Source organism: Anastrepha obliqua, chromosome 3, assembly GCF_027943255.1.
Source record: "Anastrepha obliqua isolate idAnaObli1 chromosome 3, idAnaObli1_1.0, whole genome shotgun sequence".
Taxonomy (NCBI): domain Eukaryota; kingdom Metazoa; phylum Arthropoda; class Insecta; order Diptera; family Tephritidae; genus Anastrepha; species Anastrepha obliqua.
Window position 1 is genome coordinate 14,390,964 of NC_072894.1, and position 144,179 is coordinate 14,535,142.

Consider the following 144,179-nt stretch of genomic DNA (forward strand, 5'->3'; position numbering starts at 1 on the left):
GACGAGAGATGAATTGTTCACCTAAACGACAACGCTGTAAATCCATTGTTTCACAGGCTGTATGGCAAGTAGCGCCCTCCGCCGTCTTGTTGGAAGCAAATGTTGTGAAGATCATGGGCTTCAATTTCCGGCATCAAAACTTCGTGTATCATGGCGCGACAGAATGCGCCATTCACTGTTACTTTGGCACTGTTACTTTGGCGCATTTCTCCATTCAATGAATGTAATGGCCGTTTTTGTATGGCTTTGGATTTTTTTTTTTTTTTTTTTGGCAGTGAGGTTGGGTTAAAAATGCCTTTGGACCATATAGTAACCGTCGCTACTACGTGTGTGGTGATTCCTCTAAAAATATCCCTCCTCTTCTATTGGAAATTTCCCTCCACGCCGGGACTGCTTTCGTATTGCTTCAAGGTAGAGGGCCAAGACGGCATCCTAAGAAGGGCATTTACTTACTCACCCTGCGTCCTATGCTCAATGTTCTTCAGCATAACTTTCCATTTCGCGCTTCTTTTTTCGGATAATATCCTCCACAAAATTTGCGACGACATTCCAGTTTTCTTCACCTATCATCATTTCCTCGATAATTTCTTCAGGTGTAGATACACCAATAGCTCGTTGGAGACCTCTACTCTCTACGTTCCACCTCTCGCATTTAAAGAAGGTGTGCTCCGCATCATCATACTCAGTATCTCCATATATGAAGTTTGGTTGGTACACTTTTCCCATTCGCCACAAATACTTGCGAAAGGACCGATGCCGGGACAAAAACTGTTTGAGGTAATAGTTAACCTCACCGTGCTTTCTTTTTACCCACTTTTTTAGATTCAGAGTTCCATCTTGCCTGCCAAAGTGTAAGCGTTTGAAATCTAATATCCGAGAAGCGAGGTACTGGGATTACTGTGTTTTTTCCCTCCCATCTCCGTTGGCTTTCGAGTGGCTCAGCTATTAAGCCGAAAATAGGGTCTCATCGCTGAACACTATAAGTTGGCCTGAGCGCGCGATAAAATTGTACGATTTCTAAACGTTGCTGAGGTGCAAGTCTTTCGATGATGAATTATGTACTTCATTTAACAGCAGTAACGCGTGATCTTTCACAAAACCCCTATTGGAAAATGTTCTTCCAATCTGGTCACCCTTTATATGTACATATGTTTAATGCTATCGTAATTTTGAGTTACTGAAACTCATATTTTTTGGCTACTTCTTTCTTGTCATCTCCCATTTTTTTGTTTGCTTTTAGTTCCTCATGCATTCGGTATTATTGCCGGACATTTCGCGCATGTTCATGATGCATCACAATATGTCTAATAGCTCCCTATAACCGACAGTTTTGAACGTTTTCGAAGGTCAAGTGCATTCATCAGATGTATTGACTAAGAAACAGAGTAGACGATATACTCGTATACTTTGTATAGAAATTTCATTTTGATTATTCGCGAAATGTTCATATTGATTAGAAAAAAGCTCACAGCTCGGGAGATCCGACCCAACGTGCGCAGTATGGGCAGCTACAGCAGTCCCTCCAATGATTCACGTGCTTGAGCGAACTTTGGAAGTGCCATCGCTTTTCCATCAAATATTTTATACATCTACATACATACGCATTATCAGTTACATTTCTACAATTTGGCCTTTATTTATTTCCGGCCCGAAGTATTGATTTGTGATTTCGCATTCGTAAATTGCCGGCAATTTTTCTTTGTCCACTCAACTCTGTGAGGTACTTGTATTTAAAAGGTGCATAACCTTTCTCAAACTGAGTTGATAAGGAATTCACAAAGTTACAACAGTGTCTTTGCGAGGCTTTGGTAGTTTTGCAAAATCGCTTCATTGTATATGGACAAATACAGTTCCGTAAATTTATAATGCTGAGATACAACAATCTCATCTTGCATGTCTCTTCTGTGTCCACTTTTTAGCCGACGCGCATCGATGGCTCTTCATACATCGCCGAGGGTATTGATAAGAAGGAGGGGCGCAGCACTTGTCTATTGTATACGCTCAAGGATCAGAGTAGCGGCTCGCTGGCCAAAAGTTTGAAGATCTTTACGAAGCACCAGGTCAATTTGCTGCACATCGAGTCACGTTCGTCGGTGCGTGTGCCCGGCTATGAGTTCTTTGTGGAATGTGACACAACACTGGGCGCATTAGGCAATGCTATCGACGAGTTGCGTGAGCAGTGCAGTTATTTCAATATCATTTCACGTGACTACAAGGATAACAGTTCGGCCGTGCCCTGGTTTCCCCGCAGAATACGCGATCTAGATCGCTTCGCTAATCAAATTCTCAGTTATGGATCAGAGTTGGATTCTGATCATCCTGGCTTTACCGATCCCGTCTATCGTCAAAGGAGGTAAGCAGAGTAGTTTTATTTAAAAGCCGATATGACACGTTTTTTAATATTTTATTTCGTGAACTTTCAGAAAGTACTTCGCCGATATCGCCTACAACTACAAACATGGCGAGCCATTGCCACACGTCGATTACACCAAGGAAGAGATTGCGACTTGGAGTGTGATTTTTAAAAATCTCACCAAATTATATAAGACGCATGCTTGTCGCGAATACAATCACGTTTTTCCACTGTTGGTCGATAACTGTGGTTTCAGAGAAGACAACATTCCACAGTTGGAGGATGTTTCTAACTTTTTGAAAGGTGAGCTGATGCTAGATTTATTTCATATAAAGACTTCACAAAATTGGCTAGATAGGTTTTTATTTTCAAATGGATAGCTTCTGAACCGCAGAATATTTATAGGTAAGCAAGAAAGTATTCGAAAATCTATATCAATAGGGAACATAAAGATAAGCTAATAAAAATTAAACTAACTCCCCATCCAACAACCTCTTAATTGGCTTCTCTTAATACGAGATCAGTTTAGTGAAAGAACATGACAGGGATTAGAGTTAGGATTAAATGGCTGCCCATTTGAGAGGCCCACTTGGACAGATATTCAAAATTCGTCCATTGTGATACGATACAGGGGAAAGGAGAAGGGAATGACGAAGGGGCCTTGGGATGATAGCCATGTACGTACGATGAAGGTGGCTAATTTACGTTCGTAATTAGCCGCTTCAAGTCGCTAATGAACTCCACCAGATGCATGATTTTTAAATCCACAATTTCCGCAGGAATATCAAAAAAGTGAGTTCCCAGAATTCTAAATCTTTGCCCGATACGAGCAGGGCAGCTTAGAAGAAGGTACTGTGATGATTTTACCCCGTCCTTATGCAGAATAGACTAAAGGCAATGCCAAGTCTCACCGCATAGACACCTAGCGGACAATGTCTGGTAAGGATACTCACCAAATTCGAGAGCTGCGGCTTTGTTAGCCTCAGAAGTTCTTCGAGCGCTCCCGCTCTACCCGTGGCCAGAAAGATCTCGCGACTTTGCACGTTTTCGCACTAGCCCAGCGCTCGCTGAACTGACGGGAGGTCCATGTTTCTAGGAGCAAACTACAGGCTCTTAAGGGAACAGCAATCCTTTCATTTTGCGCTGAAACCGTCTTCAGCAGCTTCGCTCTATGCCGTTGTGACCGTGAACCCAAATGAGCCTGATATCGATGTATTCGGGTGCAATCGAGAGAAAAGCCAGACATCCCACTACTAGTTTCGAACGCACAACCAAGGATCTAATTACCGCTTGGCTGTCGGAAAAAATATTTAAATCCTGCATGGTAATTACCGAAGTGAGCAACAAAAAACCTAAATCCCAAGAAGGGTGTTTACTTTGCGTCCAATACGAGGAAGAAGAGCGGTCAACCAAGAAAGAGATGAGCTGATGTTGTCGAAGTAGACTTAAAAGCGATGAACGTTCGTAAATGGAGAAATGCGGCAAGAGAGAAACTGAATTGAAGGAGGATTGTTGATGAAGTTATGGAGAGAGAGAGAGCAACCACTCCACTGCTTCCTTAATTGCGGCTACCTTCGCTTGGGAAACACTACAGTGGTCCGAAGCCTGAATTTGAGTTTGATCGGGAGCTTTTCGCAGAATACACGCCCAACAACTCTTCCGTCCAATTTCGAGCTATCCGTGAACATGTTTCCATGCCTTGCCTCCAAATGCATCACGCCCACGCATCCCTTGAGGATCCGCTCGGACCTAGCGTGGGTGTAAAACGATCCAGCACCTTGGGGATGAATGTAGAAGATGACAACTATATTATAGAATTATTAGCCCAATGATTTGGGTTTAACAACAACGGACAAATTGTAAATGAGTTACCATAAATTGCGATTAAATAGCGGAATATATGTACATATAATTGACGCGAACATCCTTTTTGGGTGTTCGGCCGAGCTTCTCCTCCTATTTGTGGTGTGCGTCTTGATGTTGTTTCTCAAAATGAAGGGACCTACAGTTTTAAGTCGACTTCGAACGACAGAAATTTTTTATATCTATAAGGATTATTTCTATGGCAGAAGTACAATCGGAGGCTTACGCTTACCTACCGAGGGGTGAGCGCTATTAGATAAGTTTTTCCTTTCGTTTTGTGTTTCATGCACGGAGGTTCGAACCTGTGTATTTTCAAATGGTATTCACTCAGCAACCTAAAGCAAAATAAAAGTTCTTGCCGAGCGAGTTTCATGTCTTGATCTATAAAATGCGTTGTACGCCATAATTTTCTTAGTACACAATAAATTTTACTTAACGTGTGGTTTATATGATCTGAATCCCGCTAAATTTTAATTTATTTCATAACCCAGACCGGTTACAACTGGTTTAAATTTGATCGATGTTAGTTTTGGAATGCATTCTTGTGTACTTAAATGAGGCGAGATACATTTTCTTTAGGCTCTCATTGCATTCTAGTTCAAGTTATTCAGCTTCGTCACGCGGTCAAGACTTCAGAAAGACCAATTGGACGAGAGAGATAAATTTGGTCATCATACGCATACAAATACACGTTTTTACAGCAGTTAATGAAAATATTTATTTATTTATTTTTATTATAGATTGTACTGGTTTCACTCTGCGTCCAGTTGCTGGTTTGCTCTCTTCACGCGATTTCCTCGCCGGTCTTGCTTTTCGCGTCTTTCACTCCACTCAGTACATTCGCCATCCCAGCAAACCGATGTACACACCCGAACCTGACGTTTGTCACGAGCTATTGGGTCATGTTCCGCTCTTTGCTGATCCTGCATTTGCACAATTCAGTCAAGAAATTGGTTTAGCCTCATTGGGCGCACCCGATGACTACGTCGAGAAACTTGCAACGGTAAGTGTTCATTATTATTTGAGGGGAAAAGATAATTTTATAAACAGTTGGGCGCAATTTTTATGGTTTTTTTCCAATTCATAGATTTTCTGGTTCACCGTTGAGTATGGTATGTGTCGCCAAGAGGGCGAGTTGAAAGCTTACGGTGCTGGCCTTTTATCATCGTATGGTGAACTGGAGTACTGTCTTTCCGACAAACCTGAACTAAGAGATTTCGATCCAGAAGTTACTGGGATCACCAAGTATCCAATTACACAATTTCAGGAGGTGTACTACGTTGCGGAGAGTTTCGAGAGTGCAAAAGAAAAGACAATGTAAGTCATAAGAACTGAAGAAATTTTTTTCTGTACGTCTGTATTAACGATATTGATTTTTTAATATTCAGTAAATTCGCCAACTCCATTCCGCGTCCGTTCGGTGTGCGCTACAATGCCTACACTCAGAGTATCGAAGTGCTTGATTCAAAGAAACAAATTCGCAATCTAATGGACGATATAAACTCAGAATTTCAGATATTGCAAAATGCTGTGGAGAAATTGAAGGTGTAAGGGTGTGGAAATATTCGAAGGAAAGCGAATTTTCTATTGCACCTATTTGGCGCATAATTAACGATAGACTAACTACTTACGTGTATATATATCTATATTATTTTTATAAGGGATTATTGTAATGAAATTTTAAAATAAATGAATAAATGATAATAAAACAAAAAAAAAATTGTAAGTACCATTTTTCACTTACTGTTCAGCTGATAGTGGGCAGGAATGATATACTCCATACGTGGAATTCCCATATTGAGAGAGTTACTTCAAAAGCCACAAGGGCATTCTTTGCCTGCACAAGGCTTTTTGGTAAGACATTGGTAATGACCTTCTGGACATTCACCACAGTTGTGAAACCCATAGTCACTTATGCATCCTTAGCATGGTGGCCCAAGGTCAGGCAAAGAAAAGCAGTAAACGAATTAAACAAATTGCATCGGCTGATATGTGTTGGTATTACAGAGGCTATGAAAACATGTCCCACGGATGCATTGGGTGTGCTCCTGAACATACCACCGCTTCCAATCTTGATTGAAAGAGAAGCTCGCTCGAGTGCCTTAAGATTAAAAGGTATATCTGAACTTAAAAGAGGGGCTATGAAAAGACATTTAAAGATCTTGGAAGACTTCCTACATAGTCCCATTCTTCATAGGGATGATATACTATCACCCAAACTAATACTCTTGAGGAACTTCCAAGTTATAATTAATGAACGCACAGACTGGAGAACTAATTCTATCACTTTCAAACCTGGCTCTCAGCTATGGCTTACTGATGGGTCCAAGCTGGAAGATGGTAGAACAGGGGCAGGAATCAATGGGCCTAAATTCAAAAAATCGATTCCGGTGGGACTCTACCCAACAATATTCCAGGCAGATTTTAATGCCATTGAGATATGTGTGAGAGAATGCCTTAGCAGGAAAATGAGAGGTACTCAAGTCTACAAACTTTCAGATAGCCGAGCGGCTCTAAAAGCCCTTCTATCAACAACTATCACCTCTAAATTCGTAAATGATTACCTAAACCTTCTCAACACGTTAGGAAACCTCAACATAGTAAGACTAGGCTGGATTCCGGTACATGAAGGACATGAGGGAAATGAAATGGCTGATGACCTTGCAAAACAAGGAGCAAATATGCAACTTACTGGTCCTGAGCCTTTCTGTGGACTCACAAAAGGCCACATTAATGAATTCCTTAGGAAATGGGAAGAAAGAAAATTTGCTGCACACTGGCTAAACTGTGCCGGTTAGCGTCAAGCCAAACTTTTCCTAAGTCCCAACAAGGGAATATCTGACAAACTTCTCTCACTAAGCAGAGTAGATCTGCGTCTTTTAACAGGATATCTTACAGGTCACTGCAGCTTGAGGTATCATCTAAATAACATTGGGCTATCTGAGACCAAAGTCTGCCGCTTTTGCGAAATGGACATAGAAAGCTCAGAACATGTGCTTTGTGAATGTCCTACGTTGGGCAGACAGAGACTTCATCACCTTAGTGGTATCATAGTATCTCCATGCAATCTTTGGAACAACAAACATAAAATTGTGCTAAAATTTTTAAAAAGCCTGAAAATCTAGGGTTACAAAAATAGGCCTTTCACAATAGATCAGCTCTGGTTGCAGTGCGTAATGGCCTTCTAATAATAATAATATACTCCTGCACGACAACGCTAGGCTCCATGTTACACAAGTCGTCAAAGCCGTACTCCAAGATCTCGAGTGGGAGGTCCTTCAGCATCTGTCGTATTCTCCGGACCTTGCACTAAGCGATTACCATCTTTTCCCCTCCCTGTCAAACCGTATGAAGGGCATTACCTTCGATAACCAAGAGGTTTTTAAAACCTGATTCAACAACTTCTTTGACACCAGACCAGGCGATTTTTGGCGGAACGGTATCAACAAAGACGTCCACTTTTGGGGTAACTAGACACGTTTGGCTTAGAATGCATGGGCACGGAATTAGGTCACTCATCAATCAAGCTCGGCCTTCCATTAGTAAGAGGGAAATGTATGGGGCTTTCCTCAAATGTCTTCTCTCACAGCAGCAGAGACGCGGAGGATGTAGATGGAAGTGAACACGTCCTCAGCCACTATTCTGCTACTGCAATTTGGATGAGCAGTGGACTTAGAATCGGTAGCCATCCGCAGTATTTTATTTTTCATCGGAGAGACGAAGTGGTTTCACCTCACTTGAATCCGAACTAGTGGCATCACACTGTGCTTTCAACAAGGCGGTGTGACAAATTTATTTCAAACGAAGAGTAGTAATTTATGTTTAGTGACAATTATATCTATTCTTGACATTTAGTGACAATTGTATCTACTCTTCGTGACGGACAGCACAAGGTAAAGAAGCGCAATTTCGGTATCGTATTTGTGATGGGAGAGAAACCTCGCTACCAAATAATTTTGTTCATTGCCATGGACGAGCGACTAGCCGACATTCGCACCGAGGCAAGATTCTTAAGCATTTCATTAAATTTTGACCTCGTCTCGATGGAATGGAAGAACGAAGCGACCAAAGTTTGCTTCTATTAGCGCTTAGAGCTTACTTGTGAGCATTGCCACGAGAAGCCCGGAATGAACAAGGAAGGGAGCTTTCAACGAACCTGGCTTAAAATCACCAAGGTGCAAAATTGGCTTTGCTAGCAATTTAATGTCTTAAATCTTGACTTATTTGAGAAAAAAAATTAATAAATTACTTCAACTAACCTGTTTTGTGTGTACATAAAACAATATAACTAATTAATAAAGCAAATTTTAAATAAAATCAATATACGTGCTTGGATAATCATTTCGGGAATGCGTCCAAATGTACAATCTTCAGCAACAAGTCCAAAATTTATTTTTTATACAAAATTTAGTTTTAGAAAGGATACTAAAAGATTATTTATTTTTAACTATAAAAATATCCAATATAGTTTGTCCGATACCGCACAAGTCATTTCAGTGAACGTATCGATAATAGATCAAAAATAATTTTAAGTGAATGCAGCCATTCGGTGTCTAACGTCAGTCGAGAAAGAAAACAATAACAAAGCGGGCTGTCAGAGTACTTATCGTCAAATCCAATAAATCTTAATGGTGAGTACCTTTCAATTCATTATTCGTAGAGCGTACATCAATAGTCCGTCAATTCGTGAACGTAATTATTACATTTAATTATTGCTGAAATTCTTTTTTACGACACGAAAGAACAAAGTAAACTCACATATTTTCCTATTGGCAAACCCATATTGCATTTAAGATGGCCGCCGTCTAATCAAAACGCGCGCTTATTTGAAATCGTAATTTCGTGAACGGTCATTTCGGAAACGTTCCCGGACATGATGACACGTTCCCGAAATGACTGTTGCGTTCTCGGAATAATGATTATTATTTCTAAGGGCGAATCATTTACAATTTCTTAATAAATTTATTTTAAAATTTTGTTTCTTTAAAAAAATAAAAAAAAAATTCAAAAAAAGCTTAAAAAGGATAGTGCAGCTTATTTGCGCCAAAGATAAAAGACGAATACTAGAATAAGTAAGTTTTTGGATGATGAAGAGCAGAAAGAAATTAAACGGGCTAAGGACAGAGAATATTATAGAAAAAAAGGCGAGGCTGGTCATGGTAAAGGCCCAATGGATGTTGTAGGAGGATACCTAAAAAGAACAGCTGACAGACATGTCTTGATAGGTAATGATGTTAGAACAGCCTCAGAATTCGCCGATTTGTTCAAAAATGCTGCTATCGAAGTAAAAGTAATCCCAGAAGACAACGTGATTGAGGAGAAAAACCGCGGTCCAAAGTCTCTGGGTGCTATTCCAGGTATAATGGACATCACAAAAGTGTACTGACAAAAAGGACTAGACGTTTTAATACAATTATATCGATACGAACATTTTCATAAAGAGCTAAAACTATCGAGGCTTTCTAGCCTTTGTAATATGAGTGCAGTTGAACCTGAGGAAGTTTTTATGCCAGCAATTGAATCTCATGTTGACGAAGAGCCCATGATCACAGATATCGATTTGAGATTTAAAAATAGAGTAAGCATTTATAAATCTGAATACTGGTCATCTTCCTCGGACAATGAAGATTTAGAGACAATATCTTGTCGTCAGCAGATTAAAGTTAAACAGATTGATGTTGAAGCAAATACGTCTTATTGCAAAGAAAATATACATCCAAATCTCGTATCCCCTGGGACATTCTTGCTTGTTAAAGTTCCTACTGAGAAGCCAAATATTTGCTTCAAATATATTGCTACCTGCCAGACATGTGTCGATGACGATGATGAAGAAATCTTAGTACCCTTTTTGAGATCTATGCGTAACAATATTAGAAAATTTAAGCTGGAATCTAAGGATATATCATATATTGATTTTGAGCAAACAATCAGTATTATTCCAACACCGACGCTAAAAAAAGAAAAAAGTCAAGAATATTATTATTTTGATAATGATATTGATGTTTTTGAAAATTTATAAATAAATAACTTATATTAGTTCTTTAAACGGTTGTTTATAATTTAAATATTTCCTTATTTCTACCTAATTATATCAATATCATCATTTCGAGAACGTTTTTGTCATTCCGGGAACGGTTGATCATTTTCGGGAACATTACAACATTTCAATAAAATACGCATAAATGGAGGTATTTAATATTATATATATAGATACATACCCATGTTCAAATTATGCGCTTTGTTTGGTTTTTGCGGATTTTATGAAACTTAGGAAAACGTTCCCGAATTGAGGGTTTTCTGCAAGATATTTACTACTAAGCAATATTACTAAAAAAATAAAGAATTCTGTGCGCTGCCTTGTAAAGGTTTAAAAATATACAAATTAAGCAACAGTATAAACTAATAGTCATCAATATAGCTTGCAATTTTTTTTTTTGTCATAAAACCGATTTTGAAATTCGCAACCTTGGTGGTTTTGAGCCACCTACGTATCTTCGAATAGACTAAGGCTAATTGATTTGAAGCGTTGCTAAATCAAATGTGGATAAATACCGCAATTTCGTTCATAAACAAGGCCACTGAAACTGCAGTGATCTTCATCACTGATCATATTTTGATAGGTAAATGCTCCTATTTACTAAAAATAAAGGTCCTAAATGACTTTAGATAATTTGTAAAGGTTACTCGAAAGTTTTTCTTTTGAAATACCAAATAAGAGATTTTGAGTTGCAAATTGAAGCTTTGGAAAAAATTCTTAAAAATACACACTTTGTTTTTTCATATTTTTCCATTTGATTTTTTATTATTTTTTTCTTCTTTCATAGATCTTTTCACAATTTCCTTTAGTTAGTTAATTATATAAAAATTTACTTTGCACTATTTTGCCGACAAGCAATAATTTATTTAAAACTAAGTCTCTCTAATACTAAGCTTACTTATTTACATATGTATTTACAAACACATACATACATGCATATGCGTATAACAATATTTACAGGGTGTTGCGTTATAAACACCATCTTAACTCTACTTGTAATTTGCAAATCTAGAAAAGTTTGCAAAAAACTCTCTAAACCTGTGGAAACTTATTTTATAAAGCTAGCTTCGGGCATTTAAGGAAATATATGTGTTTATACCCCAAAATTCCAGGGAAGAACAAAGGGCCACATGAAATAGGCCAAAAATTAGCGCTTTCGAATAAAAATTTATATAAAGAAATATTGCCTTTGAATGTGAATAATCTGATATTTCCATTCAATTTCAGAGTTTCACGTAGCACTAAGTAACGGGTTTGTCGCTTAATTAAATAAAAAGTACTTTTAAAGCAAGAGTTCGTAACAAGAATATCCAGTATTGCGCACTAAATTAATTAAAATTAAAGTACAGTTGCTTTAAAACTTACTTATATAATATTATCTTTCTTTAATTGAACTAAAACAACTCACATTTATCAACAAAACTTGTATTGTATGTTTTTGTTGTTTGTACAAAATCCTCGATTATCCCTTAAATTATATCACAAGAGAATCTGAGTGTGTTTGAAAATAATATTACTTGTATATGTACATGTAGAAAATAATATTTACATATATGTAGTATTTTACAGTTTTTCTATTACAACAAAATTTAAAAAAATATTATCGCAAAGTAAAAGTGACCTCGAATTGTTTAAGGGGGGAGCCTGGTTTATGAGGTCTAAAAATTGCATCTCTTTGCGATTTTTTTTTTAAGGAAAAAATTAATTTAGCACTGCAAAGTTTTTTCTATCTTTTAATGAACATTTAAAAAGTATAAAAAATTTTTGTACTGGTTAAAATAAGCTGAAAAAAATGTTTAACATAGAAATTAGTAGAGCGCTGCAACGCTGGAGTTCCCAACTGGCGTACAAGATACAGCTCGTAATTATTATCTAAAGCAAAAAATTCAAATGGATTTCTAATTATCATGATTTTTTATTCTAGATGAACTAAGAAAACTGAGAGAAATTCCAAAATTTCAACTTTTTGGAGGCTTTAAAGAAAAAAAATGCCTTTCTATAAAAAAAAATTCACTTCAACTTGGTATAAAAATCTTGAAACATTTTTTTTATCTATTTTGTTAGTTCAAATAGAAGAGAATTTAATACTGAAGAGAACAAGCTATGATTCATTTCAAAAGGTTCATTAGTTTTCTTTCATTCATGTACGCCAATTCAAAGAAATCATAAAAATGAAAAGTCGAGAAAAGAAGATAAAGTTTGTACTAAAGCTGTCCGGTCACAGCGTAACTACCTAACGCTCGCCTATCTTTGGCTTTGTATCTACGGAAATATAGAGAATTAGGCTCTGTAACTTTGTGTGAATATTCTGAAATATATTAGGAATCGCTTAAAACGAAAAAAAAAATGATTTTTTTGACCTTATAAACCAGGCTCCCACCTTAAGGGGCAACGCCACTGTGAAAATTCAAAAAAAATCGATTTTTTTTTTGCACAAATCGTTAGTATAACTACTCAAGAAAATGTGGTAAAAATTGTAAAGCGAAATTCGCTTTATTCCCGATTCTATGTGCACTTAAGTGAGCGCCCGTCGGTTCGGCCCCGTAGCGCTTACGATACGATGCTTTATTTCAAACGCGTTTTTCTCTAAAAGACTTTTTTTGATACGGTGGCAGCGATTTCTCGAAGACTAATAAACCGGTTTTAATTTTTTTTTTCAAAATTTTTGTTATCGCATTGGCTCTCGTTGTACGTAGCCGATTTTAAAAATTTTGAAAATAACTATTTTTGTGGGCCTGTTGAAAATCAAATAAATGGTGAAAAACGCACATCGAAATTCAAATCTCCACCATTTTGTTAAAAAAAAGCAAAAAAACGGTTCGTACAACGATAGGCACTATTGTGTAGACTAATAAAATTTTTGGTTTTTTGGTTTCTGATGATTATTCATTGCTCTATCGCTGCCACCTGATGACGTCATTTTTTTAACTCGTTACGTTTATTTACATAAATTTGTCAATTTCGGATATTTTTTAATAAAAATTTACATCAACATAGTTTAATATATTACATATATAATAATTTGCCTTCTGTCCGATCCTCGAATATACATTCCTATTTACAAACAAAAATTCCCAAAAATATACTATTTTTTGACCCCCCACAGCGGCGTTCCCCCTTAATTTGTTAATTTCGTAGACCATTTCATACATACACACATACAAAAATAAATGTATACTTGAGAAAAAATATTAGACATAACAGAACTCCAAGGCCAATTTGACATTACTAATACTAATTTTACTAATAGAGTTATTAAAAACATTTCGAAACATTATTTCGATTTGATAGGTACGCCGTTCATATAAAAGTAAGTTAGTTCGGGGAAAAAGAAATCCATTACTTTCGCATAAAATTCAAAACTTTATTTAAGATATTGTGGATTGTTGTTTTACAGGTTAGGTTAGGTTGACCTGGCTGCCTAAAAGCCATCACATAGACCTATTGGTCCTTACTGGTACCAGATGGAGCTTGACCCTACGTTTCCTAGCAGTAGGCTTCATGTAATTATCCTGCGTCTTTTGCGAATCTCAGTAAGCTCTGAAGCTATATCGCCGATAGGCATTCTAACTTCTCATACTGTAAAGCTCCTAAGCATTTCATTCGGGTTCTAGCTAATGCAGGGCAAGAACATTAAAGGTGTTCTAGCGTTTCCCTCACATCCAGTTCATTGCAAAATCTGCAGCTATCATTGTTTGCAAACACCCATCTTGTATACGTGCGCCGCTACAAATTGTGGCCTGTCAGCATGCCTACGTTAGCTCTGCTTTCCTTTCTAGACAGGGCTAGTACGAATCTGGCGTATTTATCTGCATTCTGTGTACACATGATTTTCGCGGTTTTGCAAGTGGCTAGATTATTTCACCTCCTGTCTATCCCTATTTTCATGTCCGCAGTGATGTCATTGTATATCGTATTTAAAGGTTTCAGTATGTCATTTTCTTGTTGAAATGGTATGTAAACAGCGCTTTTAGCAATCTCATCTACAATTTCCTTTCCTGCAACGCCCTGGTATGTCCTGGTACCCAATATATATGCAACCGTCTATGTAGCTTTCCTGCTTTTTAGAACATTTTTAGATGAAATTTCGTATGAGTTTATTGATTTTATCGCCGGTTGGCTGTCAACGCAGCCGTACCTACAGCAAAGACTTTTGCTTGAAAAATACTGCTGTGCTCAGGGATCTTAAATGGCTGCCTGATGCCCAGCTCTGCGCTATAGATCCCTACCCCTACTCCGTCTAACATTTTCGAGCCATTAGTAAATATATTAATAGTATTTGGGTTAGGTTTCATTCCTCTTTTTCATCCCTCTTCTTCTATTTTTGTTCGGAATATCTTCACGCAATTGCATTTCGGAGTCACATGTGTGATTGGCGTTCCTACGAAAATTGTGTCGCCATTGCTTGACATTTGTGAAAGTTATGCCATCTTGAGCAAATTTAACTCGGTACGTGTTTTCAGTTTATAACCGTTTTAAAAATGGATTTGAATTTGCAACGAATTTGTATTAAATTTTTTAAAAATGGTTTCAATATGAAATTTAAATAAATATGGATTCAATGGTCCGAAAACCTTAGAAATGTTGGGAACCTGTTTCGGTGAGGATACTTTAAAGGAACTATCAATTTATGAGTGGCCTGAATGCTTCAAAAGAGATTGTGAGCCCATCGAGGACGACGAACGTAGTGGCAGGAGTCGACATCAAAAATTGATGAAAACATTAATAAAGTGAAACGTTGGCCAATAACCACAAATTAACCATCAGAGAAGACAAAAGCAGAGAACGTGAGCATTGCTTACGAATCCTTTCAAAATATTGTACAATATGATAGTTAAAGATTTGGGTCTGTGCTGTGTTGATGCAAAGTTGGCCTGAAAATAACTTAATTTCATGCAAAAAAGCGAACGCGTTCATATCGCCAAAGACATGATTTCTAAAGGTGAACCCGACCTAACATTCATCAAACGCATCATTACTGAAGACGAGACGTGGGCTTATAAGTACGACACGCAATCCAGACATCAGGCGAGTACATAATTGGAGAGCTCCGAATAAACCAAAACCAAAAACGCCACGTCCCTTTCAGTCACAAATGAAAGCGATGTTCGCGGTTTTTATGGATTATAACGGTATTGTACACCACAAATTTTTGCCAGAAGCTCAGACAGTTAATAAGGACTATTATTTTAACAGCATGAGACGTCCATGTAAAATAATTCACCAAAAAAAGCACGGATTTGTGGGAAAATAACTGGTAGATTTTGCACCATAACAACGCACCGTCGAGCAGTGCCATCCTTATCTTGTTCATCAAGAACGAAAAGAATGTCATACAACAGCCATCGAATCCATCTTATATGACTCTCTGCGATCTTTCTGTGACATAGAATCAAAAAAACCACTACGAGGAACCACCTCGGCGTTGTAACAGTCGAAAGGAAGTAATGCAAAAATCGAAGACGCTGATCGCTATAACCAATATAGAGTTTCAGAAATGTTTTGAGCGCTGGGTCAGTCCGTTGCAGGTGATGGGCAATATTATTTGACGAATAAACTTGTATTTTGAATTTTTTGAATATAAATCGTGAATTTTTTGATCAACTTTGGGACCAAGTATCAATAGGCTCAGATTACAACATGAAAACAGCATCTGTCGAAAAACAGCATCTATGTATTGTTACAGAAGCAAAAGAAAACCCCTGATACAGGACTGCCCATATTCGATGGACCCATCTGGCAACCCTGTATCTTTTGACAGAGACGTCAGATCGCTTAGTGACATACCGCGTTGGAAGCTTCAATCCAAGCAGATTTTTACCATGAAACAGTACACGCCACGCGAGCGCTTACAAATTGTTGAAATTTACATTCAACAAAAGAAGTCAATTGTGAAAAGAAGAAGAAGAAAAGAAGAAAATTGTGATGCCAATTATTCGTCGAAAGCGTATGAGGCAGTTCTGGTTTCAACAAGACGGCGCTCCACCACACACAGCTCGCACCACAATCGATTTTTTGAAGAAATTGTTTCCTCGTCGTTTGATGTCGAAAAATGGCGATTTTGACTGGCCACCGCGTTCGCCCGATTTAACGCCACCTGACTTCTTCTTGTGGGGATATTTAAAATAAAAGGTTTATATCAATAAGCCAAAGACCATAGAAGAGCTCAAGAACAACATCCGTGCGGAAATAGCCGCTATTCCACCCGAAATGTTAGCTAAAACTATGGAAAATGCTGCAAAACGGGCACAATACGCCGTAAAGGCTCAAGGCGGCCATTTGAGAGACATCATATTCAAGAAATGATGTCAACAAATCTACTTGAACCAAATAAAATGAATATTATCGTCAACATCAAAAAAATTGTGTCTTTCTTTGATTTAAAAAAAAAAAAAAAAAACAAATGGGTCCGTCGAATATGGGCAACCCAGTAGCGACCACTACCCTGCAATGAAACCTACTAGTTCTGAATTATTTCATTGCAAGTGCCACTTTTGAGCCATTCTTACTTGCACTAATAGAATCTTATTTGTTTTGCATTCTCCTCTATTCGATCATTTTGCAAGTGGTACCATTGGAATCACTCTCGAACTAGTATGCATTCTTTCACCAAATACAGGCTCATGGACTGGAGTATTTGCTGATTATTTTGACCTTTTGCTGGGGTGGTAAACATATTTACATATTTACAATACCTGTAGTGCTAGGTAAGTTTAAGAATTGAGTATTACTTACTCAATGGTTTAGGCTAACTAATCTAATTTGAATGATAGCTTAAGGCTAATGACTATTTCTTGTTGATTGCGGTGAGTTGAAGAGGTTCTGCGACTGCTCCTGTGACATCTGATAGGGCAATATTTCTAGATCGTTTGGCAATTGGTTTGTAGTCGCTTGATTGCCGAGCGCTTGAAAGGGATTGTTGGGAAAGAAATTATTAGTACGTTGCTGCTGCTGCTGCTGTTGTTGTTGGTGTGCCAGCACCTGATGTCGCTGTTGCTGCTGCTGTTGCAGTGGTTGACTGCTGCCAATGAGTTTGTTGCCGATGCGTTCACCTTGCGACTCGGATCCGTCGTCGCTAATGCCCATCGAAAAGTTGAGTGTGGGACTGGACTCGGTGGCCATTTGCATGTAGCTAAGCAAGGAGTCTTCATTGGTGGCTTGCGGTGTGTTGGTTGTGTTGTTCATGAAATTCTGATTTAGCGCCGATTGTTGTTGCTGTCCATTGCTGGTGGTTACCGTGTTATTGTTGTTGCGCTGATTAAGACTCGACTGTGAGTTGCCCATTGTTTGCAACGGTGAAAGATTGAAGAAATCATCGATCTCTTCGTGACCAAATTGGGCAAGATCAGGTACGCTGCGTGATAAAATGTTTAATTGCTGCTGCGATTGCTGTTGCTGTTGCGGCTGTTGCTGTTGTTGTTGCTGTGTTTGTTGTTGATGCGATGAGAGCTGTTGCAGCTGTGAGACTTGCTGTTGATGATTCTGCTGCTGTTGCTGCTGATGATGATGTTGGCTGGTGTGTTGCTGGTGATTGTGATTATGCATTTGTTGTTGCTGTGATGGCAGATGCGGCATGTTATGTTGCTGCTGCTGTTGCAGTTGCTGCATCATCATCTGCTGCCCCGCCGTCTCCTGTAGCTGCTCGGCAGAATTCATTGTGAAGCCCAGCTGATTAAACTGCTGTTCCATGGTGCTCTCGCTGCTAAAGTTGAAGTTCGCTCGGTTGTTGTTTGTGGGCGCGTTATAATTTATTGGCACCATTGGCTGCAGTAAAGTGTAACGCGCCAGCAGCAGCTGCTCGGACACCATTCGCAGCTCATCCTGCTGATGCATGATTAGCTTTTGTAGTTCATCATGTTTGCGCTGGAGTTGGTCTTGCAGTTGCGTCTGTGTCGGTGTCATCACCACGGCGCCCGACAGCATGTCTGCCTGGGTTTGCAATGGATCTAAGGTGGCGTGCGGTGACTGCGTTGCCGTCTTCCAAGGCTGAACTGTGGACACACTCGCGGGTAGCGGGGAGACCACCGGTGCAACTGGGAACTGCGCAATCATCGGTTGCACAGGTATTGCGGCGAGGTACTGTGAAGGTTCCAGAAACGTGGGGCCCACAATCTGTGAGGTGCGTAGTGGGTAGGGTGCCTGATTAAATTGGCACGGGCTGTTTGCTACTATTTGTGCTTGGGCCATAGTATGTTGTGGTATCATTGGTATGAGTTTTTGATCACTTTGTGATTGCCTCGTTTGTAGGTTTGCGTTCTGTTGGGATTGGAGATGGCTATGCAATAGATTTTGATTAGATGCGTTCATCTGCTGTGGGTGCGTTGTGCTCTCCGGCATTTGCATGGCCGAGCTATGACCATGATGTTGTCGGCTCTGCAAATATCAACTCGTTGTAGCCTAGTGAACTTGTATGCAATTGAATAATTACTCACCGAGCTCAAATGAGTCATAAGCGAATGCTTGCTGATGACAGAATCCGCAGACATAGAGGTCGAGTCCGATTCGTTGCCGGGTTTGTGAGAAAAGTAACGTTTCCGTTTCGCCGTCGGTGAGATTCCAGTGGAGCTGATGTTGCCATAACTTGAAGAGGGTCGAGATATTTTGAACGTTGTGGGTGTTACGCCAGTAGTTGACGAAGCGTTCGGCCATACTGATGACGTATCCATCGTGGGTGATGCTTCATTCAACATGCCCATTATGATATTACTACTATCACTCGCTGACAGCGTGGAGTGGTTTTGGCTTTGGTTACTAGTTTCGACATCTTTCAGCGTAATTGTTGACGATTTGCTGGTACTATTATTGATCGACGGAGTTGTATCCACTTTATTCCCCGCCTTGCTTTGTTGTATAACATCGGCATAGCTGACAACTTTGTGTGTGGATACAACATAGTCCGGTTTCGAGCTAAACTGGTGGTATGACACATAGAACTCCGTCTGTAGCCATATCCATTGCTGTCCCTTAGTGAGGAAACGATAATAGCAGGACCTACACTCGCCCTTCTGCATCACTGTTGAGAGGAATAATGCGCATTTTAGTGAAATAATTGCTATTGGAAATGTGTGTGTGTGCATAAGTATGTGTCTCACTTACATTCCTCATGACATGCGACGATGCTATCAAGATCATCGAAATGATAGTAATCGTAGCCGGATGTGCCAAGCACTTCGAAGGGCATATAACCAATAATGGGCGGCGCTCGATGGTCAAGGAAGAGGAATTTCCATTCCATGCTATGCTTGGATGTGAACTCGTTGCAGGTCGGATCGATCGCGGACATCTCACGAATCAACTGCGGCGTTTGTATACGACCAGTGCCAACAAAAATCAATTTCTTGTCGATCTTAGCGCCGGGATTCATTTCGAAGATGCGCGGCAGCGATAAATTATTCTCCGATTGTACGCTGTCCAGATTCACATCGTTTCCTGCAATAATAACGTACAGAAAAATTAAGAAATACTTAAATAACGCGGCACTCAGATTTTGTTTTTGTTTTAATAATGACACACTTTTACTTACTAAAATAACCTACAAACTTTACTAACTCGTACGCATTCGCGTCCACTTTATCGATGCCGCCACGTCTTAAATGCAAATGAAAAGTTATTTGATTACTAGAGTTGATGTCAGTCTGTAGAGGTTCGATAACCGGTTTGGGGTTTAAAAATGCATTAAGTAGACTTTCGTGATCCATTTCGTAGGTTAGATCGAAAATGGTCATATTCACTAGGTCACTCTGCGAATAGACAGGCATAAATAGCAATCGATTAAATAAATAAGTGATACCAAGGCTTTTTACAATTGTGATTAATTACCGGCAAGTAGCCCAACAGGGGCGTAATACTTTCAGATGCGTAGCATATGGAACCAATACCGCTAAACACTATTATGAAGCCATCCAATGATTCCAGCATTAGATGTGTAAACTCATCGTTGGTAAGAAATGATGGTTTCCAGTCTTGCTGTATTTCGAAAACTTTCGAGCGATCGGTAGCCTCTGTACAAATGAAAAAACAAATCAAATATTTAAGTGAAATTATGATGATTCTGATTTTCTGAAGAAGAAAGTCCTTCATTCAATAAGTTTTAGCTTTTACATTTTTTAAGATCAGGAATTACTTTTGGGTTTCTGAATTTGAGAAGCGACACTATTCTTGCAAATAATTAATTTAGGCCGAAAATCTTGCCGTCGCGTTTTTTTTTAAACATTTTTTTATTTATTTTATTTTATTTCTTTCTTTATTTATTTATTTTTATTTATTTTATTTACAGTGACCTAAGATCCTTTAATTTTTTTACATATAATTTTTTTTCTTTTGTTGACAGAAATTAAATTCGAGTTATAATGCCTTTTAATTCCTGTTATTTTTAAATCTTTTAACTCAAGAACCGCCGAATCGATTAACACAAAAAATTCAGAGTTTTTTTCTATCTTTGAGGAGGTGGTTTGTGTGAAGTTTGATTGAAATCGGTGCAGCCGTTCCTGAGTTATGACATTTTATGTGAGTAATGGTTTCCTCTCATACGAAATGCCTGTATGGGAAAAACAACAACAAATACACAGCCGCTTATGAGCGTTTCTGTTGTACTGTTGTTGTTGTAAGTGTATTATGTTAATATTAATTTTGGACGAAAATATAATAAAAACTGGAGCATTCAAGGAACTGGAAAAACATTTTTAACTTTATTTTTTTTAGCATAATTTATTTAGCGTAAAAAATTGAAATGGAAATTAAAGAACAAAGTTTAATTACAAGTTTTTATCGGCTTTCACCTTACCTGTATATAGGTGACCACCAAAATCAAATTTTAAAAAAGTACAGAAAAGGCTATTGTGACATCTTTAGAAAGTATGTTGAATGAAAAAAATCAACTAATTCAACTGTTTTACATTTTACGAGTTTTATAAAGAAAACTTAATATGAAAAATTTCTTGCGATATAAAAAAAACATTTTATGGTGGTGCGAAGCCCACTGGGAAATGCTAGTTTTATATATTTTTTTAATTTTTCATTTATTTATTTACTTTTTTTAATTTTTTATTTTTTTTTAAATTTTTTTTTTTTCATTTTAATTTATATATATAAACAAAAAAAATTTATTTATATGCAAAAGCAGTCAATTATTTTCCTTGAAAATCAGAGCAATCATTTCAATAAATTTTTAAAGCACTTCTACCCCTTAAAAGTTGTTACCTGCAAAACCTGCGGTTTAAAGGCTTTAGCAGCTTATTCAGTTGTTGAATCTTTGATTTTTTCATTTGAACAAAATGAAATCGTTATGTATCAAATTAGGGACGTAAGTCGGATGACCTATCAATTCGATCTTTAAAGTGCTCGAAAACTCTTTTGTGTGAGCGATACGTCAGAGCTTGATAAAGGATGATTGGTATTTGGTGATTGGTTTTCCTGTATTCTACGAAAACTTTTCGCAAACAAAACTGCAGAATTGACCGTTTTAAGGATACCTGGTGGATTAGAAATTTCAAAAAATCGATTTTTTGTTTTTCCTATATTTCGAAAGTAGATTATCTTAAGAATATACTGTGAAAATTTCATGCGAAAATTCCCAATATTATAGCTTCTATTGTCTTCTATTGCGGCCGCCGTAGCCGAATGGGTTGCTGCATGATTACCATTCGGAATTCTGAGAGAACGTTCGAGTCTCGGTGAAAGACCAACATTAAGAAAAACATTTTTCAATAGCGGTCGCCCCTCGGCAGGCAATGGCAAACCTCCGAGTATATTTCTGCCATGAAAAAACTCCTCATAAAAAGTATCTGCTGTTCGGAATTGGCTTGAAACTGTAGGTCCCTCCATTTGTGGAACAACATCAAGACGCACACCACTTATAGCAGGAGGAGCTCGGCCAAACACCCAAAAAGGGTGTACGCACCAATTATATATACAGGGTTGCCCATATTCGACGGACCCGACGGATTTCGATGACTCTTTGGGCCCATTCCAATCGACGGGCTTGTCCGCAGGCAACAATCTTTGCGTCAATTGGATCTTATGCGGAAATAAATGCAAATCAATGCGGAAAATTCGTTGTAAAGTGGTCCTAGCAATGCCCAACTGCTTGGCGACGCCTTGGTCGGTTTTGATTTGGCCTCTTTGGATTAGAAAGAGCATCACCAGTCGAAAACCTTTCGTACAAACGTTTAATGGTGTTCTTAGAAGGCGCACTTTTTACATTATTTAATTTTTTATACACACGTTGAGTTTTCACAATAGACTTCTTTTGTTGAATGCAAATTTCAACAATTTGAGAGCGCTTGTGTGGCGTATACTGTTCCATGGTAAAAATCTGCTTGGATTGAAGCTTCCAACGCAGTATGTCATTAAGCGATCTGACGTCTCTGTCAAAAGATACAGGGTTGCCAGATGGGTCTGTCGAATATTGGCAACCCTGTATATATATATTGCCCATGAACTAGGTAGAGAGCGGTAAGCGCGCTCCTCTACCTCAAACTTTAAACTCATTTATTTCGAAACGACTTTTTTTGGCCTGGTGTTGTCAAAAAAAAACAAAAAATGAACTATTCAACCGAATCGTCTGAAATTTCCATGGCTATCGTCCGTACAATCATCATCAATTATTGCGTTATTTTTTTTTTATTAAAAAACTGAGAAAACGCCCGATTTTTAGAGTGTCAAATTCTAAACGCGGCATTTTGCCAATTTTTTTTTCTAGTACGGGACATAGCTACAGTCATACCGATAAATAATTTTTTTGCTTTTTGTGTTTCAGATAAATAGAAGAGCCGAAATGGATAACTCCGTCCAGGTCCCATTTTTCGGGAGGGTCAACTTCAGCGCGAATTAAAAATTATTAAAATTATAATAAAAAGTCTAAAAATTTAAATATCGTGCTTCATTTTTTATTATAAAAAAGATTCCAAAAATACCCTCAACATTTCTTTATACCAATCGACACGCGCCTTTCTTGCGCAATTGTCAATTTACGCGGTATCCAACGAGATACGATTGACGACCCAATGATCATGCAATATTGAATGTATACTGATTCCACTAACGCGGAAGGATGATTTTACCTTCCGATATGTCAAATAACGATCCTGCATTATCAGCAACACTTGTTTCTAGCATAACCACCTTTTTTCGGCGGCCTTCGAAATTCGGCGAAATTCATCCTGACACTTTGGAACTCGTTGTACCAGCGTTGCACAGTGACTAAGTTTGATCAATGTACTTCCGCCACGATAATCCACGTCGAAAATCGTAAGAAATCATCGTTCGTAAATAGTTCATCTTTTGGGAGAGGTAAATTTTTCAACTCACTGAAAAAAGTATATCGTAAATAAAGGTTTTCGATAAAAATATCGCATTACAACTCATCACACGTAGTTTTGTATAAGTGTAGAATTCAGTTTTATATTTGATCCTATTATTCCTATATGGAAAAGAGGGTCTCAGTTGTTGTTGAGTTGTCAACGCTAGAGATGTTACGCACATACACATCCACTATCTTTCAACTGTCAACCTCACCTGCACGTGACGCATTTTGCTATGAGAAACGAGGCTCTGACGGCTGGGTGCGGTAAACCAATAACCTGCTCCCTTAGGCTCAACATTATTGCAACCTCAACTAGTAAGAATAAAAACCGGAACCTGATAGACAAATCAATATGCCAAGCAAATATTATGTTTATCAAAAACGATTTAAACAACATTTTTACACAGGTAAATATTTTTAGAACTTTACTAGTACTCGTAAAATACACTACAACATAAGTAGTCTCCCTCGAGCGGTTATTGCTTGTGATCCACGACATACCTAAAAATATGCATCAAAACTTTAAACTATTTTGAAAACTTACCGTTGTGATGTTTGAGAAATGCTATCGTCGATTTGAGTACCGTCGATTTATCCATTTTTCGATTTGATGTTGATATTAGCGCGCTCAAATCATTTACCAGAGAGTTAAATTGATCTCGCCGCTTCTTTTCACTCAGATTTCGAGATTTTCTGGAAAAAAAGGAGAAAAATTACAAAATTTATGACTACTCTGATTCGAATGATTTAAATATGTGAAACATAAAAGTGGAGGATGGTTGGGAGGATGGGGGAAAAAGGCGAAACATTCCAGGACAGCTAGTTGTGCGCTAGGTTTGAGATCCGCCACTAAAACAGTTGCTACGACGAGGAATGTCATGCTGCAGCAGAAAGAAAGGATGCCGCCTGTAGAGCCGCGCTGCGATCGGACGCAACGCGATCCATGTGGGATCGCTACAGAGAGCTAAAAAAGGAAGAGAGACGTATTATCCGAAAGAAGAAACGAGAGCCCGAAATACGTGAGTGCGAAGTGCTTGAGATGCTGGCCAACAGGAACAACGCCCGAAATTTCTACCAGAAAGTTCGGCGTCTTACAGAAGGTTTCAAGACCGGGGCGTTTTCCTGTAGGAACAAAGACGGCGAACCGGTGACTGATATCCAGAACAATCTTAAATTATGGAGCGAACACTTCTCGAACCTGCCAAACAGTGATAGCTGCGCATGTCACAGAGAATGTGAAGATCCCGATACCCCAATCGTTGACGACGGAATTGTCGTTCCGCTAGCCGACCATGACGAGGTGAGAATAGCGATAACGCGGCTAAAGAACAACAAAGCCACAGAAGCCCATTGACTGCTGACTGAGCTATTCAAAAATGGTGCGCGGAGCTGGTAAGGTGCATTAGCTCCTATGGAACATGTAGTCTGATGAAAGCATGCCTGCCGATTGGAGTTTCAGTGTACTCTACCTAGCTCACAAAAACTGTGAGCCAGCAATCTGTGCCAATTGCCGCGGAATTAGGTTGTAAAGCCCACCATCAATCAATTGATTGAACCTTTTTAGTGTGGCTTTAGACCTGGAAAGTCCATCATCGAACAGATACTCAGAACAAGATAAGTCTTGGAAAATATCCATGAAAGGAGAATCGGCACACATCATCTTTTCGTCGACTTCAAAGCTGCATTAGATAGTACGAAAAGGAATTACCTGTATGCCGCAATGACTGAATTTGGTATCCACGCAAAATTAATACCACTGTGCCAAATGACGTTGAACAATACCAACAACTCCGGCAGAATTAGGAAGGACGTCTCCGATCCACTTGATACAACACGAAGTTTCGCATTTCAGAACCCATGTCACTGTTGACAGTTACACTTTTGAAGTTGCTGAAAGTTGGCGACGGAAAGTCTATGGGGAACCCATTTTCCCAGCTTTGAAACCTTGCCCAACTGAACCAGGTGCCTGTGAACTGTTCCATGTGATGAATTTGATCTCTGAGCTACCATATCGATTGTCAAATTTGGCTCAGCTTCCTCGATTCCGAGCAAGGCGTCGGAGTTAAAGACTTCAGGACGACCAGCGCGCGGGACATTCTCCACGTCGCAGTTACTTCGGAATTTTGAAAACCACTCTTGCGCAGTCCTTACACTCACGGTATCCTCTCCTTGAACAGTGTTTATTTATGCAGCAGCACTTGGTGCATTTTTACCACTTTAATAAAAAATTAAGATGTGCCTCTTATACGCATTCGAAGATTCCCTTTTATTTTTTAACAACACGTGCTTCTATCCGCAATTAAAATCACTTGTGGAATGCACAATATATCAAAGAAAATATAAATAGCTCCGTTATATTCGGCGAATAATTTTTTGTATGCAAAAATCGTACGAAAGTGAAATTATGGGTAATATACGCACGAACTTATGGATTGACCGATATTTCTCTCCAAGCGAATTTAGTTCAACCATCAGCAGTTGCCGGAAGGAAATTTCTTGCCCACCAAAGAATTCGATTAATATTTTTCTGCTCAAGAATCACTGTGCGACGCAGCTGAAAGGGTTTGTGCATGACTGTGGGGCTGTGGACGAAACCCCCTGATTCATCAAAATCAAAGAATTTTTTGTTTTAATATGGAAAAACCTGTAAGTATAAGAAATAGTTTCTCTTAAATACCATCTGCGATTCGGATGAGGCATAAGACAGGATGCCAATCCATTTGCGGCCGCCTTAGCCGAATGGGTTGGTGCGTGACTACCATTCGCAATTCACAGAGAGAACGTCGGTTCGAATCTCGGTGAAAACACCAAAAATTAAGAAAAACATTTTTCTAATAGCGGTCGCCCCTCGGCAGGCAATGGCAAACCTCCGAGTGTATTTCTGCCATGAAAAAGCTCCTCCGGCTTGAAACTGTAGGTCCCTCCATTTGTGGAACAACATCAAGACGCACAACAGAAACAGGAGGAGGAGCTCGGCCAAACACCCAAAAAGGGCCAATTATATATGTATATATATGTAATCCATTTGCAGGGCAACTCGTTTTGAAGTTGTCACCACATTGCAATGTGGAGTAGAAGCTCTGTGAAGCACCTAACGAGAATTATTATCAAATATATTTTTCTTGACAGCTCAGCATCGTAGAGAGATGATTTCTTTTCGGTGACTCCGGAAGCGGAAAGGACGCAGTGTTCAGTGCTTAGATACGTACGGTGCAGTACCCAATGTAAGCCCTAAGGTCATATTAGCAGACAAGTAAATGAAAAGAAAAATCAAAAATATATGTTCAAGTGAAGCGAAAACTAAAGACAAAACAAAAAGAAAAATTATGTAGAAGAGGCAACATTGAGAGAACGAACGAACATAGCCGCATTCGAAGTGAGCAGGCGGTACCATTTGTCGCTACACTCGTTGGAGAGGTAGATACTTAAGTAGGTATCTTTCTAGGATTTTATGGAAGATTTTTAGACCTTTCCGTTCTTGCAACAGCTTAGTGTGTCCCACTGGTGCCAGTTAGAACAAGAAAGAAACGATTGCGGCGCTTAAGGCATTATCGTGTCAATCAATAAGAAGTTAAATTTGTAAAAAACTACCTCATCATGTTGGTCTCCTTGCCGCAGAGATGAGGCTTAAGTGGTGGTTTGCTCCGCTTTAAGGCTCAAAGCGAGCTCGCAATGGAGGACTGTCACACATGAACCATCTTAGACTCCTACACGGATATACCCAGTGACTGTGATTATCACCCTCCCACTCTTTGCTTCGAAAGGAATTTCCTAATGAAAATCCCTTCTAGACTGGAATGACTTGAAAAAGATCCCGTTAAGATCTACACGGATGGATCTAAAATGGACACCGATGTAGGATCAGGGTTATTTTGCGAAGAGCTTTCTATTAGTGAATCCTTTAAACTACCGGATCGCTGTAGTGTTTTTCAAGCGGAAATAAACAGAATATCACCAACGGATAACTGCATTCTATCAGGCAGCCAAGCTGCCCTACGAGCCCTGGATGCATTCCAAACAACATCAAGGAGTGTCTTACGTTGTCGCCAATCTCTAAATGGCCAAGCAATACCGTATAATCGTATGCTGGGTTCCAGGCCACAGAGATATAAATAACAGGGAACTGTAGGGCAGACCAACTTGCAAAAGAAGGTACCTGTATGTCAGACATAAGTAATTTTATGGAGATACCTCTCACAACTTGTAAGCTTCTCATTAAGGACGCATTAAGGGGTTATACGCAGAGTTAAATGTATTGTAGAAAAATATGTATATGCGGAAAGCTTTGTCCAAAGCCCAACCGAACATGACGGAAGCCGAAAAAAAAGTTTGATCGACCTTTAGACAAAATCTCAAGTGAATGAAGTGACCACAAAGTTCGATGTAAAGCGAAATCCACGAATAAGCAGTTAAACCAAGGTTGGTAACCGAAAAATGTGAACGGCCACATACTGCGTTTGCGAATAAATTTTGCATTCGTCACTGCTCGCGCTATTATTTCATACTCGAACATATTTTCTCGTTGGTTCTTCTTAGATACTGATTTCCTTGTAATTTCTTTAACTAAGACTGCTTATGACTACGCTCAGGAACAATGGATTCATTACATTCAGTCAAAATTCGTTCAATAACCAACACGCAAACATACCAAAAGTATGATTATGACATTCATTAAATTTTTTGTTTATTTAAATATTCTTAACATGACACACAAACACAAACATATTTACTGAAGTTAATAGGTGGCTCTGTATTACTGTTTTGATATAATATCAATATGTATTTTTGTACCACCTATATGGGCATACGCATGACTATTTTCAAACAAAAAATTTTAGCTACATACACGCAGCAGCCTTTATTTGCTTACTTTTCAAAATTTGAAGTTGCAACTGTCACTCCCACGCTTGTTTCCACACTGGACTCCATATGCAAACTCCAGCTACGACTCCACTCCGAACGAAGCAACCAAGCAACCAACCCACTAGCCAATCAACCACTGTAGCCTCGCTTGTCGCTGTGCATGTGTGTGTGCGTGTGTGTGTGTGTGACTGTTTCCAGGTAAAATATCAACTGCGATGTTGATGTCGTTTGCATTTGTTTCCGTACAATAAGCTGGGCGTTTGCTTCTGACAGTTTGTGTTTGAGTATATGCAAAATGTCTATACGGTTCGCATATTTGACATTATGAAATCGCAATGCGCAGACAAGCGGCAGTGCGACGTCCTTCATCCTTATTCAGCTAATGCGGTTTCACTTCTACTTTTTTCACGATGATTTTTATTCTGTTGTATTTTTACGAGTAGTACTAAGATGAATGGCTATTTGTTACTAAATCATATTTCTCGCATTTATTAGCTATTAATTTGTTTTCTTTTATAGTAAATACATACATACATATTTATGGAGACATGTAGGTACGCATGTATAGATTAAGGTGTTCCAATTAATTACCGCGGCACTGGGAAAGTTTGGTTTTATGACTTCCACCAAAATATTTTGGTTGAAAACAGGGTTATTTAAGAGCTGGAACGAACACTAATATTCAATTGTTGTTTTTTTTTTTTTGTTTTTTTTTTTTTTTGTTTTTTTGCCTCGACAAGATTCTTCCATCGTAGAGGGTTTTGGCTGTCCCATGTGATGTGGGAATCTGTTAGTTCGCGCAATACCAGCCTTCGCCAAGTGATCTTTGGTCGACCAAGACCTCTGTCTGCTCCCTTGCGGGTTTCAGTGCAGTGCCATTCTCGTGATGCTAACTGGTGGCTTTCTAAGCGTGTGACCTAACCGTCACCAGCGTATCGTTGCTGATGGTGTTCGGCCAGAATATTCTACAGATGACGCGGAGGCATTTATTGACGAAAGATTGTAGCATCTGTGTGATGGTGTTGGAGACCAGTTATGTTTGACTTCCGTACAGTAATACTGGCTTCACACAAGAGCTGAATATTCGTAGTTTAGTGCGCGTGAAGATTTGCAGACTCGTCCATACTGCATGCATTCGGCCTAAACACCACTCTTGCTTTGTTTAAACTGCAGTTGACAACTTCATCTGCTCAACCAACTGCCATGACAGTGCAGCCGAGGTAGGAGAAGCTTTTTACAAATTCCAGAGGGCCCCCGTCAACCATTATAGGTCTTGCTTTATTGTGGTTGTCTCTCATAGCCTTGGCCTTCACGATGTTGACCTCCTCCAGTCTAGCAATGCGTGCCAGCGTGACTAGTCTGTCCGCGTTCACTTGCATGCCAGAGACAGACGTCATCGGCGAGGTCCAGGTCCTAAGCTTGGTAAGCATTGGAACTTGCCTTGACCTGATTGAACGTCCATTTTTGTTTTCTTTTAAGACTTTGTGTAGCTACTGCTTAAACATTTCCAATAGGATTGACATCAGGCGTCTGTCAAAGCCAATCCGACATTTCAACCCCATTTTGCTGTTTCCGCTCGAAAGATCTTTGACGTCGATGCTTAGGATCGTTGTCTTCTTGTAAAATTCAAGCTCGGCTAGTTCTTCCAAATACCTTCGCAGCTGTTCTGCCGCTGCAAGTAACGATAAGTACGGATTTATTACAAAAAAAAATCAATTATTTTGTGATCTTGATTTGGGGAGATATCTTTTTTTTTTGGCCCCGTCCGGGTAAGTCGTTAAAGTTCCGAACTATGGTATACCGTTGCACCCGTTTTATTTATAAAGTTCTTCGACTTCTTCCAATATTTTTCTGTAGATGCACATGAGGAAAGCCGTGCCAGTTGCTGAAGAAGTGACGTCGAGATGTCATTAAACCCCCAAACGATATTTTTTACAATGCTTAGACGGGCACTTGATTTGCTTGTTATGAAGAAAGTCCATATGAGTTAGATCGGGCCAGGTGGTGGTCAGGATATGCCACCGAAATGGCTTATCATTTTGTTAGGAAAGAAATCACGCAGTATTGCCATAGTCTCTCTGGTCAGGAGCGGTGTGGCGATATCGAGCTTGGGATGTTCTCTCATTATTGCAGAAAATAATTGTTCTGCATGGTCCGATAAGACATACCGTCGACAGAAATTACTTGTCCTCGATAATTAAAAAATATATATATTATCCCATTTTTCGAAATGCTCGAAAATGTACGCCAAACCGTCACTTTGGAACTGTAGAATGGCTGTTTAGGTTTCGATGGCGAATGCTGTCCTTTAGGTGATCAATAATGCCAGTTTTGCTTATTTACACATCCACTTAAATGAAAATGGGTGGCATCACTCCAAAAGATAGAGTTTGCCATACGAAATAGCTCCAACATTGTCTCGCAAAAATGTCTACGCAAAAGGTAACCGTTAGGCTTAAGCGCTTGCACGATTTGAATTTTAAAGAGATGAAGTCTAATATTCTTCCCCAATATTGCATGCACAATAGTTTTTGGAAATACCAGGCCAGCTGATCTCTTGTGCACGGATTGACGTGGATTATCGTGCAAACATGTAGCGACGAGTAGAGTATTTTCATTTGATCTCGACGTCCCGCTGGGTCCCTGCCATTGGATGATTGTCACAGAACTTATTGCTCGGAACCTTCGTACCTATGAAGGAATCAAATCTTCACTTGGAGAATCACGTAGACGTCGAATATTGTAACGGGAACAAAATCTACGACGAGTAGGAACACACATGAATCATTGACCTTGAAATGCGCTTCGATAACGAATGCGATTCGATAAGACAACGCGGCGCCCCTTTCCTGCTCATACGCTCAACGGTCAGGAGAACCTTTAAATTTAAAATCCAATTCTGCATCGGACAGTCTGTTTATTCTAGAAAGAGAGACAAATTTGAGCTTATAACCATCTGAGGAACTGCAGCGTACCTTATGAGACCAGAGACAATTATTGGCTCAAATTTTGCAAAACCTATTAGCCGGATCCTAACCTGATTTTCAATGGACACAACGACTCTTGGAGCAGCCAAGAAAAGAAAAATATCTTAAAAAAAACACTTTTTGAATTGTATACCAAACTGACAAAAAATGAACTATGGTTTGCAGTTGAATTTCGCGGTGAGCATAATTCTGCGGGGACCATATGGTTAAATGAGATATCTTCGAAAGCTCAAAGTGTGATCCTGGCCGAAAGAAGCATAACAACTAAGAGCCTTTCGCTACTTTGTATTTCTACATGCGTTGGGGTTAGGTTAGGTTGGTTGCTCTCTGGTTAAAATAATGAGACCCGTATTATTTTGTTCGCCCGAAAAAAATTTTTTTCAAGAGTTATCGGCAATTTTGTTTTTCGGCTCAAAATCGATTTTTTTTAATTATATAAGAAATTTTTTTTTTTAAATGCCCATAACTTAGTCAAAAATGAACCGATTTTAATAATTCTGGGTTCAAAATGATCTTCATTACTTACACGAATGACTTCATGTAGAAACAATTGCAAAAAAGTAGTTGAAAATTGTTTATTTAGCAAACAAGAAAAAATATTGAGATTTTTTCCAAATTCAGTATTTCAAACAGTGTATTTTTTTTTATAACTTTTTCCAAATCAAGAGGACACCTCAAACTTCAATTGAGCTGAATGCCCAGTAGCCAAAATGAGTTATTTTTGAGTAATGAATTTTTGAGTAAAAACCCTGTTTCGCACTTTTTGTTTTTTGGAAATTAAAAAATGTTCAACTACTTTTTTGCAATTGTTTCTACATGAAGTCATTCGTGTAAGTAATGACGATCATTTTGAATCCAGAATCATTTAAATCGGTTCATTTTTGACTAAGTTATAAGCATTAAAAAAAAAATTCTTATATATAATGAAAAAATCGATTTTGAGCCGAAGAACAAAATTGCCGATAACTCTTAAAAAATTTTTTTTTCGGGCGAACAAAAAAATACGTGTCTCATTATTTTGACCAGAGAGTAACATATTTGAGTTACATCGAAATCGAAGAACATGACCCGAATAGCCCGGTTGCTAAATAAAAAATTTTCAACTACTTTTTCGCAATTGTTTCTACATTAAGTCGCTCCTGTAAGTAATGACGATCATTTTGAACCCAGAATTATTAAAATCGGTTTATTTTTGACTAAGTTATGGGCATTTAAAAAAAAAAATTCTTATATAATTAAAAAAAATCGATTTTGAGCCGAAAAACAAAATTGCCGATAACTCTTGAAAAAAATGTTTTTCGGGCGAACAAAAAAATACGGGTCTCATTACTTTGACCAGAGAGCAACATATTTGAGTTACATCGAAATCGAAGAATATGACCCGAATAGCCTGGTTGAATTGAAATGGAAAGCATCACCTGTCTAATTGACAAATACCAAAAATGATATAAAAAAAGTATCGCCCTATTTATGGCGTACGCCTTGATGTTTTTCCACAAATGGAATAACTGACTGTTTGAAGAGTTTTTTTCATGCCAAAAATACACTAGCAGATATGCCAGACGATACCTAATAGAACACTTTTCCTATATTATTTTTTGGCGGAGTTTCGAACCCGGAATTTTGAGCTCGGGCACTACCGACTGTTAGTCACGTATCAACCCTTTTGGCTAGCGGTCACCGTTTCTGAATAGTCTCTAATAATTAGAATATTTCGATTTTTCAACATTTTCTCAAACCAACACAGAAAAAACGAAAAAATTTTGAAATATGACATGAAATAAACTAGTCTTCATGACTTGCTTGAAAAGGCATTTGTGCTGAGTCACCTTAACCTTGTTACTTATTGTTGTTATTACGTAATATAATTAAATCAGAATAGTTGGATTTGTGTCAATCTTATCCCTTGCAGGAAGCTCGTATTTGGTGCTGTTCTCAAATGTGTAATGGATACGCAATTTATTTGCTTTGCTCCACTTTCCTTTATAATTATGTATGTATATGTGTATGTGTGTTAAAGGCATTGCATAACTACACACATACAGTTGAAGAGGATGGTACAAGTAACAAAAATATTCCACAGATGAGGTTTAGGTAGTTGTTAGTTAGTTGTTTTATGGTAGTTAATTGTAGAGAAGAAATGGAGATGCATACAAGGTGGCGCAAAAGTAACCTTGCGATGTTTTTTGGCTGTAATTTAAAAAAATGAAAAATTTTGATTCTTCTTGTGAATTATTTTTATTTGGTCTTTTAATTTTTTTTACATCAAGTCGAGAATATGATGTCATGTAAATGGCCGCCGCCACAGTTGATTGCCAATTGAGCCCTTTTTATGGCATTTTCCATCACTTTGGAAAAAAACTTCCGGCGATAGGTCCTCACATTTTTGACAGATATTGTCTTTAAGAGCTGCAAGAGTCTGAGGCTTGTTGACATAAACCCGCGACTTCAAAAGGGCCCACAAAAAGAAGTCTGGAGCGGTCAAATCAGGCGATCTTGATGGCCAGTGCAAATCGCCAAAACGGGAGATTAAGCGCCCGGGAAATGCATCCTTCAGCATATCGGTTGTGGCACGTGCAGTGTCCTGTTGGAACCACATGTTTTCCAATCCCAATTCATCAAGTTGCGGCAAAAAGAACTCGTTGATCATTGCTCTGTAGCGCTCACCATTCACAGTAACCGTTTGGCCCGCGACGTCTTCGAAGAAAAAAGGTCCGATGGCTCCTCCAGCGAAAACAGCACACCATACACTGACTTTGAGCGAGTGTAATGGCTCTTCGTGGGTTACACGCGGATTTTCAGTGCCCCAGAAGCGTAAATTTTGCTTATTTACGTCCCCGCTAAGATGGAAATGGGCCTCATCACTCATGATTATTTTTGATGAAAAATCATCTTCCTCTTGGTGGTGATTAAGGATGGCTTGAGCGTATGTTAGACGCGATTGGCGGTCAGCAGCTAACAGCTGATGCACCGTCTGGACTTTGTACGGAAACATCTTCAAATCTTGTACCAAAATTCGATGTAAAGACCGTCGACTGATACCCATTTGCGTGGCACGTCGTCTGGTCGAGGTCGACGGCGCTTCCATGACATCCTCGGCTACAGCAGCAATATTCTCTGCAGAACGGCTACTCCGGGGTCTGCCACGCCTGGCAGTATCTCGTGTTGTGCCAGTCTCTTCGAGGCGAGCGGCTAAACGTCGCAGTGTTTCACCAGTAGGCGTTGGACGGCGAGGAAATCTGCGACGAAATTCACGTTGTGCCAAAGTCATCGACCGATTAATGGTCAAATAAATAGTCAGCAATATTCCGCGTTCTGGAGCAGTGCAGTGTAGCGTAACATTGTTTATTAACGTGTATTTCGCATGTGTTTACTACAAAACTGTCAAAACAGAACTGACATTAGGGGCCAATCGCAAAATTTATAGCATTTTCTGATAGGAGGATTACTTTTGCGCCACCTACTTATATCATTTTTTATTAAATTTTCCAAAACACTTTCCTACATTTTTCCTCAATGTTTTCAGTATCATAACATCAAAACTGCCTGAACGAAATCGATGAAACCAAAACTGCACGTAGCTGTTACAGTGTCGGCACCATAAACACGATTCACAGTTTCAGCGGCCTGACTTGCATTTTCGTCTTTACCAAAGAGAAACTGTGAAATTTACCGAAATTAGTTACCTATGTTTCTGCTTCCCATTCACATTTACGTGGAAATATTGTAGAATTCTTACCAGTATGATATGGGTTCACATTTTCGTCAACAAGGCGCAGCAGGCGAAACCTTGATTATCTCTTATACTTTCAAAAGCGATGGAAAAGATCTAAATTATGAAGTGCACTCAAGGGAGTATTAAGATAGGGAGTGTCAATCCACAACACATTGAATTATATCAAAAACGAAACGTAAAGACAAAATAGATCGCCGAGACTGCAAAGATTTCAAATGGATAAGCAGGCATCTAGAATAGTAAAAGTATTTAGAGTCATAAAAACGAAGGTAACGTAGAGCACAGCCAAAGCAAACTATTTGGATACGTTCAATTCGAGTTATATGCCAGGTGTGATATGGTCTCCAGATGAAAGATGGATTCTACTCTAGAACGAACAAATAAAGTTGAGAGCAATTTAAGAGTATAAGGACTTGCGAATTCTGTACTGATGCGCCCTAAAATCCTAACAAGGCATAAATAATGTAACCAGCAAAATGGAACTTTGCGTTAAAAACTGTTCGGATAGTTCATTGGCCGATTTCAGACACCAATTAGAGATAAAATAAACCGCCTTCAACGGAGAAAAACATTTGACGAATGTACTCGTAATGTGATATCAGATCGGAATATTTAATAAAAGTTGATTATCTTAAAGTAAACCAAGAAACCACTCCAAGCACATTTTGGAGCATTTGTGAATCGGATGAGTTTCTTGCAGTAGAATATGTAGACCAAGTGAGAAACTTATAAGACCAACTAATTTTTTTATGGGAATAAGTTTCCATCTTCTCTTAGCCAAAGTTAGGAATTATTTAAACAATTAAATTAATAAATGATATTAAGTGAAGTATGTGCCATTGGAAGCTACAACCTTAATCCATCTTTTAGGCAGCATACGGATTCCTCTGGCGAAAAATTCGACTTCTTTTTATGTGATCCACACGGGGTTGCTACGTCACTACTTACGCAGATGACTTGGCGATTGCTGTTGAAGGCAAATATCATAACACCCTTATGGATATTCTGCGCTCTAATATGGCCACACTTGGGAGCTGCACCGAGAGCAGGGGACTCGGTACAAAACCCGCAAAAACTAAAATTATTCCCTTTCAAAAGAAACATAGGCTCCCTATAATCTCCCCGCTAATTTTTAAGGGGGTGGAGATTCCTGTGAAAGAGAATGTCAAGTACCTTGGACTTATAGGTAGGTAGGTGAAATGGTTGAAGTGCACCTGGCACTCTTCAAGTAGCACTAAAGCGCCATTTTCATACCATTATGATACCTCCAACAGGCAGATATCAAGCACTTTTAGGATAAATGAGGTAAGACTTATAGGCCTAAAGTCCTTGGCCGAGTCGTGACCTCTCGGAACCTCGGGGAAATAGAATTTTCCAAAAAGTAATTATTCACCCGTCCCCTTTTTTTACAAGAGTTCTGCAGGAGTGGTCTCTCGAAAGGATCTTGCTTAGCCTGGCAGAATCCTTCAGGGATTCAATGGACTCTTTCCAGGAGTTGCGTTTAATAACTTTTTTGTATTCATTCAAAATTACACGGACATTTTTAAAGCTTTTAGTTTGGTAGCATACATTAAAAACTCTCCTAACCTTTTTTTTCAAGTCAGTCAGCGTCTTGGTCCACCAGGGAGGAAAGTCTTTCCTGCTAAAAGATACTGGACAAGCCACTTTGAAGGCCGTCTGATAGGATCGCTGCAAGTGTTCCACCTGCTTGTCCAGTTGATCAGTGGATGAGTAGGAAAAAGTTCGCCTGTTCAATTTATTATTGAAAACCCTATTGAACAGAGAACAGTCAGTTCTTTTAGGGGGGAGATATGGTTTCCCGTGCAAAATTGATTTCGAAAAGGATCAACCTGTGATCCGAAAAGGAATTTCTCTGAGAAGCCTTCCAATTATCCACCCTATTGGCAGGCGAATTAGCCGAGATAGTGATATCAAGAACGTCCTCCCAACCGTTTGATCTTTCCGATGCTGGAAATACAAACATGGGGGCGTTGCCCTTGTTGACCTAGGACTTATATTAGACAGGAAATTCATGTGGAAACCTAATATTGAGGAAAGAGTAAAGAAGGGCAAAGTTGCATTATATACTTGCAAAAAAGCGGTCGGTATTAAATAGGGGTTCACACCTCGTGTTACACATTGGCTCTATACTTCTGTAGTTAGGCCAGATAGTTAGTTGTACATATATGGAATACTAAAGAACAACTTTTTTATGCATCTCTGGCGCTTTAAGGATTACCCCGAACAAAGCGCTAGAAGTGCTAATCAATTTACTTGCACTAAATCTGGTAGAGAAACACGTGGCCGCCGCTTTGGCACTCAGACTCAAAAGTATGGCGCTATTGAAAGACCGGTGGTTTGACCACGCTTCTCTTTCGCACTCTCCGAATAGTCACAAGCAAGAAATAGACTACTCTATTCCTTGACTCACTTTCGAAAGGCTCTTCAAGACGAGTATACCGTCATGAAGGGAGTGCCAGACACCAAGGCCATGGAGAAGGAGGAATTTACATTTTTATACAGATGATGCCAAGCTAGACGATAAGGTTGGCTATGGAGTTTTCTCGAAGGAATTAGGACAGCAACTAACCGTTCGACCACCAGACTACTGCATCGTCTATCAGGCAGAGGTACTAGCTATAAAAGAAGTGGCTACATATCTAAATACGCATTCCATAACAAAAACGGCAATAAATATATTGTCGAATAGCCAGGCGGCCATCAAATCAATGAATGCGGCTTTGCTAAGATCGAAGGTGGCACAGGAATGCCGGGCAACTCTAAATGATATTAGTGACGTATTCAAGGTCAACCTTATATGGGTTCCGGGGCACTGTAATGGGGGTGAGCTAGCCAGAAAAGGTACTGCTCTTCAACCGATAAGTGATAAAAGTACCATTGGAATACCTTTGGGCACGAATAAACAACATTAACCGAGAGGCCAATAGGTCATGGAGCGATTAAGACACATGTGTAACATCTAGGCTACTATGGCCGCAAATAAACAAGAAAAGTACAAAGGAATTGCTTAGTCTCTCAAGAGACAATATCTCGAATGTCGTCGCTCGTTTAACCGGTCATTGGTTATTTTGCAGGTATTGCTCAAAACTAGGAGTTTTCCCCCATGAATATTGCGAAAGTTGCAGAGATGAGGAAGAGAAAGAAACAGTTGAGCACTTCCTTTGGAATTGTTCAGCCTTAGCTAAAATCAGAGCAGATTATCTACGTAAATACTTTATTAATTCTCTTACAGAGCTGTCTGGCGTGGGGTTGCAATCAATTCTACGTTTCATAAGAGCCACAAAATGATTCCACGAAGGAAAGTAAATGGGGCTCCCGTGCAGCACAGTGCAGTCAGTCGCGCAGACCGAAAATGAAATGTAGAAAAAAACTTGACGTTTAGGTGTGGTTTACATTCAACATCGGTCCTTGAAATTTAACCTTATAATAATTTTATTTTTATTTATTTTTTTTTTTAATTAAAAGCAAACATTTTTGGTTTCATAATTATTTCGTTTTGCCCACAACAAAAATTTGCGCGTTACTTAAATACCAGCAATAAATGCGGAATAACTTCGGTTATGAGATACCGTTTTAAACATATAATCAACAACACGATATTGCGTCATTTTTCTACTACTGCTTTAGCAGATATGATCATAATCCTTTTGGCCTCATAATTTTCCCGTGCGGTATAGATTTTAAGGTCGTCAGCATAAAGTAAAAACTTGGCATATGAGAACAGTTTTTTATGTCATTCACGAACAAGACAAAAAGCAAAGGTCCCAAAATACTATCCTGTGGGACGCCAGATGACACAATAAAGTCAGCAGCAAATGCGTGCGTATGTGAGTAAGTATGTAGGTATGCGTTGCGCTGTATGTGTATGTGTGTTTGTATGCCAATATTAATAAAGATGTAATAAAGTGTTGAATAAGCCAATATGAAAAGGAATTCATACCTTTTTGTGTCGTCCTTGTCTTCACTCTCGTCCTCCATTTTGAAATGCGTTAGGTAATCCAATTTTCAATATGGCTACTAGACGAATGGCGTTGCGTCAATGACGAACGCAAACACGACGTCGCACGAAACAATTTCGGCTGCGGCAAGAGTGGAAAATGCTGAATTGAATTTTTATTCTTTTCGTTATTTTTGCTAGAATTTATCCAATTTTTAGACACTATTAGACACTACAACTAGATTTTTTTTTCACAATTTGGCGTATGCTGATTTTCTTTACTGCTTTTGATGCGTTTAACTGAGATTTGCACAATTTTATCTTTGAATTATTCCCACATCGTTTCAGACGTGCCAAGTTGGATATTACAATTTTTCACCTCATTTTTGCATATTTTTGTAAAAGTGAATATTTAAATTGCGTTAGGATTTATGTTATGTCCACTTTGAAGAAGAGTTCGAATTCGTTTATGGCGTACATTTTTTCCAGACGGCACACAACTGCACGACACACAAAAATTTTGTTTTATTAAAGTGATGGGGTAATGAAACACAATAAAGCTTAGGTAAGAAAATTTGGTTTAAAAGCTCAACTTTTTTGTTATATTTTTCACTGCAGTTTTTTGTTTTTTCACTGTCTAATTACATAAATATTTTCACTTAACGATTTTCTTACAAATTTTAATCAAATATGTTGGCTCATTTATCTGCACGTTCGGCTCGTTTCTGATCTCGTTTCGCAACTACCGCAGTTTGTCCGAATGCAACAAGTGCAAAGGTAAATCTGCTGGATTTAGATTGGAAGAATTTGTCAAAAAGTCGTTAATTCACACACACACACACACTCGCCACAAATACAGCGAAAAGTCATCCTTGTGTTTGCATTCACTCCTCATACATACCTATACAGGTTTGATCATTACAGTGTGGCAAATAAATTCACTATTAAATACATGCAAACATCTGCGCTCATGTATGTGTGCTGACAGTTTTTATATTTACATTGTTTGCTCGCCTTCCATGCGTTCAACCGCCTGCAAGTATACTACGGTTGTGCAAATTACGTAAACTCCATTGGCCAATGCGCATGCTTAGCATTGTCATGCCGTTAACCCTCTAGGAAATTACTGCCCGCGAAACACCAATGAGTGCAGCAATGCAATTTCAACCCCTAAAATTAACGAACAGCATAAGTATAAAGCTACCTAAGTATAAAGCATTTAACACTACCCACCACATATTTGCCACTGACTAAGGACACCAATTTTCACGGCACACGCACATAAACATACACACACACACACACGCATACGTAACATAAGCGCACTCATGTGCCCACCTCTAAGGTTAATTGAGTAGGACTGATAAGCGTTGCTAAATGCGCCCGTTATATTCCATATGGCAGTTGACAACCAGTTATCAGCGCCGGTTACACCAACTACAAAAACATATTTCGGCGCTCACATACGCATTTGAAAAGCGGAGAATGTTTGCAAGCAACAACAACAATAACAACCAAATCATCATCAAAAATCCCTTTCACTGGAATTTCTTTTATGCAGCTAATAGCAGCTGATGCTGTGTGCAGGTGCCCCTTTGTATGTGTGCGTCTCTGGCGCCAAGGTTATTACGGTGCTAAATTTAGCATCAGTTGCATAACTTATTACGAGAATTTGAATTATCACAAATATCGTTTGAATTTCGAACATTTATACCCGCGCTTGTGAATAAGGATATTACAATTTCTTGCACAAAGCGGTTTTATTTAACAACATAAAAGAGCGGGGTTAGATGTAGACAAATATTGGGTAGTCGAAAAAGTCTTTTCGTATTTTGTCAATAGATGTCGTTGGATTCATCTATCTCCAGTGCTACTAATCACATTGTGTCATATCATATGGTGTTAGAGAGGTGACATTTAAAGCTTCATTTAACCAAAAAAAAATTAAATTAAAAGAAGTTGAAAAAAAGTTATAGCTGTTCAAAAATGAGTGAAAATAATGAAGAAATTTGCTATACAGTACTCCCTGGATTATCCGTCAGTCAATGTAACCCAGCTATGGCGGATAAACAAAAATTATGGTTAACAGAAACAAACCTCTAGATTGTGTACAGAATCGAAAAGTACACTCAAATTTTGAGAGAAATGAACAAACGGTAAAATGTATATGCATTACATGATTATATCATTATTTTATTACGAGTTTAGTTTGTTTTTGAAAAGAATTCAGTTAGCGTCTTTTGCTTTAGAGTGACTTGAGTTGTATTCTTTGCGAAAAGAAGAAATTGGCGCGAACGAATCGTGTCAGCCAAGCCGGCTTCATCTTGCATTTCATACCAGGCGATAAGTTTGAAAAGAATTCAGTTAGTGTCTTTTGCTTTAGAGTGACTTGAGTTGTATTCTTTGCGAAAAGAAGAAATTGGCGCGAACGAATCGTGTCAGCCAAGCCGGCTTCATCTTGCATTTCATACCAGGCGATAAGTTTCTCTAAATTTGATGCAGCAATTTTGGCTTCTTGTCTTAGAAATGAAGCAGTAGGATTGTGACCATTTTCATCAATGTTATCTGTTCCATCGTAATCATCATTACTTTCTTCTTCATCATTCACTTCATTAATTATTTGTTCGTCAGTCAAAAGCTCATAACCACAATCATTTTCGTCACAATTCAACCCTTCATTGATCGTTTCACTATTTTCCAATGGCAAAGCCGAAGATGTACTAGTCACAACATCAGCCTGCGATTCTGTATTTGGCCATAGTTTGTTCCAACATTTTTCCAATGTTGTCGACGATAACTCAGACCATGAATCAGCTACATTATCAATTGCGTTTTTAATGTTGTAATTCTTCCAATAATCTTCCAAATCAATATTCTCTTGCGAAACGAGGTCCTGAATAAATTTTTTCCGATATCGACGCTTTAAAGTTTCAATTACTGATTGATCCATGGGTTGTAGAACTGCAGTTGAATTCGGTGGCAGGAAATAACAAAAAATATTTCCATCATCACTTTTTAAATCTTCAACTGGATGTGATGGGGATTATCCAGAACCAAAACTGCTTTCTGTGATAATCCTTCCGACATTAAATAATTTCGAATATTTGGAACAAAACTGTTCATGAACCAGTCCCGAAAAATCGTTTGATCCATCCAGGCATTTTTTTGAGCATAATAAGCCACGGGAAGAGCAGTCATGTTTGATTTTGTGTAACAACGTGGACGTTTAGCCGTATGAACTACAACTAATGGGAGCCTATAACCACTTGAATTTGCGCTAGCCATCAATGCTATTCGTTGCTTTTGCATTTTCCATCCAGCTGCATAGCTATTCACATAAAAATCGAGTGTCTTTTTTGGGAGTGCTTTATAGTTCAGACCCGTTTCATCAGCATTGAAAACTTGCTCACGGGTAAAACCATGATTATTGACTAAAATTTGAAATTTTTTTTGCATTTTTCGATTTCGTTGGCGCCTATGGAGCTCATCTTTTCACATTGTATCGAAGCTTCCTTCACGCCATGTCGATTTTGCCAGCCATACAACCAACCTGAGCTAGCTTTGAAATCCTTCGGACCTGCTAGTTTTTCATTAAAAAATAATGCCGTTTCTTTCAATATTTGACCAAATAATGTAACGCCTTTGCTCTGAATTTGATTAAACCAAAAGAATAATGCTTCATCGACTTTTTCATTTAATGCCTCTCCCATCGTTTTGCGCTTTTTTAACCGACCTCCCAAAGATTCTATCGACGCAGCATATTGTTTGATTCGAGTGGCATCTTTTTTAAAATCTTGAATCGTCGTGCGTGGAATATCATATTTTTCACTTAATGAAACAACTGTTGAACCTTTTTCTATTTCCTCAATAATTTTTAATTTCGTTTCAATAGTGACCACTACTCGTTTACGCTTCGGTATTTTTTTGTTGTTGAAGGCTCCATTTTAAATGTCTGCTCATCATGAAATTCAAATCAAACTGAAAATCTCATTGTACTGAATGTCACATCGAAAAAGAATCCCAAGAATTTGTTTTGGGTAGAATGGACAAAATAACAGTTACTTTGCTCTGCTGCGATCACACGCATTTCTATCGAGCGAACAAAAGAAAATCAGTGAATAAAGTGAAAAACAAAAGTATTGCGCGAGGAGTTTTGTTCCAACGTGATTTCGACCATTTCATGACTATTATTGCAATATGTATCGTGGAAAATCTTAAAACGGTGACGGTTAACAAAGGTGACGGATAACAGAGAGACGGATAATCCAGGGAATACTGTATTTTGAAATTTTTGTATAAAAAAAGGAAGAATGCCACGCAAGCCACCAATGAAATTTGTTCGTGTAGCACAACAATGGTTCGCACGCTTCCGTTCTGGAAATTTCGATGTGAAAGATGCACCTCGCTCCGGTCGATCTATCGTTGAAAAAGACGATGAAATTATGGAAAATATTGACCAGGACCGTCTCATAAGCTGCCATGACATCGAAAAAGCACTAAACATTCATCATCAAATGGTTTTGAACCATTTAAAAAAGGCTGGTTACAAAAAGAAGCTCAATGTTTGGGTACCACATTAATTGTCTGTGGAAAATTTAATGGACCGAATTAACATCTGCGATTCTTTGCTGAAACGAAATAAAATCGAACCATTTCTGAAACGAATGGTAACAGGAGACGAAAAGTGGATCAAATACGACAATAATGTGCGAAGAAGATCATGGTGCAAGGGTGGTGAAGCTCAACAAATGGTCGCAAAGCCAGGATTGACGCCTCGAAAGGTTATGCTGTGTGTTTGGTGGGATTGGAAAGGAATCACCCACTATGAGCTGCTCCAGCCTACTCGAACGATTGATTCTACACTTTACTGTTAACAACTGATGAAATTGAAGCAAGCAATCGAAAAAAAACGGCCAGAACTGATGAGCGGAAAGAGCAATGACTCGGCAAAAATTGGCAGAACTTGGCTGGGAAGTTTTGATGCACTCACCATATAGCCCTGACCTTGCACCATCGGACTACTATTTGTTTTGGTCAATGCAGAACTCCCTTAATGGAGTAAAGTTGGCTTCAAGAGAAGCCTGTGAAAATTACTTGTCGCAGTTTTTCGCCGAGAAACCACAAAAGTTTTACACTTATAGAATAATGTCTCTAGAAGAAAAATGGCAAAAGGTGGTCGACCAAAATGGTACATATTTGGTTTAATAAAGTTCATTATAAATATAAAAAAATGAGCTGAAGTTTGATTAGAAATACGAAAAGACTTTTTCGACAACCCAATATATGCCACATTGCTCAAAATCATGAAAGGAGTCGATTTAGTTATGTCAGTATGTCAGTCTGTCCGTCCCTGTGTAAGATAACTCAAACAAAATTAACAAAAATTAATATAAAGGGAATTTCAAAAGACCTGCCTAGATGTTTTAAAATAAAAAATGTAAAAAATTGTGTATTATTTTTATTCACAATACGGCTCTTAACACTTATGTATGTATATGTAAAAAATTACATTATTTTCGTTACCTTCAATATTCCTATGTACCGCAACTCAGATTAAGGTACTCAGGTCAACCAAGGTGGTAAGGCTATTTCTGCTTTATTCCACCAGCTTAGAGGTTGTTGCTGTGTCTGAATTGCAGTTTGGCTATCCGAAAGAATAGCAATATTGTCGTTAGAAGCGAAGTTTGCGATTATTAGCCTAAGAGTTTATTAAGATTATTAGCCAAGAATTCCCTATTGCGAACCCTCCCCTATCCGCATGCAGTGATTAGAAAGCCGCGCAGATTTTTCAGTTCTAGGTCTATGAGAATACACGTATATACCTGCTCCAACAGGTCCATTTTAGTGCCATCAGTATAGAATGTAGTGTCGAAGTAGTTATGTGCGAATCCCTTACTCCATACCTTCTGAAATGGACGAAGAGTGCCAAAAATCCTGTTGAATGTTACCATCGAAATGATATAATCAATCGTCTACGCGGTAGGTATATTGGGTTTGTCCCATTAATAAACTGCCTTCTATGCCCAAAAAAGTTGGTATACTGTTTATTTGCTAGATATCCCTCTATTGTCAGATCCCTCGTGAAGTGCTGCCTCCGTAGATTTGCCTTTGAGGTAAGCGTGTTGTGCACCTGATATACGAGAGCCCTCTAGCGAGCTACTAATGTATATAACTAAAAGCCTAAAAGTATTTAAAAGGAAGGTTGAAAGACTGATGGGCTTAAAGTCCTTCGTGATTCATGTCCCCTTATACCTACGTTTGGTAGGCAGACGACGCTAACAAGTTTCCCGCTATTTGGAATATAACCCAACACCTCTGTAACATCTTAGGAAATATCCCGTCAGGGCCTGGAGATTTCAAATGTGAAAATGATTTGATTGCCCATGTAACCTTATTTTTAGAGACTACTTCTTCTTCTACTTCTTAATTGGCGCGATAACCGCTTAGGCGATTTTGGCCGAGTTGAACAAAGCGTGCCAGTCATTGCTTTCTCGCGCTAAACGGCGCTAATTGTACCTATCAAGTGAAACCAAGTCCTTCTGCACCTGATCTTTCCAACGCAGAGGAGGCCTTCCTCTTCCTCTACTACCACCAGCTGGTACCGCATCGAATACTTTCAAAGCCGGAGCGTTTGTATCCATTCGGACGACATGACTCAGCCAACGTAGCCGCTGGATCTTTATTCGCTGCGCTATGTCTATGTCGTCGTAAAGGTCATACATCTCATCGTTTCACCGCCTGCTATATTCGCCGTTGCCAACTTGCAAAGGTCCAAAAATCTTACGCAGAATCTTTCTCTCAAACACTCCAAGCGTCGCTTCATCGGATGTTGTCATCCTCCAAGCTTCTGCGCCATACGTTAGGACGGGCATGATGAGAGTCTTGTAGAGTGTTAGTTTTGTTCGTCGAGAGAGGACTTTACTGCTCAGTTGCCTACTTAGTCCAAAGTAGCAGTTGTTGGCAAGAGAGATTCTACGTTAGATTTCAAGGCTGACATTGTTATCGGTGTTAATGCTGGTTCCTAAGTATACGAAGTCCTTTACAACCTCGAAATCATTTTTAACATTACTACTTCGGCAAAATTCTTCGGTCTCCCGAAAAATGAGTATTTAAAAAAAAGTGTCAGAGATTCTTCCGCTGCAGAAGTCCAAGTAGCATCTGTCCCCCATTGACCCAAGAAGCCATTGGCTGGTCTTTGGATAAAATAGGGCTACGTCTTGCAAAATCTCTAGTAGATTCGATAGAAAAACAGAAATCGCTGCAGCTATTTTTTTTTTGGCGGCCCTAGTTGCCTTCTTGTACTGCCTCCGACTTTCTCTGTATAATTGTAAAATACTTTTTGAGTAGCTGGCATTAAAATTTGATGGCTTCTTCTTTTAATTCTGAGAACTGGTTGATCCATCAAGGGGGATAGTATTTTTTGCTATATTCAATTTGGAAACGACGTCTTCTCCAATGTTGTAACCCTACTCTCAATGTTTTCTGTGTGAGCGTGATTTGACGGATCGGGATACTTTCTATCCTGTTCTCTATTATTGTTTTAAACCCAATTTGTTCTAAGTGGATTACGACATGATAAATGTGAATCTATCTCAAGATGCAGGTCATAGAGGATCCAGCTATGATTCGAATGAGATTTTTTGCTTAAGACCCTTAAATTTTTTACCCTAACTGAAGTTTTTTCAAACAGTTTGGTTATGTCCAGTACTTTCGCCTATCCTCTCAAGCATTCCCTACTTGGAAAGATTAAAGTCAGAGTATTTATTACCCTGGTAATGGTACTAATGATTTTCCAAATAAGTTTCAATAATTTTAACTCGTTGTGCTATCGTGTAAAATTTTGTAACTGCCTACTTCACAAATATCAAAGATGACATGAAAAAGGCATGACTAGAAATTTTTCTCTACTGGCATCTAGGTGTCGCTTTTGAAAGACCCTTTATTTCAATGAAACTTAGTGCCCATATTACTGCATATCCAAGGTAGGTTGGTAGTGAAAATGACCAAAATTGGTCTATAACAACACTCACCACCCATATAACGGTAATATCCAAATTAATCACAAAAGTTATAGTCTCTGTTTTAGATGATGCAAAAATATTAAAATTTCATAAAAGTGATAAACCCAAGAAAAAAAGGAATACGAAGAAGAAAAAATTAAAAAAAATGGGCTATGCCACTCCCACTTTTAAGTAAATGTGGTATCTCGATAGTGGCTTATTAACACTCAAAATTGGTATACGCATTACTCTTTTTTATTGAAACGTAACAAAAAAATAGCTTCACTTTTCACGTAGCACAGCTAATAATCAACATTTTTCTGAATAATTAATTGATAGAATACAAACAATTAAAATTTTGCAACATAACTCTGATGCGTTATTATTGAAAACGAATAAAAACCACGTCTACTTTTTATATGGCAACGACAATTCAAATTAATGGCACTCATGGCTTATTGACTATTTCAGCTGCATACTGTCCAGCAAAATTTAATAACAAAATAAAGCATTATGTTGACTACCTAAAGACACTTGGAAACAAATGCATAGCCGGAGGTGATTTCAACGCAAAGAACATGACATGGGGCTTAAGACTGACCAATACTAAAGGAAAAGCTCTACTTGACGCCATTAGAGAATTAAACTGTGACTTACTGTCACTTACTGGCCAACTTGTGTTAGCAAAGTACCCGACGTGCTGGACTTCTTCATTATAAAATCTATAAATTTAAAAATGCTGACAATTACATCCTGCCTTGAACTTTCGTCTGACCATTCACCAATAATCCTGACAATTCAAAACTGCCTACAATTAACACTTAGTCGGATACCCTATAACCATCCAACAGACTGGGAGGGTTTTATGGAAATAATGGAACAAAGCCTGGACAGGAAAATCCCATTAAAAACTACCCACGATATTAAAACTGCAATAACTTTTTTTAATGATACGACTATTATGTCACTAAGCCGATCCACATCAACTCTTCAACCTCAAACTACAAAATATAACATCCTGACGAAAAAGAAAAGAAGAACGAAAAGAAACTAAAATAAAAGAGACAACTAAGAAAAAAAAGGCAGACTACAAGATTTCCGGATGACAAAACACAACTTAACAAATTAACTAAAGAAATTAAAGAACTATTGAAACATGAAAAAGACAAAAAACTAAACAATTACCTTAAAAATATTGACGCAACAAAATCTACAAACTATGCATTGTGGAAGGCGACAAAAAAAAAGGTCGGAGCTACAATACACCTCCCATCAATAAGAACCACAAATGGAGAACGGGCACGAACATTATCAGAGAAAGCGTCTATTTTAGCTCAACATTTTAAAAATATATTTCAAAATGAAAATAATACCGACTTCGATTTGATTCATACAAGGAGCAATAAAGACGAGCAAATCATCAAAAAAACTTCACTAAGAGAGATAAAACAATTTATTTCGACTTTAAAAACAACAAATCCCCTGGACATGACCTCATCTCGGGGAAAATTATAAAGAATATGCCCGACAGTGCAATAATTTATCTTAGGAACGTTTTCAACGGTGCTATAAAACTCAAATACTTCCCAAAGTCATGGAAAATTGCTGAAATCATTGCGATTCCAAAGCCCAATAAAGACGCCACCTTTGCATTGACGTACCGACCATAAGTCTGCTGCCGACAATATCAAAAATATTTGAGAAGCTACTCTTTGATCGCATATAGCCCATTATAACAATAATAAATTTAATTCCCCAACATCAGTTCGGATTTAGGCGAAAACATTCGACAATCCAACAGGTGCACAGAGTCACTCACAAAATTAATAAAGACTTCAACAATAAACAAGTATGCGTGGCTGTATATCTCGACGTAGTTAAAGGCTTTGACAAAGTATGGCATCCTCGATTACCGCACAAACTCCAATCTTGGTTGCCATATGACTACTTTCTAATGCTGAAAAGTTACATCCAAGATAGAAAATTGTATATTAAATATAACGAAGCATGTTCATACATTGAACCTACGAACGCCGGAATTCCCCAAGGCAGTGTATTCGGACGAGAACAAAACGAAGTGCCTCCTGGCTTCAAACAAACAGTTGGCGCACTCGCGTATCGGCACCCACGTCACTGTTGACAGTTATAATTTCAAGGTTGTAAAAGATTTCGTTTATTTAGGAACCAGCATTAACACCGATAACAATGTCAGCCTTGAAATCCAACGTAGAATCTCTCTTGCCAACAAGTGCTACCTTGGACTAAGTAGGCAACTGAGCAGTAAAGTCCTCTCTCGACGAACAAAACTAACACTCTACAAGACTCTCATCATGCCCGTCCTAACGTATGGTGCAGAAGCTTGGACGATGACAACATCCGATGAAGCGACGCTTGGAGTGTACGAGATTCTGCGTAAGATTTTTGGTCCTTTGCACGTTGGCAACGGCTACGTCCGTGACTTTTGGAATAAAACATAGACGTTTTGATAAATAAATCATTTTATTTTTCAACGTAGTCTCCTTAGAGTTCTATACACTTTATCCAACGCTTCTCCAATTTTTTATCCCTTCCAAATAATATGATTTATCGAGGTCCTCAAAATAGGCCTTTGTTTGCGAGATGACATCATCATTGGAGTTAAATCTTTTTCCACCAAGCCATTTCTTTCAGGTTTGGGAACAAGAAGTAGTCACTCGGAGCCAAATCTGGAGAATAGGGCGAATGAGGGAGCAATTCATAGCCCAATTCATGGATTTTTGCCATGGCAAATGCACAAGTGTGCACCCTTGCATTGTCTTGATGGAAAAGAATTTTTTTCTTGGCCAAATGAGGTTGGTTTTTTTTCAAATCGTTATTGAATCGGTCCAATAAGTTGGCATAATATTCCCCATTGATTGTTTTCCCCTTTTGAAGGTAGTCAATGTGGATTATCCCGCGTGCATCCCAAAAAACAGTCGCCATAACTTTATTGGCTGACAAACCCACCTTGGCCTTCTTTGGCGTCGATTCACCCTTAGAAACCCCACTGTTTCGACTGTTGTTTGGTCTCTGGTGTGTGGTGATGGATCCATGTTTCGTCCACGGTTACAAAACGGCGCAAAAACTCCTCCATATTGCGATTAAACAACGCCAAACCTTCCTGTGAAGTTGTTACACGATTGCGTTTGTGGTCGACTGTGAGCAAACGCGGCACCCATCTTGCGGAAAGCTTTCTCATGCCCAAGTGATCTTTCAAAACTGAAACCACTGAACCATGCGAGATCCCTACGGCTTCCACAATCTCTCGCACTTTCAATCTTCTGTCGGACAACATCATATCGTGAATTTTTTCGATTGTTTCGGGTGTAGAGACCTCAACTAGGCGTCCAGGATGTTCGGCACCTTCAGTGCTTGTACGGCCACAACGAAATTCAGTAAACCACTTTTTTACCAATGAAATCGTTGGTGCAGAGTCCCTATAGTATTTATCAAGCTTAGCTTTGGTCTCGGTAATGGTTTTTTTTCGCAAAAAATAATGCTTAATAAGCACACGAAATTCAGTTTTTTCCATTTTCTCCTCAAATGACTGGGTAGTCTGATAAAGGTAGCTATAAAACACAAACTACCGGACGCAGCACGTTCAAATTTTGACAGGAGTCAACTGACAGATGCCTGTTGACAGGAGCAGTATTTCTTTTTCAGTAAAGAGGTCAGAAATACGAAAGGTCACGGACTTATTGACCCGCCCTCGTATATACCAAATGCTGAAATTCACCGCGACTTAAACAGCGACGCAGTTGACGAAGCCATACAAACGAGCGAGCGAGCAGTAGGCACATAAGCAGACTTCTGAGGCACACAAATCCGACGATGAGGAAGCTCCCTCCTGAAGAAAAATTCAAAAAGAAGAGACTTAAATGAAAAACACCAACTGATCTTTTGTAATATAATAGTAAGAATTATATTTATGTACTTATCTAAATTATCATAGTAAATATTTTACAAATGAATTATATATTTCTAAATGATCCTGAAGAGGAATGGCCTTACAGTATCATTTATATATACAAACATCTTTAAAACAAATTTCTTATTGTTAATATAGACAGGTGTAATATTTTTTGGATAAAAAAAAAAAACAAAAACTTTTTTATGTTCGTTCAGCTCAAATTCAATGTTAATATATGTACCTACTAAAATGTGCGCGGGTATTTAAAGTGCGGTCCGCAACGAATTCAGCCCCCCCTTACTTGAGTATTTATTTAATAATGTGTGCGTATGCATGTAGATGTGCATAAGAAAATGTAAGTAAGTACAATAAATCAGAAATGTGCATGTATAAGTTTGTTTGATAAGATTAGTTAATTGGCACATTTGATATTCATAAATACGATTATTTTTTTAATCCTTGGTGGACAACATTCAGCTTTGATTTATTTCAAAAAGCTACTTAAGTACTACAAAGTTATTATATAATATTCTAGCTCGACTTCATAAAATTGCGGACAAAGCTGTAGTCATATCTTCATTGGCCCCCCTGTCACAAGCAACCTTTTGCGTTGCGCATCTCAACTTTGTAGTGGTTCGTCTAAAATCAATTAAACAAAGGCAAATGATTTAGTTTATTAGTACATTTAGTGCTTAATAGTTTTTTTTTCGAAAATTAAGAAAATGGTTGCCGAATTTTAAAAAAGTACGAAAATTTGTAAAAAAAAATCAAAGTTTTCTTCAAACTCTTAATTTTTTTTGTGACAATTAATTATTAATTTCTGAAGTTTCATGCAAAGATACTACGATTCATCATCTCCTCTTAATTGACACCAATGCAAAATATATTTTCATTATTATTTATTCCTTCATTCATCAATTAAAATACAGGGTGGGCCAAATAAGACCTACTAACCTTAAGCACAAATAACTTTTTTATTTTTTGACATATTTATTTTTTTCCTGTTTTTGTAGGTTATAACTGAATTGTTGGAAATTTATTAAGGAACCCTACAGTACAACACAACGCGTTAAAATTATCGAGTTTTTCTTTTTTGTCAACGATCAATTGTTTTAACGCAGCGTAAGTATCGGCAACATTTTAATTCCAGATCAGCTCCCACAGCCTTCATGATAAGGAGTTTGGTCGGTCGTTTTGAGGAACTGGGTTCAGTGACCGACCGTCCTGGACGAGGTGCCCATCGAATTGTTCGCACTGAAGACAAACGTGGAAACTGTAGGGCAGAGTGTTGCAGATGATCCATCTGTCTCAACTCGCCGTCGTTCCAGCCAATTGGGCATTTCCAGAACGACATTGCGTAGAATTTTAAAGTTGGATCTTAAAACGTACCCATACAAAATTCAAATTGTGCAAGCACTGCTACCGCAAGACCACCAACAACGACTATAATACGCTATTCGTTTTACACAATTAGCCACACAAATTGCTTTTTTAAATAATGTTTTTGATGTCGGATGAAGCGCATTTCCATTTAAATGGTTATGTCAACAAACAAAACTGTAGATTGTGGGGCTCTGAAAATCCAAGGGCAACACACCAACATCAGTTGCACCCATCTAAATGTACTGTTTGGTGCGGTGTTATGGCCACTAGAGTTATCGGTCCATATTTCTTCGAAAATGAGTATGAAACGCCGGAATCGATTTCAGGAGCTTCTTACAGAACATTTATTGAAATCTTTTTGCGGCCAATGGCGGAGCAGTATCCTAATTTGTGGTTTCAACAAGATGGAGCAACTGCGCATACGACTAGGCAAACAATGGACCTGCTGCGTGAAATTTTTGGCGAACGTCTGATTTCCATTAATTCAAATTTCCCTTGGCCACCTCGTTCGCCAGATTTTACTGCGCCCGACTTCTTTTTATGGGGATATTTAAAAGACAAAGTGTATCTAAATAAACCACAGACTATTAGACAGCTGAAGCAAAATATTCGAGACGAAATACAAGGCCTTCAACGAGAAATATACACCACATAATATTGTTATTATATAAAACGCGTTAAAAAGAGCCAATCTTTGTATCGAGAAAAATAGTGGACTGATGTAATATTTCATACATAATTTCCATAAATAATCAATAAATCAATAATTATATCAACAAGTTAATCAATTATATATTCGTCTTTGCTGTTTACAACCTCTTCCCACCTCTCGACCAACTTGTTCATGCCGTTCAGTCAAAAATCGACGGATCTGGTATTTTAAGGAACTCCTTCATATGGTTTGAGAGGAAGCGGGAGAGGAGTTAATCGGTCTGTGCAATCTTGGAGTGCGGCTTTGATGACTTGTGCAACATGACATCTGGCGTTGTCGTGAAGGAGTATAGTTAGACCATGTCGATCCGGCCTTTGCAGTCGAATAGCCTCATTCACGCTGGGCAATGTAGCTGGGCAATGTAGAGCTCTTTGTTGGCCGTGACATTCTGTTCGTCCATTTCCCAGATCCTGTAACTCTTTTGAATTTCTTACTAGAAAGCCGTTCATAGTTTTAGACTTGGCAATCATAAAATCTAAGTGTATAGAAAACGACATCATGGATGCGAACATCACTGAAAATTACGCTGTTTGAGTACGCAAACACACAAATGCACATAAGTGATAATCAAGTATTTTTGAAATGATCTTTTTTGACTGACAAAATGAAACAAAGCCTCGAGCTAAGCACTAATAATTCTTAAATGGTTTTTATTTTTATTTTAAAATTAATTTGAATAACTGATGCACCGTTGATTGATAAGAAATAGGCTTGAGAAAATAGAATAGTACAGCAATAGAGGGTGTTCCATTCGTTCTTGTCACATGAGAACATTGAACTTTGGCAGTTGTTGCTCGAAACGTCTGTGTACCAAAGCCGAAGTACGCGCAGTAATCTTTAATTTTCATTTTAAAAATAACTTTTCGAATATCTTCCCTCAGCCCACATACTAAAAATGCCTGTATACGGAAAATACTGCAATCGCTTATCGCCTTCAGCGAACAGAAAAAAGTCTGTGATGCCGAAATTCACACCTTGAGTAAATGCTTGAGCAGTTTACCAACCTCAGCAACATGGAAACTGACAGTACGCGAAGATGTGCGTGAGAACTCCGTCACCTCCCTTCGCCATTGTTCGACACAGCACACCAATCACTTTTTGGTAATTTAGTAAATAAAAAACTTGCATTTGCTTCCCTTAAAAGTGAAATTGGTTAAATGTTTCTTGTCTCTGCATTAGCCGCCTCGCTTGGAATGTTCCATCAGCGGCTAGTCTCCAAAAGCCGTGACTGCGAAACTCTTCATTTGTCTCATTTTATAGCGACAGACTTTTTCCTGTCAGAGGCTTTTTAAAGAGAAAGGTGCACACTAATAAACCTCAAACACTCGACCCCATGAAGGCAAATATTCGCTTGGAAATCAACGCCACAACCTCGGAAATGCTTCAAAATGTTATGAAAGATGCAGAAAAAATATTCCAATTATGCGTTGCTGCCAAGAGTGATTATCTTCCTGTTATTGTTTACGTTTATTAGCTCAAAAAATTGTGTTATATCAAATAAAATTTAACCGGAGGAAATCGAAATTGATTTCTCAAGTGCCAAGTTAGGATGGAACACCTTTTATTGCTCGGAAAATACGTGCCAACAGCGATTTAACAAATATTTAAATTCAAGCATGCAATTGTAGAATGAATATATCGCACCCTAAATACAAAAGGGGCACAACTCAAAATTTTCCACACTCGAGCTTGACTTGTTTACAGTAGCACAGAAAACAAACTATGTGACATATCACGCTGAAATTTGCCATGTAAGCTTAAAACAGTCCTACCAAAAAACGAAAAATTTATTTTTGCCATATGTCATCCGCGGACCATTTTATTGATAACGTCTCGTTCATATTTGAGCTTCTGCTCATTTTGAGTTGTGACCCTTTTGTATTTAGGGTGCGATATGTATACAGTATTTAAATAAGTAAAAACAATAAACGATAATATAGTAAGTGCATATTTGGAAATGTAACCACGTGTGGGGGAACTACACATTTTGTTCATGCTCACCTGTCATTTGGACATTTAAATTTTTAGCTACTTCACTTAAATTGCTTGCATGCAATTAATTTCTCATTATTTCCAGCAACCAAACACTTAATAGTTTTTCATTAAATAATATTTAATTGTATATACAAAACAGTTTCCCAAATGCAGTTTTATTTGCACTTACATTTGTTACGAGGGCAGCAGCTTAAAAATGTGATCGTGTGAATACTGAGAGGCTAAAAGGCTTTGAGCGCAAATATTACCAGGTGCGCAACTAAGATCCCGCTGTTTGTCAATATATGCCGCCAGCAGTGTGTGCTAGTCGATTCTACCAAACCTAACCTAACAGACCAATAGAGATATGGTAAACAAACTGCTTCGACAAATTAGTGATTTTGTTTTGGTATCATATCCTTTTTGTGAAAATATCTGAGTTTGTGCCGAATAAACGTCATTTGCGGGAAATGTTGATTTTCCTCTTTCATTCGAAAACAACGGCGGCGAGAGCTACAAAATGTGTATGGAAATGCTGCTTTAAGTGAAACAACGTGCCGAGATTGGTTCCGTCGCTTCAAAGACGGTGATTTTAATGTTGACAACCGTCCACGTGCCGCGTGAAGGAAGGCCAAAAACCTTCGAAGACGCTGAATTGGAGGTATTGCTCAATGAGGATCCGTGTCAAACGCAAGAAAAGCTTACTTCGGTATTAGCAGTTACCCGCCAGTCCATTTCCAAGCGATTGCATGCTTTGGGAATGATTCAGAAAGTGGGACTTGGGTTCCTTATGAGTTACAACCCAGGGATGTTGAGCGTCGTTTTTTCGCCTGTGAACAACTGCTCCAGCGGCAAAAAAGGCAAAAAAGGAAGGGTTTTCTTAATCACATTGTGACGGGTGATGAAAAATGGTTTCATTACAGCAATCCAAAGAAAATAAAGTCATGGGGACTTATTCGTCTTGGCCGAACAACAAAAAAGACGAACACCCAAATACTTCCTGAACTGTCTTGAAAATTACCGTCCCAGCTGAAACGATAATTTCTGAAATGGAATTTTTTATTGCTGAAATCGCAAATGGTGCAACAAAATATTAGTTTGGGGAAAAAGAAATCTAGTATTACTTAACAAGGTATTCAGAATAGCCTGTCTGAGCGTGGCGGGAGCAATGCGAACCTGTCCCACAGCGGCTTTAGGAATGATCACTGGACTCATTCCACTCCATCTTGTACCCAAAGGGTCTGCAATCAGTGCAGCTCTAAGGCTTCCTAATCTATTCCATCTCAAAGAGGGCAATTTTACAGGACATGAAAAAATTCTGGGTTCAATCCCGAACTCTCCGTGCCTGACAGTCCACGACAAGATGGAAAGGAAACTATAATTCTCCAAGAAATTCAAAGTGGTCATTAGTGACTGCTCAACGTGGAGAAACTATGAAATATCCTTAAAACAGGGCGCACAGATGTAGTTTACTGATGCGTTCAAAATAGAAGACGGTAGTGCTGGGGCTGGAATTGTCGGACCATATTTCAAAAAAGCAATTGCAATGGGAAAGACACTACCATTTTCCAGCCGGAGGTCAACGCTTTAGAGTTGTGTGCCAGAGAATATCTGCGGAGAGGCACGCGTGGTGCGAATATTAACATTCTCTCTGACAGTCGGGCAGCTCTAAAATCCCTGGATAGCTTCTCACTCCAATCTAGGTAGGTCTGGGAGTATTTTAAAATCCTCAACACCCTAGAATCAAGAAACTCCGTTACCTTGATGTGGGCGCCGAGACATGAGGAGCAGAAAGGGAATGAAATTGGTGACACTTCAGAGAAAAAGGGGGCAAAAACTACCTTCATAGGTCCTGAACCTTTCTGCAGGGTAGATAAGAGCTTCAAAAGTGGCTTTCTACGTGAGCAAGAACAACGAGGTCTAATCGACTACTGGAGAGCCCAATGGGGCATGCCGCAGTCTAAAAGACTCATAGATCCAGAACGGTTAATGGAAGAAGCAATCCTTAACCTAAGCAGAAAGGACATAAAACTTTACACTGAACTACTAACAGGACATTGTAAACTGAATTATAACAAGAAAAAGATAGCTGCGATAGAAAACGGTTTCTGTAGGCTCTGCAAAGAGGCACAAGAAACAGCAGAACATATTCTATACGACTGCCCAGCAGTGGCACGACGCAGCCTAACTTACCAGGGAAATGGGGCTTTAGATCCAAAGCTCTTGGTAGATATTAAGCCTACAGCAGTTTTAGGATTTATTAACAGCCTAAAACTGTTTGAGTAGGCTACATGGCTGCACAATAGAGATCTTCAGGTCACAGTGCACAGGCAGCCAATCAATAATATTAAATGCACAAAAAAGGGCAAAGAAACAGCACACAAAACAGTAGAAAAAACAGCTAGAATAGTCAAAATGTATCCCATTTCCATACAACCAACACAACCGAAGGTGTCACTTTTTAAATCTTTTTGAAGTGAAAACTTCTTTAGAATCGTTGGGAATGATTTGAGACTCGATGAAACGAAAACGCGACACTACGAAGCGTTATATGTTGATATACGTACATATATGTGTGTGGCTGCGTACTGCTGAGCCACGCTATTATAGTGAGTATTGTAGTATGTATACTACACTGCCTATTACTTGCTTTGGTGTTTAGTTCAAGCGTCGTACGTATGTATGTTTGTATGTATGCTAGTACGTATGTGTGCGCGCCTGCGTATTACGGAGCCACGGTGAGCGAGAAGGCATTATGTATACCTATACTACACTACCTAATACTTGCTTAGACCAAGCGTCCTACGAATGTTTGTGTGTATGTTAGTACGTCTGTGTAATATACACGTTACGACGCTCATAATAGCAACCGCGTGTGCTGTATTGCGTCCGTATTTTTATATTCGTAAATATTTTCATTTTTAAATATTTACCGCAACTGCAGGCGGTGTTGAAATATACCACAATCAAAGTGACGGTGCTCGTATTGTAACTCCACAGATAGATCTGAATGCACAGCAACTAGAATCACTGTCTGTTCAGCTCTCTAAAGTGGGAGAAATATGTGCATGCGAAGCCAGATTGAGCAATGGAAAAACAGTTTTAATTGTGGCGATTTATATTTCACCGAATCAATCAATAAATAGCATCACGGAATTCATTCACGAAAATTTAATAAAGTATACACCAGAAGTATCGCGGATACTTAGAAAAGATTACGATAAAGTTCCAATGATTTTAAGTGGCGATTTTAACGTAAATTTTGCATTGGACACAGCGGTTCCTTTAATTGACTTTCTCAATACAACATTCAATTTAAAAATGTGTAACAATCGCCCTGAATCGACAACACGATCAAAAACAACAATTGACGCGGTATTTCAAAGATATGTTGACAACATCGAAACCAAAGCATTTGTATCATATTTTAGCTATCATAAGCCACTCGTATCATTTGTTGAAATTGAAAACATTGGAGGTTGAATTAGTTTTAAAGGTGACACACAGATGGCGCTATTTATCACTTTATCGCGTTGGCAATACTGAATATATATTCATGACAAAGCCTCATCCCTAGGCTTTGTTTATCAGTATCTGTCATTTCGCTGAAGTATAAACAACGCAATGTTTTCGTGCTCCGAGTATGTCAACTTTCGTGCCGTCGAAACGCAATTTGCGGGAAGCTTTGTTTTTCTGCTTCAATTTGAAAAAAAATACAGCCCAAGCCCGTGAATTGCTGCAGGAGGCCTACCCAGACCATACTCCGTCGATTTCAACATGTGAGTACTGGTTTCGACGATTCAAAAGTGGTGATTTTCACACCGAAGACAAGGAGCGTCTTGGCCAGCCCAAAAAGTTCGAGGACGCGGAATTGGGGGAATTGGTAAACGAGGACTCGTGCCAAACCCAAGAAGAGCTTGCTGAATCATTGGGCGTTGATAAATCAACCCTGTCTAAAAGCGATGGGAATGATCCAAAAGCAAGGACATTGGGTCCCGTACGAGTTGAAGCTGCGCGACGTCGACGGCGATTTTTTACGTGCGAATTGCTGATCGAGCGACAAAATCGGAAGGGTTTTTTGCATCGGGTGGTGACTGGCGACGAAAAATGCATCCACTACGATTACCCAAAACGCAAAAAATCATGGGGTTTGCCCGGCCACGCATCAACGTCGACGCCCAAGCAGAATATTCACGGCAAGAAAATCATGCTCTGCATTTGGTGGGATCAGATCGGCATCGTATATTTTGAGCTGCTCCAACCGGGCGAAACAATCACGGGGGATCGTTACCGACTGCAATTGATGCGTTTAAGCCGGGCATTGAAAGAAAAACGGCCGGAAACGGTAAAAAGGTACGACCAGGTTATTTTGCAACATGACAACGCTCGGCCGCATGCTGCTCAACCTGTCAAAAAATACCTTGGAACGCTTGGCTGGGAAGTGTTACCCCACCCGCCGTATAGTCCAGACATAGCTACCTCCGATTATCATTTGTTCCGGCATATGAGTCTCGATTTGGCGGACCAGCGGTTCTCCTCGTACGAGGCTACCAAAATATGGGTTGAGTCATGGATAGCCAAGCAGCGGCCAGAATTTTGGAGAAACGGCATCCGGAAATTGCCCGAAAGATGGGCGAAAGTTGTAGCTAGCGATGGCCAATACTTCGAATAAAATATTTTGTACCGTTTTTTCACAATAAAGCCCCAAATCTTCGAAAAAAACCTTTAAAACTAATTCAACCTCCAATAATAAAATGAAGAAAATAAAATATGAACTTTATAGCAATATTATAATGAACCTTTAATTATCCCGCTCCTAATGCTGCTTTCGTCTCATTCTCTCTCAGTTTGTTTTACGGAAGGTTTCACTTCTATCGCGTCTAACCGTTAGACTGGTATTTTTTTTTGTCCTGTTCTAAGATCCTTTTTAAAAGGTTATATCCATAAATCGATGGGAAATTTAATTTTGGGTCGTTAGCTTTAATAGAAATAAGTTGAATTCACGTCCAAAGTCGAAAAAGGTTTGGCCCGAAGGAGGGTTAAAATTATTTCTTTTTTATCAACATCTTTTAAGCAGTTTTTTTAACGCTGTTTTAATTAATATTTTTGCTACCGCTAATTGAAGTGGTTAGTAATGGAAATCTCAAGTAAATTAAACAAGCGAAAACTTGAGTGGCACATCATGTCTAGCAGCAACAAATGGAAGACTTATTTTGATTTTGTAATGCATGCAAAAATCATTGTGTGGCAGCTGTGCGTCTGTTGCAGCATAGTCGGGCTTCTTTCTGGGCGCCACTTTGCTACGCTCCCATTTCACCAATTTCGCTTAAATCCTTCTTGAACAACATCTTCGTTGCGTCTTAGCGTATATTTCGCCACCACACAAGCTTCGTAAGTCCATGTATACGTATGTATGTGTGCTGCACACTGCGACTGGAAATTTTCCATGCATACCTCATAAGGTGTTTAATTGCAACACGAAATGGCTTCCGTCAACAACTTGGCACGCTTTAAAAGCATTCAGCAGAAAGTTGGAAATGAAAGTCTTTATTTTCTTTTTTGAATTTCTGCAACCGGAAAAGCACAAATACGATGCAAATGCTGTGCATGTGTGAGTGTGGTGAGAAAATTCATTGAATGAAAAGTTACTTGACATTGTGGGGTATCAGCAGCGTATCAAAAGCAAATATACCTAAATTCGCGATCATAGAAATGGCAACTGAAACGGCGAAAGTTACTTGCAATGCTTCAGCTCTATGCCCTTCCTCCCTTCGAAAATGTGTTGGTTATGAGGATTCAAATGACTTTTAAGCCAATTTGTGGCTGCACACGAACAATTTCACTTTAATTAAAATAAACGAAACGATTCAAAATTTCATTGAACCGTTTTGACACCACTTTGTGATTTATGTTGCTTTTGAAAGCTGATTCCACAAATACTTAGTATGAGTTCGGTGGCTGCCTTCGCTGAGGGATGCATAAAAATGTGTAAGTTTTCCAATTTGCTATAAGCCCATGATGTGATTGCACACACAGCTACATAAGGACCATGCCAGTGGGCAGTGGCAGATTAAATTTGGTGACAATGTTGCATGTTTACAAATTTTAGGTGGATACACAGATAAGTACGCAAGCATGAGTGCATAAGAGTGTGTTGCACATCAGATAGTATCGGTGGAAATTAATCCTTGTGCCGGTATTTACTTGTATTAGTTAAAGTCGTGGGACAACATTTAACGAATCGTAATTTCCCCAGTGTTGAATGATATTCGCAACTTCAAAGCGGCATCAATCAAGCGAAGAGTATGAAATGACCAATGTGGCTGTGGTGTGGCTGAAGTGTTGCTTGGTTAACCGAATTCGTTGCGAGGTGGTGTGGGTGTATAATTGGCTCAGCGAAAACAGCTTAAGTTACCTGTTGGCCTAATGCCATCTGCACACGCATCGGCTTGCCTTCCATAGAGTGTCGCATATTTACTTCTATCTGCCATTGATGTGCACTTTAAGCTTTTATTTTGCCGATAGAAAATTCTCCTTTGAAAGCTTTCTGGAAAGTGAATGTGCACTTAACATAAGCATAAATGCAAAGAAGGAATGGGATCCAGAAACGATTGCATGCCCGCATCAAAAGTCTCTTATTCATATTGACCAAAACGGTGTTAATTGCAGTCTTCAGAGAAGAAAAGGTGTTCTGAGGCTGCTTATTAGTTTCACGCTCAACTGCACCCCAAAAGTAGTAATCTAGGAGACCAAATATAAGATAAGGTGTATCTATAATCTAATACCGGACATTGAGAAGGTTGACTTTCACGTATCGCAATTTCTGAGCGGCAATGGATGCTTCAAGGAATATTTGCATCGCTTTCATTTGACAAGCGACCCCTCTTCTTCTTAATTGGCGCGATAACCGCTTACGCGATTTTGGCCGAGTTTAACAAAGCGCGCCAGTCGTTTGTTTCTCGTGCTAACCGGCGCCAGTTGGACACACCAAGTGAAGCCAAGTCCTTCACCACCTGATCTTACCAACGTAGAGGAGGCCTTCCTCTTCCTCTATTACCACCAGCTGGTACCGCATCGAATACTTTCAGAGCCGGAGCCTTTGTATTCATTCGGACGACATGATCCAGCCAACGTAGCCGCTGGGTCTTTATTCGCTGCGCTATATCTATGTCGTCGTAAATGTCATACAGCTCATCGTTCCATCGCCTACGATATTCGCCGTTGTCAACGTGCAAAGGTCCAAAAATCTTACGCAAAATCTCTCTCCCAAAAACTCCAAGCGTCGCTTCATCGGATGTTGTTATCGCCCAAGCTTCTGCGCCATATGTTAGGAAGGGCCTGACGAGAGCCTTGTAGAGGGTTTTGAGTTTTGTTCGTCGAGAGAGGACTTTGCTGCTCAGTTGTCTACTTAGTCCAAAGTAGCACTTGTTGGCAAGAGAGATTCTACGTTGGATTTCAAGGCTGACATTGTTATCGGTGTTAATGCTGGTTCCTCAATACACGAAGTCCTTTACAACCTCGAAATTATAACTGTCAACAGTGACGTGAGGGCCGATACGCGAGTGCGCCGACTGTTTGTTTGAAGACAGGCGGACTTCAGATGACAGCAAATGGAGCAGCAGACTGTTGAAAAAGGTGAAGAGTCGTCGCAGCGTGAGCACCGGACAGTTACCGGCACTGAAATAGACTGAAGATTTGAGTTAACCACTTTCCTTGTTTTGACGAGAAAATTTTGGCCCAAACATGAATATGACGAGCCAGGCTCGTAAATAGATTGTCGGGCCAAACGTAAATATCTCGAGCCGAGGTCGTGTACAGATAGTCGGATCAAACATAAACATCACAAGCCTGGGTCTTGGTTGAAAGTAAGTTTCTATCTTTACGCCTCCAGAGTTAGTCACGAGCCTCATAATTGTTGTCACATCATTTCGCGCATCAGTATGATCTGTTTACCACGCGTTGACGCGTAACACTTGGGCCCGAGTTTCATTATACTATGATACACAACGACAAGGCTCTGGAAAGAGCAACCGTACGGACAAGAGTAGGTCTTAGTTCGGGTTGAAGTCCCACACTGACGGCCCCAACGGTCATCTACGCTTTCGACGCTTTCCTCATACTAAAACAAAACAAAAAACAGAATTGCCTCGAAATCCATCAAAAATAAAGTGTGGTGGAATGACATGTTCTTTGTTGCTAACAACGCCTAATACCATAACAGTGGCTGGAAACTTCATGTGCATGACCACAGCAACCGTTGGGTTAGAGGATTGAAACAAAGCCATCTGTCGGTCTTAGTCTGTATTTTTTTCGTCAGAGGAAACCATAACATGTCAGGCGCTTCAGAGTGTCTAATTTTGCTTAGCAGACTTTTTGTTCGGATAACTCGCTGTTTTCGTGTTTGTACCGACATAAAGTGTCTTCTGCTTATAACGTAGTGATCATTTCGAAGAGCTTCGCGAACAACTCGACGGGTAGGGCTCTCAGACACATTAAGCTTCCTCGCAAAGACCCTCATTGATTTTGAGAAAAATAATGGCTTCGGGAAGTTATGGTCACAAAACAAATATGCACTTACATACATATGTTTTAAAAACAAGCCAATCACTCAGAATTAGGATAGCGGTATTCGAACAACTGAATTAAATTAATTAAAATTTTCGTGTTCATATCTTATATAAAATGTTCAGTTATGTAACTCTTCAAAAGTTCAAAATAGTTTTGTGGGAAGATTCGATTGAGCTTATGCAAAAGTCCTTTATGCCAAACTTTATCAAAGGCTTCTGCAACGTCCAGGTATACAGCTACACAATATTTTTTGTCATTCATATCGTTAAGTATTTTGTTAGTAACCCTGTGGATTCGCTGGACTGTTGAGTGTTGCCGTCTAAATCCGAATTGATGGCTTGGTACCACTTTTATTGCTGTCAAAATTGGTTCTAGTCGGTCGAACAATATTTTTTCAAACACTTTTGAAAGAATTGGCAATAAGCTGATGGGTCGATATGAGGCAGTTTTGGTGGTATCTTTTCCTGCAATTCCGGTAATTTGAGCAATTTTCCATAGTCGTGAGAAGTATTTAGTCTCTAACATACAATTAAATATATTTCTTACGAATTGCATTTTGAGTACTGGATTAGTAAGTCGTGAAAAAAGTGGACAAATATCGAACTATAAGAAATGAAAGCGAAAACAAAACCTTTCGGGAAATTAGTACGAAAGTTAGATTAAGAGAAGTTATAATTGTTTGCAAACGTGTTTCTACTTCCAAGTAGCAAATAAATTACAATTTATATATTACTTTAAAAACCCTCTAAATGAATTTAGATTAAATAAATAATAATAGCTTGAAAAACTCGTTTAATAAATAAAGTACAATTTCTATCAAACGTCCACACTTTTTTGAAGTTTTTTATTAAAATAGTTAAGGCTATGCATGTACCATACATGCGCATGTTAACCCATTCTTAAAATTTATTTCGGCATATTTTTCAGCTGCGCAAAAATACCATACAAATTATGTATATTTTTGGTTGTCCGAATTTTAGTGTTCGCTACTGTATGTAAACTTGGCTGAAACATTTATATCTCCATATCATAATCTATGGATTGCATCATTTGCGTTTGGCCTATTCACCGAATGTTATGTCTATGCCGTTCTATGCGGTTATCTCATTTGTTTCTCATATTTTTCCTTCTCTTTTTCAACTGTATTCCATAGCAATGAACTTGACCGTGCTAAGTCATATCGGAACAAATATCCGTCGCTTCGTTGCGGTTTGACGGCGGCGTTCATATTACTCGTAGTGTTGTAGTTGTCGTTATTGTAACTATTGCAGTTGCAATTGCAATCGTGTCTCGCTTAAAAAGCTCGATATTTTTTCTCGCTGTTTACTTTTTATTTTCTGCTCTTTGTTCGCTAATTGGCAAATAAGCTTAACTGAGACAAAAAAAGGTATAGGCTCTTGTTGCTATTGTTATTGGATGCCGTAATTGCAACATGTGCGCTATAGACATTCTCACACATACATACATATGTATGTATATCAAACGAGTGCAGCTCTTTTGACGTCTACGGAAATTGAGAGAAGTGTGAGGGAGAACAGTTTAGAACTGCATTGCGCATTGAATTACTAACGGGGTTGGAGGAAAAAATGTCACCGGCGTTTGGGAGTATACTATATGTATGTGTAAGTGTGCTCATTCTCAAACGATCGTTTACCAGTCGGGTAAGAGGGCTCGTATTCAAATGTCAACAGAGCTCAGATATGAAATAATATTCAGTATTATATCAATGGGTGGGTTTGTAAATATTACGTGGCACTCATGGCAAGTTACGCTCTTTAGTCATATTACGTACAACTGATCCGCCAGCGATCTTCTCTTTCACTCACTTTTCTGCCTTTATTGCTTATTATAATTTTTTTTTTTCAATATAAATAAACAAACTTCAATTGTGTGCCAAGAGCACTAAGACGAGCGTTAGAATCCAACTCGGTTATGACTGCCCTCAAAAGCCCACTCGGTGGTAAGGCTGAGGCATTGAATGTTTTTTTAGAGGTTAGGTTTTCAAGTTGGCACTACTTTTTTCGTAGATGGTCTTTTAGACAGCTGTCACTTGATTTATGCTCAGTTTGGTTTGCCATTTCATAATGAATAGACTTACACCTGAACAACGTTTGCAAATCGTGCAAATTTGGGCCCAAAACGAGATGGCCACCGATCCCGATTTTCACAAGAAAATTTTGTTCAGCGATGAAGCTCACTTTTGGTTGAATGGGTATGTCAATAAGCAAAAATGTCGCATTTGGAGTGAACATAATTCACAAGCCATTGCTGAGCCGCCGTTACATGCTCAAAAAGTCACTGTTTGGTGTGCTCTATGGGCAGAGGGAATCTTTGGTCCATATTTCTTTAAAAATGAAGCCGGCCATAATGTTACAGTCAATGGAGAGCGCTATAGAGCCATGATTAATGACTTTTTCGTGCCTGAATTGGACGATGTTGATGTGGACGACCTTTGGTTCCAACAAGACGGCGCTACATGCCATACAGCCAACGCAACAATCGATTTATTGAAGAAAACTTTTGGTGAGCGCATTATCTAGCGCCGTGGACCTGTGGCGTGGCCTCCAAGATCGTGCGATATAACACCGCTGGACTATTTCTTGTGAGGCTATGTGAAGTCGCTTGTCTACGCAGATAAGCCCGAGACGATTGACGTCTTGGAAGAGAATATTCGGCGCGTTATTGCTGACATACGGCCCCAATTACTGCAAAAAGTGGTCGAAAATTGGGCCTCTCGGCTGGAATTTATTCGAGCCAGCCGCGGCGGCCACTTGCCCGAAATCATTTTTAAAACATAATGGCAAACCCTTATCTTTATAATAAAGCTAAATTCTTGGCCATAACATTAAATTATATACGTTTTATTTCATCTTGAAAACCTAACCTCTAAAAAAAACACCCGTTACAAGTAAGGTGTATAATAACTTTATGGAACTCGAAAGTAGGTTGCAGTGAAAATGTGTACAAAGAACGTTATAATTATACTGACAGGGTTCAATGGAGCGAACGCGTGAAAATTTAAGTAAAATAAAACCTGCGGACGTGATTCAACGTCGACACTTTCCTGCAGTAGGCGTGGTAGCGATAGTTTTTTCGCAAAGAGTTACGCCTGTGCTGGGTTCAATCGCTCCCACAGCGTTTCAAGTACATAGGTAGCATAAACATTGATCGATAATAATATCAGTCTTGAATTCTAACGTAGAATCTTACTTTCCAAAAAGTGCTACTTTGCAGTGAGTAGCCAATTTCATAGTAAAATTCACGCTCGACGAACAAAAATTACACTTAAGTCTTTCATCATACCCATGCAATTGTACGGCTTGCGATTACTTGTTCCAGTTCGAGTTTTTGAGGGCAATATTCTGTGGAAGATTTTTGAAACCTTGGTATGAGTTGACAGACGGCGGATATTGCAGATGTTGGAAAAATGAGCTGTAAGTCCTTTACACTTCTGTTATGGGTTTGGCCGAGCTCCTCCTCCTATAAGTGGTGTGCGTGCGTCTTGATGTTGTTCCATAAAGGGAGGGACCTACAGTTTTAAGCCAATTCCGAACGTCAAATCGTTATTTATGAGTAACTTTTTCATGGCAGAAATACACCTGGAGATTTGCTATTGCCTGCCGAGGGGCGACCGCTATAAGAAAAAGCATTTGCTGCTATCATGCACGAAGATTCGAATCTACGCACTTCCAAATCGCAGTCACGCACCACCCCTTTGGCTACTTAGTATAAAGATTTTTCTTGTTTTTCCAGATTATTCCATGTGGGGTGATATCATTAGCCTTACAACTAGCCATAAGTAAATTGATTGAGTGATCAATTTAGAGGTATGGGATTTTAAAGTGGAATAAAACAACGAGAATTCAAATTGATTGGGCAACTTTTATTATTTTTATGTAGAATCATTAATGACATTTATTTTTAAAGATAATCCCTTTCAAATGTTGGTCGCAACTGTGTCGTAATTCGGCCAATCGTAAACACCACTTTTCAATGATCGGTGTCTCGTGAGTATCTTTAGTCATGTTGGCTTCCAATGCCTCAATCAAAGCTGGTTTATCTACAAAGCATTCAGTCTTTACATACCCCCACAAATAAAAGTTCAAAGATGTGATATCACACGATCTTGGTGGCCAATCCACTGGTCTGAGACGAAAGACAAATTGCTCACCGAAACGACGATGCAGTAAGTCCATTTTTTCGTGGGCTTTATGGTAAGTAGTGCCGTCTTGTCGAAAGTAAGTCTTGTGGAGAACACGGGCTTTAATTTCCAGTATCAAAAAGTCGTTTATCACAGCGCGATATCGTTCGCTATTTACTGCTACATTGGCGCCAGCATCGTCTTTGAAGAAATATGGGCCGATGATTCCTCTATCCCATTGGCCGCTCCAAATGGTTATTTTCAATGCATGTAATGACTGCTCTTGAATGGCCTCGGGTTACTCTTCAGCCCAAATATGGCCAGTTTGCTTATTGAGGTAGCCATTATACCCAAACTGTGCCTGGTTATGTACAACAGAAGTTGGCCACCAAAGGTTCAGCGTGGCCACCATCCAGCCTCCCTAATGGTTTGGGTGGGGGTGTCTTGTAAAGGCATTACATCTCTTCTGCGAAATAGGGCTTAGGGCTGGGGTAAAAGTGCACCAGCAGAATGTCTTAGAAAGTGTGATGAAGCATTTGAGTAGTATTCTCTTCAATGGAGAGCGTTGGATCTTCCAGCAGGATTCCGTTCCAGCCCATAAGGCGAAAATCATCCAGCAGTGACTAAAAAACAATCTTCTTGGGTTCATAGCCGCAGAAGACTGACCGTCCAGAAGTTCAGATCTGAATCCATTGGACTGCAGTTTGTGGTCAGAATTGGAGAACATGGCCTTACAGAAATTTGGAGACGCTCCAATAGTCTTTGGTTCGAACAGCGACGTCAATATCCAATATGGAAACTGTGCGTGCTGCAGTAGCTGAATGAGCTAATCAGTTCGAGGGTTGTGCAAAAGCAAATGTGACCATTTCGAATGAAAATTACATGTTTTTTAGATTAACGTAATTAAATAAAACGAACTTCATTAAAAAAGTATTACAATTTCATATCTTTAATAGACTCAACTAGTAACAGAACTTATGGCAGGTCTAAGTATGTATCGGGCGTTCTTTTAGCTGCATGAGACGTGTTATGAGAATGGCTCACTGTGTTGATATGGCAAGCCATCATGAACCGTTTAAAGTCCAAACCACGTTTACAAATTGTCGACATTTACTTTGAAAAAAAAATTTATCTGTTCGCAAAAATACATCACCCTATCACAAGATTTAAAGTTTTTGCAAACGGCGTCGTGCATCAGTCATTTTTGACACTCGGGAACTGAACAGCTGCAGTATACAAACAGATAAACAAAGTAGTCCGTAAAGGTTAAAGTAAAGATTCACCCATCACCCAAAATGATTTTGTTTTATTTAGTTAAAAAATTATTAAAAACAAAATTAAATGATTAATTTTGCGCCACCTACTATAATCAACCTTGTCTGATTTATTAATCAAACGGCTCAGTGCCGTTTTGGCTTGCGCTATGAAATAGTCTGTTAGTAACTACACTGAATTAAACATCTGCCACATGAAAAACTAGCCTGCTAACGTATCCCCTCGTCGACTCTGAATATCACGCGTTTTTGTAGGGATTACAAACGATTCTTGCGATAGTGCAGTTATTTGACTCAATTTCCTACAGGCTCTCTTACGAAAGCTTAGTTCTAACAAAAAAAAAAAGAACTTGAAGCTATTACCGCACACTTGTAGGTGTCTCCCCTGCTGGAAAAACTTGAATTAGTGAAATGGATTTTTGTTTCGGAACTAATAGGAATGTTGTTCGTGTTGCGAGTAGCGATGCCAGACATTGGAGTTAGTAACTGCCAAAGCTAAGAAATAAAGTATACAATCGCTTTTCTCGCACATTACGAACGATACGTCGGATATTGACTTGGTCGCTTTCTGAAACGAATTAATAGTTCGGTGAACCGGAAGATATTGCTTCTTTCTGATTATTTTGTATATAAGTACAAAAATAAATTAATTGTATCTCGAGAGTTTCGAAGCTAGGGCGCCCTGAATAGTTGAGACGATGCTCCACTCCCACGACTTGACCGACAGCGACGGCAGCGAGAGTTAGGTCACAGTTTTGCTTCTCATTTATACATAAATGTGTGGTAGATGCAGAGCCCTTTAGGCGCATATTTGACTGAGAATTAATTATCTATTTTTATCTAGAGGGTAACTACGAAAGGGAAAGATAATTACAAGTAGTATTATTTAGGTAGTTTCTGATTATTTTGGTTATCCAAAACTTAACCGTGTCAAATATTATTAAATACATTTTTTCACGTGCACATCTAGTTTTTATACAAGTGAGTTCAGACAATTGTACGCAAAGCAGATTCTACCGATCTGCCTTTACAGTAAGCATGTTGAGCGTACGATAAACGGCCCCGAGGAATTTCACTCCTTATATGCAGATCAATCAACCTCTCCAGGGTTTTCAGCACGAACAATCAGTCTGGTCTGAAATCCTTAGCGGATGCGTGTGAGATCTTACCTGCCTTGGATATGAAAGTAACTCTCACAGTCCTCCAAGATCTGGGTATGTAGCCCCTATCTATGCAGCTCGCGTAGATAGGGAGAAGCCACTCACAATGATACTGGTTTCAACGCGAAACGTCATGGAGGTGGGCATCAAAATACTGCAACTTCACGTGAAATGGTTTAAAAAAGCGAAGAAGCGACTTGAGCGAAATTCCTGACAAAGTGCCAATCAAATGGCGAAACAACTGAAAATATCTGACCGTAGCATCCGCCGCATACTGAAAAATGATCTCAAAGTCAAGCCTTACAAGATCCAAGAGGCGAATGATCTCACACCAAAGAAGCAGCAAATCAGACTTGAGAGAGCGAAGGAGGTGCTTCGCTTGAACAAAAGTGGTCAATTTCTGAACATTGTGTTTTCTGGCGAGACAATTTTTGAAATTGAACAATTCGGAAACTTCCAAAACTATAGGGTCGATTTGATCGACCGTAATTACGAGAATTTGAGTCATCGATTGGCCACCAGCCACCAGGAGGCAGCAGCCGGCACAGGTAATTGTTTGGGACGTGTAATCGCAGATGGGCGCGCTCCAATCATTTTATTTTATTTATTTATTTTGTCTTTGAATGAATACATTCTTATAGAGTAAGTTATGCTAATATACAATAGCTTAGTAGTTACTAAAAAAAAACGATTTAGGATGGTTAACTATCATTTTTAAATCTGCACATGCCCTAGGAATCGGAGCATTCACCCCGTAGTTGGTTCTCGAAAAGCCAATTTTAAGGGTTTCGTACTGTCGGAGCCTCATATTGGGAATATTAAATTGAATTTTACTTAAAAGGGAAGGACAATCAATAGAGCAAGAAATGATACGAATAATAATTAAGCATAATAGGATAGATCGTCTGCTATCAAGGGGTTTTAAGTCAATACGCATTTTGCAATTAAGGCAAACGAGCATAGTAAATTAATTCGTAATTTTATTATTATTTTCACATATTTTTTACTTTGATTTGGATAAAAGAAATTTCCCAAACTAAATTTATTGCCCTTTTAAATGAATACACTTCGTGTGCCGGAGCCTGTATTTGACCAACAGAATCCTTTAAGTCTTAAGTGACATAGCCTTATACAAAATTTCAATGCAATGTGAGGTTTGAAGGTACAATTCTGTTGCCGAATTTAGATCTCCTTCAATGTATTCCCTTTCGCCAACAGTATTTCGCTGTTAAACCACCAGGACCAACTTGGACTAGCCGTTTTGTGCATTCTATTGAGCCCGTCGTCTTATGCTTTTTTTTTGTCCAAGTGCCCAATATTGCCCTAAAATATTTTAAATTTTTTTCCGAAATCTAATTCTCACATACTCGTAACCATCATTTTCGGAGTGGGCTTGAATTTTTTTACACACTTCAAGTAGCACTTACGTGCCGTTTAGATACCATAATGTGGATCATTAGCTGTGCAAAGAAAAATTTTTGGGAAGACAAAACCTTCTACAGCCATCCAGTGCTGTCGATGTAGTCGAGGAGAGAAAAGGGATCTAGGCTAGAAAATTTCTTCAAGCCATCCCCAAAGGGCATGCTAAGGAATCTCAAGCGCCTAGCCGCCAGAGCCGGACATATGCAGAGAAAGTGTTCAACAGAATCCCATCACCTTAAGCGTTCTATTTCCATCGTATTTGGGGCCATAGTGTTTTCGAAATAGCACACGATGAGACAGACCTCCATCTGTCTTGCGCTTTTTTTAGAAAGGGGGCCAATGTCTGAGAGGAGGACATTTGAAACCGGTTCTATCGACCCCTTCCTGGCAAGCTCATCGGCAATTTCATTTTTTGTACCCAGGAATCCACATAAGGGAGATGTCTCCTGCTCGATCGAGATGTTTGAGTTCCTCCTTACAGGAGTTCACCAGAGGAGAGCTGCAATACGGCAACGACAGTGCCTTGATCGCAGCTTGGCTATCGGAAAAAATATGAATGTCTCCCTCCCAACAGCGATCCCGAAGCATTTTGCATGCTTGCAGGATCGCGAAGACCTCTGCTTAAAAAACGCTGTTCGTTTCCGGCAGACTCTCCCCTCCTTCCAGTCTTGCCTGCTCGGAAAGATAGCCCTAGCACAACCCTCAAATCCCAGTTTGCAAATGTAAAGATTAGTGCGAAGAACAGAAAAGGCAGGAGAGATCTGCTTCAAGATGCTACTATGTCCTACAGGAAATTGTCTCCAGAGGTCAATCTCCTGCAACCTAATAGCGCTCTGAGCAGCAATGAATTTAACCTGCAAGTCCACAGGAAGTAAGTGCAGAATAACGTTGAGCGCAGCAGTGGGACATGTTCTACAAGCACCAGTGATATCCACATATGCAGTTTTCTGCACTCTCTCTATGTAGTTTAGTGGTGTTGTAGCCCTTCTGAAGAGCTACCCGCCAAACAAGGCAACCATATGTTAAAATTGGCAGGCAGAACCACTAAGTTGTATGTACATCGAAAGTTCAACACGTGGCTTGCGGAACATAGATTTACAGGCGTAGAAGGCTATACTGGCCTTCTTAACTTTTTGCATGCATGCAGAGTAATTAAAAAACACACGCAGTGGTACTAGCTTCAAACTTTGAAAAATGATACAGCGGGGCACAATTGAGGCTTCTTATGGCATCCCCCTATAATATTCACACGTTGCTTATCTGAATAAACGAGAACATGAAACTAGTCACCGCTCTAAATCCACTAGAAGCACATCAGTTTGGTGCTATTCAATTTCTCTGCAGGGTATGTACCCGCACACACACACACGCGCAACCCTGAGTGCATCCAAGGTTGTCGTTGTTGGTATTGGTGAGTGATAATAGTACCTAATTACAGTTCTGGACGTACCTCTTTTTCTGTTGCTAATCGTAATTATGTGTTTAAATTCTCTAATATCTCAAACTACTCAAAGTGAATGTGTGGTGCACACCGAGAAATATACACACACACACCCACACACAATGCATACAATACATATGCAATAAAATGCATTTTTACTAGCATTTAGTTACGTTGAAGACCATTTCTAGCAAATAAAAATAATTATAGGTCGGGCATGAGCATGGCTGAAAGCTCGTTACACCGCCTCTTTGTGTACTCGTATTTCCTTGGTGATGCTTGCCTATAAGTAATTCTAAATATTTTTATTATTTTATTATTATTTAATCTCACTTTCAGACATGGGCCGTAATGTTTGCTTAACGTTTCTAGATAATAGAATATTAACTCTCTCATTATTATCGCTTAAAAAGTGTTCTTAGTTTGTTTAAAAAACAAACAGCAAATGTGAATGCGAATAATGACTACCTGCTGTCGTCTGTGTGCCGATTACACTGCGCTACACAGCAGCACAGAGATGTATTGACAACTTTTCAAGGTTTATTTGTTTTTAGTTAAATTTTAATAATATCTATATATTTAAAAATGAAATGATGTTCGTTTGTACGCATTTTTTTGGGCCGATACGAGGCCAATTTTATTCGTTCTTTTTTCGTATGTATTATAGGGATCCACTAGGGGAAGGTTTTTAGCAAAAAAAAAAATTCTTTTAAATATTTTCTTCATATTCATTCATTTTATGTGTACAACTTTTTTTGAATTTTTCGTTATTGTATACAGAAATTTCAAATGATTCGAATGAAATTTTTTTTTTTATTTCTTCCATAAAATATTACACCTGTCGTTAGACAATAAGTAATTTGATTTACAAAAAGATGGAATGAGAGTGATATTGAAGGGCCAATGCCCCCAAGCCCATTTAGAAGAAATATATACATATTATTTAAAAACAAGTGGTTAACAAACAATGGCATATACGATTAGTTGACAATTGATTACAAGGATTTGCAAGATCTGTTGGTGTTTGACGGTTAAGCCGACTTTGGGTAGATTTTTCTTTATTTGGTAGTCTTCTCATCATAGGATTTGTATGCGTTAATAGTCTATTTATGTGTCTTCTGCTAGCGCTTTGTATTGTTTCATCAATAGTATCGATGGCAAGGTCGCGATGAATATCTGCGTTAGGTATGTACCAAGGTGCATTAGTTAAGGTCCTAAGTATTTATGAAAATAATGTTTCAACTCAATTGAGCAATGCTTTCTTTGACCAATTCTATATGGAAATGAATGCGTTTGCCATCGTTTGCGTTTTCGGCTATGAACAAATGTTGGAATCGAATGAAAAAGGAAAGAAACGCGAAATGATAAAAAAAATTCTTGGAAAATTCAAAATGAATGGTGCTTCATTGGAAACATTCAAAGGTAATAAGAACATACACAAGATAAAGTTAGAATTCGAATTTTTAGATTTATTTTGTTTATTTCTCATTTTTTCAGAAGTACACCACACAACAACTCATTCCAACTCTGATTTTGAAATCCTATTGGAATTGGTGATCGATAATTTTGTCACTATAATGGTCAATGGAAATTTGCGTATATCAGACCCTGCATATTATTTACCATATCAACTTTTTATGGAACATATGGACCAAATGAACACAAAAAAATAATTTAGTTTTGTTTTGATTTTTTGCAACATTTTGGTTTTCAGTTAATACAATAAAAACAATACTGTTTTTTCGTGAACACAAAATTCTAAATTTATTACGTTGTTTGTTTAGAATTTTTTTAGAAAAAAAGTAAATTTTTTGGTTTTGAGGAAATTTGTTTATTGTTGCTATTTGTGAAAGCGTAGATATTTGTAAGTATTTGACTATAATCCTAAAAGTTAATGGAATACCACTATGACACATAGAAAACATTTTTTCAAAGGGGTGTTTTTCGAAAATTATATAATAAAAAAAAATTGTTTTCAAAAATTTTGAACAATTAAAGTAAAATAAAAAAATTTCGAAAGCATGAAATTTTTTCAAAACCAAATTTTCCTCAAAAAGATAAAAGAAATTTCTTCGAAGAGGTGTTTTTCTAAAATTACAAAAAAAAAAATTTCAAAAATTTTAAACAAATAAAATAAAATAAAACTTTTTCAAGGGTATGAAATTTTTTCAAAACAAAATTTTCTGAAAACCAAACAAAATTAAAAAAAAATGGTGTTTTCAAAGCATTTCATATTCCACTATTAATAGAGAATACATTTTTTCGAGGGGGTGTTTTTCAAAGCGGAAAAAAATCTTTTTTAACAAATCACTTTAAACTTTTACAAAAGTATGAAATTTTTTCAAGAACAAAATTTTCTCAAAAACGTTAAATTAAAAAAAAATAGTTTTTTCAAAATATTTAATTTTCAGCAATTAACTGAGAAGAAATTTGTTAGAGCGAAGTGTTTTTCAAAACTTCAAAAAACACTTTTTAACCAAAAAAAATAAACCTTTTTTCAAAAACAACAGGAATGATAACATTGCCTAACAATTTCTGCACTTTTGCACAGTCTAAAGAGGCATTGATACAGAGTGTATTTCCAAACATAGTTCAACATTACAAAAACCATGATTGACTCAGCGAAAGATCAAATACCTGGTGACATAGTTGCGTATAAGTCAATGGACACTATTACTGATCAAGATGAGGTCGTAAATTATCCAACTGAATTCTTAAACTCACTCGATTTGCCAGGCTTACCACCTCATAATTTACGATTAAAAATTGGAGCACCGATTATTATGCTGCGCAATAGTAATGTGCCCCGACTTTGCAACGCTACCAGACTCGCTGTGAAGAAGCTAATGGGTAACGTTATCGAAGCAACAATTTTGAAAGGGAAGTACAAAGGAGAAGACATTTTGATACCCTGAATTCCACTGATTCCGGCAGATTTACCATTCGATTTCAAACGTTTGCAGTTCCCTATTCGCCTTGCCTTCGCTATGAGTATTAATAAGGCGCAAGGACAGTCTCTACAAATGTGCGGTATTAATTTAGAATACCCAATTTTTTCTCATGGACAATTGTATGTAGCTTGCTCACGAGTTGGCAAACCATCGTCATTATTCACGCGAAAGATGAAAAAACCAAAAACGTTGTCTACCAAAAAGTGTTACAATAAAGTTCGAATGAAATTGTATCAAAGAACCGATTTCCACGGTTTTGCATGCGTTGGAAAGTTTTCGGGCTCTGTGAGGTGAAACCATCAAATCAATCACGCGTATTGTACAAATTTTTATTCAACTTCAACAGCAGGCATTTGTCCGTAAAGTGGTAATTTGAACTGTGTAAATTATGTGGATCGTGCATTTGAGGTTAAACTCACCAGTCTGTCCATAGTCCAAAATGCCGAGAGAACGAGGTGCGAACATCGGCCGCCGCACAAGGCATGCAAGCCAGCAACAAGTGTATTCACAGAACTTACCATAAGCGAAGAAAGATAAAATATAATAAGAGAAAATGCCCGATTGAAACAACGCGTGAGCACACGAAGATCATTGGCATCATCCCACTGCGAACTACAGTGATGATGACAATTTACATATTGGACCAATGGCGACTGTATGCCGATATTGCAATGCGTTAAAGTTCAAGAAAGGGCTGAATTGTGCTGCGCAAGTGAAAAAGTCAAACTGGATCCATTACTTACACCACCACAACCACTGAAACCATTGTTCGATGGAACTGATCCCCATTCCAACCATTTTCTTTAACGCATCATTGAATACAATATATACAAATAAAAGATACAACACAAACAACCAATCACACACACCAATCCGCCGTATCCTCTCAGGATATTAAGGAGTTACTTCTCTGATAGAGAACTGATGTATGAGAGTAGTGTTGGAACAAAAAGGTACAAAGTTACTGCTGGCGTGCCGCAGGTTTCGGTCCTAGGTCCTGTACTCTGGAATATCATGTACGACAAAGTCCTTCGCTTACCAGTATCCAGAGAGTTAAGAATAATAGGCTTTGCGGATGATATAGCTATAGTGACAGTAGCTAAGCACATACAGGAAATGGAACAGATTACAAATGAAGGGATAAAACAAGTGAAAGATTGGCTCGAACAGGCGGTACTCAAATTGGCAGAGCAAAAAACGGAGACGGTTCTGATAAGAAGTCGGAAAAAAGTCGAGCATATGAGAATGAGAATGGGAGAGCAAATTGTTCACCCACAACCGGCTCTGAAATATCTAGGAGTTATGATAGATTGTAGGTTAAATTTTAAGGCCCATATTGACTACGCGGTAGAGAAAACCGCTAATATACAAATGGCACTCTCAAGGATCCTACCTAACATATGTGGTCCTAAGTCAACTAGAAGGAATTTGCTTGCAAATGTGGCCACTTCAGCCCTCCTGTATGCAGCCCCAGTTTGGGCAAATGCGGCGGAACTGAAGGACAACAAAAGGAAGCTATTGTCTGTATATAGGCTAAGTGCCCTAAGAGCATGTTGCGGCTACAGAACAATATCGGATGACGCGGCGTTTGTCATAGCTGGTATGATACCAGCGGATATTCTCGCGAGTGAAATGAAGCGAGTCTATGACAGATGTGCAGCGGATGCCGAAATAAATAAAAAAGCGGTGAGAGAAGAAGAGCGGCTTGTGTCACTAACAAGGTGGCAAGACCGATGGAATACCTCCAGTAAAGAGCGATGGACCTATAAACTGATTCCCGATTTGCGACCATGGCTAAATCAGAGTTTTGGAGATACAACCTACCATGTGACACAGTTCCTTTCTGGACATGGAGGTTTTAGGAAATATCTGCATAGGTTCGGGCATGATGACAGTCCCTACTGCCCTGTGTGCATCAATGTAGAAGAAGACGTGGAACATGCCAGTTTCCACTGCCCACGCTTTAGAACAGGAAGAATAATTCCAAATGCAACTGACGTAGTCGAGTTCATGTTGCAATCGGAAGAAAAGTGGGAGGAGGTAGCTGCATACGCTACTAGAATTCAAAAAGAACTCAGATACATTGAGCAAATGAGACGCATTAACCGATAGACATTGACGAAGCTATATAGCGAACCAGACCTGCGAAGAAATACACTGAAGCAGTTCCGCAGGGAGAGTGTTGGAGGAGACGGAGTTCAAGGGTTTAGTACGTATGTGTACTGTTTTGCAAGTCCAGACAGTATGAGAATTACTGACTGTGCGTGGTCCCGAATGAGGTACACTAGGCCGGGTCGATTTGTGGGGAGGCAAAAAAAATCGCCCATTGCTCTATGAAAATCATATTCTAAGGATCAAAATAAGAAACTTTGCCGAAGGAATCATACCTCTAAACCGAATTCTGATGTGCCCCAATTTGGGTCGAACTTTTTAGTTTCTTTTCTGATGTAAAGGCCAAAAATGGTGATATTTTGAAATGATTGTATGGGGAACCCCCCAGGGGAGTTCCAGGGGGTGTGCCACTGGCATGGGTGGATCGGCCGTCCAAAGTTAGTGGGGGTCGGTCATATTTTTGGACTCGATTGGAGCACTCTAAATGGGTCAAAGTGGGATTTTTCGTTCGACCCAAATTGGGGGAAATCAGAACTCATTTTAGAGGTATGGTTCCTTCGGCAAAGTTTCTTATTTTGATCCTTAGAATACGATTTGCACAGAGCAATGATCGATTTTTAAATCGACCCACCCTAAGGTGCACCCTTAGCGATCAGTATGAATCGTGCATGCCGTCTATACTGACAGTATCTATGTAAGATTCCCCCTTCGGATAAAAAAGAACAAAAAAAACAAAAAAAGACACACCATATTCTTCAAAAATAAATAAATTAATTATTCTATCTTAATTGTTTGCCATCACAGATACAAGGACAAATATATCATTTGCATGGTTCAATGGTGCCAACTCCAGATGAACGGCATCAATTTCTGCAAATATATTTCATTTCGTGGATGGTGGATCAGCTGAATGTGCGGTGCAATATACAGGGAACACAACAGTTAAAGAGACGAATTATTGAACAGTTCCAAGCACTTCTTCCCGCTAATAACGCTGTGGTTCATATGTTCAAAACAGCATTGGAACGAATGCCAAAAAAATTTAGAAAATCATTGTTTTTCACATGGGCAGCTAGCTATACGTTGCATGCTCTCGAGTTGGGAAACCATCCGCTCTGTTTGTGTTAACGTCACAAAAAATGTGCTTTACCAAAGAGCACTTCAATGGAACGGATAATTTGCGGACACGTACAACGCTTCGATTCAGTATTTACTTTGGATTCACTTTCATTTTTTACTTAGAGAAGTACAACTAAATTACACTTCCTTTTTGTAATCGAAATGAATTCATGACTGTTGTGAACTGAAATAAAAACTTTCCTTTTCAAATATAAAACAAAAAAAAAATAATTTTTCTTCATGTTTTAATCTCCAAACGAAATGTTACAGAAAACGAAGCCATCTGGTGGCGAAACGGAGTGCGCGGGATTGCTAGTTTTTTAATGGGCAAAAAGTAAGGTGAATTTATTTGTCAAACTTCGCGGGATTAAAATTTCGCTCTAGTTATTTTTTTCATGAGTTGGCAGCACTGTTAATAACATCTGGGCCAACTTTCATGTAAATGTCATTATCACTAATATATTTACGCTTGTGTTTACCAAACGACCAAGAGTGCATTTTTCGATTTTTACAATGTCTGATTTGATTGAGCAGAGAAGTACCATCAAATTTTGTTTGCGGAATAAAATTTCGGCTGCGGAAACATTTAGCATGCTGCAGAAGGCATTTGGTGATTCGACCATGTCGCAGAAAAATGTTTATAAGTGGTACAAAGACTTCAAAGAGGGTCGAGAACGTGTTGATGACTTGGAGCGCTCCGGACCACCATCGACGTCAACAGATGACCAACACGTCAATAAAGTGAAGGAGTTAGTGCTCAAAAATCGTCGATTGACTGTTAAAGACTTTACTGATATGATCGGAATATCAGAAGGATCTGTGAAAACTATTTTGAAAGACCATTTGGGCCTACGAAAAGTCAAATCTCGTTTGGCAGCGAAAACTCTCAATTTCTTGGATAAAAGTCGTCGCGTTGATGTGTGTGAAACAATGCTTTCAGACTATCAGGACAAGCTGAAATGCATCATTATGGGAGATGAGACTTGGATTTATGCTTACGATCCTGAAACAACCACCCAATCAAGCGAATATCGTGCTAAAGGCGAGGCCAGACCGAAAAGAGCACCTCAAAGTCGTTCAAAAATAAAGGTCATGATGACAGTTTTTTTCGGTTTTCGTGGTGTGGTGCACTATGAATTCCTTCCACCTGGCCAAACTGTTAATAAGGAATATTATTTGAGCGTTATGCGTCGTTTATGTGGAGCAATTCGTCTAAGAAGACCAGAATTATGGGCCAACAACTCTTGGTTTTTGCATCACGATAATGCACCGTCTCACACTGCACTCGTTCTTCGCGACCATTTCGCCAAAAATTCCACGCATATCGTTACGCACCCACCGTATTCGCCTGATTTGGCTCCGTGTGACTTCTGGCTATTCCTAAAACTCAAGAGACCACTCCGGACTATTTGGCATGTTTCGGGGATTGGAAAAATCGTTGGCATAAGTTTATTTCATCGAGAGAGGATTATTTTGAAGGGGATGAAATTGATTTACAAGAATAAATAAAGATTTTTTATTGTACAACCAAATTCACCTTACTTTTTCCCACAGTAGTAAATATCTTTCATCAAATCAAAATTTCAAACCTTGTGCAAATTTCAAATAAAACTTCAATCAAATTTTCACAAAGTGTTATATATCTTTAAAGGAATTTTGAAAAATCTTTCAAGTGTACAGTTTCATAACCTATTAAATTTAGCTGCAACAAAGTGTAAGTCTCCAGTGGCTCCGAAATCACGTTGATTTTTGACAATTTTTCTTTGCACGTCGACTTGTGCATTTCCTCGAAATAGTGAAAGCTCAAGATTTTTTTTTTCATATGGAAAAAAGCACCAAACAGCGTCAGCAAAAACCCATCGCGAGAAAAATTCGGAAGGTGTGGCCAACCACAGATCGTTAACCGTCTCTCAGCGAATTTGAGGGAATAAGCTGATTTGCTTACGTCACTTGAAATGTGTGTTTCTGCGTTGCCGTTTGAACAACAACTGATTGGAAGAGCGTAAGCATATGTGAAAAATGAGGTGGAAGAATTCTGCTGCCGAATTCTCAATGACATGGGAGCATATGTTAATATCACAGTTTTATTTCGGATGGTTAGTCCTCATAATCTATCATCCTCTCAAAAAATCAACACTTTGACCATAGTAATTCTGATCTACAGGGTGAACGATATGAACTTCACACTGCTCGTATCTGCAAAACAGCTCATGACATCAACGTCAAAATTGTTCTAATGACAGTTCAATATATTGTTTATAAACCATCAGAAGCATTTGCGACTCAGTTTTGTTAAATTTTTTTTTTTCTGTGATGGAACTCAAACGTAATAGTGTGATTGCGTTATATTTGGCTGGAAAATCACAACCAGCCATTGTTAGTGAGTTTGAATGTTTGTGTATCGCACTATAAAACGTTACAATGATACTGGTAGCATTGCAAAGCGCTATGGACGTGGACCAAAAAAAAACCGCAACAACGCCAGAAATGGTACGGAAAGTGGAGGTTCGACTTGAACGAAATCCACGTCGAAGTGGAAGAAAAATGGCCAAAGAACTGAAAATATCGCAAGACAGCATTCGACGCATATTGAAAAATGAGATCAAGGTCAAGACTTACAAGTTCCAAAAAGCACACGATCTTTCACCCCAGCAAAAAAAAGTTCGGTGCGAAAGAGCGAAGGAGTTGTTGCGCTTGCATGAACTTGGCGAATTTTCTAAAATTGTGTTTTCTTATGAAAAAAAAAAATCCCAATTGACCAGTTCATAAACACTCAAAACGATCGAGTTTACTTGACCGAACGCTCATACGAGAATTTGAGCCTACTTATGGCCACTCGCAGCAATTTCCCATCGCAAGTAATGGTTTGGTCCGCAGTGACCGCTGATGGACGCTCTCCAATCGTTTTTATAGAGCCTGGTGTCAAAGTGAATGTGACTTATTATCGGGAAAATGTTTTAGAAGCTGCTTTAGAGCCGTGGGCACGCAAACATTTTGGTCGTAGACCATGGACGTTCCAACAGGACTCGGCACCGTCTCATAAAGCTCGTGTGAACCAAGAATGGTTAAAAAATCATGTTCCACACTTCATTCCGTCCACACAATGGCTTTCGAATTCGCCAGACGCAAATCTGATGGACTATTCCATCTGGTCCATTTTGGAGAACAAGGTGAGAACTAAAAAATATGCCAGTATGGATGCGCTGAAAAAAGCGATTATAAGATAATGGGACAAAATACCTCAAGATCACATTAGTGCAGCATGCAACTTATTTTTTGACCGTTTGAAAGTTATAGCCAAGGCAAAAGGTGGTCATATCGAGCTAAAGTGAATTTATGTTAAAATTGTAATCATTTTTGAACAATTTTGTCTTTGAATCAATACAAACTAATTTCACACAAAAAAGTTATGGTGTTTAGAATAGGTAATAATTCATATCGTTCACCCTGTATAAGCGTATTTTCATTAAGTATCATACATACTATGGTGCTCGTGCCAATGAGCGTATTATTGATTGTAGATTGGAACTTCTGCATTATATAAACGTTGGTGGCATAAGTCTTACTCCACAGCTGAATAGCATACACCAAAATGTCTTAATAATTGTATTTTTTGTTTTGTTTGTGTTAAGGAACCAATTTAACCCTTAACTGGTATCGTGGGGGCCGCGCAGACCCCACGCATTTTATTTTTTTGAATTTCTTAAAAACTACGCATAGTACGCGGCTGCCATTTTGAGTAATCTCATTACGTCGCGACACGCGGCGGGTGTCGGACGTTCGGCGCTGAAGCTTTTACCAGAGCGGAGCTACGTACGTTGCGGGGGCCGTGCGGACCCCACTATACCAGTTCCGTAAGTTTTTAGTAAATATTTTATTTAACTTATTTGTTTGTTTTACAGTTATTTTGCTAAGATGGCGAGACCTTTGAGTAATAGGACTATAGAAGAAATACTGAACGAGGATTCTGACTCCGAATCAGTACTCGGTGGCCATCTAGAAGAACAAATCAGTGACAATGATGGAATTAGCGATTGTGAGGAGCCACCAACACAAGACTCAGATAGCAGTGAGGATCTGGGTCCAGAAATTGAAGCATGTTCTTCAAAGAGTGAAGATGAACCTGTTGCAGGACCGATTCAGAGGAGTTACTATGGAAAAAATAAATACAAATGGTCTAAAAATCCACCAGCAGCTTCGCGAACTCGTCAACATAACATCGTTAGACAAAGACCTGGATTGATTGGTCCAGCAGCGTCAAAAAATGAGATGACTACCAAAGAATTATTTGAACTACTTATAGATGGTAATATTATACAAATTATAACTAACTATACAAACGAAAAGATTACAGAGAGTTCAGAAAGGTATTCCACAGTGGCGTTTTGAACAAATCATGTTTCTGAAACGGAGATGAAAGCTTTTATAGGTCTTATGTTACTGGCCGGAGTATTCAAATCTGGACATGAAGATGTAGAATCTTTGTGGGCCACAGACGGAACTGGTCGCGAAATTTTTAGAACAACCATGGCATTGAAAAGATTTTTGTTCATTTTGGCAAATCTACGGTTTGATGATATTGCATCAAGGGAGGAACGAAAGACTGTAAATCGGTCGGCATTGATTTCTGAAGTGTTTGACAGATTTATAGAAAATTGTCAGAAGAATTACAGTTGTTCGGAATATATAACCATTGACAAAATGTTATGTCCATTTCGAGGCCGATGTTTGTTCCTGGTTTACATGAAATCAAAGCCAGCTAAATATGACATCAAAATATTATGCCTATGTGATGCTAAGACTCACTATTTATATAATGCTTTCATATATACTGGGAAACAGCATGATCGTACCAGGTGTCAACAATCCATACCTACACAATCCGTACTACAGTTAGCTACTCCAATTTTGGATCAAACAGAAATATAACAGCAGATAATTGGTTTTCTTCAGTGGAGCTGGTGGATACATTGCTGGAAAAGAATTTGACTTATGTTGGGACATTGAGAAAAAATAAACGTGAAATCCCCTCCCAATTTCAACCAAATAAACAACGTCAACCTGGAACAACTATCTGTGGATTTACGGCGAGCAAAACACTAGCTTCTTTTGTACCGAAAAAGAATCAGAGTGTAATAATGATTTCTTCAATGCACCACGACCAAACTGTCAATGAAAGATCTGGGAAACCTGAAATAATAGAGTTTTACAATTCCACAAAAGGTGGAGTTGATGCTTTAGACCAAAAGTGCGCTAATTACTCTGTAGCTCGCAGAATACGACCAAGTGTAGCGTTTGCTGGAATGCTAAATATTGCTTGTGCGAACGGATATGTGTTATGGAAAAGTTCAAATACTGAAAAAAAAATGAAAAGGAAGAACTACATAAAATCAGCTGGGATGGAATTAATAAAAGAGCATGTCATAAATCGGAAAGCTGAGTATTCAATGTACCCACGAGAACTGCGAGAAAAGATTGATCGTTTAGTAGCATCTTATAATATAACTGCAACATCTGTGATTAATTCCACGCCTGAAGTTGCCACCTCGAGCCGAAATGATCTAAAAAGAGGGCGCTGTTACTTATGTGATAGAAAAAAACACGGGAAATTTGTTACAAAATGCAATAATTGCAAGCATTTCATTTGCAAATTGCACAGTAGCACAAAAGTACTGTGTGATAGTTGTCAAGACTGAAATTAGTCCACTTATAATGTTCCTAAACACTTCGGTTTATAATTTTGTGTTGATTTTTTTCTAATATGTTGATTTTATAAGAAATAAGAAAACATACATATGTTAGCTAAAGACTTTCGAAATAATAGTTTTTTTTATTTTTATAGTGGTAAGAAAAAAATACTAAAAAATTGTCCAAATTTTGTGATCTCTTGTAGTAAATAAGTTAAAAGAAGTATATGAATAAAAACTTATTAATTTCATAAAACAAGCTTGTTATTTGTCCTATCAAAATAATTCTTGAAAAAAATTGTAGACATTTGTATCCTAGAATCTGATTGTAATAGGCGGCCGCGCGGCCCCCACGATACTAGTTTCGTTAGTCAAATTTACGATACCAGTTAAGGGTTAAGTTAGCTGGCTTTAGCTTGTTTCAGCATATTTTCCCTACTAAGGCTCTTCGCCAAGTAAGTACCCTGTCCAAATGTATACCCAAGTGACTTACGTTTATGGTATAACCTTTCATTTCTTTATAATAAAGGGTATTCTTCAGTCAAATTTCTATGCAAGTTTGTGGTCATAACGCAAAGGTAACAGGTTTACACTTCTGATTATTCACTTTTATTCTTCAATCTGTCAAGGTGCACGTGTTGCTCAAGCATTCTTAAAGGTTTTTTGGGACACTTATCATGGACTAAGCATCATCCGCAAACGTGGATATCAACATTTTTCTGCTAGTTGGGTTGTTTAGTTGGAAGAGTAGTTATTATTGGAGACTATTCAGAAATAAATTGGAGTATTTTCACAACAAATCGCCTGTTAGACAGATAAACACCACTATTTCATGAAGTTTTCGTGGTGTTAGTTTTTGATTTCATGCTTCATGTAACTCTGCCAAATGCTTCAAAAGTATCAAGAATATTTGCAGAGCAGTGCTCTTTCTTTCACCGATTTTTTCTGATTTCATTGGTGAGTCGATTAACTTGCTCTATTATTATTATTATTAGAAGGCCATTACGCACTGTGACCAGAGCTGATCTATTTGTGAAAGGCCTATTTTTGTGACCCTAGAGTTTTAGGCTTTTTAAAAATTTTAGCACAATTTTGGGTTTGTTGTTTCAAAGATTGCATGGAGATACTACGATACCACCAAGGTGATGAAGTCTCTGTCTGCCCAACGTAGGACTTTCACAAAGCACATGTTCTGAGCTTTCTATGTCCATTTCGCAAAAGCGGCAGACATTGGTCTCAGATAGACCAATAATATTTAGATGATATCTCAGGCTACAGGTCACAGTAAGATATCCTGTTAAAAGACGCAGATCTACTCTGCTTAGTGAGAGTAGCTTGTCAGATATTCCTTTGTTGGGACTTAGGAATAGTTTGGCTTGACGCTGACCGGCACAGTTTAGCCAGTGTGCAGCAAGTTTTCTTTCTTCCCATTTCCTAAGGAATTCATTAATGTGGCCTTTTGTGAGTCCACAGAAAGGCTCAGGGCCAGTAAGTTGCATATTTGCTCCTCGTTTTGCAAGGTCGTCAGTCATTTCATTTCCCTCATGTCCTTCATATCCCGGAATCCAGCCTAGTGTAACTATGTATGATGAGGTTTCCTAACGTGATGAGAAGGTTTAGGCAATCATTTACCAATTAAGAGGGGATAGTTGTTGATATAAAGGCTTTTAGAGCCGCTTGGCTATCTGAAAGTATGTAGACGTGAGAACCTCTCATTTTGCTCTATTGTTTTATTGTTGATTTATTTTAAAGGCTGGTTAAGTTTCAAGGGCCGGTATTGAGTTTGAATAAAATAGAATGCACACCTCCATCGGATGGTCCATATTTTCGATGACGCTGAGGCTTAATTGAGGTTCTATGCCGTTAAAGTACCGAATTATCTCTTCCTTTAGCTCTTAAATTGTTGCTGGCTTATCGACGTACACCTTTTCTTTCAAATAACCTCAAAGAAAGAAGTCCAATGGTGTCAAGTCACTTAATCTTGACGGCCAATTGACATCGCCGCGACGTGAGTTTATTCGGCCATCAAATTTTTCGCGCAAAAGATCCATTGTTTCGTTAGCTGTGTGACAAGTGGCACCGTCCTGTTGAAACCACATATCGTCCACATCCATATCTTCCAATTCGGGCCATAAAAAGTTGGTTATCATCTCACGATAGCGAACACTATTCCCAGTAACTGCCTGACCGGCCTCATTTCGGAAAAAATACGGCCCAATGATGCCGCCGGCCTATAAGCCGCACCAAACAGTCACTCTTTGTAGATGCATTGGTTTTTCGGCAATCACTCTTGTATTATCATTCGCCCAAATACGGCAATTCTGCTTATTGACTAATCCACGGAGGTGAAAATGTGCCTCATCACTGAAGATGATTTTCTTCGAAAATTGGTCATTCACTGTTGCCATTTCCTGCCACCGCCCTGGCCATTGACGACGCTTGAAATGGTCAAGAGGCTTTAGTTCTTGAGTCAGTTGCAACTTGTAAGAGTGTAAATGCAAGTCTTTATGTTGTGTAAATGTATGTGTAAATGCAAGTCATAATGTTCATCAACGACGAGCGTGAGAGGAGCAATTGTTGGGCACGACGACGAGTTGAGGTGGACGGCTCTTCAACTACACTATCGCGAACAGCAACAATATTTTCTGCAGTACGACACGGTAGGCAGGAAGCATCGATAGGTTGCACAAAAATGTCGACAAAAACTGCAAGCTGCGTTGTATTTGTTGATGATTATAGGTGCAAAATCCGTTGGAATTGAAATCCTACCTGCTCCTTTTCAAAAGTTATTCATATTTTTATATTTCATGTTGGGACAATTTGGAATCAATATCAAAAGTATAACCTCGTTTGAATTTGTATAATGCAAGAGAATAATAAAGAATCTTACGTAAGTTTTTAGCCGATTGTAATCGTTTCCAAGGTACACCACGTGGAGGTAACTTACTTTGTACCTTTTTTTTCTATTTTTTTATGTTTTTTTTCAGTTTTTTTGTTTTTTTTCAGATTTTTTGTTTTTTTATATTTTTTTTATTTTTTTATTTTTAGATTTTAAGATGTGTTACTATTTCTGTATATATTATTTGTAAATTTAAACATGCTGTGAAGAAAATGTAACGACAGCTTTCTTTAAGCGACTTATAAAAGATGGTTCATCTAGCAAATTTATTTTAAATCTATTCCAATATTTATTGAACTCGCTATGAACTGACTCTGAAGCCTGCTCGGACCATAAACCTAAGCCATCATTATTCAAGAATATGATTGCTTCCTCCAAATGCTCCCGGATAATATGAATTTTTAGTGTTTGAGAAATTTCAGTACTTTTTAAGGCTTCACGGAGTTCTTTTAAATTTTTGTTAAAGTCAGTAAGATCAGCTTTTTTGGCAGCAAAGCACTTTTCAACAATTTTATTCATAGCTTTAAATGCAGCAATATAAGGCTGTAAACGAAATGGTCCTGCAAGCTCGTAAATTTCAGGATCCTGCAATTTATCGGCCTCTTTAAGTAATTTTCGACATTGATTGCCTTCAAAAATATCTCCTTGATAGCTCTTATGAGATATACCTAATTTATTCGGCCACAATAACGCTCTATATTTTCCAATTTCCTCAATTTTAACTATACCGTCCCAGAAAAGATGGTTGACAAACCCTTGTAATAGGTGTAGTTCAGGAGGAATGCACTTCTGAAGTACGTACAAGTTATCATCTTCAGTAGTGCCGTATTCAATGAATAAAGGGTGATTTACTGTACTGCGACATTCTTTAGACTTTTTTTTGTCATTACCCAAGCTCTTGAATTTAAAGTAGTCATCTTTTAAATGCTTGTAGGTCTTTAAATGAAGATTTTTGTCATCACTGCTTATATATGATTTTTGTCATCACTGCTTCCTCAATCATTTTATTATAACTTTTTAATTCATTTAATGTGACGAAGCAATAAGGGCAAGGGTAGAAAGCCGTTGCAGTTTGCTGCCCATTGACCGAGATTTAAATCTCCAATAAATTTAAATGGTATCTCATTGAGTTTCGTCAATTCAACCAAAATTTTAAAATTATCATAGGTCTCTTTAATCCGAGGCACTATGCCTAATAAAAGCAATTTAAATACACTAGTCAACTTACGTTTATTTGCCATACTTCCACCAGTAGAGTAAGTTGAAACATTTTTACTTTTATCCAAGTCATTTTCTTTCAAGTCGTCTTCTGGAATTGATATTGAAAGAGAAACTTTGAAGAAATCTTGTCCTCCATCTGCCATTACTTTTATTTTTGATTGTTCAATATGTTCAATGTTTCGATTTTCAAAGACAAAGTCTACGAGTTCTGATGCAGTAGCATATACAACTGGTATCTGTTTAATACCATCTTGGGATGTTTCGAATTCGTAGAAACCTTCTTTATAAAAGTGTTCCAGGATATTAGATTTTTCATACAAATGTTGATTGTAATTCTTCGGAACTGAGTTTCTACCAGGAGAACTACGAATGAAGTTAGCCAATTTTTTCATATCATTTGTAGACGATCCAGTATTAGCTTGGAAATTGTCTAATCTTTCGGCAGAAAATCTTAATTCTTTTTCTTTTTTTTTATTAACAGTTACCCGAACCTTCGATCCCAGAGTATTTAACACGAGCTCATCTTTATCTTCGTTATCATTGTTGGATATTTTTTTTTTTCAAAATTTTAGTTATTATTTGGTTCTGCTGTTTCTCGGGTAACTTTTGTACTATATTCAAAACATTCTTACGAGCATTAGAAGTAGAAGGACCTCTGCAAGAATGTGATATGCCTTTACCTATTTGTTGAAAACAACTGTTACATAACTCAGTAGAAGTTCTCGGTTTAGTTGCCTTTGCCTCATTTTTAGAAAGTAAATCTTTTTGTTGCGAAGTATCATCAAAACACTTGTTTACGTCAATATTTGTAGAGAAATCCCTAATTTGACCTCTACCTTTTGTTTTGTTTTTTATGACTCGTAACTCGTGCTGTTAGACAGATGTAACAATTACAACCCATCGTTCTTGTTTCTTTTGATAATTTAAGATCCTCGTAATTGGGCATAGTTGGACAAGGTCTTTTGAAAATATCATTTCCATATTCATTTATAGTTAGTCGGCAAGAGCTACATAAACTTTTTGGGAATTTACTATTATAAATATTAAATTCACCATTAATGTGCTTTTTTATAACTTCAATATGTTTTTCAGATAGCAAGAAATCATGGGAAGGTTTATTTTGGAAAATAATTTTTTTCCCACAAAGAGCGCATACTTTTGTGCGATTTTCTTCATGATCGCATTTATAAAGCGGATGCTGACTATTCACCCGACTATTCAGCTGACTATTCATTATTAATTAATCTTCTCATATAAGAATTTCTAAAACTAGAAAATACATTTGCCAGAAAACACTAATATTAATAGTTTAAACTGTACTTTTTTATAGCGGGAAGCACTCGACTGCCCTCTGCCACCTAGCGGCATTTATCGTAACTATTATATATAATATAGCTACATAATATTGATATACGTAGTATATACCATGTATTGAGTATACAACACTTTTACATATCTATTTAGAAAATAACTTTTGATATTTATTCCAAATTGTCCCAACATGAAATATAAAAATATGAATAACTTTTGAAAAGGAGCAGGTAGGATTTCAATTCCAACGGATTTTGCACCTATAATCATCAACAAATACAACGCAGCTTGCAGTTTTTGTCGACATTTTTGTGCAACCTATCGATGCTTCCTGCCTACCGTGACGAGGAGCTGTACGAGCATGCACTGATGTCTCCACATCTTCTACAGACCCGGTTTGCTCAAACTTTTGCACAACTTTTCCGATTGTACGCACATTTGGACGATTAAATTGACCGAAAAAATCACGAAGTGCGCGATATGCATTTTGATTTAAACGCCCGTTTTCGTAATAAGCCTGAATAACTTTAATGCGTTGTTCGATTATGTACCTTTCTATGGTTTAAATTGAATTAGTCTGAAATTGAAAAATGTCAAATGAATAGTAGAACAAAACTTGACGTTTAGGCGTGATTCACATTCAATATCGGCCCTTAAAATTTAACCATCCTTTGTAGTAAATGGGACTCACCTTAAAAAAAAAAATTACCTGATATAAAAACAATAGCTAATCGCTTATCACATAGAAAGCGTTATTATTACTGCCATTAGCTTAGCTGAAACGCCCTTTACTTCAATTTATTTTTTTTAATTTTGCTAAGAACGACTAAAAGTCACTTTAATGTCATTAAAAACTCTGTTCAGCGAGTTAATTAGTTGAAGAAATCATATGTCATTTTTCTCTGACCTGAACTCACAAATGCAAAAGGTACCCAAACCCAATACTCAGCGCACTAATCAACTTTACCCCAAGGCATACCCACATTCACATACTTCCATTAATGAATGATAAGGCTTTGTGAGGAGCTGCAATTTTCTGGGAATCATAGCTTTCCACAGAATGATGTGAATCTACTCACGAGCGTTCGTACACACAATATTTGTGCATTCATGAAGTACACTGGCAAGATAATAATTAATAAATATAATTACAAAGTTAGAGGGGAATTACGTAAAATTTAAATTTAAACCTTACAGTGAGCTAAAGAAGATGAGTTTCCGAGAAAAAAGTATTCCTTGCATATACTCGTATATGTACTCGTGCGCCCACATACACATATGGCCATTGAAATAGCTACGCCTACGTTCTTACGGAAAATGCATGTTTTTCAAATTAATAATAACAGATATTCAATCGTATTTTGTTTTTATTACATGGATTAATATAACAAATAAATAAATATTAGTAATAATTCAAGGATCTTTTAAAACTTCAACTAGTGGCAGTAGGAACAAATAGGAAATATTGATGTGGTCATTAAAATCCGTACGAAATAGAAATAGATACGATACGAAAAGAAGTTAGAGGTTCTAGTAAAAATACAGCTTAATTTTTTTTCCTTTCACTCCTCTCGGGAGCCTAGGGCCTCGACAAGACGGAATCTGTTGGTTTCGTTAAGCTATTTTGATTTCTGGCAGGGTAGGTGATTAGCCCGCCGCTACCAGTCGTAAGTAGTGGGAATGCCCACCTGTCGTGTTGCTTACGCTTTCTTACTCTTTGAAGCGCCATCTGTGTTTCACATTTTTGTGGCAGAAGGATCGCACAGATGGTTGGGGACTTCGCTAAATTTTCGTGTGTCTGTACTATTACCGCCACTGATGAAATGTGTAACTGTGTGTTTTTCTTTGCTTTGTAAGGATGGAAAGGATAAGTTTTTGGGGTTGGGCAATGGAATTGGAGGAATTACCAGGGAAAGTAGGTAAATTTGGAAAAGTGCGGGGACCGTGCTTTGCGTGTGATTCGAACCCACAACCTCTGGGAGGGCAGGCTAGTGCACTGACGCTAGACTACTGAGGCAGCTTAAATTATCCCAGTTAAAATAATAAACGCTGTGTCCACCTAGACTGGCAATCACTTTTTGTATTCAATTTGACATGGAACTGATAATCAGGTTTCTGTGGGCGTGAAATACCATAATTCTTTGAATTTTTGCCATAAATCCTTCTTGTGAATGCTTCCTTTCCGATTCTATTCTCTATAGCTCACCAGAGGTGACGGAAAGGTCATTGAGGTTAGGTCGAGGGACAGGCTTAGCCAATCCATAACTTTAACGTTGTTTCGTAAAAACCATCCGCGTGCTAACATTGAGGAGTGTTCTGATTCAGCATCCTGCATAAAAAGCGTCCAAAGTAAATTTTAGCATCACTTCTTGAGGTATGTCCTTCTAAATAAAGGAGTTCATTGTATATGTAGATAATAAGGTGACTAGTTTCCACACTTCTCTTGGTATCATCCATTCATTATGTTGCCGCCATCGTACTTGACTGTTTTGTCTGTTTTTTTGTTTTAACCGCGGTGAGAACTCTTCTCCGTTAGGATGTCTGACATTTCACCCGGCGTCACTTCCAAATATGTAAATCTATTTTTGGTTAATCACCCCACAGTATGTTATACCGTTTTTTCATGCCCTCGACACGACTTGTGCTCTTGAGCAAAACTTTTCCTCTGGCTTCCAACAGAGGAACTTTACGAGCTATCCTGTCTGGTAGATTCATTCCATTTAATTTGTTAATCTCAGCGGTAATGACTTTTGTTGATTTCAACCCTCCGTTCAACCCCTTTTTTAAAATCTCCGGGGTTGGGGCCCGGATCTGCCATTTTTACTCCTGTTTGAGAATCCTTTTTAAAAGGTTATATCCATAAATTAGTAGAAAATTAAATTCTGGAAACTACCTGGAAGCTCAAGTCGTTAGCTATAATAAAAATATGTTAAATTCACGTCCAGAGTCGAAAAAGTCTGGCCTGATCCGGGCGCCCAACGGAGGGTTAAAGGATCCCTCTTGGCAAGAGTCACAATTAAATTATTAGTAGTGTACGTCGTTTGAAAATTTTCAACAGATCTACTTGCGTCTTTAATGTTTGTTTATTACAAAGTGATTTAAAAAATCTTTCCGAATGGAGTAATAGAAGAAAGTTCTCGCTTAATATCAGTAAGTGTTTCCACATAATATTCACAAAAGTTCTAAATCTGTTGGGCTCCACTTGTGTAAACCATTTTTAGTACTCACTTTTCAAGGTAGGTAGGTATGTAGGTAAGATGGCAAGAGTACCCCAGGTACACTTCAAGTAGCACTTATGTGCCGTTTTGATACAATAATGTGGACCATTACCTGTGCAAAGAAAACATTTTTGGGAAGAGAAAACCTTCTACAGCCATCCAGTGCTGTTGATGTAGCGGAGGAGAGAAAAGAGATCTAGGCTGGAGAATTTCTTCAAGTCATCCCCAAAGGGCACGCTAAGGAATCTCAAGCACCTAGCCGCCAGAGCCGGACATTTGCAGTGCAAGTGTTCCACAGTCTCTTTCCCTGCAGGATCCCCACAGCGTCTGCAATAGGGGTTGTACGGAATTCCAAGCATCTCCGCATGAGTAAGGATCGCCCAGCGACCAGTGAACACTGCAATGAGTTTGGAAATTGAATGGTGGGGGATTTCCATCACCTCAAACGCTCTCTTTCTATCGTATTGGGGCCATAGTGTTTTCGAAATAGCACACGATGAGAGAGACCTTCATCTGGCTTTAACGATGGCCAAAGGGAAACCGATGTCTGAGAAGGGGACAGCTGGAACCGGTTCTGCCGGCCCCTTCCTGGCAAGCTCATCCCCAATTTCATTTCCCTCTATATTCCTGTGCCCAGGAACCCAGATAAGGAAAATGCTTCCTGCACGTTCGAGTCGTTTGAGTTCCTCCTTGCAGAAGTTCACCAGAAGAGAGCTGCAATACGACAACGACAGTGCCTTGATCGAAGCTTGACTATCGGAAAAAATATTAATGTCGCCCGCCTACAGCGAAGCATTTTGCATGCCTGCGGGATCGCGAAGACCTCTGCTTGAAAAACGCTGCTTGTTTCCGACAGTTTAAAGGAGACCGAAATGCTGGCTGATTTGGAGAAAACCCCTGCTTCCACTCTAGACTCCATTTTGGATCCGTCAGTGAAAACAGAGGTATCTATATCCGTACCGACTCTCCCCTCTTTCCAATCTTGCTTGCTCGGAAAGGCAGCCCTAGCAGAACCCCCAAAGCACAGTTTGCGGATGGAGAGGTCAGTGCGAATAACAGAGAAGGAAGGGGAGATCTCGCTTTTCTACTATAAATGAATTTTCGAACCTAGATAGGTGTTGTTTTTGGCTCTAAATTCTCCTTTGCTAATCACATTAGTTTCATTATATTTAAGGCCAATTCCTTTACGGTGAAAGGCGAGCACAATCAAGTTATGTCGACTGTATTTTGGTCTCAAAAATTAATCAGCTAAACATCGACGGCATTTGGTTCCTACAAGACAGCGCAACTTGTCATACAGGGCACTTAACAATCGAGTTATTGAAACATTCAAGCCCCAGTGACCCATTAGCCTAAATCTGAGAAACCCATTAGCCTTGAAAAAGTAGTTAAAAATTGGACTGTTCGAATGGACCATGTAGCTTGTAGCCACGGCGGACATATGCCGGATATTATGAATATGCTCCAGAAGTTAAGGTATGTCAGCAGTGGTTTGCCTGATTTAAAAGTGATGATTTTGATACAGAAGCAAAGAGCGATCAGGTCTATCAAAAAAGTTTGAAGACGAAGAATTGGAGGCATTACGCGATCAAGCTCCATGGCAAACTCAAGAAGAACTTAGAAAAACATTGAAAATCACTCAACAAGCCATTTCTAAATGTTTAAAAGCAGCCGAATACATCCACAAACAAGAAAATTGGGTGCCACACGAATTGAAGCCTAGAGACGTTGAGAGACGATTTTGCATGTCTGAAATGCTGCTTAATCGCCACAAAAAGAAATCGTTTTTGCATCGTATTGTCACTGGCGATGGAAATTGCATTCATTACGACAACCCAAAGCGTAACAGATCATATGTAAAGCCAGGCCAACCAGCCAAATCGACACCAAAGCCGAATATTCATGGTTTGAAGGCAATGCTCTGTATTTGGTGTGATCAGAAGGGTGGGCTGTACTAGGAGCTGTTAAAATCGGGCCAGACGATCACGGGAGAGCTATACAGGCAACAATTGATACGTTTGAAGCAAACGATAGCCCACAAACGGCCAGAATGTGCGACCAGACACGGGAAATTGATTTTCCATCATGACAATGCTCGGCCACATGTTGCAGTACCGGTCAAAAATTATTTGGAAAATGGCGGATGGGAAATTCTACCTCACCCGCCTTATAGCTCATAGCACATAGCTCCTCCTGATTACCACTTGTTTCGGTCGATGCAGAATCATCTTTCTGGAATACGATTCAGCAATGTTGAAGGTATTAAAAATGGCTTGATGACTTTCTCGGCGCAAAAGATGAGAAGTTTTTTTGGGATGGAATCCATAAATTGCCTGAAAGATGGGGAAAAGTTGCCGCTTCCGATGGACAATATTTTGAATAAAATAGTTTTTCACTTATATACTTAAATAAATGGTTTTTTTAACAAAAAAATACGAAATTAATTAGTTGTACAGCCAATAAGAGAAATCATTCCAACAGTATTTCTATTTTATATTATCATTTCAGTTCCCAGGCTCTTAAACAAACTCTCGATATCAAAAGAAAATCACTTCGCGGGCGCCGCAGTGACAACGTCTAATGTTAAATATTTTTTACTGGGTTTGTATTACTCATACGCCATGGAACACGTTTTGGAATCCGTTGTTAAGTAAAAAGTGTTGAATAGATTGCAAATATTTTGAAGGGAAAGCTAAATGCATTATTTTATTGTTGAAAAGAAGAGCAAGCATATAATACTGTGGGCAAAAAGTAAGGTGAATTTATTTCTCAAACTTCGCGGGATTAAAATTTCGCTCAAGTCATTTTTTTCATGAGTTGGCAGCACTGTTAATAACATCTGGGCCAACTTTCATGTGAATGTCATTATCGGTAATATATTTACGCTTGTGTTTACCAAAGGACCAAGAGTGCATTTTTCGATTTTTACAATGTCTGATTTGATTGAGCAGAGAAGTGCCATCAAATTTTGTTTGCGGAATGAAATTTCGGCTGCGGAAACGTTTAGCATGTTGCAGAAGGCATTTGGTGATTCGACCATGTCGCAGAAAAATGTTTATAAGTGGTACAAAGACTTCAAAGAGGGTCGAGAACGTGTTGATGACTTGGAGCGCTCCGGACGACCATCGACGTCAACAGATGACCAACACGTCAATAAAGTAAAGGAGTTAGTGCTCAAAAATGGTTGGTTGACTGTTAAAGACCTTACTGATATGATCGGAATATCAGAAGGATCTGTGAAAACCATTTTGAAAGACCATTTGGACCTACGAAAAGTAAAATCTCGTTTGGTACCGAAAACTCTCAATTTCTTGGAATAAAGTCGTCGCGTTGATGTGTGTGAAACAAAGCTTTCAGACTATCAGGACAAGCTCAAATGCGTCATTTCGGGAGATGAAGCTTGGATTTATGCTTGCGACCCTGAAACAACCGACCAATCAAGCGAATATCGTGCTAAAGGCGAGGCCAGACCGAAAAGAGCACCTCAAAGTCGTTCAAAAATAAAGGTCATGATGACAGTTTCTTTCGGTTTTCGTGGTGTGGTGCACTATGAATTCCTTCCACCTGGCCAAACTGTTAATAAGGAATATTATTTGAGCGTTATGCGTCGTTTACGTGAAGCAATTCGTCTAAAAAGGCCAGATAACTCTTGGTTTGGTTGGGCCAACAACTCTTGGTTTTCGCATCACGATAATGCACCGTCTCACACTGCACTCGTTCTTCGTGACCATTTCGCCCAAAATTCCACGCATATCGTTCCGCAACCACCGTATTCGCCTTATTTGGCTCCGTTTGACTTCTGGCTATTCCCAAAACTCAAGAGACCACTCCGGAGAACGCGTTTCGAATCGATTGAGGAGATAAAAGCTGAATCGCAGAAGGTGCTGATGGCTATACCGGAAATGGACTATTTGGCATGTTTCGGGGATTGGAAAAATCGGTGGCATAAGTGTATTTCATCGAGAGGGGATTATTGTGAAGGGGATGAAATTGATTTACAAGAATAAATAAAGATTTTTCATTTTACAACGAAATTCACCTTACTTTTTGCCCACATTATTACTTATCAAGGTACAACATTTCACTTTCAAAATATGGGATTAGAAAACAAAAGCTGTTAATGATTTGTTTGCAATTAGCTTACGGTCTATGGCAACGTCAGAGGACACCACAATTTAAGTAATTTAACGGCAACTGTGTTATCACAATAAATAAGTAAACTTATTTTTTCCGTTTCATCTCCACTCCAGCCGAGTTTCGAACGGCGCTCGTTAATAGAAGACAATCACTTGTGAATATCGACAATTAGTTTTACTTTCTCCTTCGGCAGTGTTGACTTGCGAAAATAGTGATACAAAAGTAGTAGAAAAAATAAAAAAATGTTAAATAGTAATACAGGGTTTTCCAATAACCGGTACTATTTCGAATAGCCCGCTTTTTCGGTAGGTGTCACTTTTGAAGCTGTCATTTTTTGATATTTGACAATCAGAAACTACGCCATTAATACAAGTGGAACGATGCACGCTTGAACAACTTATAAATTAAAAATTCACTATAAAAACGGTAAACATTTGGCAGAGATGGTTCGCAAAACTCGCACATTTTTGGGTCATCGTGAAGCACCTTGTCGGACCGCAATACAGAAATTGGTGAAAAAATTCGCGCTGTTGGGACAAGTTAGTGAAGTGAAGAATAAAATCCGTGCACGTGCACGCTCAAGAACAGCCAAAAATATTGCTATTGTAGCCGAAAGTGTTGAAGAAACTCCAGTTTTGTCCATTCCTCGTCGGACATTAGGCATTCCACAAACGCCATTACACCGTATTTTGAGTAAAGATTGGGATCTTAAGGTTTATAATGTGCAGTTAACCCAAGAACTCAAGGCAGCCGAACATCAACAACTTCGTGTCCTTGCTGATTGGGTCGTTGAAATGCATGAAAATGATCCAGAATTCCACCAAAAAATCATCTTGAGCGATGAGGCCCATTTCCACCTCGTTGGTTTCGTCAACAAGCAAAATTGTCGGATCTGGAGCTCAGAAAATCCAAGAGTTATTATTGAAGAGACTCTCTATCTTCAACGTGTGATTGTTGGGTGCGGTTTATGGTCCGGTGGAGTCATTGGACCTTACTTTTTCGAAAATGAAGCTGGAGCAATAGTTACGGTGAATGGATTACGCTATCGGGAGATGATTAACGATTTTTGATGGCCAAAATTGGATGGTATTGATCTGGACAACGTTTATTTTCAACAAGACGGCGCTACGTGCCACACAAGCAACGAAACCATTCATCTTTTACTGAAAAAGTTTCCGAGCCGTGTTATCTCTCGAAGAGGTGATCACAATTAGCCAACGAGATCTTGTGATTTAACACCGTGTGACTTTTTTCTTTGGAACCACGTGAAAGAGAAGGTCTACGCCAACAGCCGAGGGTCGATTCAAGACCTCAAAGATTGAATTCGTGAGGCTATCGAGGACATTGGGCAGCCACTTTGCAATTCGGTTATGGAAAATTTCGTAAAAAGGATATTGTCCTGTAAGCGTGGTCGTGGTGGTGATTTACAAAAAATAAATAAATAATTGGCGCGTACATTTATGTTAGGTGTTTGGCCGAGCTCCTCCTCCTATTTGTGGTGTGCGTCTTAATGTTGTTCCACAAATGGAGGGACCTACAGTTTCAAGCCGACTCCGAACGGCAGATAATTTTATGAGGAGCTTTTTCATGGCAGAAATACACTCGGAGGTTTGCCATTGCCTGCCGAGGGCGACCGCTATTCGAAAAATGTTTTTATTAATTTTGCTTTCACCGAGACTCGAACCAACAACCTCTCTGTGAATTCCGAATGGTAATCACGCACCAACCCATTCGGCTACGGTGGCCACCGTGGTGGTGATTTGCCTGATGTTATTTTACACTATTAACGGCATACCTTCCTCTTTATAACGACATAAACATCCGATCATTTATATTAAAAAATAGCATTTTTCTTTGACACCTCTTATTGGAGAACCCTTTATACGGACAAACTCAACTACAATGAAAGTCCTTATAAATGAAAAAAGTAACCATTAAAGTTAAAGTTAAACTAAAAGTGGCTCCGCAAATTTATTAATAAGTGAGTTAAGCAACAATGGATCACCAGACATGACGTTGTTAATTGTTGTTAATTTAACGTGGGGTCAAGAGAGTAGAATTTATCGAAAAGTTAGAAAATAGTAAAGCCTTACCAATGATTAAAGATTTGAAAATTTAAGTAAAGAAAGGGTGAGAAAATTATTTAAAAACAAAGCATAAATCAGAGCATAAGTTCATTCAGAATTTGAGTTATAAAGGGAGGTTAAATTTCAAGGGCAGATGTTGAATGTGAACCATACCTTAACGTCAACAACACCGTTGGACTTATTTCTTTGGGGTTATTTGAAAGAAAAGGTGCACGTCGATAAGCCAGCAACAATTCAAAAGCTAAAGGATGAGATATTTCGACACATTAACGGCATAGAACCTCAATTATGCCTCAGCGTCATCGAAAATTTGGACCATCGGATGGAGGTGTGCCGCCGAGGGCGCAGCGGCCATTTGGCCAATATTTTGTTCCATGCGTAATTGGGCTGTACCAATATTATCATAATAATAAGAAATGACAATAATTTTCTAAAAAAGTGGTATTTTAATCAAAATCAAGACCAGCCCTTGAAACTTAACGACCCTTTATTATTCGCTGTATTTATATTTTATGGAGAAAAAGAAATTTGGAACTGCGCCGCAATGAAGAGGTTTTCCACGGTGAAATAATTTCCGAATAGTGAATGAATTAAAAATACTTTTCCAATGTTTTATCTCTTCGATCAAATGGCCCACAAATATATGAAGGATGTGAAGTCCTCTCCGGCACGAATAATGCCTAACAACTGTGGCCCAAGCCCCGGCAAAGGAAGCCAATATAGTAGGGTAGTTAGCTCAGCTCTTTTGAAAGCAGCAGCAGCGATTTGAGCTGAGAAAAAAAAAACATTTATTGACCCCTTCAGTGAACGCTTCGATTCTGTACCGAATAAGCCATGGCTACGCAAGGATAACCCAATATGAGCTACAAAAATTATGTGTGCTTCATGGCTATAAAAGTGTATGCCAGCTAAACTACATAAGTAGGACATGAAAGAGATCATACTATTTTGGCGGAACCTGTTAAATCTGAAGTTTATTATTCACAGCAAACTGCGTAAAATTGAAAACAAACAAACAAAAAACATAAAAAAGAATTTCATTATTACTTCAGAATGCTTCATTAAATTCCAGCGTCGACCCCCTTATTTGGAGACACTTTGTAGTAGCACAACCTCTTACCACCACACTTTATCGTAATAAAATAACCGACAACGAAAAAGTGCGACTAATTATTCCATTAACTTCCACACTTGGTTGAAATCCCATACAAACATATGTACATCTTCGTATATGAGGAAAATACGTACGCATGCCCATACAAATACATATGTAGCAAAATGCAATAAGCAAACTGTTGGAACTTTAATCCAAAGCTCAAAGTGAGCTGTGCCGTTTAACTACTTCATAGCTACGCCCAGACTTTTTGGCGTGTACTAAAGGAAAAATAGACCCTCGTGTTACTTATTTAAACAACAAAAAATATCACTCGCATGTAGAAGGCGCTAAGCCTCTATACGCGGAGCTAAGGTTGCAGAAGGGAATTCGGTGCGTTATCCCTCGACTTTACGGTACGTTTTCCACCGAGAGCCGAGTGGGGCAAAGAGAAGGTGATTGCAAGGTACGATATTGAAATCTACATTCACGGTTCCAAGATGAACTGTGGTGTGAGAGCTGGCTTCCATTCGGAGCCGCTCAATCTATCCCAGTCAATTCGTCTTCCTGACTATGCCAGCGTGTTCCAGGCTGAACTATTAGCGATCACAGGAGCATGCAAATGCATTAGTGCAAGAGTAGCTATCTGCTCAGACAGTCAAGCAGCTATCAAGGGCTTAGACTCCACCTCCATTTCATCCAAACTAGTCTTACCGTGCTGAGAGGAACTGGAATTGATTAGTCATTAGCTTCAAATCACTTTGATATGGGTTCCCGGTCATAGGAACATACGGGGTAATGAGATAGCAGATGAGCTAGCAAGAAAACGTTCGACACTAGACATAGCAGAGGCGGTGGCAGTCGCCACTCCACTCAACACAATAAAAGCATCCATTGCTTCCTACTATCATGCTTTAGCCGAAAGAAGGTGGAATCAATTAACTACATGTATTACAACAAAAAACACATGGCTGTCGTACAATATCCAAAGGGAGAATCACCTGTTAGGATGTTCTCGACCAAATATTTCACGCATCACTGCAACCCTTACAGGTCATTGGAAAGTAGGGAACCATGCAGCTAGACTCAACCTACCCTTCAATCCTATCTGCAGAAGCTGTCAAGCGGAAGGGGCGAAGGAAAGCCTTTTCCACTACTTATGTGAGTGTCCGAAGCTAGCCAGAGTACGACTCCGCTCCTTCGGTAAGCCTTTCTTACAGCAAATTAATGAGATCTCAGACATCTACTAGATAAAGAATTTGCTGCTATTCTTGGACCTCACTAAATTGATCTGACTTAGAAGCAAACAAAAAAAAAAAGACATCATCACACGAGGACAATGGTAGTAAACGGTGTTGGTCACTAATTAGGATTATTTCAGCAGAAATACTCAACCACTTCAACAACAACAAGAACCTCAAATTTACGTGAAATTATTGTATAGGAGGACGAGACTACGTTCCACGGATAACGTGCTTGTGCTTCGTGACGGACCATTTCCATTTCGGATCATTGCAAAAGCTGCAGCGCACTTATTTGGGCTTCACAACCCTTGCAAATTTTTGGACAAAGTGGCTGAACAGCGCTGTAAACCATGGTGCAATCTGGATAACTTGCTTGATAAGGTGAATCACTTTGCCCAGATATAGTGAAATGTGAGTTGCTCTAATCTCTAAAACCATTTTTTGCCTCTTAAGCCATTTTATAACGATCGCACGCTTATATATAGGAGTATTGCATTTCTGAAAAAATAAAAGGAATCTGTTCTTTGTTTCTAAAAAAAATTAGTCCGTTCGCAATACTTATACAGTACTTCGTTGATTTACGCGTGGGGTAAGCCATCATTGGTGAAGATGAATGGCGAGCGCTATCGAGCTGTGGTGACCGAATTTGTGATTCCAAAAATTAATGAGCTATACAGGATTTGATTGAAAAGTAATAAGCCTTCCCGCGCGGAGCGTCTGCCAAGCGATCAACCGAATCGGCTGATCGTTGGATCTTCCCCTTCCACTAGAAACCGGTCCCAGTTCGTTGGCAACAGCGGTGCAGTCAACATCGCTCCGCGCGTGAAAGCTGTTTAAAAGTGCGTTAGGATTTTGCAGTGTCGAAAATCTAGCGATCATCTTTTTCGATTCTCGAGGCATCGTCCACATGAGTTTGTACCTCCAGAAAACACTGTTAACGCGGCATTTTACAAAGAAGTGCTCTGAAAAACCGCGTCGCCCGGGTTCGGCCCGACCTCGTCAACATTTGGACCCTTCATCACGACAATGCATCGGCGCGCACCGCCATCCTCTGCACTTCTGCATTGGCCAAGATGGGGGTTCCGGTGCTTCCCCACCCTCCTTACAGCCCAGACATGTCCCCTCCGGACTTCTTCTTGTTCCCGCGCCTGAAAAGAAAGCTAAGGGGAGGCGTTTTGACTCCATCGAGGCTATCCAAAAAACTGTGTCAGCCGAATTGAACGCGATTCCGGCGGATGAGTCTAAAAAATGTTTCCTGCAGTGGAAGGACCGCTACCAGCGGTGTACTGACACTCAAGGATCCTATTTTGAAGAATATTAGTTGTATAAGGTTTAATAAAACTGCTTAAAAAAATAAGGCTCATTATTTTTCAATCAAACCCTGTATGGTTTCAATAAGACGGTGCAAATAGGTGCGGCAGCAACCCTAACAACCTTTTATTGAACTGATCGATTGGGCCATATAATTCGCAGCCACCTCGCACACATGCCCGATATCAAATTCAAAAAATAAATACCATTAAATTCTATTCTTCTTTTTCTTGTTTGGCTTAAGCGATTTTAGCCGAGTTTAATAAAGCCAACTAACTCCTTCTCTACCTGGTCTTTCCAACACAAAGAATGTATTCCTCTTCCTTTGCTACCACCAGCTGGTACCGCACCGAATACTTTCAGAGCCGGATCATTTGTATGCATTCGGACGACATGACGCAGCCAACGAAGACGCTAGATCCTTAGGCACTGCATCGTTTCACCGCCTGCGACACTCGCCGTCACCAGTGCAAAAGTCCAAAAATTTTCTGCAGAATCTTTCTCTCAAGCACTTCATGTGACGCTTTATCAGATATTGCCATCGTACAAATTTCTGCGCCATACGTTAGGACGGGCATGATGAGAGCCTTACAAAATTTTAGTTTTGCTCGTCTGGAGATAACTTTACTGCTCAATTGGCTACTTAGTCCAAAATAGCACTTGTTGACAAGTGAGATTCTCACATTGTTATTGGTGTTAATACTGGTTTCTAGACAAAGGAAGCTTCTTGTAACCTCGAAATCATAACTGTCAACAGTGACCTGGGTGCCGATGCCCGAGTGCGCCGACTCTTTATTGGTTGACAAGAGGCACCTCGTTTCGTCTTCGTTCCCCACCACACTCATTCGCTTTGCTTCTTTATCCAGTTTGGAAAGTGCAGAACTAACAGCGCGGTTGTTGAGACCGATGATGCTGATATCATCGGCATACGCCAACAATTGTACGCACTTATAAAAAATTGTTCCTTAACGATTAATTTCTTTTTCTAATATAGGTAACTCCTTTTCGTGCTGTCGAATGCAGCTTTGAAATTGACAAAAAGGTGGTGTGCGTCGATTCTCCTTTCAAGCGTATTTTCCAAGACTTGGAGTATAGTAAATATCTGGTCGGTTGTGGTTTTTCTAGGTCTACAACCACACTGGTAAGGTACAATCTGTTGATTGATGGTGGGCTGCAGCCTTTCAAATAACACGCCCACTGGAACTTTATACGCGATATTTGAAATTATCTACGGGAATTTAAAAAACGCTACTTCCAACAATAGTTCTTAAAAAACACCAATAGCTTTCAAATTTCAATGTGTTTTTGCTATTAAATAGTTTCCAAGTCCTCGCTTAGATCTAATTCACGTTTGCCATTCTCCACAGCTACCAATGTGCGTTAATTTTCTTTGTGAGTTAAATATTTGCGATAATTTAAAATGCCTAAGGCACATTCTTATAATTCCGTGAAAATCCGCGGCTATATAAAAGAATTTGGGAAGACATATTTTCGATTGACGGAAAGATTCCATTTGTTCATGCTGTGGAATAAAAGTAAATCACGACAAAAAACATCATATTCAACAACATCTTCAAACGGAAAAACACAAATAAGCGGCGACATTGAAACTAGCTCCGAAGGCACAATCTATAACTTCATTTTTAAATAATGCCACATCAAACGAGTTTTTCAGAGATCTCACCAAAATGATGGTAGCCTGCGATATACCTTTAATAAAAGCCAATCATAAAGAGTTCAGATCGTTTATGGAAAAATATGTCAAGAAAAAAGTGCCTGATCAATCGACTATGCGGAAGCACTATTTAAAAGAAATTTATGAAATTGTTTTGGAAGAAATACGGTCGCGTATTGAAAACAGCAGCATTTTTGTGTCAATTGATGAGACTACGGACTAAGCAGGCAGATTCGTTTGCAATTTCATTGTGGGTCCTTTACGGCAAGGTGGCCCAGGCTTTCTTCTAACATCGGAAGTAATACAAAAGGTAAACGCTGCGGAAAATGCTAAACTCTTTGATGATGCCTTAAAAATTCTATGGCCAGAAGAAGTAAAACGACATAAAGTACTGATATTTGTTACAGACGCTGCACCATATATGAAAAAAAGCGTAGTCATATTACATGTGTTGCGCACGGAGTTCACAGGGTACCCGACTAGAATTACAGTGAGGCATGCTGAAGAATCAGTTAGGCCCGAATTAGGCAGGCCCTATTACCTTAACAGGCCCACGTTAGGCAAGGCAAAGATTGGCATGCCAGAACAATACCAAATTTGGTTGTGGTCACGAAAATCTGTGGCAGTGTCTCACTTAGGCATAAATTGGAATCCCTAACTGATTTGTAGAAGGGCATCCGGAGTATTACCGAAGTTCGGTTTTTCGAACCTGCGCCTAATGAGGCAGATGTGTGGCGATACCTTTCAGGACTTGGGACTAGTTTGGCTGCCTTATGTTTTATAAACCTTTTACCTGAATTGGTTTATCAACGATTCACTTGAGACAAACAAAATTAATAATCGATAAATATTGAATTGCATCTTTATATACATTCCGTTGAAATGAACGAGCTGGGAAATCAGCTCAAACTTGTCAAGTGGTTTGAGATCTTGAATAAGTTCCCAGCAGAAGGATTTCGGGAATCTAAAAAACCTCCTGAGAACGTCTTTTTCCAGAATGGAATGGGTCTTCCGTGCTACGTAAACTTGCCAGAATCCGTCTAAGCATATTTCTAAAACGTCAATAAATACACAATTATTCGTGTTTTTAAGAAATTTTTACCCAAAACATATTACTTCGCTTCATTTTCGCGCTTTGGAATGCGGTCTGCCTTATTTGCGCCTAGTCACCGCCATACCAAAATTTCTAGTCGGGTATGTGATAAACAGCGAAGCCAGTATGCAGAAGTTGATTCCTTAGTTGCAAATATGAAGAAAATATTTGCAAAAAGTCCAACAAGAATTCGATTCTTTCAAGAAAAGCAACCAGATCTACCTCTACCACCTCAACCAGTAAGTATTTTGTTTAAATTCATGTATGTATAAATGATTAAAAAATTTGGCGTTTTTAAAGATCTTGACATGCTGGGGAACTTGGTTGGAGGCAGTATCATATTATGCAAAAAATTTTAACGGAATCAAAGATATTGTTGATGGTCTCAATGACGATGCGGCTTGCGTTATTTTTGCAAAGAAATTGTTTGCAAACAAGGGAATTCGAGAGGACTTGTCTTATATTCAGGCTAACTTTGGGTTTATAGTAGGCGAGAGAAATTCATTCAAAATTCTTCAGAAAAGAGGTTACTTTTATACCTAAACATATTTACATACTTTTATATACTAGTTCAATCCGCTATTAACTTGTTCATCATACATTGTCTTACGGACTATTTACATAAAATCGTTTTAATTTTAATATTTTCAAGTGCAGAACACATTTTTATTTCAGGACAATTTTATATGACTTAAAAGTTGCATTTTAATATAGAACGTAGATTTATACCGATTTTCTACTTTTAATATTGAAATTAAAACGAAATTACATAACGACCGCTTTCACCATCTTCAGTTAACGCTAACTGGCACTACATTTGACAGAAATCGTTCGGTGATCTGTCAGATAAGGTACCAGTTAGCGTTAACTGAAGATGGTGAAAACGGCACTAATAAATATTGAGTTGAAAAATGCACAGGCTACGAATTAGTAGTGGATTAGGCTAGTATATACTAATGCCCGAATTCTGTAAGCGAATCTCATCTCAAGTCACTAAAATTGAGATTATAAATTAGTGACTATTTTTGTGACTTGAGACGATTTTGCTATTCAGTAAGGGAAAGTCACAAGAATTTCACCAAATATCATGGTGAAAATAAATAGAGACAGTCTGCTGATGGCACGTATCGGAGATAGTCAAAAAGTTGAGCAAAAATTCACTTATCGATTCCATATGTAATGGAATTTTTTAAACTCATTTATCGAGCGAAATTCTTCATCAAAAACATAAAGAATTTGAATATTACTAAGCCCATACAAAATAACGTTTTTAATTTCTGTTTTATAAACCCGTCGCCCCTCGGCAGGCAATGGCAAACCTCCGAGTGTATTTCTGCCATGAAAAAGCTATTCATAAAAATATCTACCGTTCGGAGTCGGCTTGAAACTGTAGGTCCCTCCATTTGTGGAACAACATCAAGACGCACACCACAAATAGGAGGAGGAGCTCGGCCAAACACCTAACAGAAGTGTACGCGCCAATTATTTTTTTTTTATTTTTTTTTTATAAACCTTTTACCTGAATCGGCTTATCAACAATTCAATTGAGACAAACAAAATTAATAATTGATAAATGTTGGATTGCATCTCTATATACATTCCGTTGAAATGAACGAGCTGGGAATTCCGCTCAAACTTCTCAAGTGGTTTGAGATCTTGAATAAATTCCCAGCAGAAGGATTTCGGGAATCTAAAAAAAATCCTGAAAGCGTCTTCTTCCAGAAGGAATGGGTCTTCCGTGCTACGTAAACTTGCCAGAATCCGTCTAAGCATATTTCTAAAACGTCAATAAATACACAATTATTCGTGTTCTTAAGAAATTTTTACCCAAAACATATTGCTTCGCTTCATTTTCGCGCTTTTTTTGCAATATATATAAAATAATTAATTCCTCTTCCATATTCTTCGTTTTGTGAGCTACTCAGAAGTAGATCACTAATTAGTGACTTTTTTTGAGACTAATGACGTGAGATTGCTTACTGAATTGCAACTAGTCTCGAAATCAAATTTCACCACGAAAAATCTCAATTAGTGACTTGAGACTGCTTACAGAATTAGGGCATAAGATTGGTAATTTAATAATTAATATTTAGGCGAGCCACTAAATAATGTATTGGAGGCACTGCAGAATATAGAAAACTATTTGAAACAGGTCAGAGGGCCAGTAGCTACAACAATATTGGAAAAATTTAACATGGTATTTCCAGCGAATCAAGGTCTGCAAGTGATAAAAAAATGCCGCGATTCTGAATGGTAAAAGGTCGGTAGCTTTGCCAGAAAATATAACCACAAACGAGGTGGAGTTTTTGAATTGGGTACCACTAGTCTCTGTGGATGTCGAGAGGTGCTTTAGTTCATTCAAATCAATGCTTCGTGATAATCGCATGAGGTTATTACCCGAAAATTTTAAAATGCGCTTAGTGGCACTGTGCTACTAAAGGGTTTTTCAATTGGCGCGGGTCGATTTTGGCGCCCTGTGGCAGCCATTTTGTTTTGGTGACATCTGTTAAATCTTTTGTTTATTATTCAGTTGTTGCCAAGTCATCATAGCAAGTTACACGATTGAACAGCACGTTCAAATGATAAAACTTTATTATCAAAATGGGTCTTCATTAACGCAAACGTTGCGCGCATTGCGCCCATTTTTCGGTAGACGTGGTGGCCCTTCAAAGTCGACTCTTCAACGTTTGGTGGCCAAATTTGAGACGACCGGGTCAGTAAACAATCAGCCAACACCCGTACGTTCAAGGCACGCGAGATCAGCCGAGAACATTGCAGCGGTCCGTGAAAGTGTACAGTAGAACCCGAGGCAGTCTATTCCTCGCCGTGCACAAGAACTTGGCCTTTCGCAGACTTCGACTTGGCGAATTTTGCGTCGGCACTTGGGCCTACACCCGTACAAGATCCAACTGACACAGGAGCTCATAGTTGATGACCATAGACAACGCCGTTTGTTCGCTGACTGGGCTTCGAATCGTTTGGAAGAGAACCCCAGTTTTGGGCGAAAAATCATCTTTAGTGACGAGGCGCATTTTTGGATGAATGGCTGTGTTAACAAACAAAATTGCCGTATATGGGACGACACCAATCCACACGAGGTTCACCAGGTGATAATGCATCCTCAAAAAGTTACCATTTGGGGTGGATTTTGGGCCGGCGGCGTCATTGGTCCGTACTTTTTTGAAAACGACGTTGGTGAGGCGGTCACCGTCAACAGCGAGCGCTACACAACGATGATAACCAATTTCTTATGGCCCATATTGAACCATTTGGACCTAGACGACATTTGGTTCCAGCAGGACGGCGCTACGTGCCACACAGCAAACGCCACGATTGACATTCTGCATGAACGATTTGAGGGTAAGATTATCTCTCGCAGGGGTGATGTGAATTGGCCACCAAGGTCATACGATTTGACCCCGCTAGACTTTTTCCTGTGGGGTTTCTTGAAGTCTCAGGTCTATGCAAATAAACCATAATCAACCGATGCTCTAAAGGTGAACATAACACAGGCCATCGCTCAAATTCAGCCGGATCTATGCGGAAGAGTCATTGAAAATTGGCCCACTCGGTTCCGTTCCACCGTTAGAAGCCGAGGCGGGCATTTGAATGATGTCATATTCCACACTTAATGGCATATATGCGCCTTTCAAATAAAAAAATAATTTTGTCAAAAACTCACACACAGCTTGTTTTATTCCATTTCAACATCTACCCGCCCTTATTGAAAAACCTTATATAATAGCAAGGGTGAAAAATCATAGTCGACCTCTGTATATATTTTTAAATATATTTAACTGTACGTAAAAGTGTGTACATATTTAAAAAATTGAAAAATAAATGCCTTTTTTTGTCTTTTTTAAAAACTCATTTTGCCTATTTTCAAATGTTTGCTGCCTTTAAATCCTAACCCTGCTTATTACTATAGTAAGCAGGTTTTTTTATGGATTTAAATTATTTTCGAAAAATAAACTATTTCTGTAACATGATTTTATTTACAAATTTATCATTTCAATTTGCTCCGCAATGATAGAACTGGCGCAATGGCCGTTCGCAGCGCCTATAGCAACGAGTGGTTTTGCTAATAGTTTACGTGTCGATGGCTAGCGTACTTGTGCGCTCATGAAATTTGTGCTACTATAAATTTATCTATTGACAATAATTTACTCTGGAAGAGAAATAATTTCAATAAAACATTGTTGGCTGGCAGTTACTGTTTGACACGCGCCTGCCAAGTTAGCCGGAACTTGGGCGGTGTTGCGCAGCTTAGAGTTGCTGCTTACTTTGGAATGCTCAACTTTATTGGTGACAATCGTTAAGTTTTCTATTTTTGATATTTCTATTTTCCTTTTATTATCATTTTTTGATAAGTAGAATATTTTGATCATACGATTCTGCATGCGGCTGTACGGATGTGTTAGTGTGCGTTTGCAGATCATATTTCGCATTTTTCACTTTCTTCCGTGCATTTATTATAGATTACAACAATGGTTAAATGGGGCCCCCTTCGGCGAGCGTGCGCTAATTAAATTGCAATTAACGTAATTAAGTTTAGTAAAAATCGCCAACACAGCAAAGACAAACTTTGGTATAGCGCATACCAACACACATGAACGCATGCCTACAATCGCAACCTTTCACACACGAACCCACACACTCACACGCACATGCTGAATTGCCAATTTCGCTCATTGCAAGCGCCGCAGAGCTGCACTGCCTGGTATGCCGCTCTCCACCGGCACGGCTCGCCCCGCTGTTCGTTCGCTTAATTATTAGCTCATTGGTTGCTAACTGTGTTGGTGTGTGTTAAATAGCGTCTTTTTTCGCCTAAACAAACGCTTACCTTTGCACACACACACACACACGCATTCATGCGCACTTACACATTTGCGCCTACGTGGGATTACCAACACAGGCGCATGCTTGTGAATATGCAATAGTTTGAGACACAAAATATTACATAATAGTTCTTTTCCGCGTTGAATTCAATGCAATGGTTTTTCGCTTGCCTCTTTTTCACTTTTGTTTGCTCTTTGCGCTTCTTCGGCTGAACTGCGCCGTGCTGCACTTGAACTGTTGCACTTGACGAAGGCTGAGCGCGATTTTAAGCTTTTAGATTTCGCTTTTAAACTTGCAAGATGCACTACGTAGCAGTGCAGCGCTTTTGTTTCACAAACTAGAAAATCGATTGCAAATTTTCAATATTATTTTTATATGCACACCTGCTTCTATAACCACTTTACACTTTGAATTTTTCACTTTTTTCCTGATTTCATATTTTAATTTATTTTAAATTTAAATTTTTTTTGTTACTCAGGCTTCCCACAAGATTATGCCAATTCAGGATATGAGTATTAGAAAAACACGATTTCTTGCATTATCTTCTGAATGCCACTGCTTGTTGTTGTGCTCGTACGATCGCATGCATTAATCGCCTACACCGATCAATTAAAGTATTTGTTTTGTTTTTTGTTCTTTTTTTTGCTTCGCCTCGCGTGATCGCCACCGAATATTTCACATATCATATTTCATACATATTTTTAAGTATTGGCTTGTTTTCATTTCACTAATTCTGCCAGCGTCAACGTAATTGTAGACGTTTTAACCAAACGCTTTGCATATGACCCGTTGCAGTCGCCACTGCCTTTGCCGTTGCCGTTACCGTTCACGTCGTCTTCGCGCGCGTTCCACTAAACAAACTAAAGTCGCAAATTTCTAAGCTTGTGCACTTTTTAACAGCCGCAATCGGTTTTGGTAAAAAAAAGTTCTCACTTCCACGTTCGCACTCAAGCGGTGCAAAAGCACTCACCGCTGAAAGGTTCTCGAGCTAAAAACGCTGTCATGGGGGTAGCTGATGTGCAATAGATTGCTTGTGGGTGCATTTGGGGAGAGGATGCGTGAACATGTGATTGAGTGAGAACGGCGGCAGGCCCGGAAAGCTTGAAGAAATTGGATCGAATTTTTGGAACAACTTGGCGCGTGTGTGTGTGCGCGCGCATTATTGATAGAGGTAAAAGATAGTTGTGGCTCAAGTGGAAGAGCATGCTTTCAAACATTTAATAATATTCATTTATTTAAATATTAAATCGCTACTGAATCTTAGGAGACAGAATATGAGAAAAACGGTACGGGTACTAGCAGCGCATTGTCTAATTGGAGAACATGAAAATAGACTGAGAGCACCACATAATGACTTTTTTCGAAGCTGTCAAAATACTGAAGCACAAGAAACAGTAGAATACCTGATGTGCACATGCTTTGCTCTATGCAGAAAAAGGCTTTCCACGCTCGGATTCGCTTTTCTTGACAGCATTGAAGAGGTCTCTCTGAAATAGAGTTGCTGAAATTAATAAAATGTATTAAATCCACAGGTTGGTACAGAAAATCATCAGGTGTGTAAAGGATGATTGAATAACGTGCAGGGATCAGCGGAATAAGCAACATGTGGCGTCCCTGGCTTTGGACACCTGTTAAATCTGCCACCACCGGATCTCTTCTGCAAATACTCAGCCGCCTGTTTCACTTTAAGACTCAGAGCGAGTTCACATCTTCGACTCCTATATATCCTGGATATACCCAGTGATTGTGATTATCACCCTCGCATTCTCTGCTTCGAAGGGTATTTCTCAACGAAAATCCCCTACTAGACTGGAATGGCTTGAAGAAGATCCATCACCCAACATACCTGTTAAGATATACACGGGCAGATCTAAACTGGACACCGGTGTAGGATCAGGGTTATTTTGCGAAGGGCTTTCTATTAGTGAATCCTTTAAGCTACCGGATCACTGTAGTGTTTTTCAAGCGAAAATAAACGCTATTCATGAAGCCTTAAGCTGGTTAGAGATAAACAATATATCATGAACAGATATCTGCATTCTATCAGACAGCCAAGCTGTCCTACAGGCCCTGTAGGAGTGTCCTGCATTGTTGCCATTCTCTTAATGAGATGGCTGAAGAATATCGGATTATCTTGTGCCGGATCCCAGGCCGCAGAGATATACCAGGCAACTGTAGGGCTCACCAACTTGCAAGAGCAGGTACTTGTATGCCAAAATTGCTAGGCAAACATTACCAAGGCTAAATCTATGTATATCCAAGAATATTATAAAATTGAGTAGACTTCTAGTTAGGACCTAAGTAGGGGCTCTCACAGGGCATTGTCTCATAGGGGATGACGCAAGAAGGTAAGGCGATTACATGCATGATTTCTGTCATAGCTGTAGGAATGAGTAGGACTTGGAAACAATTCAACACCTTTTTTGCACATGTCCGGCTCTAGCCAGAGGCAGGAACCGATACTTAAGATCCTACTTCTTAATAAATATGGATAAACTATACACTTTTAGTATCAACAACTTTTAACGCTTTTTCCAAAGTTCAGGATGGTTCAACCTGGAAGGGGAAATGTAGCCGAGCTCTGCGGTTCACAACGGACTCATTTCGTGGTCCAACTGGCATCGCTGTCTCGATGTGTGGCTGCCAAACCTAACCTAACCTAAAAGACGAGCTCAAGTGGTATCACAATGGGAATATGCAGGCCTAAGTGTGTCGGATAACAGCTACTCAACCTAATCCAAGATTTATTTAAAGGTTTGAGATCGAGTTGTATACTAAAGTGACCCTAATTGGCGTACTGCGGAAATAAGACTGCACTCAGTGTAACGAACTCAATCTTTTATTACTGATTGTAGCGTTAGCTGTTACTTCAAACTATTTTCTATTATCAAAGTAAATAATGAGCTTCCAAAGATTGGAAGAAAAGTGATTCCGATTGTAAAGAGTTAAGTTTCAAGGGCCGGTGTTTATTTTGAATAAATACAATTTTTTTTTTAAATTATTGGCATTTCTCTTTACTATGAAAATATTGATAAAGCTCAATTATATATGAAACAAAATATTGGCCAAATGATCGCCACGGCCTCGGCGGCACACCTCCATCCGATGGTCAAAATTTTCGATGACGCTGAGGGATAATTGAGGTTCTATGCCGTTAATGTGCCGAATTATCTCATCTTTTAGCTCTTGAATTGTTGCTGGCTTATCGACGTACACCTTTTTTTTCAAATAACCCCAAAGAAAGAAGTCCAACGGTGTCAAGTCACATGATCTTGGCGGCCAATTGACATCGCCGCGACGTGAGATTATTCGTCCATCAATTTTTTCGCCAATGTTTCGTTAGCTGTATGACAAGTGGCACAGTCCTGTTGAAACCACATATCGTCCACATCCATATCTTCCATTTCGGGTCATAAAAAGTTCGTTATCATCTCACGATAGCGAACACTATTCACAGTAACTGCCTGACCGGCCTCATTTTGGAAAAAATACGGCCCAATAATGCCGCCGGCCCATAATCCGCACCAAACAGTCACTCTTTGTGGGTGCATTGGTTTTTCGGCTATCACTCTTGGATTATCATTCGCCCAAATGCGGCAATTCTGCTTATAGACAAATCCACTGAGGTGAAAATGTGCCTCATCACTAAAGATGAAGTGCGCAATATGCATTTTGATTTGAACGCCCGTTTACATAAAAAGCCTGAATAACTTTAACGCGTTGCTCGTTTGTGTATTTTTCCATGGTTCAAATTGAGTTGGTCTGAAATTGAAAAATGTCAAATGAAAATCGGAAAAAAACTTGACGTTTAGGTGTGGTTCACACTCAACATCGGTTCTTGAAATTTAACCATCCTTTATTTAGCACAACTCAACTAAAGACAGAATTGAGTTCTTTCTTAAATTTCGGTCATTCAAATACGTATAGCAAATACTGCGGACTATTTGATAACGAAGCGCCAGCGACCGCCAGCTGTTTAGCGTGAAGACACTCTTTCTCTACAGCATTCACTTCCCGTCGTCGTACCTCTCGCTGTTACAAACAAATCAGTATTTTTTATCTAACAACGAAGCAACAAATGGTAGTGAAGTCCCATATAAAACTTGCAAAACCGCCACTGAAGATGAAGTGTTTGGTTCAAGCAATTTGAGGGCAAGCTGAATATTATTCTCGAGTTACTCTTGCATTATAAAAACTGATCACTAATCAATTAAAAAAATGATAATCTTGTTCAATCTGGTACCATCATTGGGCTCCTAAAGGTTAAGGACTCCCGTTGGTCTAGAATTTTCAAAACATCGATTCTTTCTTTTTTAATATTTCGAAAATATAGGCTTTTAAGAATATATTGTCAAATTTTTCGAAGGATATTCCTAGTATTTTCGATTCTACAGCGGTTTTAGCAGGTAGAGTCAGAAACGTCACGCGGCGGCATCAATGGAAAATATTCACTCTCAAAACTTGAAACTCAATTATTTCAAAACGATCTTTTTTCGGGCTGGCGTTGTCCATAAAAAAAATAAAAAAAAATATTCAACCGAATCGTCTGAAATTTTTATATATTGTGCACAATATCAATGGCTATGGCCTGTACTAGAATCATATTATTATTTCAATTGTTTCGTGTTTTTTATTAAAAAACCCGTTTTTTAGAGTTTTTTTTTATTCTAGTACGGGACATAGCTACAGCCATACTGATTAAATATTGGTTTGGTTTTTGTGTGTTAGATAAATAGAAGAGCCAAAATAGACAAACAGCGTCCAGGTAAAATTTTTCAGGAGGGTTAACTTCAGCGCCATTTTTTAAATTATTAAAATTAATTTTTCTTCATTTTTGTATGTAAAAGAAGTTAAATAATTAAAAACCTAAGAAATCTATATCGTTTTTTATTTTTTTATTGTAAAAAAATTCCTAAAAATTACCTAAATTTTCAAACTCTAGACCACCATTTGCAGCAAATATGCTGAACAAACTAAACGTTTTGTGGAAGAGCGAGATTTAGGGTCTCCATCAGGCCGGTGTATTTGCCCATTTCACATTTTTGTGAAGTAGTTTCTGGCCAAATACAGAATCCCAGTATTAGAGCATTAGCTTTATTCGCTGGATCTTGCACCGTGCGACTTCGATCTGTTTGAAAAGGTGAAAGCTGTATTAATAGTAGCAAGATTTCAGTTTATTGAAGCAACGGAGAGATGATGACTTCCAGCGCTACTTTGCCCAACAATTGAAATTCCTGGTAGGCAGAGGATTATAATGGATATATTCCAAGTGGCAGGCCAAAAAAAATAAGGTATATACCTATGAAATGAGACTTTCAGCTATTAGTCCATAGATGTCGCTAGGAGTATTTTTAAACCTTCCCAAATGTCTTGTTTTTTTCGTCTGTCATCTGTCAACAATATTCAGTCCATTGTTTGTTACGTTTCATACGACAATGCATTTTTGTCGCTCTTAAAAATGTCGAATTTCGAGCCTTCAAATTACGATTTGCGGACATCGTTGATTTTCTGTTATCAATTGAAGAAAAATGCTTCTCAAGTTCATCAAAAGAAGTCGTTTTTGCATCGAATCGTTACGGGTGATGAAAAATGGATGTATTTCTTCAATCCCAAGCGTAAACGGTCGTATGGTCCGCCCGGCCACAACCCAAACCAAACCCAACAGCGGCCAAACCAAATCGCTTCGGCCGCAAGGCAATGCTGTGTGTTTTCTAAGATCAGCGAGGTATAATTTGGTACGAGCTATTAAAACCAGGTGAAGCAGTTGACGGTGCACGCTACCAACGACAATTGGCCGATTTGAACAGCGCTATACACCGAAAATTCCCAGAATATGCCGATCGGCGTCACAAAGTAATTTTTCTAGATGACAATGCACCGCCACATCGCACAAGAGAGACCTGGGAATTGGTGGAGACGCACGATTGGGAGCCGCTGGTGCATGCGGCTTACGACTTGGCGCCTTCCGATTATCATTTGTTTACATCGATGGGCCACGCACTTTCCGAGCAGCGCTTCAATTCTCACGAAGAAGCCGAAAAAATGGCTCGATGACTGATTTGCGGCCAAAGACGGCTAATTTTTTTGGCGCGGCATTCACAAATTGCCTGAGAGAAGTGAAAAATGTGTCGCTAGCGATGGCTATTATTTTGAAGATTAAATTTTTAATCAGTTTTTGTTAATAAACGTTTGAAATTGAAAAAGATCTCATTTCATAGGTATATATGTTTTGATGTATAAAAAGTCGATTAACCCTTTTCTTAAGAAAGCGTTGGAAAAAAATTGTTTCACGGTGAAAATAACTTCAGTTAACTATCAATAAGACATATTAGAGGAAAACTAATGAAAAAGTTTTATATTTTGGTTTTTTTGTTACGGAAAGTATAAAGTATAGAAAACAGCTGAGAAACGAAAAATTATTACGCGAGGGAGTTGAGTATATCGACTACATGAAAATAGTTTTTTTTTGTCAAAAAGTACTTGCGTGAACGTCTCTACTATGAAAATATTTTTTTGTTTTGAGTCAAAAAGTACAGGGTTGTTAATATTCGACTGACTCATCTGGCAACCCTGTATCTTTAGACAGAGACGTCAGATCTCTTAATGATATACCGCGTTGGAAGCGTCAGTCCAAGAAGATTTTTACCATGGAACAGTATACGCCACGCGAGCGCTCCCAAATTGTTGAAATTTACATTCAACAAAAGAAGTCAATTGTGAAAACTGAACGTGCGTATAAAAAATTTCTAATCCAAAGACGCCAAACCAAAATCGACAAAGGCGATCGGATGAGAATATTGCTCTTGTACGGGCCAGTGTTGAGACATCGCCAAGAACATCCCAAAATTGCCGTTCTCAGCAGTTGGACATTGCTCGGACCACTTTACAACGAATTATCCGCATTGATTTGCATTTATTCCCGTATAAGATTCAATTGACGCAAAGATTGTTGCCTTGTCCGCCTCGTTAATTGGAATGGGCGCAAAAAACACATGGGTCCGTCGAATATGGGCAACCCTGTACTTACGTTCTACTCTGTTACCGTTTTTTGAAAATGAACCACGCGTACTTCAATTCTATTGCTATTTCAACCATTTGCAAAAAAGTGAGGTTTTTCGAAATGTCATAAAATCATTGCCATTTTATTACGTTTTCGTATCCATTTATATTTATTTCCACTCTTAAAAAATTCTTGCAATCAATGTTCAGCTATTTCAAGCTATCGGGCATATATGCACACAGATCATTAATACAAATCACCAAATTCTCGCTTTAAAAATTATTTCTTAAACGTTTTTGATATTACACTGAGATCTGATGTGGAAGCGCTCAACCGCTCACCAGAGACTACTTTCAATAACTTGTGAACCTCATACAAAATCGATTTTGTCTTCCCAAACTATCCAAGAATGTGTCCTCAAAATTTCAGAAGCAAATTCAAAATATTTTCGGAGTTACAGGAACAATTGTGAGCAAGCGTCGAGCAGGTATACGAGCGGCCGGATCGCTCGAAGTGCGATTTCTCGGTTTTTTATTTTTACGATTTTTCCTAATTGGCGGGAAAGATAGCGAAAAAGTTAAACATCCTATCGAAACGAGATAACATTGATTGTATTCAGAATCAAATTTTCTTCTATTTAGTTGAACCTAAAAAACCTTAAGTAAGTTATGATTAACGCACTTTTTAAACAATCTGAAGTGAATTTATTTTTCCAAAAAAAATAATTTTTTTTTAATTAGCGAAAAATGGTTGAATTTCCCACTTTTTGTTTAATTTTCTTGGTTTAACTAGAAGATGGACTATACCGAAATAAAAAACTCTTTGGGTGTTTGGTTTCAGATGAAAATTGCGACCTGCATCTTTCCCGCCGCACGACACATGCACACTCGAGGCGCCTCGGCAAAATGCTTGTACCAGGCATAATATGACATATATTTTAATGAAAAAATTTGAGAAGACTATTGAAATATATAAGAATAAAACCAGAAAGTTTCGTTTCAATCGAATATTTCTTTCCTTCCCAAAAAAATCCACGAAAAAATCGATTTTTTGAAGCCTCTAAAGCAGGCGCCCTCCTTAAATAAGATATCTGAGAATATTCCCCGTCAATTATACGAGGTTTGCTATTTATATTTCTGACCTTGGACACTTCTCGTTTTGTCACTCGCCGTCTTATCTTTCCATTAGAAAGTTTGATATATTTTAATATACCATTAGCGCACTCAGAAGGTTTTGGCGATTCGGCCAAATTTATGTTGTTTACAGTGGCTTTAAAAATCCATCTTGACAAAAAAAAAAAATGAAATTAAACAGTAAACATTTTTTTCACAATTTTCGACTTGAAATAAGCAGACAAGAATGCATTGAAGAACTAAAATCATTATACGGGGAGAGACAGCATTCTTTGGAACCAAAAAAAATTGGTACACTCTCACTTAATTTTCTTATTTCTCACTATACGGTCACTCTCCGTGAAGGTCACCGTAGAATTGAGAAATATACGAGGGGGGGTTCAATAAATACCCGGTTTAAGAAGACACCATTCTTTAATTTTTTTTTTTCAACATAGCTTCCCTTTAGAAAGATACACTTCTCCCAACGGTCTTGCCATTTTTTGAACGCCTCCAAAAAATAATATTTGTCGAGCACTCCAAAATACGGCTCTAACTTGACAATGACTTCCTCGTTTGAACTAAATTTTTTCCCGCGAGCTATTTCTTCATGATAGGAAACAAGAAAAAGTCGCCGGGAGCCATATCTTGTGAATATGGGGAGTGCGGCAGCAATTCATACCGCAACTCATGCAGTTTGGCTGCGACAACTCCGGATGATGCATTATCGTGGTGAAAGAACCCCTTCCTTTTCGCCAAATGCGGCCGTGTCTGCTTTAATTTTTTGTCAAAGCACTCCAATAACTCTCTGTTGTATTGTCCAGTGATCGTGGTATTATCCGTAAATCCATGAGGATGACGTCGTTCGCATGTCAAAAATTCTTCGGCATGACCTTTGCGGCCGATGGGACTCTATTCCCCTTCTCTGGAGCAGATTTACCGAGAGAAATCCACTGATTGGTTTTTGCTTATTTCTGATGTGTAATGATGAATCCAGATTTCATTAACGGCGACAACTCGACGAAAAAATGCGTTCGGATCTCACTTAAATTGCTCAAAACACTGCTTCGAAGTTAACAGCCGCATCCGTTTGTTTTTGCTTGTGAGCAATCGCAGCACCCATCGGGCTGACAATTTTTTCATCGCCAACTCATAATGTAAAATATTCATTGCCGTACCGGTCGACACACCTGTGGCCTCTGTAACTTTGCGCACTTTCGTTCGTCGATCAGAGAGAATCATGTCGTGGCCTTTTGAATGACTTCCTCGGTAACCACATCTGCCGGGCGTCCTGGTCGCCCCTCATCAAAAACGGAAGTTCACCCACGTTTGAATTTGTTGAACCAGATAGATGGCGAAGCGTCCCCATAAATAGCATTCAACTTTGTTTTTATTTTCTCACATTTTTTCATCCAAAAACAAAAAGCGAATTACCGAACGATGCTGCTCTTTTTCCATCTTAGCGAAAATCACGAAACACGTCTTACTCGAATAGCTGCCAAATCCAAGCTAAACTATCAATCAGTCTGAAATTTGTTTTACCGTCGTTTGATAGCTGGCAGCACACGATGCTAACACCAACTTCACTCAGGACCGCCCTCTGTCATCAAGCATGGGTACTTATTGAACCGCACTCGTATAATCTACATATGTAGATATTTTTCTTTAACTCCTAGCGGGCGTCTTTTACGATTCGTTAGCAATTTATATGCGAATAAGTAGGTTGCTAGCCCGCTTATCCCAACTTGGTGATAGATAAAAGCTATCTACCTACCTCCAAGCAGGTGTTGCCCGTTTTAGTCCGTGAGTGGTATTTTATTTTCCACCTATCAGGCATATTTGCCGAACGTTCCCCTATCTGCCACCTGGGGACGAGACCGATTGAACACAGGCAACTCCACATGGCAAAAATCAGTTGCTGTGCCAGAAAATATCGATGCTGTGCGCGAAATGATTCAGTAAGGCTGTCATGTCGCTTGCGGTGAGGTTGAGATATCCTATGACGAGTATCAATAAAATTTAGCATGACCACATTGTGGTAAAACAATGAGGATCGCACACAATTTAAAATACAAAAATAGGCTCGCACCGATTGCTGTATATAATATCTACGCCGGTGATAAATAATGAGTACATACATACAAATCCGAAAACTGCTCATAAAAAATGAAAAGGGATGAATCATCCTTCGGTGCTGACCAAAAGATTTTTGACCAACCAAAATATCGAATTGATGGACCATCCGCCATACAGGCCCGATTTGGCAATAAACTCTCTTTTTTGTACCCCTCACATCAAGTACAAGCTACGTGATCAACAAATTTTGATGACAGAAGAATAGATATTTCAGAGTTCCTTCAATCGCACTGGACAAAGTGCCTCGATAATTGTTTTCAAACGAAGCCAAAAATATTTTGGTCATCGTGAAGACCATTTCGAAAAATTCTGAAACCATTTGCAACTACCAGTGTTCGATATTCAATCGCTAGCCTAAAAATATTAATAGCAACCCCTCACCACGAAGCACCAACAATTTAGATGTATACCGCAGTATTTCTTTGCCACTCCTCTGGCTAGTAGCCCTTTAAAAATAGCTCAAACGTCCCTAAACACATTTTCTCAAAACTAAGAACGATTTTTTAACCGCACCTAACATAGAACTAACAGTGTTCGGAATAACTCCTACTACCCTCGCAATTCTTACCTTTCATGCTCCGTATTTACATTTTGAGTGCAAAATCACGCCGATCATATTTTATGGTATGTTTGTACGCCGGTACGCCTCATGAAACTCAATGCTTGCAAATTTTATCGTCGTAAACAAAGCAAAATTAGACAAATAAAAATTAATTTCCCCGGCGGTGTCATCTCGGTTTCCATCTTCAACAATCACACTACGTTAGCTCATTTCATTTGTGTGTTTGAGTTGGTGGGCCAATGCACCACCCGCTCGCTCGCATAACACTCGCACCTCTGAGCGCGCGATCAACTCATTTACCAATGCAAATTCCATTCGGTATGGCTCTGTGTTTGTTTTTTTTTTTTTTGTTTTTGTTTTGCTTTTTGCTTTTCTAGAAACGAGCATTCGCTCTGGCTCACCGCAACGTTCTCGTCTCAGTTACGAGTTGAGCCGACTAACTGCAATAAATATTACATTACTTACGTCGATTACTTAATAGTATATGTATACACGCCTCATGTACACACACATGCGTGCACGCGCATGTTTGTGTTGATTCGCGATGCCGACTTTACAGTAACGTGTTCGTCTCAGAGCTTTCCATCGTCAAATTCTTGTAATGCACTTCGCTGCGAATGCATTCGGAATCTGAACACTGCCATAGTGCGCAGGCATGTTTTGTAAGTATTTGTGAGTTTATGAGTGTGTGCGTGATATTATTTAATTTTTGTTAGAATAATGTAATCGCTTGGTTTGCTGTTTTCACTCGTTCGTTATCTGTACCACTGCACTATCGCGTAATAAAATTGGCCCGTTTGCCTCACCATCTCACCGCCTACAAGCCTGCCTGCTCACGTATTTTTCCTTCCATTTGAGTAATATTATTTGCGTCCGCTTCTGTTCGGGTCGGTCTAGTGGCTTGTTCCGGGTGTTCGCTCAACAATTGTTGTGCATTGCTTGCTCTTTGGCTAAGTCAGCTAGTGGAGCTTTTTGGCGGCCGTCCGATCCGGTTTTCTAATGTGGGTTCTATTTTTGTGGCGCTGCACTTTAAAGCTACTTGTTAGGCTTGTTTGCACTGCATACACAGCTACTTACCCAGGGTGTTGAGTTGAGTTTAATTGATCGAACTTCGGTATGCGTGCACTTACTCGCATATATCCGTCCGAAGCATTTTGATATCTGTACGTATGGCTCATTTGTTTATTGCCTATATCTATTTGTAAATTATGTCCACAGGTTAGAACCATAAAATAAGGTAGCCGCAGCTGAACTTGTTTATGTTCCCAGTAATTGTGGGTGGACTAGAACTGCTGAACTACTTAAGTTTATATGATTTCTTTGCGTCGCGTCTGTTCAATTGGAAAAATAGCAAATATTTATTTAAGTGCCGGCTTTCAATTACCATGCCCATAGATGAATTACTCATACTGAACCAATAGATATTTATTTTTGAGTGAGGATTTGTGTTCGTTTTAATTACTTGCAGAGTAAATTTAGGTGCTTTATTAAATGAAACACAATTATTTTGTTTGCATTGACTCGAGTACTTTGAAGAACTTTAAGTAATACAGGTAAAGTAGTGTAAAGTAGTGTAAAAGATCGCAGAAGAGTAGCTGCGATTCCTCAGGCACACAAGAGACTTTTTTAGATAATTCGATATTAAGGGTACAGGCTGAGATGCATACGCCACATTTGCTACCATGTGGACAGAGGGATTTTCGGTGACTGGCGTGAGATCGGTTGGCTGGCTCAGCACCTCCAACTTAGATATTCTTGATGCTTGGAACGATGCATTGTTTCACTTACTCAGCAGCTTACACTCCAAACGGTTGAGCTGACTCAAATTTATTCTCTACTACTGGGATTGTAAGCACAAAACTCGACTTAAAATTATAACAGCTTTGAGCTTAAGGGGGGCCTCTTATCAGTGGCTTCAAAAAAAGGTGTTTTTTCTCAATTTTTTTTCGAGGCGAAGAAAGCGACACACAGGATTAATCTTTTGCATTTATTTGAAGGCATGATTGAAGAGTAATAAACAATTTTTAAACATAAATAAAATAACAAAATGGCGGACATTTAAGGGATCTCGCACAGCTTCTCGTTGCGCGCTAGTAAAACGGCGTGTGAGATTGCGGTCGTAGTTTTCACTTGAAACACAAAAGAAAAATATTGTTTTATTCAAAAGGCTTTCCCGCATATAATAGACTGCTCTTGTGTAAAAATATGAAAAAATGAACACACAATTAGTTATTGAAAAAAAGTGCTTTTTTCGCAATTTTTTTTTAAAAGGTGTTAAATAACATAAAAAAATGATTTTTTTTTTTTTTTTGTATTTTGTTAGTTAATTAGTTGCGTATTTTAAGTTTCTTTATATAGATTATCTGTTTGAAACAATAACTTTTGTAGTTTTTTTAAATCTTACACGCCATTTTCAAAAACATGGTTTTGAGAAAACGTGTTTCATAGTTTTCAGAAGGTAGACAGTATACTCACAGCTACAGAATGTTACTCAGCTGTACCCGCCCCGTAGATAAAGTGATTTTGGGCCAGTTGCTCCTCCCTACGTGCCGTACGAGCCTCTTTAGTTGCCGCAGTAGCGCGCTTGGCCGTGCGCACCAGTCGATCGTTATCCATCGAGTCGGCTAACATCTTGCACTGCTGGCCTATTGTCAATTTGAGCGAGTCCATCATCCTCCAATATAGCAGAGTAGCCTTCGTTATAAACCCCAGCAGCAATATATGTTGCAATGTCCAGGATTTTCTTTCCAGAATTCAGGTGTTTTGGTGCCATACGCCACGACTCTGGTGGCGTTGAAGGATTCGTTGGCATTTTGAGTATGCCCACCCAAACATTTCGTCAACAAATTTTCACTCGACAAATCTTCATAGATGGGGATAATTTCTTTTTCGATTTCAGGTGGAATGGCACGGGGAGGGTGCCAGTAAGTCTTCAGTGTCCGTGTTGCCTTAGCTTTTTGCCATTGAGACCAGCTGTCAGCGCCCGTGGGGCAGTTACTTGTCAGTTGAGCAGAAGTGTCACTGAGTCAACGTTTCTTGTAATTGCCAGTCCATAATATCTCGTCAGTTTTTTAATCAGTACCTCTGTCAATCAACCTCTTCCTCCCAGTTTTTCTTTTTTTCTAACGTTTCGGAGCCTCATACCCATTCTCTTCGACACATGACCCACACACTCGCTTTTTACAAGAGGAAAATCATTGCCATATGGATTATTTTCTAAAACTGATAAGTACGTTGCAGAATCCCCGTCCCCAATGTAATTTAAATATTTGACTCCAAATTTATGTTCTGACCTTTGAAATATCTCGTTTATCGCGTCAACTTCCATTTTCTTTGTGTACCTACCTGCTCTAGCCGTATAGAGTGAACGGCCCGACTCGAGCTCACTTTGAATTCCGCTATAAAATTTTGAGGGCATATTCTCCTAAAATATGTCTATCGATTGCAGTAAAAAAAATCGGAAATCGAAATTTTGAAGCCGACCTAATTGCGGTTGCCTCTCAGCAGGCATTGGAGAACCTCCGAGTGTATTTGTGCCATGAAAAGCTCCTCATAAAAAATGTCTGCCATTCGACGTTAACAACAACATCGAAATGCATGCCACAAATAGAAGGAGGAGCTTGGCCAAACCCCAAATAAAGGGTATAAGCACCATTTATGTAAATATCGAATCGAACCGCCAATTATATACCGAACTAAGCACGTGAAATATCTATTGCTATTCTAAGAGCTTTGTGCAAGGCACGCTATTCTGTTGCAAACAAATATTATTAAAGCCTAGATGTTCTATTACAGCCTCAAAAATTGGTAATGTGAGCACTGTAAGGTATCGGTTTTACATCGAAATTTTCGAAACAAGTGGATCAGTGCTAAATGGGTAAATGGGCCTACGATATTTAAATTTCACAATAAAATGCCAATAGCTACGGATTCTCGTACAAAGGTTTTTCGGTAAATTAAGCTCAACTTTTTTTAAGGATTTAACCGCTGGTATAAAAATGCGTCTTATTAGAACAATAAGTAGTGTTATTATGAGGGATTTGCATTGCGACCTGAAAGATCTATGTACTCTCTTCACGGATTCAGAATTTTTCTCAACAAGTTTTAGTAGTTGTCCTATTTTATTGAGTTTTATATCTTCCACTTGAAAAATATGTTTACGTACTTATTTACGCCCCTTATGCATCAATGCTGAACACTGTACCAGTACTTCTTGGAGGTTTCACCTTCCGCCCCATAGAACCTGCAAGCTCCATTTGAGTATGTTCCCGGGTTAGTAAGATTATGAGTCAATCTAGCATGACCTGTTGAAGCTCCCATAATGATTTTATAACAATTCTTACTTGTCTAATGCAATATTTTGCGAGGGCGCTAGAGGAAACTTCTAAGGCTAATAAAGCAGCAGATTTCGAGTTTGGTAAGTATCCTTACCGGACATTGTCCGTTGTTCGTGCTCGAGTTTGCCTCAAGTCCTTTCTGCAGCAGCTGTCTAGGAGATGAGGTGGAATCATTTCAGCTCGTTCGTCTCAGCAGCCCTGCTCTCGTCGGGAAAAGGTTTAGACATCTGGGCTCTCACTTTTTCGCTAAACTTGCAGATATTGGGGGTTTGAATATCACACTTCTTCTTCTTGCCTGGCGTGATAACCGCTTATGCGATTTTGGCTGTTGGACACACCAAGTGAAGCCAAGTCCTTCTCCACCTGATCTTTCCAACGCAGAGGAGGCCTTCCTCTTCTTCTATTACCACCAGCTGGTACCGCATCAAATACTTTCAAAGCCGGAGCATTTGTTTCCATTCGGACGACATGACCCAGCCAACGTAGCCGCTGTATCTTTATTCGCTATGCTATGTCTATGTCGTCGTAAAACTCATACAGCTTATCGTTCCATCGCCTGTGATATTCGGCATCGCCAACGTGCAAAGGTCCAAAAATCTTACGCAGAATCTTTCTCTCGAACACTCCAAGCGTCGCTTCATCGGATATTGCCATCGTCCAAGCTTCTGCGCCATACGTTAGGATGGGCATAATGAGAGCCTTGTAGAGTGTTAGCTTTGTTCGTCGAGAGAAGACTTTACTACTTAGTCTAAAGCAGCACTTGTTGGCAAAAGAGATTTTCCGTTGGATTTCAAGCTTAACATTGTTATCGGTGTCTGGTTACTGGTTTCTAGATAAAGAAAGCCTCTTATAACCTCGAAATCAAAACTGTCAACAGTGACGTGGGCGCCGATACGCGAGTGCGCCGACTGCTTGTTTGATGACAGGAGGTACTTCGTTTTGTCCTCGTTCACCACCAGACCCATCTGCTTTCCTTCTTTATCCAGTTTGGAAAAGGCGCAACTAACAGCGCGGTTGTTAAGGCTGATGATGTCAATATAATCGGCATACGCCAACAATTATACGCTCTTATAAGAGATTGCGCCGGAGCGATTAAATTCAGCGGCTCGTATGATGCTCTCCAACATCAGGTTAAGGAAATCACACAATCGCGAGTCACCTTGTCTGAAACCTCGCTGGTATTAAGCAAAGTCATCTTGCATAGCCGTTTTAGTTTTGCGGGGATACCAAATTTAGATATCGCGGCATACGAGTATAGGTAACTCCTTTTTATGCTGTCGAATGCAGCTTTGAAGTTGTCGAAAGATGGTGTGCTTTGATTCTCCTTTCATGGGTCCTTCCAAGACTTGAGGTATTGTGATTTCATATATATATATACATATATATATAATTGGCACGTACGCCCTTTTTTGGGTGTTTGACCGAGCTCCTCCTCCTTATATGACATATGATATCACATACCTAATGAAATTCATCTAGCGGCTAATTCGGACGAAAAAAAGAAATAAAGAAACCGCCACTGTTGATCGTGATCCTCTAATCCAAAGCCCCTTCTTCCTATTATATTTTCCACCAGTATTTGTCGTAAGGCTCCTAACCTTATATAATGCAATATTTAAAAGAGGTTAGATTAAAGCTATCTACCGCTGATTTTGATTGCGGTAAATCTGGCAGACTATCCCGATATGCTCTTTTCTCTACTTCTTGATTAATAGAAAGAAGTTACTCTTTCCTAGGCCACAAAATGATTCTGGTCCTATAAATGAAAGGCCGCCCCTTTCATGGCAAATTTTTTTTGTGTGGACATAGCCGCTGGTATTAAAATATGTCTCCTTAAAAAATATTTGTTCAAACTTTCCAACCAAATTCAACGACTAAAATCGAGGAGCGAAAACGAAATGATTGATCATTTGCTTGCTAGTTGAACCAACTGGAACTTAGAAGCGATTAATAAAATATACGCATATATCTTCAGACTGAGTAGTGCGTGCGAGGTCAAATCGACGGCCTTTTTTTCGCGTGCAAACGTCTGTCTACAAAAGCTGCAGTCTTGCACCATCCACCGATGCGGCCCACGAGTGTTGCTCACTAGCAAATCGGTCTAACGAAATTTTTACATAGCCTTACGCACATTGAGTAGTTGGAACACCCGGTAATCGCACGAGGGAGCGCAATACCAATACATCATGAAAAACAAGAAATTTCCGCTATTAATATTTCAGTAGTTGCTATTGCAAATTTCATTGCACTTTTCAAAATACGAGTATCGAATGTACGAGCTTACGCGTAAACACGGGGATCTCTGACCGACCATCAAGAAAATTCTTGCAAATTTATGCACAATGTTGAAATGAAATCGAATACCATTAACAGTAATGTTGGTGATCATTTCTAAAGCGAAAACAAACAAAGTGAGAAATAAATTTCACGATATTCTTAAGAATTTGCACAAACTTTTGCGTGCGTGTGTGTGTGTGTGTGTGAGGATGGGTGTAGGCAAATAAATTAGTAGCAAACCAATCGAAGAGGCAATCATTTTTAAATGCTGTGACTACAACCTTTGCAATGCTCGTTGTGTACACACATACATACATATGCACGTATGTAGGTGTGCCGGTTTTAAGTACATCATCACTAGCACATCGTTTCAAAGCTTTTATGTTGTGTTGTTCGTTATTTTTTTGTTGTATATTTATTTGCCAAATAGATCGCTCAGTAGATGCATGCATAAAATATTACCAATAAAAATTGTGTCGCCGGACAATTTGTAAAACAGTGAGGTGAGATTTTAATTACATTCGAAATTTGTTTACAATGTCGTATAGTGGGTTTTTGTACTTGTATAAGTGAGTACTTAAATAAGCCCTGCAGGAAAAACCAAACCAATATGGAAACTTTGCATTGAAGTACTGGTATTTAAGCGAATAAACAGTATTAGTTCGTCACTGACTAGACTACAGATACCAGGTGAAATGTTAAATTTTCCTCCACATTAGTTGCTTTTGTTTTATTTAAAAAACACTATACCCAAGTCTATCAAATAAAAGCGGGATTTAATAAATATTAGGCTGGGGAAAAAGAAATCCATTATTTTCTTGGAAGATGGCTGTAATGATCAATAGCTCGCAAAGTACAGGATGTTACATAAGACCGTGGTCACTTTTAAATAATAACAATAATTGATTTTTCGAAAATTCTCAAATTTATTAATAATTTGATCGTCAATACGCAATGCAAATACCTCAGTAGCAAGTCCAATCTCCTGCATTGTCAATTATGGCCTGGCACCGGCGGGGCATACTTTCCACTAGTTTTTCTGCATAGTCTACCGGAAAAGACCTCCAAATTTTCCGAATTTATCGAGAAAGTTGATCTAAATTACATGGCTTGCGTCTGCGAAGCTGCATTTTCAACAGAGCCCACACATTTTCTATGGGACTTGCATCCGGTGACTGAGATGACCAATCTAAAGTGACAACTCCGTTTTGCGTCTTCCACTCTCTACACGCTCGACTCCGATGTTTCGGATCGTTGTCCTCTTCAAGGATCCAGCTTTCATTTGATATACCATTGCTTAGCAGATGGTAATAAGGCCTTTTGATATATTTTATTCATTTTTTCGGCATTTAAATTCTCGGTAAATAAGAACAAATTACCGAAACCTTTGTTTGAGAAGCACCCCCAAACATGGACCTTGCCGGGGTGTTTAACAGTCCCTTGAAGCATCCTACTGGTGGAGGTTGTCCGGACATGTTTGATGCTCGGAAATGACCAGAAGGAAAATTCATCAGAAAAAATTACGTTGCTCCAATTGCGGTCCAAGTTTTCCTACGCCCATTCCACTCGTTTTTTCAACATGTTTTGCACTCAACATTGGTTTTTCCAAAGTACTGCGATATTTCAGTTTATTGGCAAGCCAGTGCCTGCGAATCGTTCCGTTAGATATGTGAACAGCTTTTGCTTTCAATTTCACAGCTTCACGTAAAGTCAAAGTTGGATTTTTCGAGAACAATGCGAGAATCTTTTTTTCGTATTTTTTCGAGACTTTGCTTGCACTTTCACGATCAGGGAAATCATCAACGTTACCGACCTTTTTATCGCGATTTATCCACTTGCTAACGAACTGCTTCGACTTTTCCATATACTTCGCAGCAGCAGTTTGCGTTGATTTGGGTCCTTTTTCATGCAAACATAGAAAAATTGCCTCAAAGCGAGAGGCGTAAACAGCACTAATTTCGAAAAACCACTCATTGAAGACTAAATTTGACAGACAGCTGACTTTTTACAAAAAGCATCAAGGACTGAGGTGCCCTCTATGTCATAGAAAAAGAAAGCGGACGCTCTGATTTTTTATCTACGTGTAACAGTGATTACGCTTATAAGTAACAGACTGTAGCGATCAAACAATTTAAAGTTTATGCTCTTGGTTAAGGTGACATTTCACACTAAAGAAATTATCTTGCGGTTTTTTGTTTCTTCCATTCAGTTGTGAGTTACTGGGCAGTCAAACAAGAGAAAATCCGAAAAGGCAAAATGCAAGACAGGCCGCTGAATTTGTGAATAGTGTTTATGGTGCCGATACTGTAACAGCTGCAATTTTGGTTTCGTCGATTCCATTTAGGCATTTTTGATGTTAAGGATGCAGCTCGAACAAGCAGGCACGACGTCGAAAATGTCGATGAAATCGCAGAAATAATCGAAGTTAACCGTGATGTTAGTAGTCGAAGCAACGCCCAGGAGCTAATTAACGAAGATCGACCACAGAAAAGTTTAAACCATTACGCAAATTAAAAATAAAAATAATGGCTTTCTTTTTCCCCAAACTAATATTTGCGTAAAATTTATTTACTTTATATGCAGTCTCACCCCCAAGTCAGTAAAATTAGAGGAATGGGTTTAGAATATTTATTTATTTAATTTTACCCAAAAGCCACCAACGTTATAGTGTATATTGACTGACTCTAATATAAACGATTTATTAATAAAATAAAAACTAAAATCAACTAAAGCTAAAAAAACTTCCTTTTGAACCGGGAGAGCAGCATTTCACACGTGTTTTTCGGTTCTCTTGTTGCCTTTCAGTCAGTTCATGCGGCACCCATCTTCCGACCTTTAAAATCATGCCCAAGTCTTTCAAACGTTTGGAAATTGTTTTTTGGGTCACTCCCAACTGCTCTGCCATTATTTCTCGCGTTTGACCATCACTTTCATCCAACAATGCTTGCAATTCGGCGTCCTCAAACTTTTTCGGTGGCCGGCCACGGTCCTCGTTCTCCACGCTAAAATCACTACTTCGCACGTAGGAGCACTTTGTTCTACTTAGAGTATGTCCACCATAAGCTTCTGTAAGCATTTGATGAGCTTTAGAAGCGTTTTTCTTCAGTTGATAACAGAAAATCAACGATGTCCGCAAATCGTAGTTTGAAGGCACGAAATTCGACATTTTTAAGACCGGCAAAAATGCATTGTTGTATGAAACGTAACAAACAATGAACTGAATATTATTGACAGATGACAGACGAAAAAAACCAAACATTTGGGAAGGTTTAAAAATACTCCAAGCGACCTCTATGGACTAATAGCTGAAAGTCTCATTTCATAGATATATACCCGTACTTACCTCTCTCCTTTACTAAGTCCGAATTGCATTCTTATATCTGTTGAGAATTTTTCTGTGATCGTAATGAGGTTCTTTTGTGTTGACACATAAAATAGTTTAATATCATTCATATATAGTACATGGTTTATTCCATGTTCTGTAGGTTTTTCGTTTTTAATATCAAATCCATATGTTGTGTTGTTAAGTATATTAGACAAGGCATTTAGACTTAGGCAAAACCATAGGGCGCATTATACCATATAAGACGATTTAGCACTGACACTTAAGAGATGTAATGCGCCCCTGCATAGATTTCTCAGAGCTCAGCTTTCTTAATAAATTTTAAAACTTTCTGAAACTCAAAAGTTGTGATATGCGGCCTTTCATCAACTGCTGGGGGTTGATTTTCAGTATAACAACTATGCATACTACTAACCTGCGGTGATCGACGTGCCTTTGCTTTTTAAAACCTCTACCAGCAAACTACTAAAAAACTGTCAGCTTAGCTACTCTAGCAACAATTTGCTCTGTTATTTGTATTGTCTGGCATTTGACGTAAGCAAATAAATATTATACATATTTATTCATGAAAACGTTTGCACAAGGCGCATACATACATACGCACACAACTCGTTCACTCTGCATATGCGCATCTATGCATATTTTAAGTACTTAGTTGTGGTCGCTGTTATTATTATTGTTGTTAGAACATCATGCCCCTTAATGGTTAAAGCCTGTAATTAATGACTCACAAAAATAGAAGAAACATCTAGTCAGTAAATTTATTAGCAACTAACTCAATCGAATTACAAGGAAACCTCAAATGAGTACTACGTCGGCATCTGATGATCATTAACTGCTTGAAGCGAAGCGACTGCATCTCGCCATTAATGCATTTACATACGTAGGTACATCGTCGAGACGACGCTCAAGTGGTTGATACATTCATTACCTTAAAAATATAAATGACATGCAATTTAACAATTAATAATTATTAATTGTTACGACTCTTCTCTTGTTCCATTGCATTAGAAGCGTTAGCTGACATATGCGTACTTGTGTATATCTATTTGAGTGTGTATGTCTGTAGTTGGAAAATATAATTTACAGTTTTAAAACTTATTTTAAGAGACTAGCGTAGAATACGCAGAGATTTTTGGATGATCTATACAATTTCTCCATAAGGTATCCATGTCGTATGAGTAACACGGCTGGGGTGTTTCGAAAGCCCCAGCATTCAAAACACAATCCAGGAAATTTCATTTGCAGCAGTTCGGCCAGAAATATATTCTTTTTTATTTTAGAATAAAAATGTAAGCTATTTGGAAAATTAAGCTCGGCCAGGCACCTAATAGCTTTTCAGTTCTATACCGCCTTGAGAAATAAGCAAATGGTTTTTTGAGAATCATTTTTATAGCAAAAAGCAGGTAACCGCTATTAAAAAAAAGTTTTTTATGTGATTTGTTGTTTCCTGCTCATAGCGAGTTTCGAGCCCGGACCCTACCGAATTAGCCGTCTTGACTGATACGCTGCTGCTAACATCCAGCTGAGAATCTGTTAAAATTACACGAAGTTGGTTTTGAGTGGAGCTTCGTATTTCATAAGTTCGAAAGAAATATGGAAATTTTCAGCCATTTAAAAACGTTGTGCTAAGAACTTAACTTTCTTTTAAATAACTCTCAATTTTAAAGTTATTTATTATGTGCGCAACTAAGTTCTCGCTGTTTTTGAAGTGAAAACTTCTTTAGAATCTTTGGGAGTGATTTGAGACTCGATGAAACGAAAAAGCGACAGTAAAAAGAGACATCCAGATCCTACACAGTTATCCACCGTTCCCTATTCTCCGTCTCCTCTTTGTGCGGTGCTTCGTAGCCTCCCCACTCTTGGCTACGAAGCGTTATATGTTGATATACGTATGTATATGTGTGTGGCTGCGTACTACTGAGCCACGCTAGTATAGTGAGTATTGTAGTATGTACAATATACTACACTGCCTATTACTTGCTTTGGTGTTTAGTTCAAGCGTCATACGTATGTATGTTTGTATGTATGCTAGTACGTATGTGTGTGCGCCTGCGTATTACGGAGCCACGGTGAGCGAGAAGGCATTATGTATACCTATACTACACTACCTAATACTTGCTTAGACCAAGCGTCCTACGAATGTTTGTGTGTATGTTAGTACGTCTGTGTAATATAAGCGTTACGACGCTCATAATAGCAACCGCGTGTGCTGTATTGCGTCCGTATTTTTATATTCGTAAATATTTTCATTTTTAAATATTTACCGCAATTGCAGGCGGTGTTGCAATATACCACAATCAAAATGACGGTGCTCATATTGTAACTAAACAGATAGATCTGAATGCTCAGCAACTAGAATCACTGTCTGTTCAGCTCTCTAAAGTGGGAGAAATATGTCCATGCGAAACCAGATTGAGCAATGGAAAAGCAGTTTTAATTGTGGCAATTTATATTTCACCGAATCAATCAATAAATAGCATCACGGAATTCATTCACGAAAATTTAATAAAGTATACACCAGAAGTATCGCGGATACTTAGAAAAGATTACGACAAAGTTCCAATGATTTTAAGTGGGGATTTTAACGTAAATTTTGCATTGGACACAGCGGCTCCTTTAATTGACTTTCTCAATACAACATTCAATTTAAAAATGTGTAACAATCGCACTGAATCGACAACACGATCAAAAACAACAATTGACGCGGTATTTCAAAGATATGTTGACAACATCGAAACCAAAGCATTTGTATCATATTTTAGCTATCATAAGCCACTCGTATCATTTGTTGAAATTGAAAACATTGAGGATGAATAATAATAAAATGAAGAAAATAAAATATGAACTTTATAGCAATATTATAATGAACCTATAATTATGCCGCTCCTAATGCTGCCTTCGTCTCATTCTCTCTCAGTTTGTTTTACGGAAGGTTTCACTTCTATCGCGTCTAACCGTTAGACTGGTATTTTTTTTTTTAATGAAACTACAACTTTATTGTGAAAACATGGTTACAAGTGAATCATTGAAAGTATTCCCCATCGCTGGCTACTACTTTTTCCCATCTTTTCGGTAGATCTCGTACACCGTCGCGGTGAGGTGAGGCTATCCACGGATCAAACCATTTTTTGATGTTTTCATATGAATGGAACTGCTGGTCAGCTAGACCATGTGCCATCGATCGAAACAGGGGGTAATCGGACGGCGCAATATCTGGAGAATTTGGCGGGTGGGGTAGGATTTCCCATTTCAGTGCTTCCAGTTAGGTTTTAACGGATTTGGCAACGTGAGGCCGAGCGTTGCCGTGCTGTAGAATCACTTTTTCATGCCTCTCCGCGTATTGTGGTCGCTTCTCGCGCAGTGCTCGGCTCAATCGCATCAATTGAATTCGGTACCGTTCGCCAGTGATGGTTTCGCTTGGTTTTGACAGTTCATAATGAATAACACTAACTTGGTCCCACCAAATACATAGCATAACCTTCGCAGCGTGAATATTCGCCCAAGGCGACGACGTAGAGGCACAACCGGGCAGCCCCCATGACTTTATTTTCTTTGGATTGCTGTAATGAATCCATTTTTCATCACCCGTCACGATGCGATGAAGAAACCCCCCCTGTTTTGCCACTGGAGCAGTTGTTCACAGGCAAAAAACGACGTTCAACATCCCTTGATTTTAGCTTTATACGGAACCCAAATCCCTGTATCTGAATCATTCCCAAAGCATGCAATCGCTTGGAAATGAATGGGCGGGTAACTCCTAATACTAAAGCAATCTCTTCTTGTGTTTGACACAGATCCTGATTGAGCAATGCCTCGAATTCAGCGTCTTCGAAGGTTTTTGGCCTTCCATCACGCGGGGGGCGGACGGTCTTCAACATTAAAATCACCGTCTTTGAAGCGACGGAACCAATCTCGGAACGTTGTTTCATTTCCATAAACATTTTGTAACTCTCGATGCGCTTCAGCCGGCGTGTTTTTTTTAATGAAAGAGGAAAATCAAGACTTCCCGCAAATGACGATTATCCGGCACAAAATCAGACATTTTCACAAAACCAAAAGTATATGATACCAAAGCAAAATCAGTAATGTGTCGAAGCAGTTTGTTTGCCATATCTCTAAGCTTGGTTTATGACGTTTAGGTTATGTTAGAATCGCCTAGCACACACTGCTGGCGGCATATATTGACAAACAGTGGGAACTTAGTTGCGCACCTAATACTTACCTTGACTGAAAATCGTCAAATTTTTTTCAAATATTGTTCACATTCGTTCTACATGTCATGGCTCCCATACCAACTGGTTGTTAAGATATGCTCTAATTAGGCAGGAAAGGAAATGAAATTAGTACTATTTTTATTTAAACTAGCCGTAGCTGAATGGATTGGTGCGAGACTACCAATTCGGAGAACATAAGTTCGAATCTCCGTGAAACACTGCCGCCCCTCGGCATGCAGTGGCAAACCTCCGAGTGTGTTTCTGTCATGAAACAGCTCATCATAAAAAATATCTGCCGTTCAGACCAGTCTTAAAACTGTGGGACCCTCCATTTGTGGAACAATATCAAGATGCACATCAGCTCGATCAAACACCCGAAAAGGGTATCTAAGTCTACTTTGAAGAACTTACACATAAGACTATTCAATATTTTAGGTTGGGGAGTTGTAGCGCTTTTAATGAGGATTTTTATTTAAACAAAAAACAATAATTATCTTAATAAATTAATCAATTATATATTCGCGATTACTGTTTACAACCTCTTCCCACCTCTCGACCAACTTGTTCATGCCGTTCCGCCACAAATCGCTTGGTCTGGAGTCAAAGAAGTTGTTGAGCTTTTTAGGACCTCTTTGTTATAGAAGGTAACACCCTTCATATGGCTTGGCAGGGGGTGGAAAAGATGGTAATCTTGGAGTGCGGTTTTGACGACTTGACGTCTTGTGCAACATGGGGCCTGGCGTTGTCGTGAAGGAGTGTAGTTTGTCTATGTCGATCAGGTATTTTCCGTCGAATAGCCTTATCCACTCACTTCTTTCTTTGCTTCATATTGATGTGTAGACACCATTTCTCAACTCCCGTGCCGACCGGTCTTCTTCAAATGAAATTTGAAACATTCTTCATCGAATCCAGAAGGCCTTCCGCTGCGGGACGTGCCATCGACATCGAAGTCGCCAATTAACAGTCTACGACGGATTCTATGATAGGGCTGATTGGCTCGGTCGTGTTCAAGACACAATAAAAAAGGCAGCAAAAGCCCACGATGAAATGTTAAAAAATCATGTCAATACGGAGGCCTCTACTCTTGTTAATCCAACTAATTAAATAAGAAGATTGAAACGCCAAAATCCCAAAGATTTAATGAACGAAACAGAATCGCACCTTAGGTGTCGTATGAACCTCATAAATGTAACACAAATTGCGTGCTAGTTAATAAAATTTTGTCTTTGTTACTAGTCGCAATGTAAACTTAAAGTTAAAGCACAAAAAAAAATATAGTCAGTAAGCATCCCGTTTGTTATTTATAAATAAATAAATAAATATTATATATAAGATACATTTTATATCCCTTGTTAATAAAATGGAAAGCGACATTGTTGGTTGAGTTACGATTAGGGGAGGTGTTATTGTTGTAGCAGCATACTTAATCCTGCCAGTGTAATGTATGTAGATCAGCGGTCATCTTAGTCTAGCTCATCTAACGGCTCCTCCAGAAAACTTGCTCTTCTGCCAGGTTGGTCCAAAGGGGTGTTAAAATAGTGTTTTTGATGGGGCATGTGGTAAAGGTGACTAGTGTCATGCGGTGTGCCTTCACATGCTGGAAATATGTTTAGTGCCTGGTTCCTACCTATCCTAACAATTCTGGATAGGTTGGAGTTTAGCCTGCTACAGTAGACAGAACGTGATTGTGCCCAGGTTACGCGGGTCTCTCGGTCTAGCTGGAGCTCTTCATCTGCTATGGGTGGTGGTTGGACTCCGATTACAGCATTCGGTGGTCGATCGCGCTTAAAAAGGTGGTAAGTGTCTCCCGATGAATGTCGTTAATAGTCTGTCAAAACACTGGCCGGCCAGGAGTCCGGTCTATTTCCTGCGATAGCAACCTAGCAGACACTATTTCTTATTCTTCTTAATTGGCGCGATAACCGCTCACGCGATATTGGCCGAGCTTAACAAAGCGCGCCAGTCGTTTCTTTCTCGTGCTAATCCGCGCCAGTTGGACGCACCAAATGAAGCCAAGTCCTTCTCCACCTCCATCTTTCCAACGTAGAGGAGGCCGCCCTCTTCCTCTGCTACCACCAGCTGGTACCGCATCGAATACTTTCAAAGCCGGAGCATTTTTACCCATTCGGACGACATGACCCAGCCAACGAAGCCGCTGGATCTTTATTCGCTGCGCTATGTCTATGTCGTCGTAGAGCTCATACAGCTCATCGTTGCATCACCTGCGATACTCGCCGTTGCCAACGTGCGAAGGTCGAAAAATCTTCCGCAGAATCTTTTCGTTCAAACACTCCAAGCGACGCTTCATCGATTATTGTCATCGTACGCGCTTCTGCGCCATACATTTTTGCTTCTGCGCTAGAAACTATTTGCTGAGCAGTTCGCTGAGAGCATTTGTGCCTCATTATATATCTAGTTGTTATAGGGGGACATCAGAAGGCATCCCGTCGCTGTACGAATGGCAGTGTTTTGGCATGTCTGAAGCTTTTGCCACTGCGTATCAATAGTTCCAGGCGACCAGACAGGCGCAGCGTAATTTACAACCAGCCGGCCAATTGCTTTAAATGTCGCCAACAACATTTCCTTGTCTGTGTCGCAAGTAGGGTAAAGTGGGGTACCTGTGACTATGGGGCAGCATTGGCTGTAACATTTTCGGTGCCTAATATAATAACACGTGCTTATATGTATTGTGGCAGTTCTCCTTAAATGCTCAGCGGCGCAACACGTGTTTCAGTGATTTTCGATTGGGTGATGTAATTTTTATGTAGCGCTACCTAAGCATTTTTTGAAGTAAAAACAATTGTTTTCTGAAGGCTAAAGTTATTAAGTGGTGCTTCGAGATTTTAATTTTGGGGAAAAATCGGTAAGTAACAATAAGTTTTTAAGAATAAAATAATCAAAACAATGAATGTGGATAAGCCCATTTGGGACACATTTGGTTTTTGAGTGTGGGGTACTTTTGACGAATGTGCCCCATGTTATAATTATGTTAATATGTTTGGTAACTGTAAGTAATTTGGCTTATTTATATATGACTTTTGTACAGTAATTGTACGAAACTATAAGACAAAGTCATCTGGAAAAGAAATAAATGAAGAAAATATTAAAAAAGCCATGAATGGAGATGAGACACAAAGTTCGGCAGCAAAAAAATACGGCATCAAAAGAACGACACTAATAATGCGGATGAGACGTCAAGGCCCACTTAAACTTACGGTGAACTCTAGTAATAGTCATTCGAACGATGAATTATTGTACAACACTAAATATGCATCGCGTCAACTCTTCACAAAGAAACTCGAAGGGCAGCTTGCTGACTATATAAAGAAATGTGCGTTTAACACATATGGCTTGTCATACATTCAGAAAGTTTGTTTATGATTATGCTAAAATAAATCAGACCACCGTTCCAGTTGGATGGAATGTTACTAAGGAAGCAAGTAAGAACTGCCTTTATGCTTTTCTCAAAAGAAACCCAACTATTTCATTGCGAAAGCCAGAGAAAGTAAGCCTGGCCAAACTTTCGGGCTTTACAAAATCAGCTGTAGAAGAATTTTACTCAAACCTCAGGGCAATTTATGAACAATACTCCTTCCAGCCAATGGATATATATAACTTAGATGAAACTGGAGTAACTACGGTCTTAGAACCTCCTAAGGTAAGTATTTGAGTTCATCTGAGACAAGACACATAGTACCTACCTAGAAAATTTATTATGTATCGGTTTCATGTTTTTGTAATAGGTTCTTGCTCGAAAAGGTCAGAGAACATGGTATCAAGCCACCTCAGCAGAGCGTGGAAGCCTAGTCACCATGGCACAGTGTGACTTTTTTCACTTTTAGGATGCCAAAATTAATAACAGCCAAACCAATGGAGCAATTAATTTCAAATTTTGCAGTGTGGTTGCAGATACCTAAATCTGATTTGAGAATAAAAATGGGCGTGATACGCCCACTTTTTCTCCATGCCCACATATAAGGTAAAATTTCACATAATCATATTTTCTACTTTAAAAGCATTTTCCAGTGCCAATTTAAATACAAATTGTTTAGATTTCTTAACTTTAGCTTAGAGGCTTATGACTAATATTTAAAAGATTTCATTCAGCCCCTGGGTACCTTTTTATACTACATTATACTGCTCAATGAAAGAGATAATCACAAATTGTTTCAATGATAAATATGTCACTAATCTTTATTTTATTAATAGTGAGCCAATAAACAGTTTCTAAAGATTAAACATAACAAAACATAAACACTTATTCGAAAGCAATTATTCATAATACTTCTTCCTGGGCCAGCAATGCAATTACATCTTGGGGCAAAGTCCCGCGCTTGGTTTTCGATGGCTTACGTAAGCTGCAAATGTAGGGATCGGATGATATTAGAAACCTGTGCAATAAATCCTCATTGGTTTGAGTTCGTGAACTTTTCATTGCATACCATTCGCGATAATTTCTGACATCTTTATTTCTCGATTCTTGCGCTTCTTCGGAAAGCTGACCAATAGGAACCATGCATGACGATATTATATGTCTTGAATGGAACAGTATTTTATGCAGACTTACTGGGATATTGTACCACTCATATTCCCTCAAATAAAGATCGCGTGTGTTTCTCACGTATACCTCAAAGGCCTCAGCATTTATCTGAAACTCACACCCTAAGCAAGACAATATGGTGAAAAGCCTTTTTAAAAGACATAAGTTAATGCCTGTAATGTCTGCAGTATCTTCTGCATTACTAAAAAAACGTCGTGCTGTGTTTCCGTCATTTGTATTGCCAGATTTCTCTTTTGGCATATCAATTAAAAGCCCAGTTTCGTTTCTAAATCTGCTTTGAATGCTTTCCTAAGTCCTATTTCTGCCGCCATTAACACTTGTTCGCTATTTGATACAGCTAAAAGACTCTTTGCTTTTCTTTTCTCTGTGCGAAGAGAAGAATCGGAAAACGCCACATGTGGTCTACCTACATTGGATCTAATAGAGGATGAAGTTGATAGCCCAACATCAAGATGGTATTTTCCAAAGTCTTCACTCTTGGAAAACCAACTATAATTACGGGCTAGAACACGGGCCTTAACTCGGCAGGAACCCTCCCACTTTGAAGAAAATTGGTAACACAGTTTTTTTATACGCTCTCCTAGCTTTTTAGTATCCACGTCTCTTCCGATCACCGCAAAAATTTTCTCTAACACCGCATCACGACGCGTTTCATTTGAGCTCGTCCGCCAAATTTCAAAAAGTTCTTTCCGAGGAATCGCTATGAAAACTTCTTTTAAAGCTGTGGTAACAAATTGTAGCAAAATTTTATTCCAGTATCTGAAACACAGAATCCTAAAGGTCGTTTCGCTGTTAAAGAATGGACGGAACTCGATAGACCAATATAAGTTTTTCTCAGTAAAATATCAAAAATAATATTAAGCTATGGCTGTTTTAGTGATATTTTACTGAGCGGATTTGTATCGATAGTAAAAACTTTATAATCCTCTTACTTACCCCTGAAGTACAAAATTGTTGAAATTTAATCAGCAAATACTCAATTTTATGAAATTGATACTTATTCGTATTATATCTTTTGACAAACTTCACAGCGATATTCGGATAATAAATAAAAATTATTCAATTGACGCACAGGCTTGTGTTTGTAAACGGTTATCTTTCTTAAAACTATTGTTTTGATAAATTTTGAGTACACTGTCGTAAAATTTGGTCATTTTTACATAACATACCGAAAGCAAATCATTTTCGCAGAACTTTTTGTTTTTTAATTTTGGCATCCTAAAACGATAAAAAGTCACAGTGTGCATGGTTGGGATTGTATGTGCCAGTGGAAACCATTTGCCCCCGGTATATGTGTTTCCTCGTATACGATTCAACGAAAGATTCACATGTGGATCCTTCCCAGGTTCGTTGGCTCTGAACTCAAAATCTGGCTGGATGGCTTCAGAACAATTTATTGAAGTAGGGAAGCATATAAAATGCAGCACTAATTGTTCAAAAGATAAGCCCATTCTCGTTTTACTAGGTAACCATTCATCTCATGTTAGTCTCGAAAGCATTAACTTTTGCAGATATAATGGAATTGTGATGCTATCTTTTCCACCTCATACTTCGCACCGTTTGCAGCCCTTAGATGTGTCCATTTTCGGACCATTTAAACAATTTTGCCGAAAGAGCTTCAACGATTTTACTGTTTCAAACGTCGGAAAACAAATAAATACGTGAAAATAAACGAATCATCCTTTCCAAAGGTCATTCTCGTCAGAAAATATATTGAAAGTGTTTAAAAGTACAGGTATTTATCCCTTTAACTCACAAATTTTTAGTGACGACATGTTTACACGTTGTAAGACTTGCCGGAGGAAGAATCTCGCCCAGTTATTAATGTCAGCGAAAATGTAGAAAACAGACAAAATATAAACGTGCAAGAAAGTCCACAAAGCAATTCGGCTCAAAACCGCACTTCTCAAATGGTTCGCCCAATCAAACGTTTGTGTGCCTCCAAAAAAACGGCCAAAACTTGAACATCCCGTATCATAACGAGTTCAGCTGAGAAACAGAAGATGATGGAACCTAACAAAAAAAAAGTATTCATAGCGTAAAGCGAACTATTGTGTTTTCAGCAAAACAAAAGCGAACGCTTTTAAGGAAAAAATCGAATTGAGTCTAATACGACTGAAGGAAATGAAGATTACGTTTCCTAGTTTGAATCCATTAATTCCATTCGTTCCATTTCCGACGACGAAGGAAATTATGACATCGAAGCTAACGACTTATCTAAATGGAAATTAACCAACGAAGATATTGGGTTGGGGAAAAAGAAATGTCGTATTTGTGATCGAAATTTGACGCTTTATTTAACGTACTTAGAATTATCCAATTCAAGTCAAATATGCCCCGTTTCGTTCGCAAACTTGTTGCCATTTAGAAGGCAACTTCATTATCCCCCCATTATAAAACCTCCCCTCCTTATTTGCAAATAAACTCAGGCAACCAGTTTTCGCAAGCTTCTTTTGAGGCCCACTTAGTATCACCAAAGGCGTTTTGCATGGACCGGAAGAGATGATAGTCACTTGGTGCCAGGTCCGGACTACATGGTGGGTGCGATAGGACATCTCCCGTAGCTTCTGGCGGGTCATCAAAAATGTGTGAGGACAAGCGTTGTCATGGTGGAGCACAACAGCATTCCTATTGACCAATTCTGGCCGCTTCTGGTCAATCGCCTGCTTCAAACAGTCAAGTTGCTCACAGTAGAGGACCGAATTAAGAGTCTGGCCATAGTTGAGCAGCTCATAGTGGATAATTCCCTTCCAATCCCACCAAACACACAGCAAAACCTTCCTGGCGGTCAATCCGGGCTTGGCGATGGTTTGGGCCGGCTCGCCGCTTCTCGACCACGATCTTTTTCACTTGGCGTTGTCGTACGTGATCCACTTTTCATCGCCAGTCACCATCCGCTTCAAAAATGGGTCAAGCTCGTTCCGTTTTAGCAGAAAATCGCAAGCGTTGATTCGGTCCAAGAGATATTTTTGCGTCAACACGTGTGGCACCCAAACATCCAGCTTTTTTTGGAATCTAATCTTCTGCAAATGGTTCCAAATGGTTTTGTGGTCTACACCTATGTAGTTCCTGACTAATAGAGCGAATGCTCACATGCCGGTCACTTTGGATAATTTCAACGATTTTATCAGTCTCTACGACGATTGGCCTACCAGTACGGGGTGTATCTTCGACATCTACTACACCAGAACGAAATCGATTGAACCAATGCTGTGTTGTGCAAATCGTTACAGTATCAGGCCCATAAGCTTCACAATTTTTTGCCGCCGCCTTCATTGCATTTTTACCTCTAAGGTAGTAAAAACATAAAATATGACGAATTTCTTGCTTGGTGGACTCCATCTTTGACGCGCTATAACTTAAGACTGAAACTTACGATCACAACACTGTCAAAAAAACACTTGTAGTAAAGATTGTCGTCTTCAAATCGCCGTTTAGTGTGACCTGACATTACTTTTTCCCCAACCCAATATTAAGATTAATTTCTAATACATAGTTACGATCAATTTTTAAAATGTACGTTTTTCTCGAAAA

General features: G+C 38.9%; 2 protein-coding genes across 3 annotated transcripts in view; one reads left to right on the forward strand and one right to left on the reverse strand.

The window, feature by feature from the left end:
- Positions 1–5,942, forward strand: part of LOC129241320 (protein henna) — a 9,024-nt gene extending 3,082 nt beyond the window's left edge. Inside the window, exons 2-6 of the mRNA XM_054877577.1 lie at positions 1,920–2,353; positions 2,424–2,656; positions 4,957–5,219; positions 5,304–5,533; positions 5,605–5,942. Of these exons, the coding sequence (XP_054733552.1) occupies positions 1,920–2,353; positions 2,424–2,656; positions 4,957–5,219; positions 5,304–5,533; positions 5,605–5,767 (1,323 nt within the window). The 3' untranslated portion in view covers positions 5,768–5,942. The remainder of the gene's footprint in view (positions 1–1,919; positions 2,354–2,423; positions 2,657–4,956; positions 5,220–5,303; positions 5,534–5,604) is intronic.
- Positions 5,943–16,938: 10,996 nt separating this feature from the next.
- On the reverse strand, positions 16,939–111,907 carry LOC129241759 (circadian locomoter output cycles protein kaput). Of its 2 annotated transcripts, XM_054878260.1 has the most exons (8): positions 111,484–111,907; positions 39,104–39,600; positions 24,101–24,249; positions 20,073–20,254; positions 19,777–19,993; positions 19,350–19,682; positions 18,686–19,266; positions 16,939–18,626 (listed from the first exon to the last, which is right to left on the reverse strand). In XM_054878260.1, exons 2-8 carry the CDS (start codon positions 39,139–39,141, stop codon positions 17,034–17,036), a joined length of 3,093 nt encoding a protein of 1,030 aa, XP_054734235.1. In that variant the 5' UTR covers positions 39,142–39,600; positions 111,484–111,907; the 3' UTR covers positions 16,939–17,033. The 2 variants fall into 2 exon arrangements, with proteins under 2 accessions (XP_054734235.1, XP_054734234.1); XM_054878259.1 differs by lacking the exons at positions 39,104–39,600; positions 111,484–111,907 and adding an exon at positions 28,427–28,504.
- Between the last annotated feature and the right edge of the window lie 32,272 nt (positions 111,908–144,179).

Bases quoted from the DNA above. Each gene is read 5' to 3' on its own strand.
- LOC129241759 (XM_054878259.1), bottom strand. From the start codon at position 28,485: ATGGAGTCCAGTGTGGAAACAAGCGTGGGAGTGACAGTTGCAACTTCA. The intron at 19,683-19,776 runs GTAAGTAAAAGT...TTATTATTGCAG, and splicing joins AAAGTTTGTAGGTTATTTTA to GAAACGATGTGAATCTGGAC. The intron at 18,627-18,685 runs GTGAGTAATTAT...TGATATTTGCAG, and splicing joins TTATGACTCATTTGAGCTCG to AGCCGACAACATCATGGTCA.